This window comes from Bos grunniens, chromosome 4 (genome assembly GCF_055505025.1).
Source record: "Bos grunniens cultivar Pamir isolate PY7600 chromosome 4, Bosgru_T2T1.0, whole genome shotgun sequence".
NCBI lineage: Eukaryota > Metazoa > Chordata > Mammalia > Artiodactyla > Bovidae > Bos > Bos grunniens.
The window spans coordinates 43,129,609-43,239,060 of NC_141168.1; the positions used below are offsets into that span (position 1 = coordinate 43,129,609).

Consider the following 109,452-nt stretch of genomic DNA (forward strand, 5'->3'; position numbering starts at 1 on the left):
TCCTAGGACTCAAGGCGTCATTTTTGGTTCCTGTGTCTGGGGCTAACAGAGGCCTTCGGGAAAACAGGAGGGAGGTGGGAGCAGCTGGCAGAGTTTGACCTGCAGCCTCATGGAGGGGCCCCATCTGGGCATGCCGACTACCCAAGATGGGCTTGGGAACATCTAGCTTAGGGCTTCTGCAGCCTGGCCAGCCCAGGGTCCACATGGCAGGGGAGAGACCTGCCTAGAGGTGAGGGGTCAGCTAGATCCTGGCAGAGAGCACCCAGATACACTTGAAGCAGTTTGTCCTGTTTTCCATTTATTTGCAGTTTCCCGAGACAGAACAAAATAATAATTTTGTACACTTACAAGGCTCAGAAAGAAAAGACAATGAAACTCAGCAAAAAGAGAGAAGAGGAAAGGCCGGCCAGCACCGCGGGCAGCCGACCCTCTGCAGGGCGGGCCGGCCGACGCCGCCACACCGCGGACATCTAGCTAGAGGAGCGGGTGTGGCTTGCTCATGAGGGGTCATGCAAAAGAACTCTCCCCCAGAAAAAAAAAATCCCCAAATTATCCCAGACAGGCAGCTCCCTGGAAAGAACGGGTGAGCAGGGAGAGGAGAGGAGGAGGCCCCAGGAGGTGAGGGCGGCTGGGCCGCACGCTGTCCACGGCGAACCCTGCCGCTGCCCGAGGCCCAGGGAGCCCTGCAGATGTTTACCCTGTGTCCATGGGTAGGGACGGCTGTCCTGAGCACAGCCGCAGACAGGCAGGTGAGCGTCCACTCTGAGTGTCTGTCCATGGACAGTCCCCCTTGGAGACCAGCATCCTGTGTCCTGTGCCCCACTCTGGGCCCCTCCCTTGGCTTGTGTGGGGGGAAGATAAAGAAAATCCTTGTTGAAAACAACATGAGTTGAAGGGGCAGATATTGGGGTGGGGGGGTGCGTCCTGCACCTCTGGGATCATGGCCCCTGACCACCCCCCAAGTATAGCCCAGGAGGCCAGGTTATACCCACCCCCATGCCAGGCCAAACGCTTTTGGCTCTCTCTGCCACCACCTGACCATGCAGCCCGTCCCAGAGGCTCACCAGAGTGCCCACCAGCACACAGGGGGACCCGCCTCCCCACCCCAGGGTCCCTGTCGCTCGCAGCCCAGTGCAGCCCTCTGCTCCCTGCTGCTCTGGCCCAAACTCTAAAAGTGCAGCCTCTTCAGCAAACACTTGCCTAGCCCCTGCCTCGACCTGGAAGCCAGAAACACCCGCCCACCTCTGACCCCTCTCTCCTTTCTGCCTCACACCCACATGGGGACGGGGGAGAAGGTGGGCAAAGACGGAGAGGTACCCAAGCAGAAGAGAGGCCAGCCCAGGGGTTCCCTTCCTCAGCGGGCTACTGCCAGCACTGTCCTCGCCCATGTCTCCCGCCAGGTGTGAGATCTGAAACTAAGGTGTGCCTCCCTGCAACCCCTCCCCCAGTGCACCTCCCTGGCCCCGACCGGGCCAGAGCTGGATCCCTGAGCCTCGGATGGCTCAGTATCCTCCCAGAGAGGCTGGCCCAGCCTCTGCACTGCTCACCCATGCCGGGAACACCGGGAGCCCACATCCACACCTTCTCAGGGAAGAGAGGAGGGAAGGGAAGTGGGATGGAAGTCAGCCGTGCTTGGGCCCCCTTGCCACCCCCAAGCCCTCCCCCGACGACACCTGACACTCCTGACCAGGAGCCATGCACGGCAGGGAGGATGCAGACTTCCTGGGGGGTGGGCACCACCTAGCAAACACTGTTCCTCGGGCGGCAGGCCCTGGTGGACAAGTTCATTCCCCCGGCCAGTCCCTGGAGGAGGCCAGGAGTGGACAGACACGTGGAGCTTGGGTGGGGTGCGGCCGGAAGGTTCGAAGCCCCACAAATGCCAGTGATTTTTACAGCTTTTTCCCTTGTTTAGTTTTTTTCTCCGTTTCATCGACGTCAATTTTGTGTTGTGGTTGTCGTTGTCATCTTGTTTTTAAAAAGAAATCACATCTGGTCTTGGTTTTCTGCAGACACAGGCACCAGGGGAGGAACGAGGCAGACACAAACATGCGACAGGCAGGCCGTGTGCCCGAGGGCAGCTGGGCTCCAAACACCGAGTCTGTCCCGTGGTGAAACCAGCCGCAGCGGCTCTGAAACAGAGCGGGCGCCAGGACGAGCAGGTCAGCTCTGGGGGCAGCTCTCCGTCTGACCCAGGTTTGGTGGCTGCAAGGTGGGCACCTGCAGGGCTGCCCGGAAAGGGGCCTGGAGACCCTGACCCAGCGCCCCCACTCCCCTAACACCAGGCTTGCCTTATGCCCAGGAACCTGCTGGGCCACCCCTGCTGGCCACCCTTTCCGACCGCCTCCCTCAGGCTGCAGCCCCGCCACCCCGGACTGCACTCCCCTCCCCCAGGGTCTCACCTTCACTGCAGCGGGGCCACGGGCGCCCCCGAGCAGTGGAAGTGCACATTCTGCCACTTGCCGTCTCGGCGATGCCACACACGGGTCTCCTCGGACTGGCTGGTGCGGGGCCGGCCTTGCCCGTCGATATACTGCGTGAGGCGGATGTAGGCGATGCAGGCAGCATCCTCGCCGATGACGTGCACGTGCGGGTTCAGGATGGTTGTGTGGATCGGCTTGCTGTTCTTGGCGAGCACTGTGGGCGGGCAGGGGCTTGGCGTCGTGCCTGCCCCCACCCAGCCCCTCTACCAGCCCAGCCTCCTCCCCCAAGAGCACACCCAGCCCCTCTACCAGCCCAGCCTCCTCCAAGAGCACCATCTGGCTCCCCATCCCTCTCCCCGTGTGTCCTCACCCCTCATCCCTGTGGCTCGGGGATTTCTGCCACAGAGGGTGGAGCAGTGGCCGGCTGACCCTGAGCACAGAGGGGACAGGGCTCCCCTGGGCCCCTGACTGGGGGTCCGTGGGCTCTCCAGGGGCACCCACCCTTTTACCCTCCCCCCGCCCTGCACTCACAGTTCTCGAAGTAGAATCTGTGGAAGTCCATCCCTTCAACCAGGTTGCCCAGGGCTTCAGGCTCAAACGAGGTCAGGCCTGGGTCGCAGATTTTCCTGGGGGGCAGACCCAGGTGAGGAGGGGCCCCTCAGAACCGGGTGCTTCCATCCAGCCCCCTCCCTGTGGGGAAGCCCTCCAGGTCCACCCCCCACACCCCAGAACAGGCCAGGCGCCCCGACTCACGCGTAGGCCTCGAAGTCGCCATTGTTGACAGCCTCGATGAGCTGCTCCGTGATCTTGATGATCTCCTGCTTCCGCGCTGCAGGGAGACAGCTGCCCAGTGACCCACACACTACCTGTGCCCGCCCGGGAGGGTCCGGGCAAAGTACCCCGCCCCCATCCCCATCCCAAGGCTGCCCAGCTCAGACTGCTCCCTTCAAGGCCACCCACGGCTTCCCGGTTTCCAAGTCCAACGAGCTTCCATCTTGTTTGTCTTAAATACAATATCCCTGAATGACACACACACTGCATCCGTAGCACTGCTGCTGCTGCTGCTGCTAAGTCGCTTCAGTTGTGTCCGACTCTGTGTGAGCCCAGAGACGGCAGCCCACCAGGCTCCCCCGTCCCTGGGATTCTCCAGGCAAGAACACTGGAGTGGGTTGCCATTTCCTCCTCCAATGCATGACAGTGAAAAGTGAAAGTGAACTACCCGTCTGGAAAATGCAGGTCAGGGAAGCAAAGCCTGCCACGACCACCCTGCATCTCCAGTCCCCCCAGCCACGTGCCCTGGGCCCTCAGCAGGGGATGACCCTGTGACACTGTGACCACCCTTCCTGGCTTCTGCCCCCCAGGCATTGCTCTCTAGTCCTCCATGCACCCAACAGTTCTTCGGGGGGTTGGGGGCAGGTGTCTACTAGGGGCCGGCTCACAAAGCAGGGAGTGGATTGGAGGCTGCAGGGCCAGGCCTCTGTGCAAAGGCCAGGAAGCAGAGCCCAGTGGAAAGCTAAGCGTGGGCCTCACCACCTTCTCTCCATGGAAGCCCACAGACTGCCGGCTGGCCTCCCGCCTCTTCCTGCCTCCACCTGTTTGTGGTCCTGGGCCCCAGGCCAGTCCTCTGGCATCACTTTTCCATCCTGCACCCTCCACCTGAGGCCCTGGGTTGGCAGCCCTCTCCAGGTTCCTACCCACTTGACCTCTGGTCCCAGACGAACCCAATCTCTGGGGTGCTTGCCTGGGGGCCCCCCTTTATCTCTTTAACTACCATTTATTTTCGGGCTACATATTTTAAACACGTGGAAGAAGCACAAAGAATAACATAGCCCACACCCTGCTGGTTCACATCTGAACAATTTTTATATTTGCTTTAGATTTTTTCCAAAGAGAGAAAAGCTTCCACATAAAGACACAGGTGCCTGTGTTCCCTTGAGTCTTGTCCTTCACTCACTCTCCCCAAAGAAGTACCATCCTGAGTTAGGTGCTAAACCATGCCTGTGCAGATACGTCGACACCCAAAGGCACACAGGAAACACACACATGTGCGTGTGCACACAGCCATGGACACACCCACACATGGTGATTCCATAACGCAGTAAACACCAGCAGTAAAACCCAGACCCAAGAAGAGCACTGAAGGCCGCACCCCAGTTCTCTTCACACCCCTCTCCAGTCACGGCCGTGCCAGCCACGCATCTGTGCTCCCTCACGGGGGCGTTGTGTCCCTCTGCTCCCCGCAGTACGTAGGACCACAGGCGCTCTGCAGGGCCACTCCTGTGGATGCACATTCCCACCCAAGCAAGCCTAAAGACAGGCGTCTGCTGCCCTCCAGTGTCCAGCTGCCAGTGCAGCTGGGCTCAGCACACGTGTGAATTGATTCACGGCCTACATTCCCAGAGCAGGAGATGCTGCGTGTGAGCGGGGGCATGCCCCTGGGTCGTGCGGCACACCGGCTCTGGACAGTGGCTGCTGGGGGAGCTCTGTGACACCCAAGGGCTCCAGTGCGTGCACGCGCAGGTGTGCACATGCGCCCTTCGTGCACATGGGTGTGTACTTGTGCGTGTGTCTGTAGTGCATGTGCACGCCAACCTGCCAGCACACGTGCGCTTCCTCGTCTAAACGAGACCCTCTCTCTGCACTGGCTGTGCTTCTGCTTGTTTTTTTTTTTTCTTACAGAACTCCATGTCTGGACTGTAACAGTGTTTGGGCTTCAGGCTGTCTCTGCAGAACCCAGGCCCCCGCTGGAAGCTGGCCTCCAGGAAGGGGGCCCAGCTGCCCTGATGCCCCCGTCCACCCGCAGAGCTCTGTCCCAACACAGACACATGCGGGTGGTCCCTGTCCTCACCTGCTGGATACTTCACACCTCCTTCAGCACACCCACTTCCTCCTACGCCCACCCCATAACACAGCTTCTCCCCTCTCAGTGCTTCCTCCACAGCCTGCCCACCTCTCGGCCCTCTGCCTGGGCGTTTCCCAATTCTGAAGGCCCTCTCTCCTCTGGACCTCATCAACCCCCACTCCCAGTTCACCTGTCATCTTCCTGGAAGTGGCCTCAAGCCTCAGTCTGTGACCTCCCACTGCAGCCCAGCTCCCCCACCAGATGACACCCCATGGGCCAGGGCCCCTGGGCTTGTCTGACAGCAGCACCCGGCGCCTGCCCCTCCCGTCCCTGCCCTGGGCGGCCGGTCACCCTGCCACCCTCCTGAAGCACCACGTCCAGCCCCTGCTCAGGAGTGCCCACCTCCCACTGTGAGCCACTCTGTCAGCTCCAGGCCATCCTGCTAATCTCGCTAAGGGGACATCTACACATCCCAACATCCCAGACACTTGTCAATCCCCCTCTTGACAGACAACGTGAGCTGTCTCGCCTCCCAACGTGAGCCCTCAGCCGATAACCTTGCAGCTGGAATTGAGAGACCTTTTTTTCTGTTTCGTTTCCCCAAGCACTCTGATTTTACGATGGCCCTACTGCACCGTGGTAAGTGGGCTGAGTTTTCCACTTGATGAGGTAATAGTGAGTATTTTTAAACAAATCGTAATTAAAAATGGATTCGGTGTAAAAAGAAAGTATTAAGTAAATAGAGCTCTAAGGTCACAGAACACATTGCAAAGTCTGAAGTTCAGGAAACAGCCCCCATGCCCATTCTGCAGATGGGAAAGCTGAGGTTGCACAAGCCCAGCCACAGCCCAGGAATAAGCCAGACGCTCCTGACCTGTGGAGGGACTCTGCCCTCTCCTTCCTTGCCGTACAGAGCAATCCTGCCTCCCCAGGTGGCATACTATGCAAAGGGACTCCTGGTGGGGGTGCGGGGAGGGCTGGCTATCAGGGACAAGCTGCCTCCAACAGGCAACTCCAGAAACAGAGCTGCGGTGCATGGGCAAGAGTCTGGCTTGGGAGAAGTCCCAGAGTTGAACCGTAGCCCTGCATCCACTCTGGCTCTCTTGGGGAGAGCTAACAGGCCAGGGAAGCCCAGACATTAGCAAAGGGTCTAGGAGGACCCTAGTGACCCCAGGTGGACCCTAAGCAGCTGCAGGGGCGCCAGGATGTCCCTAGCCACACCAGGGAGGCAGCTGCACAGGATCAGCCTGGATTGTGCATAATCCCCGATTATGGAGAACCCAGGGCGGGCCAATGGGCACCAACCCATTTACCATTGACAGCTGGCGGGTTGGCTCCCTGGAAAAGAGGCTGCCCGTGACCCACCCCAAGGATGGCCCTCTGCAGCCAGGCCTCTGTGCCAGTGGGGGAAGCCCCGGGCCCCAGAACCGGGAGAGGGGGCCACTCCACTCTGGCATTCACCCACTTGGCCCACTGAGTGCCAGAACTCACCCCGAAGTGACCACTCAGAAGTCCCTTCTCCAGGCTGGCCCGACCTGATCCCTTCACCCAGGACCCCCACACACAAGGAAGCTGGCTGCTGGGAACCCCAGGTGGGAGGGCAGGAGGTAAGAGGGCCCCTCTTTCTGAGGGACACTGATAGGGGCACCCCTCCCCTTGGTGCCCCCCCTCCCCAGCACTCTGTCCCTCCCCTGCACCCTGTAGGCCCAGCCACACGTGCCAGGAGTCCAGGCCCCAAGGTCCCCTCCACTCAATCCTGGTCACAGCCCCTTCTACAGCCCCACCTCCAGAGTCAGGCTCAGGACAGACCCCCAAAGGGGCAAGCCTGTGCTGTGCCTCCCCTCCCCCACTCCATCAGCCTGTCCTCTGAGCTCCCTGCCTGGGCCGGGCATGCCCCAAAGGTGGGTCGTGGCCTTGGGCCGGGGTAATATTGCAAGGACCCCTTGGACACAACCCTCCACATCTGCTACCCTCAGCTTCGTTATCTGGGAAACCAGGGGCCACGAGGGTCCCGGATTTGGGGACACGGAGGCCTCTAAACTCGAATAAGACCCCGCACAACTGGGGACGGGCAGAGGCTCCGCTGTGTGCCCACCAGCAAGACTCTGCTCTCTCACCTCTGAGACGCATCTCCACTTCCTCTAGCAGAGCCTGAGTTCAGGCCACAGCCCCCGAACCCCCGGCCTTCCCCTCTGCTCCCAGGGCCTCCCTCCCACCCACCTACCCCCGCCCTGGCCCCCAGGCATGGCTGGCAGGGGTGGGCGGTGGGGGTCGGCACCCCCACAGCCTGGCACTCACCCAGCCTCTCCCCCGCCATGCCCGGCCCCCAGCCCCGAAGCAGCTTCGCCTCTGAGAGCCCAGTGTCTCCCTGGAGGAGGGGGGTGGCTGCCGCCCTGGGATGTCATCCATCCCTGTAAGCGATACTGGCAAGCAGTCGGCAGACGGCCTGCAGACGGCAGTGGTGGCTCCTCCCTGCCCGGGGAGGTGGCCCAGCCCAGCGCCCGCCCCCAGCCCGCCCCCCAGCCCTAGACTCACCAGCCAGGGCCGACCCCAGACAGCACGCACCCCATCCTCACTACCACTACAGAAGAAATCTGCAGCTTACAGCCCCTGGGAGGGAGGCTCTAGTTCAGGGAAACCTGCCTCCTGCTTCTCTCCCCACAGGTGCGCATCTTTAACCGAACGGCAGCTTTGTGTGGAATTCCCTGGGTCCCCCACCCAGGAGCCGACCCCTTCCCAGAGCCAGGGGGTGGCGCACCGCAGCTGGAGGTCTCCACGTCCGAGAGCCCCCAGGAGCAGCCAGCGGGGCCACTCAAGGTGCTACTTACACGGGGTGAGTGGGGGGCCTGGGAGAGCCGGAGACGGGCAGGGTGGGGGGCCCTGGGCTTCTGGGGTCCCCGAACCCCTCCTCACCGTGTTCAGGATGTCAGAGATCCTGGGGGCTGGGGTGGAACAGACGAGACGTGAACACGAGGCAGGCGGGGGACACGCAGGAGAGAAAACCTATGGGCTGATGAGCCAAGCCAGAGAGAGTGGGGGGGGACGGAGGGGTCATGAGGGGACAGAGAGGGATGGAGAAGGGATGTGGGGGGTGGAGGGGGACGTGAGGGACAGGGGTGACAGAGAGGGGCGTGGGGGATGAGGGGGAAGCTTCAGGGATGTTCAGGCAGCTGCACCTGTCTGACTAGGTGGGGGTGGGGAAAGCTGCTGTGGGCGGAGGGTGCCCTCCATAGAGGGGCAGCCTGGCCTGGGAGAGGAGAGAGTAATCCCACCTGGGACAGGCCCAGGGTGGGCACCCCGAGGTGAGGACGGGATGGGTGAGTGGAGGAGTGCACAGAACGCCCGGCCCCTCTGGAAAACTAGTTCTGCAGGGAGGTCGGGCCCTTTCTTCTCCCTTTAAATCCATAGGCCTCTGGTCAAGAGGATTTCTGTAACAGCTCCTCGTGCCTGGATGCCCATATGAAGTCAGCATGACTGACAAGGTCACGGCCCATGGCCCCAAGGGGCAGGGTACATGGTCGCTCCGGGTGTGGGAGACCCTCAGGGGGTGAGGTCTTGGGCTGGACAGCAGTGCAGGGAGCCGTGTGGGAGGTGGGGGCGGGGGAGCCGGGGGAGAGCTGCCTTGCAGAGTTAGCGCGTGCGCCCCCTGATGCCCAGCCAGGCCGGACAGTTAGCCAGGCCTCGGCAGCCTGGTCCAGGGGCAGTTGAGGCCGTGCATGGCAGGATGCGGGAGCCACTTGGCAGCAGAGGCAGCAGGCCTGGGGCACTACTTACATGGGGTGGGCAGGGGCCCCTCGGCTTCTGGGGTCCCCGAGCCCCTCCTCACGGAGCTCAGGATGTCAGAGATCCTGGGGGCTGGGGTGGACAGGAGCAGACACGTGAGGAGGCGGCGGGCCAGGCTGGTGGAGAGGAAGCAGGCCTCCCTCTCTCTCCCGCCCCAGGGTGTATCTCAGGACCAAGGAGCCCCGGTCCTGAGACCCCCCCCAGGCCAGTGGAGAAGGCCCAGCTTGAGGGGTAGAGGTGCTGGGGAGCTGCGTTGAGGGGCTGTGAGGGGCAGGCTGGTGCCCGAGCTCAGCTGGCCCTTGGCCCTCGAGTGAACCCTCAGAGGAGCTGCTGGCCCCTCCAGGAGACCCCCACAGCAGCAGGGCCCGGCTACTTACATGGGGCGGGCAGGGGGCTAATGGGAGCCGGAGACGGGCAGGGCGGGGAGCCCTCGGCTTCTGGGGTCCCCGAGCCCCTCCTCACGGAGCTCAGGATGTCAGGGACCCTGGGGGCTGGGCAGACAGACGAGACGTGAACACAGGCAGGTGAGCACACGCAGGAGAGACAACGGGGTGCAGGAGGATGAGAGGAGGCTAAGCTGGAGAATCACATGGTGGGGTCCAGGGCTCCTGGGGTACCGTCACCCCCGTGTGCCCAGGGCTGTGAGATCACAGCAGGTGTGTGAGGAAGACACAGGACCACCCGCAGGGCTGGACCTGGGGCGGGAGGGTTGTGTACAGTGCCTGCCAGGACCAGCAGAGGGCAGGCCTGAGCCCACTGGGGCTTCTCTGCATGTGATGGATTGCCTAGCTGAGGCTGAGACTCCCCCGGCCCCTGCCCCGTGAGGCCCCTCAGGCATCTGCCGATCATCTCCCAGCCAGACAAGGGGTTGGCATGAGGCTGGCTGGCTGGCCCTCTCCCCTGGGCTCCTTCAGTCTTGGGCCGTCTCAGGCCCCCGCCCGGTTGGGGCGAGGGCAGACGTGCGAGGACAGGGCCTGGGGGAGATCTGTGTGACCTCCAAGCTCCATGCCAACGGCTCAGGGCCCGCAGTCTGGGGAAACTACACGAATGTCCACTCGCTCTACATCCAGAGGCCAAAACCTTGTGCTCGCTCACTTCCACTCTAGGGCAGTGGGGGATACTCAGGACAGGGTCATTGCATCTCCCAAACTGGCAGAGTGGCCACAGCCGGCCCAGCGCTCATCTACGTAGAGTGTGGCTGAGAGGCGGGCTCCCCAGGCAGGGGCCAGTCACCTGGCCTAGGTAGAGTGCAGACCAGATCCCCTCCCTGGGGCAGCTGAGAAAGCTGAGGGTGGAAGAGGGGCGCCAGGGTGAGCACACACCACCCGGTACCCTGGGGCATTGGTGGGGCTCAGACAGAGCCTCAGCCAGCTTGGCCTGGGATCCCTGAGTGGGGAACGGGGTGCCTGTCTCTGCAACCTGCCCCCCAACAATGAGCGCAGGAAATGCCCCTTGCTGCCCACCCACGTATCAACTGCCAGCTGGGTAGGCACAGGTTTAAGGACCTTTGAGAGAAGAAACAGCAAATTCAACCATGGAAACTGGGTGCACAGCCCCTGGAGCAACTTGGGAGCCCATGCAGAGAACCGTCCCATCCAGGGCAGTAGCTTCCACGCTGGTCAGGGTGCCCAGGTCCGCCAGGTTCTGCTTGGATGCTCTGCCCGAGACTGCCCAGTGCCAGTCTGTATCCAGCCTCAGATGGGGCTATGGGCCTGAGCAAGTCAGCCCCTCATCACAGGACGTGGCCTTTGCTGTCCCTGCTCCCCACCTGCGAGTGGCCTGCCCACCAGCCCCACAGGCGGGGAGGTTGGATACCTTTTGTGTCTTCATCCTCTATGGTGGTGTGGGTGCTGTCAGATGACTCCTGGGGAGACACGGGGAGGCAGCGGGTCAGGACATGGCCTCTGCCCCCACGGGGCCCAGGCCCCAACCCCAGAAACCCACAGGCGGCAATGGAGCTTCACGCCATACCCAAGGGTCACCCATTTCTAGGCTGGGCCACCCACATCCCCAACAGCTGAGGACCCCAACTTCTCCTTCTGCCAATGAGATACACCCAGCGGAAAGATTAGCGTGCTCAGAAGACATTCTTTAACAAGATAAAAACTGTTTTTTTTTTTTGAAATTCCAAGACGCCTGGGGAAGCAGGAAAGCATCCACAGCCTTCCCACTTTGGCAGACAGGGTGGAAGCTGCCAGTAGGTCCTCGGGAAACTTGACCCGGCCCGGTCAGAGTGCGGCAGCACCATACCTCCTCCCCAGGCCTGGGCCATCCAGCCAGGCCTGGCTTTACCTCTCAGGTGGCCTGAAGGGCAGAAGGTAGCCCCAGCACCTCCTCCCTCACCCCTGGCTTGCTGCCCTTCAGATAGAAAACCAGATGCCCTCCACCCGTGACCGAGTTCCCAGAGAGCTTGCTTGCTTCTCAGAAGGAACATCTTAACAGGGTTCCCAAGGAACCTGCCCCCGCCGCAACCCCCTTACCAGACACTGCTCTGGGCTCTGGGCCAAAAATGGGGCATCTACAGGTTGTAAGATCAGGGCCCTCATCACAGAATGTTGTCTCAAGGCCCCGTGCAGGGAAAGCAGGGCCCTCACTCCAGACACCGGGTCCCAGGAACACCTATCCCTGGCCTCAGTCACAGTGGACGCCCAGGCTCTTCCTAGCACCTCGAGGCTGGGTCAGCCCAGACGCAGTGGCCCACAGCACCCCTGTCCTGGTCTGTGGCCGGGATGTGTGGGGACCCTTTGAGGATCTCAGGCCCAGGTGGGAGTCTGGGTAGGGGTAAGGTAGTAAGGTCCTAGAAATGCAGCTGGGCTGCCCACCCAGCGCTCCCACCACCCCAGAAAGCCAGCCCCTTCCCTGGCCGCAGGGTGAAAATGTTGATGGGATGGGAGCTGATGCCAGAGCAGAGGAAGAGCAAGGGAGGGGTCAGCTCAGCAGGAAGCACTGGGCACGGTGGGCAGAGGTGAGCAATGCGTGAGGGCAGGAGGGTCTGTGCTGCCCCTCTCCTCCTGGCCTCATACTTGGGGGCACGCAGGGCAGCCCCCATTGGCCCTTCTCCCCTGGAACACCCAGCCCTTGGCCACACGCCGCGAAGGACACCCGGGCTCTTTCTGGCACCCTGAGCCTCTGAAGTGGGCCCTGCCTTCGGCTGCTCCTGACCAGGCTGGGCCTGGCCACCCCCAGGCTGGCAGGATGGAGAGGATCTGAGAAGCGGAACCTGCTCAGGATGGGAGGAAGCCCAGGCTCCCGTGTCTGCCAGGGACTTGGTACAACTGTGCCTCCAAGGACGGCACCTGGGGCTTTTCCCCAAAGGAGCAGCCCGTGGACTTGGGGGTTCTGTCCTGCCTCGAGGGGGGCAGGTCACAGTACACCTGTCTCAGCACAAATGCTTCCCCAGGGTCAACATCCCAGACCTTCCCCAGGGCCAGGGGTCTGCCTCCCGGCTGAGCAGACGCCCCCGAGAGGGTGGTGAGGAACGCGCAGTACCTTGATCCCGTCCACTGGGTTATGAATGACGGTGGTTTGAGGCTCCTACAGAAGAAGGAAGCACAGAGGAAGGAAAGAGTGCAGTGAGAAGAAGAGGAGAGCAGAGGCCCCCGGGCAGGAGCCTGGGAGAGGAGAGAAGAGGGTGGCAGCAGAGCAGGATGGAGGCAGAAGGCCAGCAGGGAGCGGAGCAGCTGGAGAGGGACCTGGGGCGATGCGAATGGGACGAGCAGACCAGCCCAGGGCCTCGAGGGCACCAGTGGCCAGAGGCCAATAGAGAGAGTGGGCTGAGGGCAGGGGTGAGAAGCTGCACGCTGGGGTCCCTGCCTCAGGCGCTCTGCCCTCTCCCCTTGCTGCCGGACCTCCTGCCCGCCACGGGCAGGGCACAGGTTTGAAGATGTCATGGAGTGGGGGTGGCACATGGGATGGACGGGTCCGAGACGGGGCTGGCTGCAAGGCCGGCGTGCGGGACCCTTCCCTCCTGGGCCAAGGCCACCCCCCACACCTGTGCTCGCGGTGGATGCCCATTTGGCAAATCTAGCCTCCCCACGGGTAGTCCAGGGCTCGCTCCCAGAAGCAGGGCCTGAGGCCCGTGGGGACACCAAGTGTACTTTCTGCAAACTCGGGACCTGTGGACCAGCAAACCGCAACCTCTTGGGATTGCCTGCTCTACACGAGACACCATAGGCACACAGCAGCCTGGGCAGGAGGGCCATGCTACTGGCCACAGCCCTGCACCACCGGCTCCATCCCCTGGACAGGACCCTCCAGATGAAGGCTGGAGCTGGTGGGTCCCAGTGAGCTGGTGGGTCCCAGTGATTTCATGTCTACACACCCCTCCCCATCAGGGGAACCCCGGAACCCTCCAGGCAGCCACAGGCCAGCACAGCCATAGAAGTGTGTCTCCCTGTACCCACCGTGGCCCTGTAGGACACGGACTCTGATGGGGAACACCATGGCTGCCACTGCCCTAGACCCGACAGCCACTGCTAGGCTGTCACCAGGGAAAGCCAAGGGGTCTCTGTCTCCCTCCAGATCTCTGGGAGGGCTCTGAAGCTAAAGCCAGGCTCATCCATTCTCCCTAGGGAGAAACCAAAACCCGCCCCTCCCAGACAATGCACCCCTGCAGCACCCAGGAGAGGGGCTGGCAGTCTGTCACCACCCCCAGCCTGAACCACCCCCCTGCAGAGCCAGCCCCGCTGAGTTCCCGGCCAGCCTCCTGAGAGCAGAAGAATCGAGGTTGGTGCCTGGACCCTGGGTCTTAGTCTCACCGGACCCCTGATGGTTCCCACTGCTGACCATAAGTCAGCAGGGGCCTGTCCACTGCACCCGAAATGGGTTCCCTGGCACTGGGGTCTTCCCTCACCCCCACATCCTAGGGCAGAGGGGCTAGTAAGGCTAGGTGTTGTCTGTCAAGAGACAGGCTGGGAACCAGACCCTGGCTTTACCCCAGGCCTCCTGACAACGGCCACCACACAGCCGGGATACAGGAGAGGATGGCCAGGAAGTGGGGGCAGAGGGGTTCAGTACCAAGGCGGCTGGAGGAAGCGTCCCCTTGGGGCTGGTGGCAGCTGCACTGTTTTTGGTGCTATTCGTCTGGGGCTGCAGAGAGAGGAAGAGAGGCCATTAGGGAGAGAATGAGGGCTCATACCCCTTCCTCGAGTCGGGGGAGGCCCAGAGGAGCTTTGGGGACTGGGTCATGCTGCAGGCTGAGGTAGGGGACCAACCACTGCCCCCTGGGCCAAGCCAGAGCCTCACCTTAACTCCATCTGCTTTCTTGTTGAGTAAACTCTTGGCTGCTGCATTGGAGAAAACAGACATGGTGAGTGAGGGGCCTGGCTCCCACTGCAGCCCACCCCCTTGGCATGAGGCAACCTTGGGTGCCTGCAAGGACCCCAAGATCGAGTGAGTGGGCCACCCCAGGTCCCAAGGCAGGGTGACTTCTGCCACCTGGGGCCCGCTGGGGACAGAGCAGGTCTATGTCTAGTGCTGGGCAGGGCCACCCTGCGGGCGGCCTGGCAAGGGCTGCCTGAAGACCCTTGTCCCCAGGACAGGGGCTTCCCCCAGCCCTCCCCCATGACCTTGGAGGACAACAAGACTTCTCCTCCCACCTGAGACCACAGCTTCCAGGCGGGCAGCATGTGGGATCCCCCAAAAGGAGGGCAGGGCACTGCCCTTGCCCCAGATGAGAATACAGGACAGGGCAACAGGTTGGGGTGGTGGGCACCTCCCGGTGATTCTCCATGTTCTCAGGCAGGGATAAGTGGGCTCTAGCTGGCCATCCACATAAGGAGGGACTTGTCCCAAGCCCAGGTGCCTGCCTGCTCTCAGCCCCCCAGACCCCCTCCCTCGGCAGACAACACTCAGAGCTCTGCCCCCATGGCCAGGCCCCAGGCCATGCCTCTCGGTTCAGAGCACGCACACACGGGGCAGCCTCGCTCTCCCTCCTAGCCCCCCCGGCAGCCCCGGCTTTGGCCCACTTCTTGGCCTTGCTCTGGCGGCACTGACAGGGCCAACATGGGCCTCTGTGCCCATCCACCAAGGACCTTGAGCTCTGAGTCAGGCAACAAGAGGACATGCCTGGGGGAGGGTCCGAAAGGCCACCTGCACCCCAGGGTCCCACCACCTCTCAGATGCACGGCAGACAGCCCATCTCACCCCAACCTTCCACCCCACCGAAGAGGTCAGCATGGCCCACTCGGCGACTCTGCCTCTCTGTGCACCGGCTTGAGAGGTGTGACCTGCCACACCCCTACAGGCCCTCAGCCTCCAGCGCCTGTCCCCTCCACAGCAGTTAGTTTTAATTACAGAACTTAAAAAAAAAAGAAGAAGAAGTCAGCTTACCTTATGGAAAAGGAAAGGTGAGGAGAGGAAGAGAGGGAATGAGGAAGGAAGGAAGAGAGAGAAAACAAGATTTGTGGAGGTTCAGGCAGGGAGCGCAAGTCTGCAGCCCGGGATTCAGCGGCTCCTGCCTCGCCCGCCCTGCCCACGCTCACGCCAAGCGGTGCCCCAGGACGGCCGGTGCAGGTTAGAGAAGCAGCCCAGGTCAGACGCCAGGGGCAGGGTCCCTTGCCCCGGAAAAAGGTGGCACAGCCCCCACGGCTGGCTCTGAAAGCTCTGGCTAACCAGCCCTGAAGTGGGGGCTGCCTGCTTAGAGGGACCGGGGAGCCCCAGCAGGTCTGTGGGGGGCACTTTGCTGCTGGGGACATCCTCGGAGACTACTGACTCTGGACGGCACATCAGAAAGACAGGCACTCAGACCCAGAGGGATGCAGCAGTTATCAAAATGGGCCCGCTCCCCACCAATAACATCTGCATCACATAGCCTGGGCCAGCCCCAGACCTCCTGGGTGGCCTCAGTTTAATTGTTCATTTGCTCTGAGGGATCCTGATGCTGTTTCAGTTTGAGAACCACTGATCAAGGTCCCCAGTAGGGTGGCCAGGCCAGTCCCCAGCTGCTGGGCCCCCTCCTGCTGATGACCTTTTCCTGTCTAGGTGGCCATCGCCGCCCTCTGGGCTTTGTATGGGGACACCAATGACTGTTCCCAGCCAGAGGGCCCTGTGGGGTCATCGGAGAACGGCTACACTGGGCGCAGCTTTAGTCCCCAGGCTTCCTCCCCAATAGTCCCCCAATACCCTTGATTTCCTCCTAGGATTCACAGGGCAAAGTTTAATGAAATGCCGGACTCCTGGCCCCACCTCTTATCTGGCGGGCCTCACCTCTTATCTGGCGGGCCTCACCCCATGAGAAGCACCACAGGATCCCAGTGAGTGAAGGGACCCCAGGCCTTTTCTTGTCCCCCCAGCCTGGCCGCTCTGCAGAGAGCGGCCGCTCTCTCGCTTGGTGAGGCTGGTCTCAGGACCACACCCTGATGCCAGGGCAGCCCTGCCCTGCAGACCTCTGGGGCCACATCCCGCTTCCACTGGGGGGATGCTGGAAAACCTCCCCTGGTGGCAGCCACATCTGCCTCCCTGTAACTCAGCATGGAGGAATCGCCCAGCCCGTCAGATGTGGGAACTCCTGAGCCTCCAGGGCCAACAGCCTGACTCCTGAGCAGCAGGCCACCCCTGCTGACCTCACCTCTCTGCTCCCTTCCCCACCTCCAGTGCGCAGGGAGGGCACCACCGCTCCTGAAGTGGGAGTCATGCTGTGGTGACAGAGCCCAGGGACCCTGTCTGTGCTGGCCAACCAGCTGGCTGGACAGGTGTGGAGGAAAGTGGTGTCCACCCCAACTTGAAGGCACTTGTCGTGAGAGCTGAGCAGGTGAGCAAACTGACCCCCAGCCCCCAACTTAAGTTGGGCAGTCTGGGGAGAGTCACCTCCCAGTGCCATGCAGCAGTGATCAGCGGTGCTCCCAGCCAGCTCTTCAAAACCAGCGCAGGCCAGTGCCAGGCTGAGAAGTCCAGCCGGGGCCAGCTCAGGGCCCTGGTGGAGGTGGAGTCAGCTGTGCCTTGGGCTTCCCCTTGGGCAGGAAAGGGGGCCCATGGGTCAGAGCCTGGGTGGAGGCAGATGGAGACCCTGGGACAGCCCTGGGTCTTATGAGGGTCCCCTTCAGTCCCTGATTCTGTCAGAACCCACATTCCAGACCATGCTATTCAAGACAGTACCAGTTCCGTTCCCTAAAAGCCATCCTTCTGGGGACACAGACCACACCACGGCCCAGGCTCTAGGAAGCCTGCAGCAGACACCTGTTCTTTGAACTGACTCCCACATGCTCCTCCCTGGGAATCCCCAGACCTCAGTGTCTGGACACACAGCTGCCCCCATCCTGACCACAGCTCCTGTCTGCCACATTTCCTAGAAATTCACATCTCTGGCTGAGATTAACCAGGATCCCGTTGACTCCCATCTACACTAACGGTTGAAGGCATAGAGAGTTTCTTCGTGTCTTCTCAAGTCAAATTCATTACTATGCGGCAGGAACTGAGGTGAACCAACTAGGCACCCTCGACCCCCGGGGAGACAAGCAGAGCCCTCTGCCCTACCCCGCCCCGGGTCCTCAGGGCCACGCCGTCACTGAACCCCAGCAGTTTGGCTGAGTCTCCTCTCAGTGAAGGCCAAGTGGGGCCAACCAGGATGCTTTGATGAACTGCAAGAGATCTACAGACACCCAGTCTTCTGCTGGCCGAGCGCTCTATGTCACCCCAGAGGCCATCATCCACAGAGAAGCAAGTCCCTGGGACTGAGCCCCCTCACCCGCCATGTCTGCTGGGTCCAGCACATTGGCTGAGGTGGGCTACCCTAGCGGGGGTGTGAGGGCTCAGCCCACAGGGCCCAGCCGTTACCTCATCCCCTAGCTCGTCACTCACGGACAGCCATGCTGGGCTCCGTCCACATGCATGGACTACCCCAGGACACTGCGGCCCTGGGCACCCAGGGCGGAGCCGCACATGCTCGCGGCCTCATGCACCGACGCCCCACATCCACTTGCAGGCAGCGGGCAGTGCAGGCGGGAGCCCCGGGCAGAGAGCGGCTCAGAGGCGCCTGCCTCGCTCACCGCCCTCGGTCTTCACCAGGAGCCCCTAGTCTCACCGTTCCCTACCCCTCTGCCCCTCCCTCCCCCCAGGCACTCCAGAAAGGCCCAGAAAATGAAGCTGACTCAGGATAGCCCCCAAAAGGCTGTCCTGCTGGACCTGTCCACTGGGCTCACAGCAGGAGCGTGGACCCTCCTACCCAGGATGATCCTGCCCTGAGCACCCCAGGAGGCAGCATTTGGGGTCCTCTGGATGGGCAGGCTGGCCTGCACATCCTGCAGGGTCAGAGGGAAAGAGCCAGGCCAGACATGTAGGGAAGAAAGGGCCTAGGCCTGGGAGCGGCTGGGCGTCTGCCCTGTCCCCACAGACACTTGAGGCAGCAGCAGGAAAAGAGGGCTTCTTCTAGCCACACAACCCCATCTGGGGAGCACCTGGCTGGCCCTCAGCTGCAGCTCCGCCCCCCCAAGCTCGTGCCACCCTCAGCTTGGGTTAGGGCCGTGGGCCCCCAGGAGGTCTTGGGGTCTAGCCTCATGGGGTCTAGCCTCATGGGGTCTGGCCAAGGTCACAGTCAGGTGACTCCCTGGGGGGTCTGCCCTTCACAGGCAGGGGCAGCAGATGGGCGGACTCTGCCTCTCCCCTCATGGGCTGGGGACGAAGTGAGGTGCCTCATAGAAGGAAACCAAGAGGAGGCCTTCAGTCATTCTCTGGGAGGCCGAGGGCCACGTCTTGGGGCTCACAGGGCAGACATACGTGTTTGAGACTAAGTACGGACCACTGGCCTCATACGGAGTATGAGTGACCAGGAGTACAGTGCATGTCCCTGAGGGCAGGTAGGGGCCAAGTCCGGAGTGGATGGGGTGGCGAGTGGGCTCTCGTAGGGCAGGGTCTCTGCCCATGCCCTTCTCCCCAGGGTTCCCATTTGGGATTCAAACCCCCTCAGCAGCAGCCCCAGAAAAGAGGTTTCCTGTCTTTCTAAATAGGCTCTTGATGGACAAGTGGGGAGTGAGCCTCAGAGAGCAAAGGGCTCAGACCAGAAGTGGAGTGGGGGTCTCCCGACCCCCAGACTCAGGAATCGGGACCGGGGAATTTAGTCAAATGCACGCAAGGTGACACAGCTCGGGGGTCACCTTGGTTGGCCCCTCCTATAACAGGCAAGGCTGCTGGGACATGGGTGCTGGCTCCCTGCCCAGGGCGGGGGCTCTGTGAGCGTGTCCACGGCGGGAGCAGGGGCTCCCGGGGCCTTTGGGGTGGCTCTCAAGGCCCTGCTGGCGGCTGCGTGCAGCGAGGGGAGCTGCATGCCGACAGGCGGGACGTCTACCTTGTTCCACCAGCCCCATGGTGGCGCCGGAGGCCGCGGTGGACATTGTGGCCGGAGCGGTGGTCTGTCTGCCCACTGTTAGCACCGGGTTAGAGACGAGGGGAGGGGCGGACACAGACGAGGGGTGGGCGAGGTGAGGGAAGAGAAGAGACAAAGGAAGCAGAAGAAGATTAGAGTCAAAGTTTAGGTGACGGATGGTTCCAGAACCCCTTTCACAGGAGCGTGAAAACAAGATGGAGACCGATTGACATTGGGAAAAGCATTTGCCTCCTTTCTCCTTGGAAAACCCCAGCGGGGTCTTCCGGGTGCCCGGCCGGGCGTGCAACAGGACACGTCCTATTAGTATTGGTGTGACAGCATGCCCCCCGGCCCGGCAGCACAGTATCACAGCAAGGTAACAGGATGGGGCGGTGCTGATGCAGACGGACAACGAGGACGACCACAGACGCTCCCGCGCCGGCATCGCGGGCGACAGACAAGCCACAGGAGAGCGAGGGCGCGGCAGCCCCGCCCGGGGACGCTGTCCCCGCTAGGCCTGCCCTGTCCCGAGGCCTCAGGGCCGCCGATAGACCCTCCGAGCGGCCGCACGCCCCAAGCCCTGCCCACCCTTCGTGCCCAAGTGGGCGGCTGCCAACCAGCGTGTCCGGAGCCTCCCCTCGCCTCCCCTCTCCCAACACAGAACGGGTGCTCAGAGGATTCAGGACAACAACGAGGCCACAGAGTGCTGACCAACGCCTGGACAGACACACGGAACTGCGGCCCACCGGCAGGCAGCTCAGACACAGACCCAACACGCAGGGACGGGCCCTCATGGGGCCCGGCCAGAGCCCAGGCCTCCTCTGAGGCCCAAGGGTCTCAGAGGGAGGAAGGCCGGGCCGGGCCGGCAGCAGAGGACGGGACTGTGGGGGCGAAGACAGGGCAGGCGGCTGGTGGCGGGTCACTCCCCAGGCTTCCCGCCGCAGGCCTGCTGCTCCTGGAGATGGCTGTTCTCACCTGAGAAATTCCGTGTGGCCAGCATGGTGGTGAGGATCGCACCCTGGAGAGAGACATACGGCTGAGGCCAGGTGGAGACCCCCGACCCCAACCCCCGGACCTGGGGTCAAGGGCTCTTAGAGAGGCGAGAGTTCTACACGCCCACCAGCTGCACCCAGACAAGTCATCTCATGCAGAATTAACAGTGACCTGTCCTGGGCCCTAAACTATCCACCAAACCAAGCTTCTAAAGTGCTTCAAGACCCCTGGGGGCACTGAGGCTGGGGGTCTGCCTCTCCCCACAGCCCTTCCTCTCCCTGAGAGGTGCGTGCATAGCAGCCAGGGGCCTGGTCAGGCCTGAACCCTCGCCCTCAGCACAGAGCAGCCTGTAGGCAGGACGGGCCTGGTGCCCAATGGCCTCCTTGCCCAGGGTCCCCTCCCTCCTGCCCCTCTGAGCAGCAGAGCTTGGCTGCTCTCCTGACCAGAAGTGCCCCGGGTCAGAAGCTTCTCAGCTCACTCCCACTCAGACAGCATGACCGACCACAGGGCATGTCTCCCAGCCCCCTGCCACAAGGGAACCCTAGGAACACCTCGCGGGCAGCGTGGGAGACTGAGGAGGGGCCAGCCGACATCTGGGCACCTTGGGTGTCATTGCCATGGAAGGGACCAAGTCCACCTGGCACACCTGGGATAACACCAACCAGCAGCCCGTCCTGGGTGGCTAGGACCCCTGCCAGGCCTGCTGGGACCCCTCTAGCCACCCCCAGTGCGGGGCCCTCGGCGCCTCCAGGTAGGTGAGCATGTGAGCATGGCAGGGCACCCTGGCCACACACTGGGGTCAGTGTCTCACCTTGAGCTTCCTCCGAGCGTTGAATTTTTTCAGGCACTCCACGGTCTCCTGCCTGTGCATCATGGAGGCCACAGTGGAGCGTTGCTGCGGGAGGGAACGAGGGAGGGCATTACTGCAAGGAGCCTTGGGGGCATCAGCTTTGTCCCCAAGGGGGGCTCAAAAGAGGGGAGGTCAGAGAGAGGCTCAGCGTAGCGGCACCCCTGGGGCTCTTGTGCCAAGAGCTACCAGCTACTCACATCAGCCGGAGGCCACCTGTCCCCACCACCTGCCTAATCTCCCAGTCCGTCACCTCCTATGGCCGTCCACTCCACCTGTCCCCATCACCACCTGGCCCTCACCCTCCTTTGCCACTTCATCCCCTCACACGCTAGATGGCGCCTCTTCTTCTCATGGAGCTCCAGTCCTCCCAGGGACTGAGGCCTTTAAGTCACCAGCACGTCCCAAGCCACATAGCAGGTCCCGTGCTCCCATAGCCCTCAGGAGACCACAGGACCAACCCACTGGATTCGAGGAGAGGGCCCAAGGTTAACATGCTAGGGGGTGGTCCGGGGCTGGTGCAACTTACGCAGACCCATGGGTGCTTCAGTGCCTCGTGTGCCGTGATGCGCTTGGCGGGGTTGATGGTCAACATCTGGTTAATGAGGTTTTTGGCTTCGGGAGTGACCGTGTCCCACTCAGGGGACGGGAACTAGAAAAGAAAACCAGGCACAGGGGAGCCTGAAGCCCCCTCCCCAGACAGGAGACAGAATTCTCCAAAGGGCCTCAACTGAAAACAGGGGTGTCACCCCACACCCTGCCTCTGCCAGCCTGCCTCCCCCAGATGGGGAGGGATGGGGGGTCCTGGCACTCACATCGTAGGCCCCGGCCTTGATCTGCTGGTACAGCTTGTGCTGGTCCTCGTCCCAGAAGGGTGGGTAGCCCACGAGCAGGATGTACAGGATCACCCCTGGGGAGAGCCAACAGCCCAGGGCCTCATGCTGCTGCCCTCACTGCCCACGCCCAGCAGCCCAGCGGCCCTGCGGAGCCCACCAGCGCAGCCACACACCAGTCACATGCTGCTACGGGGTGTCTGGTGTGTGATCCCAGGATGCGAATCAGATGCCCAGCCCTGGTACTTAACAGCTACAGGACCCTCAGCTAGTTTCTCAGCATTGGCTAGGGTGGGGGTCACTGCCCAAAGCCAGCAAGTCCCATGAGGACACTGAGGTCCTCAAGCACCCCCTCCTCTCCATCCCCACAGCCAGCGTCAATCAGTGTCCCTCTTTGGAGACCCTCATGTTTGCAGAATGGCATAAACAGCTCCTCTGCCCCCCGACCCTACTTCACAGGGGAGGCCCCCTCCACTGCACTGACTATGGGGGAGACGCCCCTGGCAAGGAGGCAACCCTGCCAGGGTGGTCCACACAGCCCCCGCCCCTCCAGTATCCATCCCCCATCCAGGCACTTGCTGCCCCTTCTCCAGACTGCTCTGCCGAGCGCAGGGCAGGCAATGGGGTGGTGGGCTTCTCGGCAACAGCCAGGGTTGTGTTAGTAATTCTGGTCTGGGTGGGGAGGGTGCTCCCAGCTGGGGGCAGCCAGGTGTGGGTCTGGTGCAGTGCTTGTGGGTGCAGCCCATCTCGCCCAGCACACCAGCCTCACCGCATGCCCAGATGTCCACCGGCTTGCCGTACGCCTCCTTGCGCAGGACCTCTGGAGACAGGTAGCCCGGCGTGCCAGCGAACCCTAGCATGACGGGAAAGGGTGGTGTGAAGGACCACAGGGCGGCCAACACCCCCGCCCTGTTCCCTGGCCAGCCGGCCGGCCAGGTACTCACCAAACCACGCCTGCTGGTCCCCCTGCACCTCGATGGCCAGGCCGAAGTCCGCCAGCTTCACCGCAGCCCCTTTGCACTTGCTGGCCAGGAGCAGGTTCTCGGGCTGTGGGGAAGGTGAGCAGCCCGAGGGTGTGGGGTTTACACCCAGGGGTGTCACCAGAGAGAGGGGGACAGAATACCCCTTGGCAGACAGGGGTGCACAGGTCCCCTGACCACATGGGTGTCCCCCCAGCATAGCTGACACCTTTGGCTTGAGCACACCCCAGAGCCTGCACCCCACAGTCTCTGTCCCCCACTCACCAGGGGCAGGGACGTAAGCCCTAAAGCTGAGGGAAGCTGGTTCTCAAAGTGCAAGCTTGTGAACTCGGGGTGCTGGGACCAAAACAGCACACCTGGAGGCCCCAGCAGGCCATGCAGGACCCAGACCCCAGCTGTAGGCGGGGTTCCCTCCGCCCACCAAGGCTGGCTGCACAGTGAGAGCGGCTGCTGGAAGGTTCAGGCACTTGCTGCAGGATGGAGACTCTCAAAGGGCAAGGAGAAACAACCAAGGGCCCCCGCGGCCTGAGCAGTGTAGGACATCCAAGTCCCACCAGCCCTGGGCTGGCTGCTCACAGGAGGGGCGGGTCCCGTGCCGACCTCCCGGCCTCGGGGAGCAGCGCCCTTGCTCATGCAGGAAGAAACGGTATTCATCCCTGTCCCACTGGGGTGCCAAGGAGGCTGCTGCCCGGTTACCAGGAACACTTGGCCCTGAAGGCCCGAGGAGTTCCCTGCACACTGCGTCCTGAATGCTAGGCTCCTTCATTCCAGCCTGTCCCACCGGCCTCGACACCTCCCAGAGGGCAGCACTCAGAGCTCAAAGCCGCTGGACTTCCTCATCCCTGGCTGCCCGGGGCTCTCCCGGCCCTGAGCCCCCTCACCAGGCCACCCTCCCGACAGGAAGGTCTGCTGACACCATGCTGCCCACCTTAGTGCCACCAAGAAAGACAAATGCCGCCAACTGAACTGAGTTAACCCTGCTTGGACACAGGGGTGTGAGGACAAATCGTGTGGCATAGATGAAGCATGCCAGCCCACGAGGCAGAAACCAGAGCTTCTCCAGGCCCCACACAGCTGGTGGTTGAGGCTCTGTCACTCCAGGTGACACGTGCTGGGGATACCGTCTGCCCAGCACGGCCGGGAGGCCCCTGAACACCTTGATTTTGCCAGTGTGAGTGGGGCAGGGGGACCCCTACCTCCCCACAAGCCCCACACCAAGAAGTCTGAAATACACAGAACATTGCAGATCAACTATACTTCAAATTTTAAAAAATTGTTTTTTTAAAAAAAGAAGTCTGAAATACTGCAGCTGGGGGCTTGACCCAGCTTCTACCAATCAGATTCCCCCAACCCCAAGGAAATAAACCAGCATTCTTTGGCTTCCCAGGTGGCGCTAGTGGTAAAGAACCCGCCTACCAGTGAAGGAGATATAAGAGACGTGGGTTCAATCCCTGGGTCGGGAAGATCCCCTGGAGGACAAAATGGCAACCCACTCCAGTATTCTTGCCTGCAGAATCCCATGGACAGGGGAGCCTGGTGGGCCACAGTCCATGGGGTCACACAGAGTTGGACACAACTGAAGTGACTTAGAATGCCTCTCTGGGAAGAAGGAGCTAAGGGAACCTGGTCCCTGGGAAGAGCTGGGTAACAAGGCTCCTCCCTGGGAGGAGAGGGAGGGGACCCAGCTGGGTTGCACAGGGATGTTCCCACCCCCAGGCTCCACCCTGGCTCCCTCATACGCACCAAGATGGCACTAAGCCCTTCTGCTCTCTCCACCCTCCACATCTTGGCTGAGAGGAAACCCCACCACAGTACTGCTTCTGGAGGTCTATCTCAGCCAAGATGACAGAGGCCTCTCTAGAGGAGGAGGGACAGCCTGCTCCCCCCGACACCTGGTGGGAGAGGAGACCAACTGGTCCTAACTCCTTTTTCTTTTTCTCAGCAAGGATTCTGTGTGCCCTGAGGCCACACCTGGGCTGGGGAGAGCACCCATCTGCACTTCGGAGCTTCGGGCTCCAGGTCTGTTATGCATCATGAGGTCCAGGATGAAGGAGGGATGCGTGTCCTCTTCCCTGCAGCCCCTCCTCCCAGAGACCCCTGAGTGAGGCCCATGCAGACAAGACACAGAGACAGATGGGCACCCACAGGACAGGCAGTCAAGTGGGGGGAGCCTGGGCAGACCCATGAGAGGACAGGGGACCACACACCACATGCAGCCTGGGAGCGAGGACACATGAGGGCATAGGGAGGGTCCCAGGCCTGTTCCTCGTGGGACATCCCCTCAAGAGCAGCTCCACAGCATCAGCTCTCACACACACACACACACACACCTCTGGGTAGCCCTAGAAAGGTGACTCCATTCAGCCCTAGCACCCACGAGAAGGTTGGTCTCAAACACCACCAGCAGGGATGCAGGCCCAGGGGTCCCCCCACCCCCTGCAAAACCAACAAGAGAAGAAACTGACCCAAACTCAGACCTGGAGAAAGCTGAAGTCAAAGAAAGGAGGAGAGATTGAGAGGAGGAGGAAGGGGGAGGCAGAAGGGCAGGAAGGAGGAAGGGGGCAGGAGAAGGCTGCAGCTCCTCCTGAGGGCCCCTCCCACCACACAGAGGCCTGTGGGTGACAACCCTTGTTTTAAACAATTTGCACTTGGCCCAGAGCTGAGCCAAGGGCCACAGAGACGAGTAGAAAGGACTGGAAGTTTGAAGAGACCAAACTGGCCCCTCACCTCCTGCTCCCAAGGCATCAGCCCCACCTGCGGGTACATTCTCTGTGTCCCTCCTGCCAGGTCCGAATCTCAACTGGAGCCCAGAAAGCGAGACCCCGCGTGGACATGTGCCACTAGGCTGATTCTTGACAACTGTCCCCTCTCAGCCCTGAAGCCTAGAGGCATTGGGAGGGATGTGTACAGACACATGCATGCACACACACACACACACATGCACACACACACAGTCTCACACACATGCACAAATGCACATGCATATGTACACATGCTCACACATACACACATGTCCATGTGTGCGCACAGACCCACATTCTCACAAGCATGCACCTTCAAACACAAACACATGCACACACATGTGCCAATGCACATGCACACACATGCACACATATTCTCATAGGCACACACCTTCACACAAAAATACACGGGAACACACATATGCAAACATCTCCCCCACACACGTGTCTTCTGGTGCACTGCCCTACCCCCGAGCCTCCCCTTAAACACGACATGCAGTTACAGACGACAGACACCTGGCACAGAGCGGGGGGGGACTCACCTTGAGGTCCCTGTGGACGACCCCCATTTGGTGGCAGTGGAGAACCGCCTCCAGGATCTGCTGGATGCAGTGACTGCAGCAAACAGCGGGCGCATTAGTGCGGATGGCCCCTGAGGAGTGGGCGGGGTGCAGGAGAAGGGTGCTGTGTGGGAGTGGTGGGATCTCCAGCCCAGTGGGGGCCCGGGGGAAGCAGGGAATCATGGTGCTGCCTGCCTGGGAGACGAGACGCTGGCTAGCAGGGGGCCTCTGGGGCTCCCTCTTCACCCTCAAAGGTCAACACAAGGCATGCCCTCCCCTCTAACCAGGCCCACAGAGGAAAGATGCCTGACCTCAATGCACTCCACCCCAAGCTCATGCTGGCCATGCCTGGCCCTGAGCTGGGTGCCCTTGAGGAGGGAGGCCAGGGCTGAATCTACACTCTGCAAGGCAGCTGGAGACCCAGACAATGGGAGGGGAGGGTAGAGGTGAAAGGGCAAGGGAGAGAGGGCAGGCCAGTGCCACAGTGCGGGAGTGATGCCCTAGGCACCAGTGCCCTTCTCTGTTCTGAGGCTGTGCTAACGCTCCAGTCACCAGCACACATGTGTGAGAATGGGTGTCATTTCATTAAAATAAACTTCACGTCCACGCTGGCTGCTGGCTGCCATGCTAGACAGCTCAGCTCCATAGCAGCACTGGGGTCTCTGGGGGCAGCCTGGCACTATCCAGGGCCCCGAGGGGCTTCCTTCCAGATAAGGGAGAAGTCCCAAGCCTCCTGGGGCATCACTGGTTGGAGAGAAAGGCCCAGGCTCTCCCCAGGCACCTCCCACACCTGGGCTTCAGCAATGGCCCTAGACATCAGACCCAGGTGCCTCCAGACCTAGATGCCCCCAGCCCTGGTGACCTGCACCTGCCTCCTCTAGGTGGTTGGGAAGTATCCAGCTGCCCCCAGAGCCAGGCACAGACCCCTGGAATTCCACAGCGCCCCTGGAGCATTACCAGCCACCAGAGACAGGCATCCCACAGGCTGCCATAGCCCATCCCTGGGGTCTTGGCCCCAGCCCCTCTGGTGGGGGCGAGGGAGGCACAGGCGGGACTGCTTCTGCTGCAGCTAGACCGGGGAGGTGACTGAAGGTCAGCTGGAGGGATGGACTTTGTTTTCCTAACAGCAAACTCAGAGAAGGGACAAGAAACCAGGAGAAGGGACAAGAAACCGGCCCATGTTCTCAAACAGCTCTGACCACAGAGCAGGTGGTCTCCACCTGCTAGAAAAGTAACCTGAGTGTCCACCCTGAGGAAACCTAGACCTCAGAGTCCTAGTGATGATGGATTTCCTGAGGTTTATGGGATCAGAAGGAGCTAGGCCCAAACCTGTCGGTAACAGTCCCCCAGCAGCCCCTCCCCTTAGATGCCTCTAAGGGCTGGAAACCCCACCCCCGCCCCAAACCCTTGAGCTCTCCTGTCCCACCTGCTCCCAGGGCCTCCCTCCCTGCTTCTGTCCCTCCCACCATGCTCTCATCTGCCAGCCTCGGTCTTTTGTGGTCCTCACCCTCATCCCTGTATCCCCAGCTCCACATCCAGCCACTACCAGCCCTCCCGAGACTGTAGACATGGGCTCAGCCCCTCCAGGCTGCCCCATCAGGGGAAGTTCATACAGGGGCCTCTTTCGTCGTGGGCAGAGCTCAGCCTTGAGGTCTGGGGAGCTACTCTGGGGTCAGGACAGGCCACTGGGTGGAGGCAGAGGCCAGAGGAAGCCCCAGCACTTGCAGTTGAGGCCACTGAGCCAGGGCCCCGGGGCATGGGGCACTGGCTTTCCCAGTTCCTGGGAATCTGAGCCCTGGGGAGCCATGCTGGGACATCACTGCATGCTCCTGGAGCTCAGCCCTGAGTCCCTGGACCACCTGCTCACTGCAGCATCCCACCCCACCCAGGGGTTCAGGGACCCTCAGGTCGACCAGCCCCTGCCTGTGTTGCTGTGGCCAGACCCTGGTTCTGCCCCTGGGGGTGTCCACCTGAGCTGTGTTCCCTGCCATCCATGTGGAACCCCAAGCCTTCCTCCACACCATCAGCAGTCCTCACAGCCACAGGCTGGAGTCCCCTGGGCCACTAGCCACTCCCTGAAAGCCCTGGAATGACCTGGCTCCAACTTCAGGCCTGCTGAGACCCCTGCAAGTCTTGATGTTAGCTTTGGGTCAATCCCATCTTCTTTCTTCATCCTCATGACCTTGCCTCCGCTCTCAACCTCAGGACACTCTCTAGACCTCCCTTCATGTGGAGTGAGCTCGGGGCTCCCACGTCATCCCCGCTGCAGTCACGTGGCGGCCCTGCACTCTGGGCACTGGACTGTGGCCTCCGTGACCGCAGAGGCATGTTAGTTCTCTCCTCTCATTGTGTCCTCAGCCTTGCAGGAAGGTTTCTTGGACCCGGGAGGCACCTGCCGCAGCACCAACTGATACATCAGCTCAGATGTGGGTGGGCAGTGCCCTCTGTCCTCCTCCACATCCCCTCCTGAGGATTCAGGGCTCCAAACTCATGCCAGGATGGGGTGACTACACCTGCTGAGCCAGCACCAGTCTGCATCTCTCCCTGGACATCCTGGGACTCAGCCCGGCTGCTGAAATCAAGCCCTACAGTTCTGACACAGCCCTGTCCGCCCATCCTGCAAGCCCCACCCCAGAGAAAACTGTGCGGGTATGCCCCTTCTCAGAGCCAATGTGGCAGCCCTGGCCTGTCTCCCAAGCCTTTTCTTCACAGCATCTCTGGGACCGTCGGGCAAGTGGCCTCCACAGCCAGCAGGTAGATGGGACTTTCATGTGCCTGGAAAGCAGTCCATTCTGGGCAGCCCACCCTCCAGGGACCCCTGGAGACAGCTCCTGGCGCCCTTCTCAGCCTGCTCCCACCCTGGTCTCCAGTCTGAGACCAGGGCCTTGGGGAACATGAGACTGACTGGCCCGTCACAAGGTCCCTTCTGCCTTGCATTCACATTATACCATCATCCTCATGAGGACTCCTTTCAAATGGAACAGTTTAGAAAGTCACTTTGTGGTCAGAATTGCTCCCCAGTGTCATTCCAGATGCTGGCCGGTCCTGGACATTATTCTCCTGGTTCCAGGCTCTGCTGTTACCTGGGATATAATCCTTCCCCTCCCTTCCTCTTCCTCCTTATCCCTCTCCCTCTGTCCTCCCGCTCCTCCTCCAGGATCAGCCAGCATTCTCACACACACACCCCAAGCACCTCTCATGAACCATACTGTTTTCAGGGTTTTTTAAAAATGGATTTGAACTTTGCTTTCCCAGGTTTGAAAAAAAGACCCCTCATTTTCCCCACAAACTCCAAAATAAAGATTCCACTTTCTCTTCAAAGGACTCTCCAGCCTTCTTGGTCAGAAAAGCATTCCGAAAAGCTACTCCTGCCTTGCGTCCTCTTCCTCTAGAGATGTGACTCTTCAGGAATTCATCAGATGCTCAGCTCTGAGCAGCATGGCCCCAGACAGGGCCCTGGAAGGGGGTGGGTGTGCTAGATGGGGGCCAGACTGCATCGTGGTTAGGGAGGTGCCCACCACCCTGGCCAGGTGTCTAGGGCTCCAGTTTCAACACAGCCCAGATCCCTTTCAGAGGAGGTCCCCAAGGGAAACACCTTCCCAGAGTGGGAGAAAGCCTTTACCCCCGCTTTCTGCCAGAGCTCCTGGTGATGCCCGTGGGTGACCACCCACATGGGTATCCACATCACTCTCTCAGACCCTCCTGCCTATAAGCTAAGCACCAACACAAAGGTCAAACACACAGTTCCAGGGGCCAGGATTCCCGGCGAAAACCACAGCCAGACATACGGGTTTAATGCGTGGGGCTGGCTGGGAGAGATCCCCAAGAGCAGCTGCCTCTCACCCTCTTCCTCATAGTCTGGCTACCAGCAAGGTGGAGCCAAGGAAACTGAGCATTTGTTGGTGGCGGGGGACCCAAACTCCAGAGAAGCCTCCACAACAGAGGCCCAGGGAGGAAGATCCAGATCCCTGCCACCCTGGACGGGCGGGAGGGAGCCAGAGAATTGGAGGGGTGGGGTGGGGCGGAGGGGGGGGCACTGGAGTATATGAGGCCAGGAGGTGAGAGTGAGCAAGGGTGGAGATCCAAGAACAAGGTGTTGGGGGGTTGCGGGACGTGGAGTGCGGGGGTAGAGGTGGGCATGGGGGCCTCCCAGCCAAAAGCAAGGCTCTGCTGTGGGTCACATTCCCTCTCCAGCGAGACCATCCCCAACAGAGTGCAGGAAGGTGCCAGGCCCCAGGCCGTGCTCCGTGGTGGACACTGAGAACAAAGGAGCCCTGGTAGGATGCTCCAGGAGGGGGAAAAGAGAACAGCTAAGGTAAGCCCTCCCGCACCCCCAAGGCAACCGGGGGGCACCGGAGGCAGAACCGGAAGGCAGCCCTCCTTGTCCGGGTTCTGCCCCAAGCCATTCCCAGGCTATCATGAAAAGTGAACGCCCTTCTTCAAGGAGCCTCAGGAAAGCAGCCAGTGCCCATGTACCCTCGGGAGCCAGAGCCCCGACTGGCCACTCCACCCCACGACAGACCCCAACACCCCACCCAACACCCGCCAGGCCCCTGGCCTCATGCTGCCCAGGTAGGGGCCTGGGTGACACCAGAACCACTCCCACCCTCTCAAGGGGGCTCAGGCTGTCACTGACAGGCAAGGTCCTCTGGGGGTGCACAAGCCAGTCACAAATAGCTACTTGTTAAAATAATATTGATTAGAAAGGGAATACATATTCATTAAAGCCCCAGCAGCCTCGCTGCAGACAGCATGTCTGAAAACGTCAGTCCCCTTCAACTCCCCCGTGAGGGCTGATAAAGTCCCTTCACCCCCCACCTCAGGCCCTGGCTTCCTGCTCACTGCCCATCAGGGAGCCCAGGAAGGAGGGCCAGTGGGCACCTTTCCCACCAGCCCAGGCCCCCATGGCCTTCCCTTTCTGCCTCCAAGGTAACCTTGGGAGGATATCACAGAAAGGGGTTCCTGGCCTGTCTTGGGCAAAAGCATTTGGAAACTGTGAGTCTCCACAGGGAAGGCCTTGGTCAGACATCCTAGAGGGGCAAGAGGAGGCCCACCACCACTCTCCGTCCGCTCTCCCACCACCAGCCACCCCAAGGAGAGCCCCTCTGTGGGTCAGTTCCCACCCTGGCGCAGGCTTGGGCCCTCTCTGACTTGGGACACGCGAGCTGCTGGCCCCCACCCTGACCCTAGAACCTCCCCAGAGGGCTCCGAGCAGGGCTTTAGCCCAGCTGACCATCTCCCTGGACCATGTCAGGGACAAAGAGCACGAGAGAAGATGGGGGCCAGAGGAGGAGGAGCAAGGCTTAGGGAGGGAGGGCCAGGCAGGAGAAGACGGGGAGGAAGCATGCGAGGGCTTTACACCCACCTGGCGTCCGCCTCACTGTAGTACTCTCTCGCCACAATGTCCTCAAAGAGCTCCCCACCAGTGACCCTGTGAGAAGAGCAGAGAGGGCCCCTCCATCACCATCACCACCCCCACCCCCACCACCATCACCTCCACCCCGTGCTCATCATCACTACCACCATCTATCTCCACTGCCCTCACCTCCACATCCCCAGCACCACCAGCACCTCCATCTCCAGATTTACTCAGGACTGACATTCCCCTCTCTATGACACTGGTCTCTTAAGCTCAGAAAACCGAGCCTCAATGATCTCAGTGACTTTCTCAGAGTGGGCAGCCCAGCAGGAGTCTGTTCTAGGCCTCTGCACTGTTACCCAGGCTTTGTGACTAATTCCAGGCCTGAGGAAAACTGGCTGACCCTCCTCGAACCCCCCAAGGCCAGCGATGCGGCCCCCGCACAGGGCGGAGGGGCCAGAAGAGACAGTGGGTGTCGGTCACGCCTCGTGACCCGGTGGGTGAGGTCACGAGGCGTTCAAAGTCCCATCTCCAGAAAGAGAGTAGGACCTCCATCCACACACTCTCTTGCCGGTTGTCCCCTGCCCAGGAAGCAGCCTTCAGGTCCTAAGGTCAGGATGGACCCCCCTGCCCAGGGCAGAAACCATTGCCTGGAGAGCCTCAGGGAACCCAGCAGGGATCCCAGCCACTCAGGATCCCCTGCTGAGAATGTGGGTGTGGACAGCAAGGCGAAAAGCAGTGGCCAAGGTTGGATACACAGGGGAGCAGGAAAGCTCAATCCCTGGGTCTGTCCAAGCTCCTCATCCCACTTGGCCAGCTCCAAGTCCACCAGAAGGTCCATCTAGAGCTTTTCTACCCCTGCAAGGTCTAGAGTCTCCCTCCCGTGTCCTGTGGGGACACCAAGGGACACACCCTCTGCAAACACACCCTCCTTCCACACCCCCTCCAGCTGTGCTGGCCCCACATGTTGGGATCTCCCCACTTGCATCTCAGTTCCCACTCATTCTTGGGAGCTGGGGCTTGGGTTGGCCTTGTTTTATGCCCAGCACTCAGGGCCAGGCTGGTCCACGGTGACCACAGGCGTGGGCACTGCTGAATAGTGGCCCTGGTGTGGGCAGGCTGTCTCTTAGAGAAACACAAAACTGAGGATGCAGTGAGTGCTAGAATGCCCCTGCTGGAGGCTAGATGCTGGCCCTCAGATCCTGGGGCCAACTACCCCAGTAGTGAGGAATTTTTAGGGTTCCACTTTGCCATTGGAGGAGACTAAAGCTCAGACCCTGATGATGGAAAGATTGAAGGCAAAAGGAGAAGGGCAGAGGATGAGATGGTTAGGTAGCATCATCTACTCAACAGACATGTATTTGAGCAAACTCTGGGAGACAGTGGAGGACAGAGGAGGGTGGCGTGCTGCAGTTCATGGGTCGCAAAGAGTCGGACACGACTAAGTGACTGAACAACAACAAGGCTCAGAGCAGGTGACTGTCCAAGGGAGCAGAGCCTCATGTGTCTGTGTGTGCTTGTGTATCCATGTGTACATGTATGTGTGTGGAGCAGGAGGATGGAGTACTAGGTCCAGCCCAGAAGAAGAGGACTCGATGTTTATTTTTCTGCACCCACAATTCACAGGTCAGGATCTGCAGGCCCCAAGTCCAAGCACAGGGCAGAGAGGAAAAGGCCACAGGTACTGACCAGGGCTGCAACAGGGGCATGGGGAGCCCCCCAGCCCAGTAGGTCCTGCTCTGAGCCAGGGACAAGACTTCTGGGTCCCCACATCCACAGGAGGCTCCAGCTGTGCTGACGAGCGTCAGGGGCCTTGTGGTCCAGGGTTGCAGGGCGGGGAGTTGGTTGGGGGGAGCGGGGGGCTACCGTCTCAAGCTGGCCAGGAAGGGCATGGTCTGGAAACCAGCATTCTCCCTTTCCTCAGATCCCAGCCACTCAGCATGGCCAATTCTGGGCTGCAGCCACAGCCTCCAGGGGAGCCCCTTCCTCTGTCCCCAGGCCTGATCTCCAAGACCACGTGACATTCTGAGGCATGGAGAGTGGGGAAATCTGTCAGTCCCCGAATCCACAGAGCCCCCCCAAGTCGCCTAGGTCGAGGGGTCTCCTGAAGGTGATGCCAACTCAGGCCAGACACTTCTCCCCAATTCTGGGGCCACAGAGTCCCAGAGGGTCCACAGTGTGGCACAGGAAGGCTGCGTGGGGCTGGGCGTGGGAGTGGCAGGGCCTGGCAGCATCTCTACGCTTCCACTCCTCCCCTCTCCCTCCACAGCCCCCTACTCTGTGCAGGCCCTCCTGCCCCTACCAAACAACTGCCTGAGGCCTAGCGGTGTCCTGGATGCCCCAAAGAGGCAGCTTCAACAGGCCTGAGGGCCACAGTGGTTTGTGGGGAGGATGTGCAAAGCCCAAGGCCTCCCTCCTCCCAACTGCTCCAAACACACCCACCAGTTTCCTCTCACCAGCCCCCCTCAGCCTTTCCCACACCTGCCTATTGCTTGAGCCTATTGCAGGAGAGTCAAGGCGCTCCCACACTCGTGCATGTGCTTGCATGGGTGTGCATACATGGACACACACGCGCACCTGCACACACATCATTCTCTCCCCTTTTTCTGCTCCTGAATCCCACACACCCTCCTGTCTGCTACCAGGGGCCTGGACTTGGCCACCCTCCAGCCCGGGGCCTCTATATTTCCTGGAAAAAAGCTGGTGGAGCTTTTGGGTCTGGGGACCCACGGGGGTGACAGCAAAGGGTCCATGAAACAGAACCTTCAGGGCACCGCCTTGGCCCAGCACAGGCAGTTGTATCACAGGTCAGCCTGGTCACCTGGCTGGTGTCTCAAAGTGGTGTCTGGTGGGACACGGGGGGCTGTGGGGGACAGTTCAAGCATCTCCTGACCAGAGGACCCCAAGTAGGCCAGAGGTTCATTCCTCGGGCCTCCACACCCCATGGCCGAGGCATCTGTCATTTGAGGGAGGAGGTCCCTTCAGGACACACCCTGTCCCCGTGGCCAGGGCCCCCGGGCTGGGCTTCCCAGAGGCCACACGGAGCCACCCCAAACTACGACTGCTGGCCACCGCAGGGTCCCGAGTCACGCTGACTCAGGACAGCTAAATAGAGCCCCGCTCAGCCGGAGCTGTCGGGGAGTGAGGTGATGAGATCACTGCTTCTAAATCCAGCAGGAAGTGAGAGGAGGTAGGGGCCCCAGACGCTTTCACTCAGCACAGCTCACACACACATGTGTGCACATATACACCCATGTACACTCTGAACGAATCACACATCCACCATCTACACCCACCCCCACAAAGCACACATGCAAATGTGCACACACGTGCATGTATGATTTGTGAGAGTGGATATATATGCACACACCCCCCCCTCAGATCATACGCATGTACACACACATGCACATACACACCCACAAGCCACATGCATGTGCACACATGCACCCGTGGACACGCATGCAAACAGGTACATTCCCCCACAAATCATCTGCACATTCACACTTTAGGCAATCATACACACACTCTTACATGCTGACGCCAACATACACCCATGCACACTTGTGTATGTTCACACCCCACATGTCCACACCAACACACACACATTCACACACACCACAAATCACACATGTACATGTATTCATACAATCACACACACATGCACACACTGAAACCCACTCATGCACATGCCCCCACAGATGCCTGCTCATCAACATATATGAATGCACACACACAATCACAAACACACAGGCAGTCTTATGCACCCAAGCATACACTCATGCCAGCCCGGGGGCCCCAGTGCAGCAGTGATGAGAACACCAAGGAAGGTAGCAGAAGACCGAGGGCCAGACCATTCCTCCGGGATCCTTCCCTCCCTCCTTCCCCTGCCTTGGCCTCCAGCACACCCTGTTCTGGGTAGTCGGGAAGGGGCCCAGCTGGGCAATCCCATCCCTGGGGGATTCCATACACCAGTGCAAAGCCAACAAACCAACGAGGCAAGCTGGTGGGTGAGGTGACCCAGGAGTCGGGGGGCTGTCTACCAACAAGGTAAGCTGGTGAGTGAGGTGACCCAGGAGTCGGGGGGCTGTCTACCAGGGCTACGAGGGGCCCAGCCCAGGCCCAGCGCTGGGAGCGGACGAGAGCCCGTGTCCCTGGGCTCCGGCACTTACAGATCGAAGACCAGGTAGTGGAAACCTTCCTCGGAGATGCTGTCATGGAGGCGCACTGTGGGAACAGGAGAGGCCATGAGCAGGGGCAACAGCCCGGGGCCCACCCATGCTGCCCAGACACTCACAGGCCCACAGCCAGCAGCACAACCCTCCAAGGAGGGCGCACCACACCAAGGGCCTGTGGCTTCACACAGTTCAGGCTGGGGAGAGCCTGGGTGGGCACCGCAGGCAGAGTCTGAGGGGTAAGCCGTGGGCCCTTCAGGCCAACTGGCCCCAAGCCAGCATTCAAGGGCCTCGAGGGTCTGGTCTTTCCTTTCTTTTCCTTTCCTTTGCAGGAGGGAGACCCAGTCCCCTCTCAGTCCCTGGCCAGGTCCCCTGCTCCCAAATGCAGCAGAGAGCCGCAGGAGGGGGCGGGGTGGGGACGAAGGCCCACACCTCCAGGACTGGAAAGGAGCCGCTCAGGGACTTCATGGGAGAGGAGGGCTGAGGGCTCCACTGCCAGCCCGTCAGGATAGGCTGAGGTGGCAGGGACCCCTGGGGGAGAACCACCTTCCCCGGGGCCCAGTATAGCATCACTGCCGAAGAGTCAGACCCTGATTTCCCACTCCAGATCCTGCAGGGTCAGCAGGATGGTGCCATGGCCACGCATGCCCTCTCTGCTTTAGTTCGTTTCCCCCATCTCCTGAGCCTGGAACAAGGCCTGGCCAGAGCTGTGTTGGATAGGAGTGGACGAATGAATGAATGAGGGAATGAGTGAGTGAACAGCGAGGAAGATTTCAGCACAAAGAACACAACTCCAAGGCCTCCTTTTCCCTAAGCTGGAGATATGCCCGGCACTAAACGGCAGGTATTTCTAGGAAACTTTAGACACTTCCCGGGGGTGATAGATCCTGCCTTCTGTATCAGAAACCTTCAGTGTGCCCATCAGTAACCACCCCAATCATCCTGAGAGGTTACAGATGCAGCAGCTGGTGCACAGAGAGGGCAGTGACTGGCTGAAGGCCACACAGTTCACACAACGCTGAGCAGCGGTGTGGACAGAGCTCCCGCTTGGGCCCTCTGCTCCCTGGGTCTCCCGGAAGTCTTGCTCTCCGCCACGATGGACGGGGCTGTGGGAGCTGGAAGAGTGAAGAGTAGGCTTCTCCCAGGCCCCACAGGTCCCTTCCTCATGCCCTCAAGCTGCTCTGGTTTCTAGCTGGCTGTCGGCAGCCTTTCTTCTCCAGCTCTAGACTTCCTAAGGGCCCGCCAGCAGGGTCCTCACATCAGGAACCCCAATCTGGCTACAATGGCCCCAACCTCAGGCAAAGCCTGGCTCAGGGAGCAGGTCTCACTCACTCCCAGCAGGCAGGGCACCTGGTCACTAAGGATAAAGTGCATGGGCGGCTCCAGGGGGCACCTCCTCTCACACCCTGCTTCTCTCACCATCTCCCCCACCCACTGCTCGCTCTGGATCTCTCTGCTCAAGGGGCCGCTATCCAGCTTCATCTGATCCAGATCCCGGGGCCAACACCTGGCACCCTCTCATTCCCACCCAGACCTCAACTCTACCAGGCGGGTCTGCACTTTCCTAACATACAACAGACCGCCGGCTCACTGTGCCCTCCTCCAGGACTCTCCTGCAAAATCACTGAGTGAAACTCTCCTCCCGCCAACTCCTTTCTGGTGGGGCCCAGCAGGGTGGCCCCTCTGAGCAGCCTCCCCTGCCCCCAGCCGCTTCCCCTGGAACTCCAAGCAGAGATGGGCCCAGGGTGGAAGGGGGAAGGGAGTGGAGGGGTCTGCCTCTACCACCCTGCCAGGCCTGCAGACAGCACCCCCAGGGGGACACTCCTAGGGGGACCCTTTTCTCTTCTCATGCCGGGGAATCCTCCTTCCCCAGGGGAGTCCAGGGGTCAATAAATCTGGGGTCCTGATGAACTTCCCCTCCTCCCCCGCTGTGGAGGCCACCCCTGCCCTCAGGCCCTGCCCCCTCGGAGCAGGTAAGAAGGGGCTGGCAGGACCCTCAGCCTGAAAGTCAAGGCCACGTGCACACACTCTCCCTTTTTTTCACTTAAACATTTTTAACATTTAAAAAATAGTTATGTACTACTTTAATGGTTTAGAAGAACACCCACCTAGCACAACAGACCCGTGATTTCACAGACGGGGCTAAGTAAAAGACGGAATTGTCACAGAATCTATTTAAGTAGAAACAGTAAGTAAATAACACTGCGGGTGACATACAGTGGCTGCAACTAGAGTCCAGGTAGTTCCTGAGAGTCCAGCCTGGGAGCAAGGGGCTGGGGGACACCAACAGCCACAAGGGGGTGTCAGGAGCCCTGGGACAAGCCTCCCACTGTGGGGCTTGCTCCTCCAGGGGCCACACGGACCTCCTGCCCCTCCCAAACTGCCCCTCGAACCCCTCCATGGACTGCAATACTGCAACAGGAGGAAGGACCCCAGGACCTATCATATGATCAGCTTTGGGAGGGAAGGGCTGTGGATGGCAGCATGGGTCCTGAGCTGTCAGAGACTGGAGACCTTTTACCCTCCACTCCTGCACTGGCCGCCTCATCTTGGCAGGAAGTCCTCCCAGGGCCATCGTACTCCCTGGTGCCCACCTGCCCAGCTCCTAGATGGACTATCCTGCAAGGGAGGGCAGTTCCAGCCCTGGAAACCAGGAGGTGGGAATTTGCCATCCATAAGCCAGGCCCAGGAGAGAGAGGGTCAGTGTGCAGAGGGGAGGCTGGAAGGAGGCTGAGAGGAGGCTGAGGGCTGCCCTTCTCAAAGTCAAGGCTGATGGCTCTACTCACTCCTGATGGGGCCCATTTTAAAAGGCTGTAGATGGTTCTGCCTACCATGGGCTCTGTTTATTCTGTCACCCACAGCTCCAGGGGCAGGGAGGGAAGCTTGGGACACACTCACCTGCTGAGTGGCAACCTCTCAGGGTGGCCACTGCCCACCACTGAGGTGAGAGTGGAGGAAGCCTTGCCCTTGGCTAAGTCTCCACTCCAGGCACCCACCAGCAATGGGAAATATGCACTGAATAGGAATTCCAGAGACCCCAGGTGGAAGGGCCCGACCTCACAGACAGTCGGGTACAACACGGACATGTGTGTGGAGGGCACAACCCACAGTGAGGCCTTGGAGCTCATGTCCATCCTGGATACCCTGGCCTGCTTCCTGGGGATCCACATGCTGCAGTGGGGCTGCCCAGTCCCCACAGTGTACCCACACAGGACACTGCCAAGGCAGCCCTCACCTGTCTCCTCTGCCCAGGTGCCTGCTTGTCTCTGCACAGAAACTAAAGCCCCGAGAGTGGTGCGGCTCTGCCTGTGGGCTGCTCCCTGGGGGCCTGATTCTGGGTACCCGCTCCTGATCAGACAGCCCAGCCAGCAGCCAGGAGACACCGTGTGCTACCGTGTTGGCTATGAGGGGCATTCACATCCTCTGATGAGCCTCCTTTAAGAGGAGAGCTGGGCTCCTTCAAACAAACAGAATAAGGCAAGGCGGCGGCATCACCGCTTCCTGACCAAACCATCAGAAGGCATGGTGCTTCCTCCAGAAGTTAAACACAGAAGCACCACATGGTCTAGCCGTTCCACTGCGAGGTTTACCCTCAAAGGACTGAAAGCAGAGATCCAGAAAGAGACTTGTACACCCATGTTCATGGCATCGTTACTCACAATAGCCAACAGGCAGGAAAAGGCCGTGTCCACTGACGGATGAGTGGATAAGCACAAGAAAAAGGCCGAGTGTCCACTGACGGATGAATGGGTAAGCACAATGTGAGACACAGACACAGCGCATATTATTCAGCTTTAAAAGGAAGGGAACTCTGACACCTACTACGACAAGGATGAGGCCTGAGGATGTTAGGCTGAGTAAAATAAACCGGTCCCCGAAAGACAAACACGGTAGGGTCCCATTGATGAGGCTCCTAGGGTGTCGAATTCATAGACAGAAAGCAGAATGGTGGGTGGCAGGGCCTGGCGGTGCGGGTGGGGGCCAGTGTTAACAGATGCAGAGTTTCCACTGGCGATGATGAAAAAAGTTCTGAGTACAGATAAGGGCGATGGTTACATAACATGTGAATGTACGTAACGCCACAGAACTGTACACTTAACACTAGTTAAACTGATAAATATTGTTCTGTATATTTTGACACAATTGGGGGGCACTCTCTTCCTTGTTCTCCTTCCCTCACCATCTCTCTGTCTCCGTCTTTATCTCTGTCTTTTTCTTTCTTTCTCCGTCTCTCTATGTGTCTCTCTCTGTTTCCCTCTGGCTCTGGCTCTGCTTCTCTGTCCTTTTCTTTCTGTGTGTCTCTCTCACTTTCTGTCACCCTCTCTGTCTCTGTCTGTCTGTCTCTGGAGCCCTGAGCATGGCTGGCTCAGAGCCAGGCCACCTGCCCAGCTGCCCCAGACCCCCGGACTCAAGAGAATCCTACCCTGCTGTTGCTGTCTTAAACGTCATAGTAAGTATTGAACAAAAACATTGATCCCGTAAAATGTGTGGCAGCCTCAATCACTCAGCTGAACTGCTCTTGAATCCACAGAAATGGAGAAAATCAGTGCCTGTTGGTTGAGTTTTGGGGTGATTTGTTGTTAAGCCTGGACCACTGACACACTTGTGAAACACTCCCAGTCCACGAACAAGAAGACTGGGGCTCTGAGCAGTTCAGTGATTGCTACAGCTTCTCTGGTGGGGGAGGCGGGACCCGAATCCAGGTTTCTGAGCTCCAAACCTCTGAACACTGCCTCGGAAACGAGGGCCTTCACAGCTTATGCCCTGCTTCCCAGGGGAGCCCTCTCAGCTCTTCCCAGGGTCCCTCCCTGGGGCCGAGGCCCTGGTCTGGGAGTGGCATGGACACGGCTGCTCAGCACAGCCTGGCACCCTTGAAACAGAGTCCTGGGAACCATCCCGGTGCCTGAGTCAAACATGGGTGAGAGGGCCCAGGAATCCACCCTGACAAGTTCCCTGGGTGCCTCTGAGGCCACAGGCCCACCGTCCCCTCTGTGTCTCCTGGCTACCTCCCAGTGTGGGCCAGGTCTGGGTCCTGGGCTCCTCAGAAGTCCCTGTAGGGATGAGAAGTGAAGAAGGACAGGCAGCTGTGCTGTGGGGTCAAGGGGCCCCTCACAGCTGAGGCGGGTGGGCAGAAGCTGACAGACCCCAGGAAATCTGCACCGACTTCCGGGGTCTGGGGTCCCAGCAGCTCCTGTGACCATGTCTGGGCTGAGTCTGTACTTAGTCTGGAGGTTGCAGAAAGAAGGGACCTAACACAGGCAGGGCAGTACACTCCCTGAGGCCAACACGCGGGCTCTGGGGACTCCGCGGACTCTGCGGGCCCCCAGGGCAGCTGATCCCCACCCCAGACGGCAGTTCCAAGAGCCCTGGGCTGGGGGAGAGCAGAGGTCCTCCAGAATCAGACCTCGGTCCTCAGACCTCAGACCTCAGAGCTCAGGCTGGGGCTGGGCTGGCTGTGGTCTTTGGTTTCCAAACTTTTTTCCCTGTAATCAGGCCATCACATTGCTTTTCTGAAGCGTCAGAATGTTAGGCTCCTGTGTGTTATCACCAGGATCTTGGCACAGAGTTACAGAGTGATGGGCAGGGACACATCCAGGAGGAACCCGGCCTTGAGGGGGCTGCCCCAAAGTCTGTGCAGGAATCCCTCTGGGTCAAAAGGAAGAGATGTTTCCAGGGGCCTGAGGGTGGGAAACCTCAATGGGGAAGGAAAGGGACGCCTTTAGGGTCCTCCTGCTGTCTGTAATGGGAGAGCTGGGACCCCCCCTCCCCACCTCCCACCCCACCGTGGGCCGCTCACCAATGTTGGAATGCTTCAGGAGACGGCAGATTCGAGCCTCTCTCTCCAGCTTCTGGTGATCTGGGGAGAGAAAGGGACACAGCATCACCTTGTGACCCTGCAGCCAGTGGCACCCTGGAGCCCCTCGACGGCATGCTGGACGGGCGGCCAACGAGACTCACGGCTGGGGCACGTGGCCAACACTTCCTGAGATGTCTACACGGCTGACCACCACCTGCCCAGGGGACACGTCAGGTTGTGCCCCCTCCCCACGCCCGGACCCCCAGCTGGCAGCGCTGGTGCTGGAATAGGCTGCCTAGGGCCTGGAGCGAGAGGCCCGGGGGAGGCATGGTTGGTGCTCACTCGGGGCCAAAAGTTTCCCCCACGTGGTGCAGAAAGAGAAAATGCCAGCTGTCAGCAACAGAACTGACAGCACCAATTTAATCCTTTCCTTATCTGTCCTAATTCTGTTCTCTGTGGAGCTTTCTGCTGAGGCCTAGTTTGTTCATCAGAGGCAGCCGTGGGCTGGCAGAGCAGCGCTGTCGGCCGACTGGGGGCGTCCGACCAGTGTGCGGGGTCAGTCTGGGGCCAGGCCTTCCTCTGGAGGGACATGTGTGGAAGGATGTGTGACCTGGCAAACCCGCCCCCCACCCCACGCACAAACCTACAAAACACAGGCCTGGGTTTTGACGGGTCCTGGTGTCGATGCCAGGTCAGCAGGAAGAAGGGTCAAGGCCTCAGAGGACCTTCCACAGGATCTAACTTTTTACACAGGCAAGATGAGGCTCCCTAAAATTATGTTTTAGAGAGTCCTTTTGAAATTTATGAAACAAAGTGGTCATGGGTATGCAACATGATCCCCAGATTTTCAAAATGGTAGACTTCGGACCAAGCCTTAAAAATTAACAAGCATTACTCAGAAAGCTTGAGAGAAATAAAAATTCCCTAAGTCATCCAAAAAAAAAAAGCCTCAGAAGGAAGTCGCTCCAGGCAAGACTGCTACTGATCCTGAAACTACCCCTCCTCGCTCCAGCCCTGTGTGCCTCCTTCCACCCCCAGAAGCACAGAACCTCAATTCCCTGCCCCCAAGGGCTGAGCAACTTATCAGCCAGAAGTTTTATATTTCAAACAAACAGAGGTGCCAGGAGGATTTTTAAAGCTGATGAGATTATAATGGCAAAAAACTGAAAAAAAAAACCACAAAAACCTATTTCCACTGACCAGAGAAGGCAGAAATAAATCACACAACAGAACACACCCATCCGTGTGCATATCACCCCAGTCTCCCAACATGAGGCCAAGTGGAAGAAGCCGCTCACAGAGGAAGACCCAAACTGCACTTCATTCACATCGAGGCCAACAAGCAGGGCACTGGCACACGTGCGGCCGGATGGCGAACAAAGGCGGGGGATCAGGAAGGGGGCTGCCCCGGGGTGGGATGTGACTGGAGAGGGGGCGTCTGGGGCCTGGAACACCTGCCCCCACCCCTGCTTGCCCTGGGCCCTTCACAGTGAGGGCCTGAGGACAGTAGTATACCAGAGAAGCCCACAGGATCACCTGATTCACTAGGGAAGTCCTGACAGCCCCACTAGCGGGACTCAGTTAATGGGCTAATCACAACATGTTCTCAGAAGCAGTAAAGCCTCTGGGCAGGCCTCCTCAGACCTGCCCGCCCATCCCTGGCTCTGCTGGGAAGCGGGTGGACTGGGCAGATGGGGAAGACCCAGCCACCAAGTCTTCCTGTAGGAAGGGCGCCCCCTTGCCCATTCTATGGTCAGCTCTCACTGGGCTGCGTGATGGTGGTGGGCTGGGAGCCTCAGGACAGCCCTGAACATGGACATACCTGCAAACAGGTATGTGCCCTTTTAGAGAGGGGAAAGTCATGCCTGCAGACAGAACATCTCCAGGAGATCCAGCAGGCTCTCCCTCCTCTCAGGATGGGCACTCAGCCCGCCGCCCCCGACCCCCGCCGCCGCCCGGAAATGCTAACACCTCCCTGAGCTGCTCATCTGGCTCCCACCTGTCTTTCCAGACCCCTTGTGACTGGGAGGGCTCTGGCAAAACCACAGGGCAGTGGGTGGGCCTTCGGGACAGACCTGCACGTCTTGCCTCACTCCATCTCCATCTTGCCCTCACCTCCATACCCAATGCAGCAAACGCCCCCCATCCTGCTGGGGGCAGGTACAGCATCAGTAGACAAGATGAAGCCCGAGTCACCCACCATTCGGAAGGATACGTGGAAAACAGCTACAGAAGGACACAAGCGGCGTGGCTTCCACTTTTCCGCCTGTATGAAGCTCATAAACAGGCTTCACCAAACCTAACAGGGTGGGGGTCAGGGTCCTATCTGCGAGGCTCACTCTAGAGGGGAGGGGAGTGGTCCTTACAACAGCCAGGATGGCAGCTCCCCCGCAGGCCGGAGTAGGGAGGCCTGGAAGTGCAGGCTGGTGGGTTCGGGGGTTGTTCTGTTCTTGCTTAGTGTTTTATTTGACACTATCTGAAGACTTTTTCAAACTTTAAGCTGCAAGAATAGCACAAAGTGCTAATGGATGGGGCATTTCTGTATCATCTCTGTTCTTCCCATGCACGTACTAACTTCCTCTGCAGCATGAGCAAGTAAGCCCCATACTTCATGTCCTCTCACCAGGCTAACAGCTCGGTGTGTGTTTTGTAAGAACAAGGACATTCTCTTACGTAATCTCAATGCAGTTACCCTACTCACTAAATCCAATGCAGATACAATACTCAGTCCAACCTACAGTCCATATTCCAGTTTTGTCCCTGTCCCCATAATGTCATAGCTCATTTCCTCCTGATGTGGACGGCTAATGAATAGCTCATCTACATGCAGACAGGGCCGGAGCAAGGCTGAGGTCAGAAAAAACCCAGGATGGTAAGGTGATAAGAGCAGGGGTGGTCGTCTTTCCTGGAAAAATTGCCTGATTGCAGTCATAAAATTAAAAGTCAGGAGAAAATTCATGTGGAGACCCATCTTTGGGAAGCAGATCATTTTATTACTGAGTCTTATCATCAATGGCAGAGCCCCATCCCAAAAATCTTGACCTACTCCTGAGTGTGTTTGGGGGATAAATTACTTGTTTGGGGCCAAGAAGGGGCACCAGGTTGCCCAGCCCAGGTGCAGATGTCTACCCCATGGCCACGCAGGTTTTTGACCCTCTTGGCTGTCTCCTTTCCATATCAGGCACAGCAGCACTTGACCAGAGAGCAGCTCTGAAACTCTGTATCACAACACATGTTTTAAGTTGGTCAAAGTCCAAGTGCAGGCATCTCATTAAGATCATAACTGCTTTGCTGTGGGTGGCAGAATTATGAGTAAGTTTATTCTTTATATTCTTTCCCCACCTTTGACAACAACCTTGTGTTACTTTTGACACAGGGAAAAATATTGTTTTGTTTTGTTTAATTTGGTCCTGTCTCCAGTAAGCACAAAGTCAGTGGTTAAATATGATGAAGGTGTGTTCTAAAAGCTGCTGAAATATTTGCCCTGAAATTAAAAATCTAAGCTGATATTCTGTGACCTTGGATGGGAATCAGAAGCCATAGGAAGGGGCTGGAGAAGGAGGCTGTCACTCTCCGGTCCAGTAGGCTGACCTCGGGCCAGGCATGTGGCCGTGGGAGGAAGAACCCAGCATCCCACTCTGCCTACATCCTCTGATTTGCTTTCAGATCTTCCTGACCAGGAATCGAACCGGGGTCTCCTGCATTGCAGGTAGGTTCTTTACCAGCTGAGCTACCAGGGATGCCCCTCTACAAAGTCGAGGAGCTACTATCCCTGAATTTCAAAATTAACATCGTAATAGACAACCATAGACATGGTTGGGGGAGTCAAATTTAACCCAGTCTGCTTCGCACAAGAAGTGCATCCCAGCTCGAAACTGTCAGTGAGAACCTGGGAGGACACTCCACCTAAGCCGTCCCCTGGTGGGCAGCAGGACATGTGATGGGCCAGCGACCCTGAGCAAGCTCTGTGGCTTCTCGGGGCTGCCGCACCTGATCAGCCTGCCACCCACCTCCCTCCCAGAACTCTGGCCCCAGAGACTTGTCTGGACTCAGAAGACCACAGCAGTGACCACCGAGCAGCCCATGAAAAGAACACAGTCAGAAGGCTGCCCACCCCAACCAGGACCCCTCAGCATGCCGGGCACCCCAGCCTGGTGCTCCCTCCTGAGGGAGGTCCAAGAGTCCTCTTGAGCAGCCAGACCCTGCCATGCCCACTGCAGTGATGTCCTGGCTGGGCGGGCGGTGAGCGACCTCAACAGAGGCCAACCAGCAACTTCCAGGGCTCTAGAGGTCATGGGGGCATTGAGCCCAGCTGAGAGGCTCAAAAAGGCCCTCCCAGAGCTGCGGCCTGGTGCCCCTGAAGGGTCTGGGTGTCCAGAGCTGCCCTGAGACCCAGGCACCTGCTGCTTGTGACTCACTGCCATGTCAGCTAGTGTTCAGTTACTAACATTGGTATGTGGCTCGGCATGTGTCCCACACCTGTGCAGGTTTGCATCCAAGGATGAGTGAGCCCTGAGAATCCACCCCACTGACACCCCTATGCATCCTGCCCCCAGACAGTGTTGGGCCCCCTCTCCCACATTGGTTCCTTCATCTCCCCTCACGCACACTGGCTCTCGGGTCTCAGGGTAACCTCTGAATCAGGGTGTGGAAGAATGAGGGGTCAGGGAGTGAGGGTGCAAGCCAAACTCCCTCCAGCCTCCAGAACCCCACCCTGTTGAAAGGAGGCCTCTCTCCCCTCCTCCCACCCACAGACTGAGCATGTCCCAGGAAGCCCGGGGACACCCATCCTGGGTCCCAAGGAGTAGAGCAGCAGTACCATGAGCCCCAAGGACAGCAGGGTAGGGGGTGGGAGGACTCACGAGGGATGCCAGAGAGGGGTTTTGGAGGAGTCTGCCAAATGGCAACTCACTCCAGTACTCTTGCCTAGAAAATCCCATGGACAGAGGGGCTTGGTGGGCTACAGTCCATGGGGTTGTGAAGAGTCGGACACTACTGAGCAACTTCACTTTCACTTTTCACTTTCATGCACTGGAGAAGGAAATGGCAACCCATTCCAGTGTTCCTGCCTGGAGAATCCCAGGGACAGGGGAGCCTGGTGGGCTGCCGTCCATGGGGTCTCACAGAGTCAGACACGACTGAAGTGACTTAGCAGTAGCCAGCAGCCATTCCTACGGGTACAGCTTCAGTTCTCACACTCCCTCTGATGTGATGCTCTAAAAGGGAACTCCTGAGTTCAGCCATCTTGTAAAAGCTCAGGCATCTTATGGATCTGCACCCATGGAGACCCACCTAAGTATCTGTGGGCTGGTAGCCAAAGATGACTGGTGTGGTGCGTCTAGGGCAACCTGATGCACACACATGACGTTTACACCTGCTCCCCAGAGTCAGCAGAGGCAGAAACAAGCTATTTATTTCTCCTGCCAGAGAAACACCCCCTGATAAAACACAGCATTCACTTACACCCCATGAAAGTGCTTATCCAACAAAACAAAAAGATCTTTAGTCAAAGACACCAGCTACATGGGACCTGTGATCAGCGGCTCCTGCACCCTAAGCTCCTGCCACAGCCCACGAAGCTTCAGCCAGCAGCTCCGCAGCCTGTGTCCCTGGCAACGCAGGGCCTGGAAGCTTCTGAGTGATTCTACCTTGATCTTAGTGCCAGGCGTGCCCCCCATCATGGAGGTCCCCAAGGTGGGTGGCCAGGGGACCCGGGAAGGGAGGTGGCCCGGTGCAGTTCCCAGACCCCAGGAGGCCCCAGGAGGCGGGGACAGGTCCATTTGGGGCTGCTACTCTGTTGTAGCTGGCACCCACCACCCACCAGGAAGGAGATGGGCAGGGGACCCCCAAGGAGCAGGACGGGGCTGGCGCGGCCACACACAGCCATCGGGCCGCGGGCGCCACCTGGTGGTCTCAGCGTTAGCTGTTTCACTCTGATGCCCTGAAGAATGGCAGCGGGAGACTCAAACCAGCTCTGTACTATCCTAAACTCATCAGTGAGGTGGGCGCCCCCAGCCACAGACCCCCCAGATGGGAGAACCTAGAGCTGAGTCAAGAACGAAGAGGAGGCTGCTGAGGGCAGGAGGGGGGATGCAGCCCTTGGAGGCGGGAGAGGATGCCTGCACCCTGCAGGGTGGGGCACAGTCACGGTGCAGGAAACAGGCACCCAGAGGGCTGTGTCCCCAAGATCAGGACTGGACCCAAGGCCCGGTGACAGCTGTCATCCCCACCCCCCAGCCTCCACCTGCTCCCTGGCTGTGGGTGACTCACAGTAGAGTGGGGTGGGGGGTGAAAGGAGCCAGGAGAAGGGCGACAGGAGGGACGTGGGTGGGTGGCTGGCCCCTTGCCAGCTGCCAGGAGCAGCAGCAGTGCTGTGACCGGCAGAAGGACACCCGTGAGGCGCCGGGCGCGGGGAGGAAGGACAGGAGGCCCAGCCACCGGGAGGGGCTGCCACCAGCTTCCCCCGGCTCAGCCTGGGACAAGTGAGGAAGTCAGAAGCGAGCATGTGTCATGCTGGATCGAACACGAAATCCTGCATGGATGGTCCACACTGCCCAGCACATGGAGGGGGCTCTGGGTTGCTCTCTCCTCCAGGGTGGCTACTGGACTCCTGGCCAGGGACAAGGAGGCTGGAACATATCAGGGCACCGGCTAGAGGTCATGGGCCACTGTAGCTGCTGCCTAGGACACCACACCAAACCTGGCAGCTACTGGACACTGAGCCAACGGGGGTCCAAGTGACACATCAGGGTCAAGCCCCAACCTGGGGTCATCCTGCACGAAGTGTGGAACACCCACCCCTTGTGGCTGAGGTCTCAGGGGAGAAGGGTGCCCACAGGGAAGGGGTGGACTGGGCCGGCCTTCAGGCTACGAGGTGTGGGAGTGTGTGTGTGGCCAGGCCCCAGGCAGCGACTTGTCTGTAGAATCACCCGCCTGAACATGCGGTGTGGGCGCAGCAGGAAGACACAGCTGTGGGGTGCCCAAGCAGGAGCCCCTGCCCTCGGCTGCCTTCCTGTCCTCACCTGAGCAGCTGTGACCGAATGCCAGGTGTCCTGCACCAGCCAGAGACAGAGCCAACCCTCCCCCAGATGGGAGGATGCCAGATGCTGATGCTGCCCACCTCCAGAGATTGAGGAGAGCCGTAGCCTTCAGAGGGTGGCAGGTAGCTCCCACATCCTATCCTGTGCCCAGCTGTTGGCTCCACAGGGTGGGTGCTGCCCAGGCTCCATTTCCTCCAGGCTAAACCACATGTGTGGCAGGCTCACACCAACATCATCAAGCTGGGGCACGGGAGGCTCACTTATGGGCCAGACTCAAGTGACCATGGGGATACTGGGCACAGGGCCCTAAACAGGGCCAAGCTTTGTGCTTCGAGTCTCTTTCCCATGTGTGAAAAGGGTTAGGGAGCGTGTCCGGAGAGAGGCCACGGAAGAAAGGAAACCCCCACTGCTGGCCCCTCCCTCAGAAGCTAGCCCCTCCCCGCAGCCTGCCCTGCAGAGCTGGGCACCTGGCCTGTCATCCTCCCTGCCTTTCCTGCTTCCCTCCTCCAGCCTCTTTCCAAGGCAACACTCAGCACCCCAGCAGTTGTCTCCCCTCTCCTCCCCAGGGGCTTCTATGGCTGCACATGAGAATAAGGACCCACTGTCCCCCAGGTGAGCCGCCCCGCTGGGCCCTGGGATTCCCCATTCAGGTTCCCTCCTCTCCTTCCCACCTGTCTCTACCGCCTACACCACTGGATGGCACAGAGCTTTCTAGAATCTTCAGAGGCTCATGGACATCCACATCCCATTTCCTTCAGGCTCATGTTAATCACTACCCAGCATCAAGTCCTTAACTCACATGTCCCAAAGTTGTGAGAGTCCAGCGGGACACAGCACGGGAACACAGGCGGGCAGCTCTTATGGTTCCGAGTGCTGGGTCGGAATCTAACAGAATACCCTGGACATTCAGAGCAGCCAGTGGAGTCCACAACAGAAACTCTGGCACCGTCCACGGTGCCCTCAGCCTGGGCACTTTGTGCCACCACCTACAGGATCCTCAGGGTCCCAGGAAGGGTGTGGGCAGGCCTGGGGGTGGGTGCACCAGGGCAGACAGAGGCCAGTTCAAGTGTAAGCACCAGCATCTGCCAGTTTGAGCCCACTCCTGGTTTAGCCTGGAGGGAACGGGAGCCTGGGGCGCGCCTATCCTGCGGAGCCAACAGCTAGACACAGGACAGGACATGGAAGCTTCCCCCTCTCCCCGAAGGCTAGAGCTGTCCTCAAACCTCCCGAGATGGACAGCGTCAGCATCTGGCCTCCCCCCACCCAGGGGAGGGGTGACCCTGTCTGTGGCTGGTGCAGGCCCCCTGGCGTTTGGTCACAACCACTCAGATCAGCAACGGTGATGCTGGAGGCTCCAACCTCGGTTTCATCCCCTTTCTAGGCACAGGATGGAAGGCTGCAGAGGAGGACAGGTCTTTCAGGAAGGACATCGCCAGGCCAGGACCTCGGCGGCTATTGCCTCCTGACAGGGCTCCCAGGCCTGGGACGTATGGGACAAACCAGCCCGAGTCCAGGGGCAGCGCAGCATCCTGCAGCAGGGCCTGACCATCCGGTCACTGTCACCCAGTACAAGCTGGTTCAGGGGGAGGATGAAGATCGCAGGGGAGCACAGTCTGAGACCCTGGTGGTTCCTCCACTCCAGGGCACAGGAGTACCTCAGGACCACTGCAACTAGAGCTTGCTGTTTACAGACCAGCTCTTGGCCTCTTCACAGGCCTGCAGAACTGCTGAGGGCCCTCGGCTGCTATTAACATCGCTCCCAACTTTCCGACGGACCCCGGGAAGGCTGGAGAGTGGGGGTAGTGGGGCTGGGCCACCACCCAGGGGGATTGGCCCAGAGGCCTCAGCCATCCCAAGGCCTTCCCACCAGGCTTCTCAAGGCGTCAGCAGGCTGACATGCTTGAGCCCAGCCTGCTCACCCAGGGAGCGCCTAGGGTCCTGGGGGCATCTCAACCTGCTCTGCACCCAGCACTGGGGGCCCCAGGAAAGTCTAGTCTCGCTGCAGCCCCTGGTGGCACCGGCAGGGCCATGAGGATGAAAAGAACAGCTGCCACTGTAGCTTCTTGTAGCAGATTTTGTTTCTAAAAGGCAACCAGCAATTATCACACCAGCATCACCTGGCAGCCACACGGCCCAGCAAGGGCGCCTGTGTGCGTCCTGCAGCTGCCACTGCCTCTCTGCAACAAAGAAAGGGCTCTCGAGGGGCATGAACAAGCTGCCAGGTGCCTGGGAGCTCGGCCGACATTGTGCGGCTCCCCACCCCGCAGCACTGAGGCCTCTGAGCCAGCCATGTGGTCCTCAGAGCCCTCACTCCACCATCCCTCTGGTCTTGCCTTTCAGCGGCTCCTCCAGGGAGCAGAGGTGCCCTCTTCAGGCTCAGAGCTGTCATTATGCAGCATGTTACCACTGCATTAAGTCGTGGCATCTCATGATTGAGGCCCCGTGTGATGCACTGCCCTGAAGTCTGGTGAAACCGGGAGGGCCCCTAATGGCCTAGCTGTAGGCACCCCACCCTGTTCCTCCAGCCAAGTGGCGTTTCTCCCAGGCTCAGACCTGACCTGTCCCCCACTGGTGGCCTCAGCCCCCTGCAGGCAAGGAATTATTCAAACAAGCGGCCACGGCCCCCTGGGGGAACGAGTGGCACCCCACTCTCTCATCACCATGAAGCCTGCCTCGTGGAGTCTGCTGCTCACTGTCCCGCGTGGCTTGTGTGACATGCAGTGGCCTCCCCGGGCTCTGAGCCTGTGTGGCGCAGCCTGCTGTCCACCTCAGCTCTCTGGGCTCCATGTCCTGGGTTTGGTAGTGCCCATGATCCTATGGCGGGCTCCCACCTTGACTAACAGGCAAAAAAGAGGTGATCCGGCTATAAATGACTATCCTCTCATGTCCTCAGTTTTGTCAGCTGTAAAGTGGGACAGAAATCGGGTCCTCAAACCTGCGGGTGCCCCTTGAACCCCTGGAGGGAGCTCTTGGTGCATGTGGAGTGGGCAGGGGTGGTAGGAAGGAGCTCTTCAGATTGGGGGGATGACAGGAACAACCGATGAAACAACCTCCAGAGAGCCCAGGAGCTCAGGAACATTTCCCAATAACCCTGGACCAACCCTCCTTTTGGGGCTGGGCCACCTCCCCATACTCCCTTGACCTTCTACAGCCCAATGGGGTGGGAACTGCTGCAGCCTGACTACACAGAGCATGTGTATCATCCAAGCCACCAGGCCCCAGAGCCCACAGGACCTGGGGTTCACAGGGACAGCCATGCCCCAGAACCAGACACACCCCAGAAGCATCAGCTGGGCCACAGAGCTGCCACTCTCGCCTCCTCACAGGTGAGGCCACCAAGAACACGGAGGGGGTGTCCCTAAGGACTCCTGCCCACAAAGCCTGGCCCCCACCCCTTTCCTTCTCCTCCTCTGCCTTCGCCCAGTTTGGGGAAGTTTTGACTTAGCCTGTTTGGTTAACAAATTAATGACAAAGACCTGTTCTCTCAACAGTTCTGTTTAGCATTGCCTGATAAAACACAAAACGACCCGTTTGGGACTTCCCTGATCGTTCAGTGGTTAAGACTCCATGCTGCCATTGCAGGGCGCCACGGGTTTGATCCCTAGTTGGGAAACTAAGATCCCACATGCTGCATGGTGTGCTCAAAAAAAAAAAAAAAAAAAAAACCGTTAAATCTGAATTTCAGATAAGCAACAAGTATTTTTTAAATATAAATATGTCCCAAGCGCAGGTAAACAGTTTTCTAATAGAAGCATGTCCCATGCAGTTTGGGACATATTTGTCTTCAAATATTTTTTATTGCCTATCTGAAATTCAAATTTAACTGCAAAATCTGGCCACCCTAGTCTGGTTCCCTCATTGCTCCCCCATCCTCCCAGTGGGATGGGAATGGGGGGTCACCTCCCACAAGAGCCCCCAACCTTCCCTCTTACTCCCTCCCCACCTGCACCAGGACACCTGCAACTCCACACAAACCCACGCCCTGACAACAGAATCTGGGAGAAATGGGTCTGTCCAGTTAAAGATTGACCATGGGGCAAAGGGAGGGACCCCCACTCCTTTGCACCCTCTGGGTCCTTGGGGAAACCCCCTCCCATTGCCCAGGGTCACCTGGAGCCCCTACTCCAGAGTAAGGTGCACCAAAGGCTGGCTGGGGGCCTAGGACATACTTATTCTAAAAAATCATTTTTTATTTGAAATTAGGACATTATACAGTGAAGCCCTGGCTTGGGCCCTGGGGCCCTGGGAGCTGCAAGGGAGGGGGCAGGGCTGCGGAATGGCCCCGTAAGGGTGCTCAGGTGAGGGAGGGGTGCTCGAGAGAGGGAGAGTAGGGAGGGGAAGGGAGGGAAGGGGAAGGGAGCAGGGAGAAGGGAAGGGGAGGGTGAGGAGGGGAGGGGAGAGGAGGGAAGGAAAGGAGGGAGGGCGCCCCAGCGCCCGCTGCGCATGCTCAGCCGCCCCTGCAATGCGGAGCCGGCGGCGCGTCCTCCAGTAACCCAGTTCCGCGAATTCCCGGCGCCCATTATCCTCTGTCTCGGGATGTCTTCCTGCTTGTGGGTCGTGGGGGCCGACAGGAAACCGGCAGCACGGGTTGCAGCAGGAAAGCAGGGGCCCGGGCAGGTTTGGCCAGGGGTGTAGGCTCAGCCCCAGAGCCCCTAGAGACCAGATACACTCCTCCCCATTACCGCCGACTGGGGCGCTCCCCAAGGCAGAAGGGGCCATCCGGACCCTGCGAAGGGCGTGACCCTACGTGAAGGTAGCTGGAGGTAAACCGAGCATCAGCCTGGGGTGAGGAGGGTCAGAGGTGAGCCCCGATCTCATCGGTGGCCTCAGCCTTCTCACGGGTAGGGTGAGTCCCCCAGCTGTGCGGTGAGCACCCACTATGAGGTCAGCCTCCCACCTGGGAGGTCAGCCCTCACACCTGATCCCCCTGCGACCCTCGGCAGCTGGGTGAAAACTGGAGCTGCCATCACAACCGTGGGTTCCTGGGCCACTTTGCTTCTGTGGGGTTCTGTTTCCTCTTCCGTGGCACAGGCCTCCCACCACTGACCTCGAGAAAATGCTGCTGAGGGTCAGGGCACAATACCCAGAGGCCTGAGCCCCCGCTCCAGTGCAGGCGTGTCCCTCCTTTCTTCCTCTAGGTCATCCGCTGACCGGGGTCATTTCTGGGACACCTGCTCAGGGCCAATGAGAACTAAAGACACTCGGGGCCAGTGAATACTAAAAGAGCTCGGTCCACAGGGTGTCCTCCAAATGGCCACCAAACGAGCCCTAAAGAGCAACCACTTGGTGCTGACAAGGAGCAAGGGGAGGGGAGAGGGAGGCGGGAGCAACAAGAAGTACCTGATGATGATCGTCTTACCCCCACCACCCCCGTCAATTAATTTTCCTCTAACTGCTTTTGTTAATGGTAGTTTAATAATCTCTTATTATTCAGTACATTCACAGACTCTGAATGTCTCACAATCCTCTATTTAATTATTAAATTTAAAAAATCTAACTCTTACTGCCTTTGGCACAAGCTGGATGTAATCTGCAGTGTCCTCGTGGCTCCAAGAACTGTCAGTTACCAGGTGGGACAGTTTTTCTGTGTCCAGCGCCAGCATCGTCCTGCCACTTTCTATATCACTAGAAGCCTTGAAGGACTAACTAAGCCAGTCTCCTCGGATCAGGAGTGGACCCCCCTCACTGCAGGGCTGGGTGAGGCCCCTCCGCATTGCACGGAAAATGAAGCGGGCAGAAGAGGGGCTTCTCCTCCAACCTCTGAGTCTAATCTCCACTTCCCCACTCTCCCACTTGCCTAGAAGACTCCCTACCCATGGATCCCCTGCCCCCACCTTCCAGGACAACAGCTGGGGCAAGCATTTCTGAATGGCCTCTCTCAGGAGGGAGGGCTGTCTGGAGTCAGGACTCTCTGTGTGGATCAAGTCTGACCCTGCAGGACGCCGCAGGTCCAGGCTGCGAGGTGAACACCAGGACTCAGGGAGGAGCAGCGGGCTCCAGGCCTCCCCTCCCTGCTTCCTGACCACTCTCTGGCTTCGCCACAGAACTTCTCCTGGACTTGGACTTCCCAGATGCTCAGGTGTTTGGTGGCCAGGGATCTCCCTTGCAAACCCAACCCTGCAGCACACCTTCTTCTTGATGCTGCTCCACCCAATCCCTATCCCAGCTTCACACCTGGGAGACTAACCTGACTGCAGCATAGGCTGCACGCCTGCTCCTTCAAAATCCACTCACTCAAAGCATTCACTCATTCCAAAAGATTTATGGAGAGCTCACCACCTCTCAGGGCCTGGGTGGAGGGTAGGAGATACAATGGTGAACGAAACAGATGAAGTCCTGCCCACAAGGCCTGGCAGTGTAGTGGGTGAGACAGCCATCAAATAAAAACAGGGTGCTTGGGTCCCAGGTTCCTACTGGAGGCTCAAGGGAGACCCCTTTGAGGAAGTGTCATCAACAGGAGGTAAGCAGGTACAAAGTTCAGGAAAAGCATTTCTAGAAGGAAAGTGAAACTTGTTAGTCATTCAGTTGTGTCCAAGTCTTTGCCACTGCGTGGACTGTAGCCTGCCAGGCTCCTCTGTCCATGGAATTTCCCAGGCAAGAATAATGGAGTTGGTTGCCATGCCCTTCTCCAGGGGATCTTCCTGACCCGGGTATCAAACCTGGGTATCCTGCATTGCAGGCAGATTCTTTACTGTCTGAGCCTCAGAGAAGGCATGTGCAAAGGCCCTGGGGTATATAGAACCAGAAGAAGCCAGTGCCTGACCAGAGCTGCTGCGACAGAGAGAGAAGACAGGGCCAAAGGCAGAGTTTCAGGCCAGGTGAGAACTTTGGGTTTTATGTAGCCAGCCCTCAAAGGGTAGTAAGAAGAGGGTGGGATGTTCATACATGTGTTTTCCCAGCCTCTGGGTTGGGAGCTGGGAAGGTGCAGAGATGAACTTCTGCATTTGCCCTCAAGGAGCAAATGATCAATGGAAAAATTTGTAAAGTGACTGCTTTCAGGCTTCTGGGTTTCTAAGCTGGTTGGGAGGAGCCAGGGAGGCTTCCTGGAGGAGGAGTCCTAGAGCCTGCAGGCTGGGCAGGATAGTCTGGCAAGAAACGCGAAAGAAACCAAAGGGTGTTCGGGCAGCACTGTGCTAGGCTGACTCCAAAGTACCTCACTCCTCTCTCTCTCACAATGCCCCTCTGGGGTAGCGATTAGATTTATCCCTATTTTACAACTGAGAAAACTGAGGTACAGGGTGGCTAAGTAACACAGCCAAGGTCACACACTGAGGCAGTCAGGACCATGTGGCCAAGGCCACGTAGCAACCACACCAAACCCATCAGCCAAACCCCATTGCTGGCCCACACGCAGCATGCAGATGAGGGTCAGGGGTCCAAGACCCTCTCCTCTTATCCCTCCAGATGCCCATTCAGCTTGAAAAGGGGCTGGGGAGGATCAGAAGACCCTTGGGTCCCTGTACAGGGAGGTGGCTGGTTGGTTTTAGAATCCTTTTCCATTAGAGAAACATGCTGATCACTGTGGTAAAACGACGGGTAGTCTGGGATCTGCCGCAAGATACGTGAGTGGAGGTGGAGCATGGGGAGGGTTACAGATGAAACAAAATTGCCCGAGTGTTGAAAACTGCTGTGTTGAAGCTGGGGGCTCATTCTATCATTTTATCTATATTTGGGGGTGTTGAAATTTTTCATGATAATGAGTTTAACAGGGTGGGAGGAATGCCCAAGACCTTCACAGACCTGAGCAATGCAAGGGCCCAAGCGTGGAGGCAAAGCAGGGAGTGTCTTCACAGGGGAAGTGCTCCTGAGGGGACGTGACAGCAGGCGAGAGCTGGCTGCTCCGATTCCAGACCAGCCCTGGCTAGCTGCCCTGCCTCCCACCACCCAACCCGAGCTGTGTCCGGCTGGGACACTGAGGCCGGAAGAAGGGCTGACGGAGCCCCAGGTCTGCACAGCCCCACAATGGCGCCGTGAGCCAGGATCTCTTTGGCCCAGCCTCTGGGACTCAAGGGCAGAGAGCCGGCTGGCTGTCAGGAAGCGGGCAGCAGGGCTGCTGCTGAGGGGGCAAAAGAAAGAGCAGGCGGTAATTGTGGAACAGGGGGCAATTTCAGACTTCCACTGCTCTTGATCCTCAGTAAAGAATCTGCCTGCAATGCAGGAGACCCAGGTTCAATCCCTGGGTTGGGAAGATCCCTTGGAGTAGGAAACGGCAACCCACTCCAGTGTTCTTGCCTGGAAAATCCCGTGGACAGAGGAGCCTGGCAGGCTACAGTCCATGGGGTCGCAAAGAGTCGGACAAGATTCAGCGACTAACACTTTCACTTTAAGGGTATAAACAGTGCAATGTGAATATACTTGAAAGGAGCTGCCGGATTCCATGGAAACATACTCATACTCAAGTGGTTTTCTGCTTGAGCCTCACAAACTCCTATTCATCCTTCAAGACCCATCCAATCTCCTGTGCTCTTCCCTGGGCTCCCACCCCGAAGATGGGGCTGGAGTGGTTTGTTTGGATGTGTTTGCTCATCACCCTGTCCTCAGTGCCAGGCACGTGGGAGGTGCTGGGTAAAGCTGGCGAATGAGTGAAGGTCTCCCTCAACAGTCCAGGGGGCACCTGAAGGTGGGCTCTCTCGCCTCCTGTGGCCTGGCACAAGCCTAGGGAATGAAGCAGAGTGCTCCTCCTACTTTAGAAACTCAACGTGTGCGGACACAGCTCCCAAACACGTGTGACAACGGTATCCGACCAGTGCCGCCCACCCAGTGTCAGGGAACCCAGAAGCAGCCCTGCATCTGGCAGTACAGTACACACAGCAAACGCTGGGTAAATATTAGCCTTCGTGTTATTGCTGTTATCAGTCTGTTATCAGTCTAGCTGCAGGATCTGAGCCTTCCTACCACACACGCCCCAGGGCTGCACTGGCTCCAAGACCTCTTGTCTCCACAGTGCCCTGTGTCACCCGTCCCCTCCTAGCATCAGCAGCAAAAATGAGGACGCAGGACTGACCCCACTGGTGCACAACCAGCCTCTCAAATGGGCTGGGACCGGAGCGCCTGCCCCTGGAAGCACTCAGCCCCGAAGGCCTGGTACACAGCAGGCACCCAAACACCCACACACGGCTCAGCAAACTACACAGCAGGCTCAGCCGTTCGCCCCCGCAGGCTGCTGGGCTAGAAGCTGCAGACCCCACAGACGGAGGCGTTCTCTGCACCAACCGCAGGGCGGGATGTGGGCCAGGACTGCCGACAGTCAGGGCCTCTTGGAGGAGAAGGAGCCTCTCAATTAGATTTGTGTCTGGATGCTAACCAGGGTCGTGGGTGTGCATGGGAGGAGGTGGGAGAGGGCTTAACTCAGCATTGTCTGCCCAGGGCTCATCCGGCCCCTCTTGTCTAATCCTCGGTTAGAGATCCGTGGGATCCCCACAGCACTGGGGGGTGGCAGGTCCCACCAGACTCCTTCCCTGGTTCCCCGCCTTTGTCCCCTCACCTCTGTGCTCTGAATTCACCTGCTCGGGGAGGCACCTCCACCATGGCCTTGTCACACTCACTCACCGCATGTCATCCCCTCCCCCACATCTTGCCCCACCCCCACCACATGGAACACCACTGGATCAGGGGTCTGTCTGTCTGCCCAGAACAGGCTGTCCCCCAGCAAGGGCCTGGAAAGTGCCAGATGGGGTGAGGCCACATGCCCAGGGCCAGCTCGTGGCCAGCATCACATCCATCCCTGCAGGCACCCGCCACCAGCCCTCCCAGGACAGTCAGATGAGTCCCCATGTGCATCCCTGGGTCCAGAAGACTGGCAGGGTCCAAGTCAGGAAACATGCCATTCAGGTGGCCCCTCAAGCATCCAAAGTCTTCAGGTCCCTACATCCTCCTCTGGCCCATGTTCTTGGGCAGATGACACTATCTGACCACATCAGCCACCTGGTTGCATGGCTCTCCCCTCCAGCCCTGGGGAGAAGAGACAGGGGTTCCACAGTCCCTAAACGAGAGCAAGAGTGCAATTCAAGGTGTGAGGGTGTGTGGGTGCCTCTTGCTCCCAGCCCTGCGCAGCCGCGAGCCCTGTTCACACCCCACTGCAGCCACGAATCCCGCTCGGATTGTGTCGCCCAGGAGCCACAGGCCACTCCCCGTCCCCCAGCACAGGCTCCCCCTGCCCCCGGCTCCCACCGGCCAACACAGCCATTCCCTCCCTACCTCTGGCTGACAGCTTCTTGGTGTTGATGATCTTGGCCGCATACTCATGGCCGGTGCAGAGCTTGACACAGCGACGGACCACAGAAAAAGCCCCCCTGGGGGAGAAACAAGGAAACAGAGGCAATTAATCCCCCCAGTGAACACCCAGCATTCAGTCATGATGCCCGGCCTTGGGCAGAGATCTGTATGAGGAAGGGGTGTGTTAGCTGGTGTCAATGTTAGTTGCTCAGTCATGTCTGATTCTTTGTGACCCCATGGGCTATAGCCTGCCAGACTTCTCAATCTGTGAAATTCTCCAGGCAAGAATACTGGAGTGGTAAGTCATTCTCTTTCTCCAGGGGACCTTTCCAACACAGGGATCAAACCCAGGTCTCCCATACTGCAAGCAGATTCTTTACCATCTGAGCCACCAGGGAAGCCCCAAGAATACTGGAGTGGGTATCCATTCCCTTTTCCAGGGGATCTTCCTGACCCAGGGATCAAACCAGGGTCTCCTGCATTGCAGGCAGATTCTTTACCATCTGAGCCACCAAGGAAGCCCTGAGGAAGGGGCACCCCTCCCCAAAAGACTTCCAGCCTCCTGGCACCACCCTTCATGCCAGCCCCACAGGGGCCTCTTTCCCAGCAGCTCGCAGATCCCAGTTGACTGGCACACTCAGCTCCTATGAGACCCCTGGCCTCGGCATCCTCATGGACCAGCAGGACTGAGGGCCTGTCTGGGGGCCTCTCAGTGCGTCCTTCACTCTATGCCAAGTCCTCGAGACCCAGGGTCCTCCCAGAGCAATGAACGCTGGCCCGGCTCCAGACAGTGCAATAGGGAGGTGCAGCCTGTGGGGACTCACTGAAGGTTCTGGAGAGAGGGAGAAGCATCACATAATTACGCTGCAAAGCTGGAGGTGAAGGTCCCTCCTCCAGATCCTCCACCGCCACTACACAGCAGAGGCAGCCAGTCCCACAGCGGAGGAGACATTTACCCGCCCACAGCATCAATGCTTCTGAGAGGAGCAGAGACCAGCCTGGAGGGCTGGGAGAAGGAAACCTGAAAAGCGGGGTGACCGCTGCCGAGGTCATTGAGAGGTTCTGTATGTGACTCCTCAAACAATGACCCTTGAGAGGAGGATGGTGTGCAGGAGGTGGCAGAGCAAGCCAGAGCCCCGAGAGCAGGCCCATGAGGGTCCTGGGGCCGGCGGGGAGCACAGGCCAGAGGGAGCCTGGGGTCCATCAGAAGATCCTCCACGGTATTCGACTTGTCACCACCGTTGGTTTAATTTGATTTGAGATCATTTTCGAAGAACATTAGACCCAGCAGGTATGAGACAAAGCCAGAACAGGAAACGTCTGGGGAAGGGTCCAGACTGGAGGCTGCCACGGGAGGTGGGCACAAAGGCTGAACACATGAACCAGTGGGGCGGGGGACACCCCTGACCACAGGCCCCTTCTCTGTCTTCCCTCCCCAGAGGCCCTGCAGGCACAGCCCCCATTGGAACCCAGCACTCCCCCGCCCCTGCTGCCCACAGAGCCTGAGAAGCCCACCAGCTGCTTTAGCCCCGGCTCCAGGTGATGGGAAAGCAACGTCTTAAATAGAGAACACATTTCTGCTATAATCCTTTTTGGGATAAAACTTGGGGGCCTTCCCTGGCGGTCCAGTGGTTAGGATTCTGCCCTTCCAACGCAGGGGGGTGCAGGTTCAATCTCTGGTCTGGGAAGCTCCCACATGCCACAGAGAAACTAAGCCTGCATGCCACAACTATTGAGCCTGTGCTCTAGAGCCCAGGAGCCACAACTACTGAAGCCCTCACGCCCTAGAGCCCATGCTCTGCAACAAGAGAAGCCACCGCAGTGAGAAGCCCGCACACCACAATGAACACTCAGCACAGTCAAAAATAAATATATGAATTTTTTTTAAGTCTAACTCACCTTTAAAAAATAGCAATAAGAATAATAAGAATAATAAAAAAAACTTCATTAAGATGGACTATTCACTTCCTTGGGAAAAAAGTAAATATTACACTAGATCTAATTGAACATTTTCTTAACATCCCAGGTCTTTATGATCAATAGGTGTGCTTAGAGCTATATTTTTGCTTCTTCAAAGTCAGAACTTGGGAGACAGCATGTTGAGGCTTCAAGCAGGTCTGGGTTTGAACCCTGCTGTCTCTTCCTGGCTGCACCCTCTGAGCCTGTTTCCCCACCCACCCAAGGAGCAGCAAAAGCTCACGGGGCCACTGCAAAGGCTGAGCCAGGCCCCAGGTGGCTGTCTGCCTGAGCTGCTTTGGCCTCCTCCTCACCAGCCCGGCCTATCCCTGGTGTCCCATCCACTTCCTGCCCAGGAGAGTGGAGGGTATCAGGTGTACAGGGCTGAGCTGCCACCTTTATGCTCTGGCTCCCAAAGGGCACGGACACCCAAGCACCGGCTCACAGGCCTCCATGGAATAGTCAGGGCTTCCAGTGCCAGAATCCAATCCCCACTGATGTTGGAAGTTCCAAACAGCCAGAGGGCTGCTCACAAGCCTGGTGGGCGCCGGGTGAGGCACCATGGGGCCCAAAGGTGAGCTCGTCCCTGGAGTGGGGAGGGGCCTACAGGGCCTGTCCACCTGCTGCTGTCCAGACAGGGTAAGTACAGGACCAAGGGACAGTGAGCTGGGAATCCTCCCGGGTACACGGCAGGATGTGCCTAAAGTGAACAAGAGGAACAGCCAGATGGACCATCCCAGACAAGCTGCCCTGCTGCCCCATGTCCTTCCGGGTCAGACTCCACTGTCTCTTCTGCAGGGGGCTCTGGGTGAGTGATGGCAAGGGTCTGAGATGAGGGCAGGGCCAGGCAGGCAGGAGCCAGTCTCTGGAGGAACCAGGAACGTGGCAGGCAAGCTCCCGGCATCCAGCAAGCGCTCAATAACGGACCTTATAGGTGGCACTCAGGCTGGAGAACAGACTGCTCTTGGACACAGGTCTTTCTCTCCCAGAGTCCTGCCTCCTGGGAGAGGGGCACCTCTGAAAGCCCCTATGGGGTAGGGTTTCTCTTGCTCCTGTGACCCAGCTTGAAAAAAGCTTCTAGAAAGAGATGCCCTACCCTCCCCCAAGTCTGGTCACCCCACCCTGGTCTTCCTCGTCACCCAAACCTGCACCCCAGTGCCCATTAACTCTGAGGGAGGACCTGGGCCAGCTGAGGCTGTGCCTGGAGCAGGGAGGAGCAGCCGGGACCCTAGGGAGCCCTCGGAGCTCAGTCTTCCAGCTCAAGACCCATGGAAGTTTCCCTGAAAGCTTGGTCAGGTGCCTGACAAAGCTGACAAGCTAGAGGACTCTCCATGGCTTAACTACCTGAAGTGAGGGCACAGAGAAGCAGTTTGGCCCCCGATGACCATCACTCCTTAAGCCAGTCTCCCCCACCTCCCCTCTCCCATCCTTGAAGCCAGCTTCTCGGCCACCACCATTTCCAGTCTCCTTCTGCCCCCTCCCCAGGCATCCACGCCCTTTCCAGTGGCTCTGCCAGTTGCTTGATGTGGATCACAAGCAGGCTCCCCAGAAGAGGTGATGCTAAGAAGCAAGTGCAGTGAGGACCACGGGCCAGGCCCCCAACATCTCGAACATCACAGACAACAGTCAGGCGAGCACCAGCGCCATTCTCCCTCGAAATCTGCAGCATCTACCCACCTGAAACTTAGAATTACTGAGACAATGACAGGGACAAGAACCCAGGGCTATATCCTAAAGTATAACCCCGCTGCCGCCAGGCAAACTTCTATGCATCCTTCAAGACCCAGTTCAATACCTCCTCTTGGAAATCCTCCCCAGTTGCCACAGGAAGTCAGCTCGGTCTTCTCCAGACACTGTACTCTACATGTCTCGGCTCACTGTGCCCACTCTATTATAATAACTTATCTGTTTCTGGCCCTCCACTGTGGCTCTCCACAGACAATCAAGATGCTGGGGACAGGCAGAGGGTCCAGACTGTGATGAGAGAGTAAGGACTGACCTCCAAGCACCATGAGTGGAGGGAGTGGGCCTGTGGGACAAGAAGGGGCAGCCTTCTGGGAAGACAGGGAGAGACTGGGAGGGGTCAGACTCTAGGGAACAGGCCAGCAGGGGAGGGTGAGCGCCCAAGCCCTCCCTGAATGGGGAGGGGGCGTCTGGTGGGGTGAACGAGTGTCTGTGGGAGGGTGGGGAGCGCCTGTAGGTGGAGAATGACTCCTGCGGGGCTGAGGCCATGGGGCCCTTGATCAAAGCAGAGGGCCACCGATGTACCAGGAGCCTAGCAGACCCCCACCCTGCCCACAAGGGGTCTGGGATGCAGATGCAGGGCACAGACCAGGCAGGTGGTGGGGCAACAGGTCCCTGGACTGCGTCTGGATAGGCTGCCTGATGCTCCAGTCGTCCGTGAATGGCACGGCAGGTGGCGGCCAGCTGCAGGGTTGGAAAAGCCACTTGGGGCACAGCTTGTGGGGGAGAAGCCAGAAAGGTGGGGGTCTGGGTGTGGGTGAAGTTCAGGGAGAAGGCGTGGTGGGGGGTCCCCTGAACCTCGAGATCACCATGTGATGCCCGGTGGGGCACCTGCTGCTGCACTCAGGTTTAAAGTTATTTGAAGAATGTGATCAGATCAGGAGCCTCCTGGGCACCAAGTGGGGACTCTTAAGAATCAAGTAAAGCTAATAAAAGACAGAAAACACTTTTTCATAAAGCCATTTATAGAACGTCTACTGAGGAACCACAACAGCAGAGAGGCTGGCCAGGGGACAGGGGGGTGGGGGTGGGGGAATGAACCCCGGAGCTGCCTGGGGTCTGGTCAGCTGCACGTGGGTGCCCAGCACTGCTGAGGCCATGCCAGCCCATGGTGGCACTTGAGGGTCACTCTCCTGCACACTGGGCAGAAGCAGCAAGCCAGCAAGTGGCTCCCAGCCCCATTTACTCTCTCATTCCTCCTGTCCAACCTGAGGGTATGCCCCTGACCCTGCCTTTCACCTGGATACAGACAGCCCACTGGCCCTTGGGGGCAGGGTACAGACCGGGTTTCCACCTGCAGGGCTCTTAGCTTCCCCCATGCCTGACCACCTGCTGCCACCTGGAACTTGCCCTTGACATGGATTACCTGCTGTCCCCATGGCACTTGCTTTGGGGACCTGCCTCCTCCCTGCTCTGCTGGCCAAGCCCAGTGGACCAGCCTACCTTCTGCCCACTGAGCTGAGCTGGTGTTGGTGGGAGAGGCTGATTGGCAGGAGGGTCTGGTCTTGCCCTGTCCCCACAGTGGGGCTGCAGAACAGGGAAGTGCTGACGATGGACGTCACTTCGGGACCCTGCATCCTGGGCATGGGGCTTCCTCATGCAGGATGTGTGGAGGCCCTGGCGCAGAGCAGGCATCAGACTCATGTAACCGGGGAACCCCTGCTTCTGCTTCTCCACGGCCGCTCAGCACTTCCACTGCCTCCTTTCTGGGGCACATTCGAGGGGTGCAGCATTTCCTCTCTCCACCACCCCCATCCCTGTGGTCCATTGGAGGACGGGGCCCCTGCACCTGACTCTGGCTCTCTGCCCTGTCCTGGCCTTGCAGGTACTGGCCTGGCTGCCAACAGGGCTGACACGGCCCTGTTGTAGACACACCTGGTGGCTAAACAACCTGGGAAATCCCCATCCGCACTCTGCTAACTTGGATGCTCGGGAGCAGGAATTCTTGACAACCAGCCAGAGCCAAGGGCCCACATCACATGTGGACCAGTCCATGGGTTTCTTAAATTGTAGGGCCAAAAACAGCCAGAAGTGCTGAGCAAAAGAGCCAAACCCTTGTTGTTCTGTTTTGTAAAGGCTTCCACACAAGTGAGAGGCTGGGATGTCCTCTCAGTGAAAACCGCCATCCTGGTCCCCTGACTTCCCAGGCAGATCCACAAAAGATCTTTCTGGAATGGGCTAAGCAGGCGGCAGATGCACTCGGCTGGCCCAACAGTTTTATTTCCCATGTAAATTAACAAGCGGATGTTCTTTTAAAGCAGCCTGAGCACCCAGCCTGGGCCGCCCCAGTGGGCTCAGCTCAGAAGGGTCTGGGCTAGGGCTCAGGTGGGGAGGCTGGACAGCCCAGCAGACGCGCTCACTCACCACACCAGGCCCTCCGCTTGCCTGGATTTGTGGATTTCAACTAAATCAAGCTGCTGCTTATTTGTGTGGTAGCAAAAAAATTTTTTTCTACCTTTGATTAAAATGACGGGGGAGGTCCGTTTATATTTGTAATCTGGACCTAAGCAATTTGGTAGAAAATAGGGACTTGTACATGAAATTGTTGTGGGGGCTTTTTCCTGCTTATAATAATAATTTTAAAAACAGGATCCATGCTCGAGGTAGAAAACAGAGTAACCAAGGTGGTTTCAATAGAGCGAGTTGAAGCCGCCTCCACTTTCAGAACCCATTGCTAGAGTCCCACGATGCTCTGATGTGTCTCGGTGAGGTCTACGCCACAGGAAGGCTTTCCTCACCAACACTCAGGAATCTCTTGCTGTTTATATTCTGCTTCTTCCTCTTACTACTTCCCCACCCTGCAAACGGCACTGTAACAGTACCAACTGGCCGTTACATACTGCTGTACTGGTGGGCACCAGGGGGGTATGTGACCCTCCCTGGCTCCCTGGCCTCAGGGTTGGGCAGATGAGGAGAGCGTGTTGGCTCTGACAGGACTTGGGCAAATGTGTGCCGTGCTGGGCAGGGGCAGGGGGGCCCAGTACAGGGGTAATGTCCAGGCCGCAGGCCCATGAGGGCTGTCCATCGTCGACGGCCCATGGAGCTCAGGGAACCATGTCGCCCTCCTGCCCTGAACCCAGAACATCCTGGGTTTCAGAAACAGGACCTGAAGTAGCCAAACCAGAAATCGATGCTAGACAACATTTAATTTTGTTTGTGAACACCCAAATCACTGTGGTCTCTGTGGCCTCCCAGCGTGCCTTTTATCAGCGGGTGAGTTCCGGCTTCGTGTTTGGCCTTTTATATTTAACATCACTTCACACACAGTTCCCATTCCCTGACCTAGATCATATATGTGTCATCTTCATAGTAGAGAACATTCCTTCCACGGATAGCCAAGCACTTCCTCGATTGGCAGGCATTTGGGATGTTTCCAATTTCCCTTCTCGTAAATGCCTGCCGTAAACATCTCGGTTATTTCTGTAGAGTTGATTTCCAGAGGCACAATCGCTGGGTGATTTACAACCACACCAGCGATGAAAATGCCAGCTCTTGCCACTGCCCCGCTGTCCATCCCTGGCCTTTCCAAGGTCCTTCTCTGGGATCCTGGCAGCTCCTCGGCCCCGACCTCTGAGCTTGGGCTAGAAACTCAAGTCATAAGTCATCTGTGCAGTGCTGGTGAACTGGGGTCACCACAGCATGGTACACAGGCTGGGCAGTGGAAACCCCAGATTATGATCTCAGTTAGGAGGCCAGAAGTCCAAGGCCAAGGTGCTGGCAGGGTCAGTTCCTTCTGAGGCTGTGGGAGACTGCTCTAGGCCTCTCGTCAGCTTCTGGGGCTTCATGGGGGATCCTGGGCTTGCAGAAGCATCACCCCCATCTCCACCTTCATGTTCATATGGCATTCTCCCTGTGGGTCCCTGTGCCCAAATTTCCCCTTTTTATAAGGACACACAGAAAGGGGGGTGGGGCTTCCCTAGTGGTAAAGAATCTGCCTGCCAATGCAGGAGACACAGGTTCGATTCCTGATCCAGGAAGATTCCACATGCTGCGGAGCAACTGAGTTCAGCTGAGTAGCTGAGCACCACAACTGCTGAGCCTGTGCTCTGGAACCGGAGAACCGCAACTGCTGAGCCTGTGCTCTGGAACCAGAGAACCGCAACTGCTGAGCCTGTGCTCTGGAACCCGAGAACTGCAACTGCTGAGCCCACGTGCTGTAATTACTGAAGCCTGCACTCCCTAGAGCCCATGCTCCACAACAAGAGAAGCCACAGCAACGAGAAGCCCATGCATCGTAACTAGAGAACAGCCCATGAAGCCATGAAGACCCAGCACAGCCAAAATAAATAAATAAAAAATAAGGCACAGTTGTACTGGATGAAGGCCCATCATCCACTTCACCATAACTAATTACATCTACAACCACCTTATTTCCAAATAAGGTCATATTCTCAGATACTGGGGTTAGGAGGACTCCACATCTGAATTTTAAGAAGACACAGTTCAACCCACAGCACATGCTGACCCTCCATTCTGCCTTAGGGAGTCGGAGTCTGCCCCTGTGTGTACCAGGCAAACATGTCCCAAATTACCATCCTCAAATATTAATTCCACAGGATACTAACAGATATAAGGTACAAAGGGGGCTCTGTGGGCAAATACGTTTAGAAACCAGTACGTTAAACAGTGTCTTCCTCCCTCCCTCCCTTCCTTCCTCCCCTTCTTTTCTGTTGCAGGACTTCTGCACTGTGAATTTCCCACTAGTGAGTGTGAAGTGCAGCCTTTCTCTAACTTCTTTGATCAGAGCAATCTTTATCCAAAGAAATCTCAAGAGGGCCAAGAGAGGGTAGGGCAGGGAGGTCTTCCAGTCTGCAGCTGCAGCCGAGAGTAGGACAGAAACGCCCCCTGAGGACGCCGGCCCACACACGAGAACAGCAGCGCTGCCCCTGCAGTCTGTGGGCGCATCTCAGATGGAGAAAACCCACGCGGGGCCTCCTCTTCTCTCTGCCCCTCTGAACAGAGCACCCAGGCTACAGCGGCCGCCCCTCCCCGCAGATGCCCCCTCTCCAACCACACGGGCATCGAGGGCCCCCCGACGGCCCTCCTCCCGGACACCCTGGGGAGTGGAGTTTCAGGTGGATGAGCCAGGAATGTCACTTCAGAGAGGACGTTTTCTTCACATTTCTGACAATGCTGAGAGCAGATGGAACACTCCATGAGCAGAGAAGGTGCTGTGTCCTGACCACAGAAGGCTTATGACAAGGTGCACCCTACAGCCTAAGGAGGTTTAGATGCAAATGACCACGAAGGGTAACCCTTTCATGTTTCTTAGGCATTAATGTCATCATCGTTAGGCTATACAGTCACATCAAGTTTATGAGTCCCACACAGATGAGTATAACTCAACTTTGACACGTGTCCATGACACTGCATTCCTCTTAAACCCTCAGGCCTCACACTTCACTCTGTCATCCTCAATACTGCCCAGACCCACCCACCACCACCCCTGCCATAGCCGGGGTCCTCAGGGCCCAGTTCCACCAGGTATAGACATCCTTGAGAAGCTTCCAGGAGGACTCAAGGTGGCAAAGCCAGTGGAAACAAGAGGGTGGGCACCAGCCCAGGGAACGTGGTAGGGTCTGAAGGCAGTGGGCAGCACTGAGATTACTGAATGGGTACAGAGTTATTGTTTGGGGTAATGAAAAAGTTCTGAAAATGGGTACTGGTGATGGTTATACAACGCTGTGAAGAGACTCAATACCACTAAACTCTACATTTGTTGTTGTTGAGTCACTGAGTTGTGTCTGACTCTTTATGACTCCATGGACTACAGAATGCCAGGCTTCCCTGTCCTTCACTATCTCCCGGAGTTTGCTCAAATTCATGTCCGTTGAGTCCGCAATGCTATCTAACCATCTCATCCTCTGCCACCCTCTTCTCCTTTTGCCTACAATCCTTCCCAGCATCAGGGTCTTTTCCAATGAATTGGCTCTTTGCATCAGGAGGTCAAAGTATTGGAGTTTCAGCATCAGTCCTGACAACAAATATTCAGGGTTGATTTCCTTTAGGATGGACTGGTTGGATCTCCTTGCAGTCCAAGGGACTCTCAAGAGTCTTCTCCAGCACCACAGTTTGAAAGCATCAACTCTTTGGTGCTCAGCCTTCTTTATGGTCCCACTCGCACATCTATACATGACTACTAGAAAAACTATAGCTTTGACTATACATACCTTTGTCAACAAAGTTACATCTTTGCTTTTTAATATGCTATCTAGGTTTGTCATGGCTTTTCTTCCAAGGAGCAAACGTCTTTTATTTTTATGGCTGCAGTCATTGCCCGCAGTGATTTTGGAGTCCAGAAAAATAAAATCTGTCACTGCTTCTACTTTTTCCCCTTCTATTTGCCATAAAGTGATGGGACTGGATGCCATAATCTTAGTTTTTTGAATGTTGAGTTTTAAGCCAGCTTTTTCACTCTCTTCTTTCACCCTCATCAGGAGGGTCTTTAGTTCCTCTTTGTCTTCTGCTATTAGGGTGGTATCATCTGCATATCTGAGATTGTTTCATTATAATACACCAATCCTATCAGATTAGAGCCCCATCATTATGACCTCTTTTAACCTTAATTATCTCCTAAAGAACCTATCTCCAAAAACAGCCATGTAGAGGGTAGGGCTTCAACCTATGAATTTGGGAGGACACACAGTTCAGTCTACCACAAGCATTTATCAAAAAAATCTTCAACTAACATCATAGTTTTGGTGAGAAAGTAGGTGAATTTGAAATAAAAAATGCAATATATTCACATTATCACCAAAAAATAAAATACTTGGGTATAACTCTACAAAATATGTACTATACTGATGAATGAAATAAAAGAAGTAAATGAAAGGAGAGATATCCTATGTTCATGAAAAGGAAGATTGATGTCAGAATGTCTGTTCTTTCCAAGTTGATCTATAGATTCAATGTAATCCTAACCAGAATTGCAGGAAGTTATTTTATGGCTATTGACAAACAAATTCTAAAGTTTATATGGAGAGGCAAAAATCACTTCTCAACCTTTTGGTTCAGATCAAGTGTAGCAGACAGAAAGGCAAAACACCCAGAATAGCCAACAAAATATTGATGAGAGAAGAACAAATGTAGAGGATTTATACTGTCTGACTTCAAGACTATAAAACTATGGGAATCAAGACAGTGTGATTTGGTAAAAGAATAGACAGTAGATCAATGGAACAGAACAGACAGCCTAGAAGTAGGCCCACACAAACACAGTAAACAAATTTTTGACAAAGAAATAAAGGCAATTCAAAGAAGAAAAGACTGTCTTTTCAAAAAATGAAGTTTGCTATGGACTGAATATTTGTTTGTGTCCATCCCCTCCCCATCCCCCACCACCAAATTCATATGTTGAAATCCTAACCCCTTGGTTAGGTTGGTATTAGGAAGTTGGATGGTATTAGGAAGTGAGGCCTCTGGGAGGTGATTAGGTCATGACAGCAGAGCCCTAATTAACAAGACTAATGCTTTATAAAAAAGACTCCAGATAAATCTTTCTACCCCTTCTGACACAGGATAAAGATGACCATCTAGGGAGCAAGTTCTCACCAGACTGTGAATCTGCCAGAGCCGTGATCTTGGATTTCCAGTTCCTAGAACTGTAAGAAATAAATGTGTGTTGTTTATAAGCCACCCAGTTTATGGATGCTGTAGCCAGGCTATAGCAACCTGAACAATCTGAAACAGTACTGGAGCTAGTGAACATCCAGGCGCAAAAAAACTAATCTAGACACAGACCTCATGCCTTTCACAAAAAGTAACTCAAAATGGATCACAGACCTAAATGTAAAATGCAAAACTACAGAAGTCATAGAATATCTCATAGGAGAAAATTTAGGTGACCTTGGGTTTGGCAATGACTTTTTCAGATACAACACCAGAAACATGATCCATGAAAGAAAGAATTGATATGATAAGCTTCATTAGAATAAAAAACTTCTGCTCTTTGAAAGATGAGTTAAGCAAATTTGCAAAGCACATATTTGATTAAAGACGTGTATACAAAATATATCAAGAACTCTTAAAATGCAATAATAATAAAACAAACAACCAAACAACCTGATTAAAAATAGGCCAAAGACTTTAACAGACTCCTCACCAAAGAAGGTATACAGATGGCAAAAAATCATATGACAAGATGCTCCTTATCATACGTCATCAAACGCACATGAAAACAACAATAAGATACCACTACACATGTATCAGAATGTAGAAAATCCACAAAATTGCCAGCACCAAATGCTGGTGAGGATGTAGAGTAGCAGGAGCTCTCATTAACTGCTGGTGGGAATGCAAAGCGGTGCAGCCACTTTGGAAGACAGTCTGGCAGTCTCCAAAAAACGAAACCTACTCTTACCATATGATCCAACAATCATGCTCCTTGGTATATGTCCAAAGGAGTTGAAAACTTATGTCCACACAAAAGCTTGCACACAAATGGTTATAGTAGCTATAACTGCCAAAACTTAAACACAACGAAGACGTCCTTCGTAGAATGAATGGGTAAATGGACATCGTTGGGATGTCCTAACAATGAAGTATTATTTCTCTCTAAAAAGAAACAAGCTATCAAGCCAGAAAAAGACATGAGGGAATCTTAAAAACATATTACTAAGTGAAAGAAGCCAATCTGAAAAGACGACATACTGTATGATTCCAACTACATGACATTCTGGAAAAAACAACATTATAGAGACAGTAAGAAGTGGTTGTCTGGGACTCTGAGGGTCGGGGGGTGGGAATGAACAAAGGAGCACAGAGGACCTGAAATGCTGTAGTGACAGGCACACGACATTGTATCTTTGTCAACCCTAGAGCTGTGCGACAGAGTGAGCACGGCAACTGCGGACTTCAGTTAATATTAACTGCATGCTTTATAAAAAGCATCCTGAGCCGTACTGGTCACCAGCTGTAACAAGTGTACCACGTCCGAAGGGAGATGGTTATAGGAAAGGGAATTGGGGCCCGGCTGTGAGGTAAATATGGAAACTCTCTACTTTCCATACAATATTTCTGTAAACATAAAACTGCTCTAAAAAAGAGTCCATTCAGTCTTCTTTTGAAGCATAAAGAGGAAAATTAAGTATTTTTATGACAGACATTGGGGTTGGGGGATTTTTTTAACCACATGTGGAAAAGCCTAAGGAAAATACCAGTATATCAGTCACATCGAAACCTTGACACTCCAGCGTGACCGAGGACCTGCACAACGTGAGAAGGCTGCTTGGGGCTGTCATAGACTCTCCAGCCCCGACAGCTCCCAGGACTGCCCTCTACAGTTTCCAAAGTGTCTGTCCCCTGGCTCTCAGGACCCCTGTGGAAGATGGGAAGGGTGGGGCACCAATGCCTTGCTGAGCCCGTGGCACTGTGGGTGGCAGAGGTGGGACCTAAACGCAGACCTCCCTTTGATTTTCCCTCATAGCTCAGTTGGTAAAGAATATGCCTGAAAGGCAGGAGACCCGGGTTCGATTCCTGGATGGGGAAGATCCCTTGGAGAAGGAAATGGCAACTCACTCCAGTATTCTTGCCTGGAGAATCCTATGGAGAGAGGAGCCTGGCAGGCTACAGTCCATGGGGTTGCAAGAGTCGGACATGACCGAGCGACTAAACCGCCAGCACCGCCGCCCACCCTTCCTGCACATTCACCTACCAGGTGCCCTTTGTTGGCTCCGAAAGAAAGGGGGTTGGGTGGGGATGTGTGGAATATTCCATCAAGGGCAGAGAAGGAGCAGGAGAAGCTGCGTCTGGGAGAGGAAGGGCTGGGGGTGTGTGGCCAGAGCCGAGGCTCAGGGGCTGCCTTCCCCCCGACCCTACCCAGGGGTCTGGCTCACAGGCCGGCTCTTACTAGCTACACAAAACCAAATGTTCTGGTGATGTCAAGCTTGACCTGGGTGTATTTACACCACAGGAATGGGGAAGCAGCATGGCTCAGGATACCCCGGCCCTGTTAACACTGATCAGCTGTCACGAGAGAGGGGACTATGACAGGGAATGCCACCGCTCCCCTCCTGCCCTGTGGATGGTGTGGAATGTGGGGAGAGGGGTGGGGGGGATGAGGTCCTGGCCAGGCCAGAGGCCTCCTGAGGGCAGATAGTCCAGGCTGTCCCAGGACAAGAGAGGGCCCCAAGGTAAGAGCTGATCTCCACCAAGGGCTCCTCTCAAATCCAACCTGTCATATGCCGCCTCGGTGGGCACCCGCCATTCCTGGGCCTCTTATGGGATGAGGCTCACGCCTACATGCTCCTTGCTCTCGCCTACCCCGCCTCCCCTTCTCTGTGTTGGTGTCTGACCCTCTCCTTCTCCCTCTTTCTCTCAGGTACAATCCTTAGCAGCAAGCTCCCCAGATGACTCAAGTTGAGGGTTTGCATTAAGCAAAGACCAAAACAAGGACAGAGGTGGGATAGGATGAAGGGAGGCCCTGGACCACCTTGGACCCCTTGATGCTTGGGGCCCCCTCCTCCCACCAGGCCAGGGCAGAGCCTGCAGTTTGGACCTGGCCTTGTGCCCTGCAGTGACCTCTGCAGAGGGTGTTGGGGGGAGCAGGTAATGGGAGAGTTAGAGGCCCACTTGATGCATGGTGGGGGGATTGGGCATGTGCTGACAGGACAATAGGAGAAGGAGCAGGAGGGGTAAGCAAGGCCTTCTGCAACTGCACAGCTCAGTATTGGAGGAGGAGGCACCCGCATCTCTAGAATTCCTCTCCTGCCCACACTGAGAGGCCTCAGCCCGGCCCGGCCCACCCACGCCCAGGCCCTCTGTTCATCAGCTTCAGGGTACCTGAGCCTGGAGACTGACCAAGGTGGCCTCATCAGCCCACGGGTCACCCGGAAAAACCATCTCATACCTGAAGCACGAGGTGAACTCAGGGACAAGAGAGCAGTGGCTTTGGTTTCATTTCTATTCATGTTTTCGCCACCTGAAAGAACTTCCATTTCATCTTCTGTGAGTGCCTGCTTAGGTCCTTCATCCATATTTCAGTTGGAATTTTAGCTCTTTTCTTATTGACCTGTAGGACCTCTTTATATGTGAAGGCAACCCTTCCTCACCACATGCAGCCTCCGTGGCCCACCTGCAAGGAGCAGGAGACTTATTACACGCTTGGGAGAGAGGTAGCAAGGCACATTTTTGTCGGTCCCTGAAATAAATTGGGATGCTTCAAGGGCAGGGCTTGGGTCTGCACTTGTTGGCCCCTAGAATCTCGATGGCACAGGATTCCAGCTTGTCAAGGGAAGCTGGCCACAAGCTGCGGGCAGGGCAGTAAGAAGCCACATCCAGGCCTGGAGAGGCCTGGGGCCTCCACCGCCTTGTGTGCAGGAAGCACCCCACTTAAGGCTCTCGTCCTGGGTCTCTGGCCTCCTCTCCTTACTCCCGGCCCCATGCCCCACCTGGGGTACCTGGATGTCCCCCTCGAGTGCCCAGCAAGCAGAAGTCAACTCACCCTGAATTATCAGACACCAGTGACCACAGAGGTTCCCAGAACCATTATGGACTTTTCATCTGTTTTCCATCAGAAAAACCAGCTCAGAGAGAGGACCCTGGCCCTACCTGGACACCCACGCCTGCCCTTGGTCCAGCCATCTGGGGTGCTCTGGACAGAGGCAGGGTGTCACATCATGGGCCTCCCTTTCACTGACACTTGGACAGAGAGGGCCAAGTTGTTCCACCACCAAATAATTGTAAACATTTTGGTATTTTCAGAAGCATTGAACATATTATGGGAAGGAAGTAAAAGTCCCCTTGATTGTGAAGATGACCAAACCGTGTGGCCATGGAGGTGTCAGCGAGGAGGCTCTGGGGAGCTGCCTGCCCGCCTCACCCCACAGATGCAGAGACCTGCTGCCCCGGCAAAGGGGTTCTGTGGTGGGGGGTGTACATGCGAACCCTGAGGAGAAAAGCTCACACCCTCAGGATTCAAAAGGAAATCTGAATTTGAGAGTGTCAGAACCCCCAAGGCTAGAGGCCGAGGCCTTGTGTGCCCCCAGAAATCTCCATGGTCAGCAGCCCTCCACTGATGGCCAGGCCAAGTGGGCCCAGGAAGGTCCGGCAGAGGCACCAAGGAAGCTGGTACAGGAGTTTCCGACGAGAAGCAGCTCATACCTGCCCTGCTGGGGTCCCGGCCAGCCCACCTGCCCACCTCAGGCTGCCTGTCCTGATCTGGAGACACTGACATCACTTCAGGGCCACTGCGCTCTTAAGATGCCTTTATCAGAACCTGAGCCCAGGGCCCCCTCCAGCTGTGCCTCCATCTGCTACCTTCATGCTCAGGGGCCACCCTGGAGGGCCATGGAACCCGGCCAGCATCCCCAGAGCTGGATGCACCCAGCACCACTGCAAGGGCCGGTACAGCCCAGAAAGCAGCCCATGTGGCTGCCCTCCCTGCGTGACCGTCGACAGACCAAGGGCCGATTCAGAAGCCATGGGACCGCTGAATGCACACACAGCCGCAGCAGCTGGGACCATGTTCCCAGCCTGGGTCTGTGAGCCAGCGGCCCACAGAGCAACCTTCAAAAGCAGCTCTTCAAAGCCACGTCCGCCCCACTCGTCACAGTGCCAGGCAGTCACCGATGGGGACAGAACTGAGTCAACCCCCTGGGGGCCTGAAATTACTGCTGAGGCTGCGCAGCTCACGGAGGACAAGCAGGAGCAGACAGGGGAGGAGGTACAGCGACTGGAAGGTTCAGTGGCCCTGGCGGGAAGCAGGGCATCTGGGCGGGCATGGGAGCAGCACCGCCTGCCTGGACAGATGCTCTGAACACAGATGGCAACTCACCACCCACGGTGGCCCAGACCCAACAGGATCGGGAACTTAGGAAGATGGGCTTCGTGGCCATTTGATTCCTTTTTCCTGGAAGGGGTGGGCATATCCATTAAAGCTCTAGGGACTTGTTTTTCTTTTATGTTTCGGGTCAATCAGACTTCATCCTCCTTAGGTTGTATTCGCCAGGAACGCAAATACCTGTGTGATTGGCTCACAGATGCCCGAGCATCTGACAGGTGAGCTTTGCGGCAAGTCTCAGAGGAAGGAAATGGGATTTCCACAGAGTCAATTCACGGAGCCACAAGGGACCCCAGAAGGTCATTTGACCCAAACCTCCTGGTTTATCAGGCTTCCCTGGTGGCTCAGACGGTAAAGAATCTGCCTGCAATGCAGGAGACCTGGGTTCAAACCCTGGGTCAGGAAGATCCCTGGAGGATGGCAACCCACTCCAGTATTCTTGCCTGGAGAATTCCAGGGACAGAGGAGCCTGGTGGGCTCCAGTCCATAGGGTCGCAAAGAGTCAGATATGACTGAGAGACTAAAACTTTCACTTTTCACTTTCCTGGTTTATAGAGGGGGAAACTAAACCCAGAGAGATTACACGGTGGCCCAAGCCACACAGCCCAGTGTTGAGAAGTCATGGCCAGTGGGAGGAGACCATGCATTACGTCCTTTAAAACAGCCGCGAGGCCCAAAGTGTCCATTGACAGGTGAATGGATAAGCAAAATGTGGTCCAGCCATACAATGAATATCATTCAGCCTCAAAGAAGAAGGAAATTCTGACATGTGCTACAACATGCGTAAAACCTGAGGACAGTATGTTGAGTGAAATAAGTCAGACACAAAGAGGCAAATGCTGTGCGCGTCCACTTACATGAGATGTTCAGAGCAGTCAAATTCAGAGACAGAAGGTAGAACAGGGGGTGCCAGGGGTTGGGGGAAAGGGAAGTTTGTGATGTTTAATGGGGACAGAGTCCATTTTATCAGATAAAAATGTTCAGGAGATGGATGGTGGTGATGGTAACACCACAACAGGAATATACTGAACACCGCTGAACTACACACTTAAAAATGGTTAAGATGGTAAATTTTGTGTTATATATATTTTACCACAATAAAAAAAAGGAAGACTGGTAGGATATGTAGCTGTATGTCTAAGAAATCACTAATAAAAAAAATAAAAGAGACTGGTACTTGTCCTGCTAACTTTAAAGTCAAATTTTCAAAAGGAGTGCCTTTAGAACCACGTGCCATACCTTACCTCTGCTGACAAACAAGGAACATTTAGAGAAAAAAAGCATAACAACCCCAGACAGAAAACCACGAGCTGAAAGGAACAGCTGTGACCGGCTCAGTGCTGCCAGGCACAGACAGGGTCCCTGATCTGTGGGCCAGGCCAGGGTAGCGACGACCCAGTGGGCAGGAAATGCATGCCTTGCCCGTGGATGTCCTCCTTGTCCCACCTGGCCTGGAACCACCCTCCTCAGTTTGGGCACAGAAAAGCGGCTGGTCCACAATGCCAAGTGCACTGCATGGTGTCCTGGACAGCCCCCTCTTCAGCTCTGGGCTGTGTCCTCCTTAATGGTCACCCCGGCCCCTCCTCCCAGGCCCTGGCCTCAGAGACAGTGCAGAGAAAGCTGAAGCACCAGAGGCCTCCAGACTGGGCATGGGCTCTGCCCTCTCTGCCACGTAGTCAGCTCCTTGCACTGTGTGACTGACCTCACAATGACACACCCCCTTCACAGATGAGGAGACTGAGGCTCTGAGAGGGGACCCTTCTGCCCAGGGGTGCAGCACCAACCCACTATCCCCAAGAGAATACACTCGTGACTGTCCCCTCCTGTTGGTAAGGACCCACTTCAACGCCCCTGCCACACAGAGCCCAGGCCTCGGTGTCCACTCACCTGGGAGCCCCAGACTGACTTAGGCACAGTGGAACCTGGAGATTGTGCAGGGGTTCCACACAGATAGCACCCCGATGGGGAAGCAAGGTGAAGACCCCGCACACTCCAAGAGGTGATGCGCAGAAGTCCCCAGTGAAAGCAAGACCCAGACCCCCACCTAGTGCCTGTACTGACCGTCGGAGCTGGGAGATGCAGGAGACGGGAAAGCAGAGGGGACTGAAACTCAGATGACAGCTCAACCTGGCGGAGGAGCCTGAGAACGGGCAGGCCAGAGAAGGCAACCTCAGGACGGCCTCAGGAGAGACCCCTTTGTTGTGTGACCACTAAGTTGCATCCAACTCTTTGTGACCCCATGAACTGCAGCGCACCAGGCTTCCCTGTCCTTCACTATACCCTGGAGCTTGTTCAAACTCATGTCCGTTGAGTCGGTGATGCCATCCAATCATTTCATCCTCTGTCGTCCCCTTCTTCTCCTGCCCTCAGTCTTTTCCAGCATGAGTAGGCTCTTCATATCAGGTGGCCAAAGTATTGGAGCTTCAGGTTCAGCATCAGTCCTTCCAATGAATATTCAGGGTTGATTTTCTTGAGGATTGACTGGTTTGATCTTGCAGTCCAAAGTATTCTCAAGAGTCTTCTCCAGCACCATACTTCAAAAGCATCAATTCTTCGGTGCTCAGCCTTCTTTATGGAGAAACCCTGAAGCATCCTTTAAGTAAGGAAAGGAGAGGAGAAGGGAAATGGATGGACCAACCCAGCCCCCAGTCCCTGCTCCACAAGGTCCACCAGCAAAATGAAGGGAATGCCCATTGGTCTCCATACCAGGAAGAGCCTGTACGCAGATGAAGGAGGAAGGGAAGAAAAGTCTAAACTTGAAGCAGAAAAGATAGCTTAACTCCCACAAGACAGGCTGTCCTAGGCCGTATGTCCCTCAGGCAATCAGTCAAGATGAGCATTTGTTCATGGGTCAGAAAATAAAAATGCAAGTGTACGAATGTGCCCACTCTCAGGCCACAGAGGAATCGTGAAAAGCACCGCCTTTCAGGCACCACAGTCAGCAAGCTGGAAGTCTCTCTGCTGCTCCATGGCCCTGCCCAGACCCGAGGGGCCAGAGACCCTCAGGGAAGGAAGGGGCACAGATGAGGGGACCCTGGAGCCCACTCCACGCTGGAATGACAAGACTGCCGGGGCCCTGGCCTCAGCACCCAGATCCCAGTCCAGGAATCATGGATGGTACAGTCCCAAGGGGACCACTCAGGACAGAAACAAGTAGAGCCCCAGCACACAGATCAACACCAGGGCCAGAGCTCTGAAGCCAAGGCACCTACTGGTCCCTCGAAGTGGAACCCTGAGCTTGAGGTGTTCCAGCAGGGTCCGTCCCCGCCTGGTCTCCACAAAGAGTGGGAGGACACTCACCCCGTGTGGCACCTGGCCTCTGGATTCCCAGCCGGGCCCTGCTCCTAGGGACTCCCAGCTCCTGGACTTCTGGGGCCTTCCTCGGCCAGGGATTTGGGGATGAGGCCAGCAGGGTTCACAGCCTGCCCTGGGGGTGCCCCAGGGGACAAAAGGAGTGGGAGACATGGGAGCCTGGAAAAGGGGCCAAGGAGAAGAGAAGGAGGTAAGGAGAGGTGAGGGGGAGGACCAAGGCAGGAAGGAGGAGCACAGGGCAGGCCCAGAAAGGAGGCAACTAGACTTCCCGGAATCACAGAGCCGGGGATTTGGGGTTTGGGCTCCACCCCTACTCCAGCCCTTCCCATCACTGCCAATCGCACTGACAGCCTGTCCTCCTCCTCCACCCTCACCCATCACCCCACCCACTGGGACCCACCCTTCCTGCTCTCAGAGGAGCCTCACCCTCCAGCACCCATCCGGCATAACCCTCCTCCCCCAGTCAGGGCCAGGTGAGAGATGAGAGGATGGGACCTTCAGGAGCTGTGTCCAGGGGCACGGTCTGGGTCAGGGGTCGGGCTGCGGTGCGGCCTCTTGTTGCTCATCATGGCCTTGTGTCCACTCTGAGACCACTCTGGACCCAAAGCCAGTCCAGGCTGTGGGAAATGAAACACCAACCAAGACTTGGCAGAGTACGAGGTGAGGTCTGTGGGTCTCCCCTCCCAGCCTCTCATCCCCCACTGTCTAGCTCATGCCAGCCTCCAGCTCCCAGGCAGCTCTCAGTTGCTTCTGGGCATGCTGACAGGTGTCCCGGGGTGAGATGGCGCCAAGGTTGGGGTAGAGGGAGCCGGGGGATGGTACACTGTGTCTTGGCCATGGCGTTGTGGGCCCTGCCCTCAGACACCACAAGCTGACTCATAAGGTACTCCATTTCTTTTTCTGCACGAATAATTCTCCATTGTGTGGAAATAACACATTTTCTTTATCCATCCATCAGTTGATGGACATTTGGTTCGTTTCTACTCTTTGGCTATTGTGGATAATGCTGTTATGAACAAGTTTTTGTGTGGATGTATGCTTTTTTCTCCACAAGATATCAAATATATTAATATTTCCCTGTGCTATACAGTAGGTCCTTATTGTTTATCTATTTTATACATAGTAGTGTGTATCTGTTAATCCCACACTCCTAATTTATCCCTCCCCTGCTCCTTTCCCCCTGGGTAACCATAGGTTTGTTTTCTCTGTCTGTGCATCTGTTTTGTAAATAAGTTCATTTATCATTTTTTAAGATTCCACATATACCACATAAGTAGTATCACATGATATTTGTCTTTCTCTGTCTGACTTCACTCAGTATGATAATCTCTAGGCCCATCTATGTTGCTGCAAATAGCATTATTTCATTCTTTTTCATGACTGAGTAACATGCCATTGTACATATGTACAATATCTTCTTTATCCATTTATCTGTCAATGGACACTCAGGTTGCTCCCGAGTTTTGCCTATAATGAACAATGCTGCTATGAACATTGTGGTGCATGATCTTTTCTAATTAGAATTTTCATCTTTTCCAGATACATGCACAGGAATGAGATTGCTGGATTCTATGGTAACTCTATTTTCAGTTTTTTAAGGAACTCCATACTGGAAGAAACACAAACTGGAATCAAGATTTCTGGGAGAAATATCAATAACCTCAGATATGCAGATGACACCACCCTTATGGCAGAAAGTGAAGAGGAACTCAAAAGCCTCTTGATGAAAGTGAAAGTAGAGAGTGAAAAAGTTGGCTTAAAGCTCAACATTCAGAAAACAAAGATCATGGCATCCAGTCCCACCACTTCATGGGAAATAGATGGGGAAACAGTGGAAACAGTGTCAGACTTTATTTTTCTGGGCTCCAAAATCACTACAGATGGTGATTGCAGCCATGAAATTAAAAGACACTTACTCCTTGGAAGGAAAGTTATGACCAACCTAGATAGCATATTCAAAAGCAGAGACATTACTTTGCCAACAAAGGTTCGTCTAGTCAAGGCTATGGTTTTTCCTGTGGTCATGTATGGATGTGAGAGTTGGACTGTGAAGAAGGCTGAGCGCCGAAGAATTGATGCTTTTGAAGTGTGGTGTTGGAGAAGACTCTTGAGAGTCCCTTGGACTGCAAGGAGATCCAACCAGTCTATCCTAAAAGAGATCAGTCCTGGGTGTTCATTGGAAGGACTGATGCTGAAGCTGAAACTCCAATACTTTGGCCACCTCATGCGAAGAGTTGACTCATTGGAAAAGACTCTGATGCTGGGAGGGATTGGGGGCAGGAGGAGAAGGGGACGACAGAGGATGAGATGGCTGGATGGCATTGCTGACTCGATGGACGTGAGTCTCAGTGAACTCCAGGAGTTGGTGATGGACAGGGAGGCCTGGCGTGCTGCGATTCATGGGGTCGCAAAGAGTCGGACACGACTGAGCAACTGATCTGATCTGATCTGATACTGTTCTCCATAATTGCTGCACCAATACATTTCCACCAACAGTGTGGTTCCCTTTTCTCCACACTCACTCTAGTATTTATTATTTATAGACATTTATTTTCTGATGATGGCCATTCTGACTAGTGTGAGGCAATGCCTCACTGAAGTTTTGATTTTTTAACAAGTTGTGTGTATTTCTGACTGTGCTGGGTCTTCCTTGCTGTTCAAGGGCTTTCTCTGGTTGCAGTGAGCAGGTGCTACACTTTTCTTCTGTGCATGGACTAGCGTCAGTCGTTTCTCTCTTATTGTGGAATACGGGCTCTAGGGTGCACGACTTCAGTAGCTGTGGCACATGGGCTCAGGAGTTGTGGCACACAGGCTTAATTGTCCCATGGCATGTGGGAGCTTCCTGGACCAGGAACTGAACTGTGACCCCTGAGCATTGGCTGGCAGGTTCCGAAAGTCCCTTTAGCTTTGGTTTGCATTTCTCTAATAGTTGACAATGTGGAGCATCTTTTCATGTGTCTACTGCCCATCTGTATGTCTTTGGGAACGTGTTTTCATATCTCTTGAGTACATACCTAGGAAGGGAACAATCTGAGACACTGTCAGAATGTTTTCCAGAGCACCTGCACCATTTTACATCCCCACCGGTAACACATGAGGGTTCCAACTCCGTATCCTCACCAACACTTGACATTGTCTTTTTTATTCTACTCATTCTAGTGGAAATGAGGTGGGATCTCAATGTGATTTTCATTTTCATTTCCCAAATGACTAATGATGTTGAGCATCCTTTTGTATGTTTATTGTCTACTGGTATATCTTCTCTGGAGAAATATCTTTTCTGGTCCTTTGCCCATTTTTTCATTAGGTCATTTGTCTTTTTACTGTTAGGTAGTAAGCTCTTAAAATATTTTAAATACAAGTTCCTTATCAGATATATGATTTGCAAATATTTTCTCCCTTTCCATGGGTTGTCTTTCCACTTTCTTGGTGGTGTCCTTTAAAGCACAAAAGTTTTTATAATGTTAATTAAGTCCAATTTATTTTTCTTTTGTTGTTTGTGCTTTATGGTGTTGTACCCAAAAAAACCATTGCCAAATCGAAGTTCACAAAAATTGACTCCTAAGTTTTCTTCCAAGAATTTTTTGGTTTTAGCTCCTACAATTAGGCCATTTTGAGATAAGTATGTTGAGCATCTTTTTGTGTGCTTACTGATCACTAATATATCTTTTTTGTTTTTATTTTTTTTAAAGTTTGTTTATTAATATTTATTTATTTTTGGCTGTGCTTGGTCTTTGTTGCTGCAAGGGCTTTTTCTCTAATTGTGGCGAGTGGGGGCTACTCTCTAGGTACAGAGTATGGGCTCCTCGTTGCGGCGGCTTCTCCTGTTGCAGAGCACAGGCTCCAGGTTGCTGGGGCTTCAGTGGTTGCAGTGATGGGCTCATACGAGGTGCAGCTTGTGGGCTCCAGAGCTCAGTAGTTGTGGCACACAGATTTAGTTGCCCCATGGCATCTGGAATCTTCCCAGACTAGTGATCAAACTCATGTCCCCTGCATTGGCAGATGGATTCTTTATCAATGGGCCACCAAGGAAGTCCTATCTACTTTCGTATCTGGCATTAGATAGGGTTCCAACTTCATCCTTTGGCACGTGGATGCCCACTTGTCCACTGGTTAAAGGAACCATTATTCTTTTTCCATTGAATTGTCTTGCCATCCTTGTCAAAAAAAATCAACAGACCATAGATATATGAGTTTATTCTAGACTCTCAGTCCTATTCCACTGATCTATGTGTTTATCCTTTAGTCACACTATCCCCACATTTATGCCAGACAATATCTGCTCTGACTTGATTGGTATAACAGTACAGTTAGTTTTGAAATCAGGAAGTAGGAATCCTCCAACTTTGTTCTTTTTCAAAATTGTTCTGGCTCTTTTGGACCCCTTACATTTCCCTACAAATTTAATTTCTAATTTTTTATTCTTTTTTAACAAGTAGCTGGAATTGTAATAGGTACTACATTGAATTTATAGATCAGTTTGGCATATACTGCCTTTTTAACAATATTAAGTCTTCAGTTCCATGGACATAAAACATCTTTCCATTTATCTAGATCTTGAATATTCTTCAACAGTGGTTTGTAGTTTTCAATGTTCAACTCTTGTATTACCTTTTTAAAAATTTCTTACTATGTATTTTATTCTGTTAAAATATGAATTTTCTTTACTAATTTTATTTTGGGGTTGAACATTGGGAGTGTAATGAAACATATTGGATTTTTGTATCTTGATCTTGTATCTTGCGATTTTGCTAAATTCATTTTTTAGTTCTAACAGCTTTTCAGGGATTCCTTGGGATTTTATCTATACAAGATCACGGTATCTGTAAAAAGAGGTAGTTTTACCTACTCCTCTCCTATCTGGGTACCTTTTATTTCTTTTTCTTGCCTAAGTGTCCTGGCCAGAACCTCCTGTACAATGTTGAATAGAACACTCTTTTCTTGATTGTTTCTGGTCTTAGGGAGAAAGCATTCAGTTTTTTGCCATTAAATATGTTAGCTGTGGAGTTTTCATAGAGGCCTTTTATCAAGTTGAAGAAATTCATTTCTAACCCTAGAGGCCTTTTATCAAGTTGAAGAAATTCATTTCTAACCCTAGTTTGTTGAGTGTTTCTAGCAGGAAAAGGTATTAGATTTTGTTAATGCGTTGTATCTGCATCTATTGAAATGATCATACACTTTCTTTGTTTAATCTGTTAATCTGGCATAACACACTGATTGAATTTTGTATTTTGAACCAACTTTTTATTCCTGGAATAAATTTTGCTTGCTCATAATGAACCCTTTTTTATGCTGCTAGATTTGTTTCACTGGTGTTTTGCTGAGGATGTTGCATCTGTATCCAAAAGGAATATTGGTCTGTAGTCTTAAGATATCTTTCTCTGGCCTTAGTATCAGGGTAGTTACTGGCTTCACGGAGTAAGTTGGGAAGAATTCCTTCCTCTTCTATTTTTTGGAGAAGTTTGTGAAGGATTGGTATTAATTCTTCTTTAACCATTTGATAGAATTCACCAGTGAAGTTATCTGGACTGAAGGGACTTTTTTGGGGGGACATTAAAAATTTATTAATTATTCACTTTAATTGATACAAGTCTATTTAGAGTCTCCATTTCTTCTTGAGTCAGTTTCAGTTGTTTGTCTTTCTAAGAATTTGTCCATTTCATCTAGGCTACCTTTCGCTTGGTACACAGTCATTCATAGGACTCCCTTATCAGCCTTTTATTTCTATAAGATTAGTTGTAATGTCCACTCTTTCATTCCCGATTTTGGCAATTTGAGGTTTCTCTCCTTTTCTTGGCCTGACCACTGTTTTTATAACTACAACCTTCCTGCTAACTGGTATTCTTGAGTTTCCTTAATCCAAAATCTGAAGTATAAATCACCTTCTACCCCATCACACAATTTGTTTAGGATTTACCACCTGTTTCTCCCATCAGTATAAGCAGGCACCCTCAACTTTGTTCACTGTTTCCTAAGCATGCAGAAAATGCCTGGCAAATGATACGTGTGCAGGCAGATTTGCTGGATGCATGAAGGAATCTGAAGTAAAGCAAAATAAACCAGGAAAGTTGCAAATAGTAACAATAATAATAACAGGAATGATCTTAAAGCTCTAAACATGTGAGTTCCAATACAGTAACCACTGCTGGTGTGTAGCCCTAACAGCCTGAAATGTGGCAGGTCCATGCTGAGAAGTGCTGTAAGTGTAAAAAGACTCAACAGATTTCAAAAACAATATGTTTTTAAATTTGAGATAGCTTAACAATAATTTTTGTATTGGCTATATGTTGAAACAATATTTTGGATAAACTGAGTTAAATACATACACTACTAAAGTTCTTTTCACCTGTTTCTTTTTAGGTTTTTTCAAGTACCAGAAAATTTTGAATTACACATATGCCTGCCATTTGTGGCTCAAGTTTTGTTTCTTCTAGAAAGCTCTGCTCCAGATGACTTGGATAGGGTCAGGGGGTAATATCGAGTGTCTGAAAAAAGGAAGGCAAATTCCAAATGCGTGGTCAAGTAAGGCTCTTACAGAGCCCAGGGAGGAAGCGGGCGCAGGCACCTGGCCTTGGGCACAGAGGCCCCTTGCAGGGTCTGAGTCTGTGCTGCCCACTGACCACCAATGAGGGGCAACCACTCTCCTCCGGTCTGATTCAGCAGGTCTGGGGTGGGGTCTACAGGCAGCCGGGGGCTAGGATGCACCACCCTAATCGCCTTCTTCAGCAGGTACTGCTCCCAACTAAACCAGGACTCTTCACCCGGAAAGCCCCTAAGAGATGTCTCAGATCAAACCAAGGGCTTTGAAAATCAGGCTGCACCTCAGTGTACAAGAACAAAAGCCACATGAAGAACTTCACTAAGAAATGGGCGAAATGCTTCAACCCCTTGGCATCCAGCTCTGTGGCCAGCACCCAAGTCATGCCACCCTTCACCAGGTGACAAGACAGGTGACCACTCAGGCCAGGCATCTGAGACACCCAAGGCCACCAGCACCTCCTGCCCCCAACCACCTGAAGGGCCCCCATCTTTTACTGGGTGACATGAAGCCACTTTGTCGGGCACCACTATGCACTAGGCATGGTTCTAAGCCCTGGAATTCAGTGTGGGCTGAGTGACAGGGAGGCAGGAACTGCCCTTGGCTCTTCAATAGAAACAGGCACCAACCTGGATATGCCCAACACCATGGAGGATGTTACATCCAAAAACAGGACACCTTTCCGGTTTCGTGGGAATGGTCACAGCATCTCCTCCCCTCAGGGCTCACTCGCTGTTCATAAAGCAGGGAAAAAAGGTGGTTCTCAAATTAGGCCTGTAGAACAGCATGGTTTATGTATCCTCCAAAAAATGTTCTTAAATCTATGCCCAGCTATTGCCAATCTGTTCCTGAATTCAACAAAAGCTTGTATCTGGCTTAACAAAGAAGCATAACTTTAGTTATTTTAGGATCATTATGTCAATGCAAAAAAAAAAGAAAAACAGTCCACCAGGAGTTTTGGCTACTGAACGACCTAGTGACCCTCTAACCTAGGAGACAAAGGCCACCCAAAAGTTATGAACCTAGGAACACCACTAGCTGCCAATAAGGATGTTTTCATTTTAAATAGATTCAGATCTTTATATGAATAAAATATACATTTCTCTGTAACATGCCAATATGGTAATTTTTGGAAAACCAAGTTGATACATAATGCATTTTTACATTTCTACACTAACAAAGTGACTTGCAGCTGTGAAAGATGCTTTAAAAATAACTAAATCGGATTCCATTTTGAGGCAGGGAGAGAGAAGGAATTAAAAATTTTGAAAATATATTTGAGATCTCCAGAAAGGCCTCATCTCTTGCCTTGGACCAGGTGGCCTCAGAGAGCAGTGGGAGGGACAAGATGTTTCCAGGGAGCAGACGCTGTTCATGTCACCTCCACTTGGTCTTTCTTATTAAAGCACTTGATAAATTCCAGGCAACTCAATGTGGACTCTCTAAGGGAATCATCTCTGATAGAATTTCACTTTAGGTAGAAGAAAGAAAATCCAACATTGCATCTCTCTTGCCTAGGCTCTTGGGGGATCCTTCAGATAAAAAAAAAAAAGGAGAGGAATACGTTCTTGGCTTCTTTTTGATCAAGACCCCTGTGCCCCAACCCAGGACCCCACAGAAAAGTGCTCCTTCATCCACCACGATCATGCCCTCCTCATAACCCTGGGAGCCCCTGTTTCAAACACAGCATCCTCTCTTCCCTCTGTCTTGCTTGTCAGAGAACGGGTCTCCATTTGGGGTTTTAAAAATAAGGCCACCATATATACATCCATCCCTTGATTCTAAGAGAACTGGCAGGCACTTATCTGTAAAAAAAAGTCTCTGACATGACGGATCATCATGAAAAAGTGTTAGAAGCAAACAAACTGCAGAATCACATATATGGTGATTCCATTGTGTTTTTAAACCATATACATGTGTGTGTGTAACATATATGCATGTATACAAATGTGTACATATATATATATATACCACACATATCCTTATACTAACATTAAAACAGGCAGTCCAGGTTCCTCTGTGGAATGAATAAACTTGAGGGTGAAGGAGTCACATTTACTGCACATAGTTATGTATTGATTTTTCTTTTAAGATATTATCCCTGTTGTCTATATAATCATTAAAATCAAATAAGACTTGCTGGCCCCAAATGGGGGTAGAGTATTGGTTGTCACAGAGGGACAACCATAGGAAATGATGTCTTTATAAAAAGGAGCCATAGGGCAATGCCTTGTGCTGGAAAAGCACAAAGAGGGCTCAGTGAGCAGCCTGTTAAGGACAAGTGAGACCCTGAGGAGCCCAGGGTCAGAGTGGACCATGAGTGGACAACCGGGCCATGAGAGAGAGAGTGGAATAATTGCCTTTTAAAAACACAGAACGGCGTATGGTCACAAGCTTCTGAGAGAAGCAGAAAGTAGATTCTAGTCAACAGCCTGGACTCAAACCCTAGCCCCGTGTGGAGTGTCTCTGAGTCTCAGGCACCTCTTCTCCAAACTGGGAGTGATCACGGTACCTATTTCACAGATCAAGCACCTTAATGTAATAAGCACCATTTAATTGCTAGCGACTGTTACCAGGAGAGAAAGAGTGCAGGTAGCAAGCGCAAGATATATTCTTAGCTCTCAGCAAAGTAGGTTATGGTATAAAAATACCGTTCAATAGTAACTAAACTAGCCTCACCTTCATGTGCATCTCACAGCAGCCTCAACATGTGCGACTTCTTCTCTAAATACCCTACATTAGGCATCTGGACTCCGACCCTGGGGGCCACCCAGCAGGCAGAAGCCACTGGCAGGGTCACTCACCCCCTCCTCACGCGTGCAGGAAACTCCACTGTGGGCAGGCCAGACACCCACCCGCCTTTGTGTCAGATGGTGCCCAGCGACAGGGGAAGACAGAAGCAGGGAGAGGCTAGGTGGGGGAGGAGCAGGAAGCGGGCATGAGAACCTCTCCAAGGGAGTGGCCAGGGGGATGAGCGTGGGGCCATCAGAGGAGGGGGCAACAGCACTGGCAAAGGTCCTGGGGCAGGAAGTACCCGATGTGCGTGAGGGCGGGAGAAAGCAAACATAGTGATGAGTCCTCCACCCGAGTCCTCTCTTCCTGGCAACCAGGCTTTGGCGCTCAGGAGGCTCACCATCGATTTGCTCTGAATTTCCTGAGTTTATCTATTAACCACCAAGCAGGCTGGTGGCTAGTGGAGAGGACGTCAAGAAAGCACAGAAGGTGGATGGTGATGACCCTCCCCCTGAGGGGTCACACCCCAGGACAAGATCTGCTCTCCCCCAACTGGGGCACACTGGATAGAGTCAAGGACACACCAAGGTCAGCTCGGGGCCTGCCTGAGGTTCGGCGGAAGCTGGGAAGGACAGGGGTGCCCTGGACTGGGAGTGGGGGCTTTCCTGGCTGACGGGGGCATATTGTCCACTCTCTCTGAGCTGCAGTTGTGTGTCTATAAAATGGGAAGGGGGAGTATGAGGGGGGGTTCCCGAGCAACTCGAATCAAATAAAATCAGGCGTTCAAAGTGATGCGCCACTTAGAGGTTGTTACAATGGGGCTCACCTTCTCTCAAGGGGAGGGGTCCACGAACCCCTGAATTACATCCAAAGCCATGTGGGAGCTGCTTTCTCCTGGAGAGGGGGATCACTCAGATTTTAAAGGGGATGACTCCCCAGAGTCTAAGCTCCGGGAGCCTGAACACAAAATGCACAAAATTCCTACTCAACAAACAGCCAGACAAGGAGGTCAGCACCAAGCCCAGGAAAGGGGCTGTGGGGGAGTGGGCCCAGGGGAGACACGGAGAATGTCCAGACCCCCACTGGCACCCCCACCACCAGAGCCAAACTCTGAGGAAACCCTCGCACCTGGGCACCAGCAAACCCACGGTGGGACTGGAAGAAACACTGGCAACACGGAGATTGCCACGAGGAGAGGAACACGAGTTACTACAGGTATTACGGTCACTACACAGAGCAGCAGCGAAAGGCCAGACAGCGTCCCCACACACAGATGCCCAGAAGACTAAGCTGCGGGAAAGCGCAAGTTTCCAGATGTTTATATAAAGTTAAAAAGAAAGCACCCCCAAAGAATCCTGTATGTTAGTTGTGACTCTATCTGTATGCAAATGAACCAAGAGTCTAAAAGGATAAATCTGAACACATCACAGTTGTTGGCGGAGAATGGTTACTTAACATTTCTTGGTAAGGCTTTATTTCTGATGTTTTTTTTAAAGAACTCTAAAGGACAGGGAGGCCTGGGGTGCTGCAGTCCACGGGGTTACAAAGAGTTGGACAGGACTGAGCAACTGAACTGAACTGAAAGCCAAAATGACAAAAGAAGAAACAGTTTCCAATTCCAGGTAGAAGGGATACAAGTGTTTATTTTATTACTCCTGGAAGTTCTTTCCATTGAAAAAAATCTATACAATATGAAACATTTTTAAGCCATGTTGCTGGCCAGTTCAGTGTTGGGCTGAGTGTTCCCGCAGCCTTGATCTATAACTGTCTGTAACTTAAAGCCAAAGTTAAGGCTCTTTACCTGTATGCTGGTGTTGGAGAGCCGTGCCCTGGCCAGGCAAGGAAGGGCAGAACCCCAGAAAACAGCTTTTGCTGGCCCTTGAACCCAAAGCCCAGGCCCCCAAGGGCTGATCCCACACAGAGACAGTGGCGGGCGGTGGGGGGGACGACAAGTTAGAGAAGGGATGGGGCAGGAAGGGGACAGTCCAGTGGCCATGTCACGCGAGCAGCTGTGGGCCTGTGGCCCAGCCCTTCCCGGGCAGGGAGCTCAGTGTCGCCTGACTGGTGCCAGGGGCTGCATCTTTAAATAAACTTGGACTCATCCACCTGGACCAGGAAGCAATACCAACTGAGCGTCGGGCAGGCCAGGCATTGTCAACAACCGCCGACATGGCCACTGAGGACCCCAGCCCTGGGCCGAGGCGGTGGCCCCAGTGCCTGACCCTCCCTCCTGACACCTGCCCCACTGCAGCTCCCCCTGCACTGGCCCGGCCTCCTCCCCACCCAGTGGGGCTATGAGAGGCCCCTGGGCATCCCTCAGTGGGCCTGGTGCCTGGAGGCTCTGCCAAGGGGTGCTGGGCCAGCCTATGGGATGGGGTACCTTCCCCTCCTCTCCCAGGCCCCTGGTCCTCCTCAACAGCCACGCTTCCTCACCTACTCAAGCCTCAGGCCCCGGCTCCCTTTCCACAACGGCTCACACTCCTGCTGACAGGAGGGGAGCCCGGCTTCCACTGCAGGGTCTACCCCCCTCTACACCCTCCCCGAGGGCAATCCCAAGGACTTCCATCCCCCAGTGTTGGTGTGGATCGCAGCAGCCAGGATAACCAGTTGTGGCCCCTGGAACTAGAGCCCTGGGGTTGGGACGACCACCCTGCCGGGCCGCTGGCCCAAAGAGGTTCACAGAAAAGTGAAGGAGTGGTCCGTGGAGCCAGCTTCAGGCAGAGGAGATGGGGTGAACGGGAAAAGGCACTTCTGCAAAGGGGACACAGGGTGCCTGGCGTGAGGGCCTGGGCACAGAGGAATAACAAGAAGGTCCTCTAGAACGGGGTGACCTTCCTCCCACTGCCGCCCCCTGCTTTGTCCCCATCTGAGAACCACCAGCCCATCACCCTATCCTCACAGGCTTGGTCCCAGACAAGCCCTGGAAGCTTCCTCAGGGCCTCGGGTGTATACACAATCTGGGTGCTGGACCCCTCCCCCGCTTCTCTGCTCTGCTCTCCAGGTCCCCCTGCCCTGGGGACAGGCACTCAACCAGCCCCCACCTGAGGGCCGAGGAATTTCTGAGTCCCCAGGGCCCAGCCTCCTCCGACCCCATCATGGGCTTCCTCCATTCCATTCCTTCACTCCTCAGCCCCACAGGCCTGACTGCCATCCTCCCCCACGTGCAGGGAGAGCTGGGGAATTCACACGCCCCCACACTCCTCCCAGCTCTCACCCACAATTATCAATGATCAGCATCCCTCGCCAACACAAGGTATCACCACAGACGTTTCTTAATAAAGAGGGAAAAAGGGATCTGCCACTGGAGGTGTAAGAGGAAACCTCACCAGCGCCCCCACCATGCTGGAGGGATGGGGGAGGATGGAGGAGAGTGGGGTTCTGGCCGCCGCCAGGCTGGAACCGAGGGATTTCAGGAGTTCTGGAGCCAGACCAGGAGATGCCAGGTGAAGCCACCTTGATTCACAGAGTGGAGACTCCCAGGCTAGAGAGGAGCCCCCGATCAGATTCGGGGTAGAGCCCGGCGGCAGAGCCCCGACTAGGGCCCTACACGGCTCACATCGGTGAGCAGAGCCCAGGAGCCACCTGTTCCCTCCACGAGGCCCGACCTGAAAAGAGCCTTCAAAGTCCGTCCTGTTGCCTCCCCGCAAATAACTCTGCGGAACTGCGCCCCCTCCCACCCCCACGACCCTGAAGGCCATCAAGTTCCTCATCTTCACCCCCGTGACCTGATCCCAGCTCCCTGACCTCAGCCCCCAGCTCTCCAGACTCCTCTCTCCAGGAGGATCTGGGGGGAAAGCCTTCAGAACCCCAAATCTCCTGAGGACCCACAGCACAGGCTGTTCCCACGCGGCGCGGAGCGCAACGGGCACCCCCCGCGTAGATGAAGCCACGCGGAGAAGCAGGCGCAGAGCAGGTCCCGCCGCCCCCGCTCCCGGCCGCCCGGTGGGGGTGGGGACAACGTGGCCCGCTCCGGGGACGACACTCCGGGCCAGGGCCGCCCCCTCCCCCGCGCTCTAGGCCCAGCGGCCGAAACCGCGCGCGGCTCCTCTCTGACCTCCCGCCGCCAAATGCGTCACGTCTGCCGGGCGCTCCGGGGACACCTGCTGCCGCCCCCGCTGCGCCGAGCCCCGCGCCTCGAGCCGGGGCCTCCGGTCCGGCGATAGTGCCGGACAGGGCCCAGTAGGGCCGCACGCGCCGCTGTCCGGCGGCCAGGCCCCGAGGCTCGGGGGTCGAAGCCGCGCGGGGCCGTGCGCTCCGGGCCCCGAGCCGGGAGCAGCCGGGGGCGCGCGGGGCCGCAGTGCGCCCGGACCCGGCGGCGCAGAGGGTCTGGGTCTCCAGGATCACCGCCCTCGGAGCTCAGCGCCCTTCGGGGTCCCCGGCTCGGCCCGCACGCGCCACAGCTCTTACTTGCCAATATCCTCGTAGAGCTGGTACTCGTCGGTGAAGCGGGTGCAAGTCACCGTGGTGGCCATGGCGGCGACGGACGGGCTCGGCGTGCGCTCTGCTGCGCTCGGGCGGCGGCGACTCCGGCTCCCGCTCGCGGGCACGGCGGCGACACGGGCGCGGGCGCGGGCGACACCTCGGCTCGCGGCGCCGAGCGGGGGCCGGGCTGGGCTGCGCCGGGCGGCGAGCGCACGCGAGATCTGCGCGCTCCGTCCCCGCCAGGAGCGCGCCGCACACCTACGCGCGGGGAGCGCGGGCGCCGCTGTCACCGCCGCCGCCGCCGCCGCCGCGCCCGCCCCGCCCGCCGCCCCTTGCACGCGCCCCGCACCCGCATCCGCGCCCTGCACCCGCACACGCACTTGAGCCCTGAGCCTGCACCTACACCCGCACTCGCGCCCTTCACACGCTCTCGCACCAGCTCCTGCTCCCGGCATTCGTACCCGCACCCTCTCCCTGCACTTGCTGCGCTGGCACTCGCACCCGCGCCCAGGCGCCTGGGGGGACGCAGGTGCACATGGGGAGGGGGGAGAGCCCTCCCTCCACAGACTCCTAACACCCCCACGAGGACATGCACAGGACCCCTCCTGCCCGGCCCGGGTCTCCACCACTCCACACACCACACCGTCCAACCTCCCTGGCAGAGCCACCCAGGAGCCTCCCAGACCAGGTGTGCACACTGGGAACACAGGGAGTTCTAGATGAAAGGGTAGAGGCTGCCTGCTCCCCCGCAGTCTAAGTCCCTCCCTCTTCCTAGCACTTGGCACTAGGGGCTGGCGAGCAGAGGTCCCAGGAACAGACATTTCCTATTCAGAAAGAGGTCCCTGAATCGGGGAACAGTGTTTGGTCCATCAGCATCATGGGGTCCTGAGAGCTCACAGCCCCCTTGCCCAGGTAGAGATATGTATTCTTCCTCTCCCAGGCATAGTCCACCTGCCTGCTCCTAGCTCTGGCCTGGAAGAAGATGGTCCATCTTGAGAGTGGCCCTGGAGAGGAGGACAAGTGAGCAGGAGGAGGGGCAGGAGAGGTTGGGCTGACCCTGTTTCCCACAGAAGAGCCTCTCCCAGGGCCACACCTAGGCGGCCATCTAGAACCAGGACTCCAAATTCAGCAAAGACAATCTACTGGGCTCCACACCCTCACACTCCTCAGAGAGGAGAGGGCCAGAGTGAGTCTTGGGCAGGCCCAGAGGAAATGAAGCTTCCAGCTGCCAGCCCTGGATTTGGGTCGTTCTGCTGCCCTGCTAGAAGCCACTTACTGCACGTCGGGCTCCCCAGGAGTAGGGTCTGGGCCTGTCCTGCTCATCTCTCTCAGCTTGGTGGCCAATCCAGGGCTGGCTCTAGAACTCACAATAAATGTCTCCTGGATAGAAGATCTAATGCAGGGATTAGGGGGCAGGGGTGTACCCAGGGCCTCCTCGACCAGGATGCCTTTGGCACACAGCTGACAGGCATGTGAGCACACCAGGTGGTGACCAATCCCAGTCCTGGCTGGTTTTGCAGACCCAACTTGTACCCAAAAGAGGGCTGGAGGTCGAGGAACACTTAGGGGACAAGGCGAGATCTGGACTGGGGGGCAGATAGGGCCCTGTGGTGGGCGTGGACTTGATCTCTGCAGGGCAGGTCAGAGATGAGACCTCCTCCAGGCCTCAGTGCTGGAACCAGAGTGCCCCAGGTGCCTCCCGATGGGCGGCCGCCCACCTCTCCTGGGGCAGCCGGGGGAGGACTGGAGGCCCCTCATGGACTGACAGAGGCTTGCTCTTGGGGTTGTGTTCTGCCCCACAGGGGCCTCTCCCCACATGCTGGGCGATCTGCAACACTCTGAGCTGCAGAAGGAGAAGGAGGCAGTCCCACACAATAGAATACAATTAGCAAACAAACAAAACAAAATTGCACCCCTCAGTAAATCAGGCTCTCTCCAGGCTACAAGCAGACCTTGCACACTGCCAGGGTCACACACGCTCCTTCCAGTGCGAGTCCATGCCACGACACAGTGGCATTAAAGTCACGATGACAGCAGACAGTGACTTACATATATGCATTCTACACGTGTTATCTCATCTAATTCTCAACCAGTCCTAGGAAGCATATACTATTATGATTCCCACGCTACTAGGTGGGACAGCAGAGCGACAGGTGAAGTAACTTGTCCAATGTCACGCAGCCGAGAAGTGGCTGAGACTCAAACCTTATTTCCCCATTAAGACTCTTTTCTCTTTTATTTTCACACACACATATACAAACACACAGTCACATGGTACATACCCAGCACACACTCACACACACGCACGATGTCCTGCCACACTGGGCAAGGACACCACAGCACTCTGGGTATCTGTTTTGAGGTCCTTTCCCCTGGGAGGCTGCCCAGATCAAGTTTACATGAGAAGTCAGAGTCACTAAAAGAGTGTGATTTGAGGCCCCCATGTTGCTCTTGTGAGCACTGGAAGTCAACAGGGCAGCCCCTCCTCTGGGCTGGGACATTAAAGGCATGACATCAAGTGACCCTGAGGGGGGCAGGGATAGCAGGGTGATCAGAGCATCACAGTTGAGAAGGAGTGAGCTACCAAAGAGACCCAGATTGTCCCTGCCTATACAGTCCCACCCCTCAACCCCACTCTCCACCTCCAGACCCAGAAGGCTCCTCTCCAGCAGAGTGGAAAAGCTGGAAGGGAGAAGGGCTGCCAGCCAAGATACTTTCAGGAGTACTAGGCCCCAGAAGCCCTCTCATCTGGCTTCGGCCTCCCACCCCTCCTGCAGGAAGGGCCCTCTTCCACCCGCACCCCCACGTCATCTCCACCTCCCACCTCATCCTTTCTAGCTGGCTTTCGTCAGTAAGGAGGGCTCTCCCTCCCCGGTGGCAGCTGGGGCGGGTGTGGGGAAGATCAGTTCTGGGAGGTTATTGTTAGGACGGTCACCATGGCAACAAGCGTCACATCTGCAGAGCCAAAAGTGCTGCACATGGGGCTCCTTCTCCCAGGAAAGCCACGGCCTTCCCTATCCCCCTTGCCTCAAGGGATTGCTGTCATGGGAGGGATGCCACTGCTGCCACTTCTCCCAGGCCCAGCCATCTGCCTGGAAGAGCAGGTTGCAGTACCCCAGAGCAGGAAGACCCTAGTTCATCAATCTCCAGTCATCTGGCCCTGACACGGCAGGCCGTGCAGGACATGGTGGCAGGCATGTGGGGAGAGGATGGTAGTGGTGGGGGATGGTGACGATGGTGATGGTGATAATGATGATAGTGGTCACGATGGTGATGGTAGTGGTGGTAGTGGTGATGATGACAATGATAGTGGTGAAGCTGGTGATGGTGATAATGGTTGCTGTTGTTGAATCACTCAGTCATGTCCAACTCTGCAACCCCATGAACCGCAGCACACCAGGCTTCCCCGTCCTTCACTATTTCCTGGAGTCTGCTCAAACTCATGTGCACTGAGTCGGTGATGCCATCCAACCGTCTCATCCTCTGTTGCCCCCTTCTCCTCTTGCCCTCTATCTTTCCCAGCATCAGGGTCTTTTCCAATGAGTCAGCTCTGCACATCAGGTGGCCAAAGTATTGGGGCTTCAACTTTGGCATCAGTCTTTCCAATGAATATTCAGAACTGATTTCCTTTAGGATTGACTGGTTTGATCTCTTTGCTGTCCAAGGGACTCTCAAGGGTCTTCTTCAGCACCAGAATTCAAAAGCATCAATTCTTCGACCCTCAGCCTTCTTTATGGTCCAGCTCTCACATCAATGACTACTAGAAAAATCACAGCTTTGACTATATATATCTTTGTTGGCAAAGTGATGTCTCTGCTTTTTAATATTCTGTCTAGGTTTGTCATATCTTTTCTTCCAAGGAGCAAGCGTCTTTTAATTTTGTGGCTGCAGTCACTGTCTGCAGTGATTTTGGAGCTCAAGAAAATAAAATCTGTCACTGTTTCCACTTTTTCCCCATCTATTTGCTATGAAATGATGGGACCGGATGCCTTGACCTAATTTTTGAATGTTAAGTTTTAAAGATAGTGATAATGATGGTGATAATGGTAATAATGATGGTGATGATAATGGTGGTGATGGTGCCCCTACCATCACATCCGTGTTCCTAGTGGCCAGATAGCGAAAGGGAGGATGGTCTGAGGGCCCTCATCAGTTTTTGGTCACATGACCCCCTTCCTAACGGCCCATTGTCCAGAATCTATCCATGACTTCATTTAGCTGCGAAAGATCCTGGGGAAAAGGTCTTGACCCAGCTAAAATATGGAGATCCATCACTGAAGTAGAGGGGAGAATGCATCCTGGGGACAAGCAGAATTCTCTGCCACCTGGCCTGTGACATGGCCCACCAATTCTCTGGGTATCAGTCTTAAAGAGTCAGTGTCTGCAGAGCCCACTGCTATAGAAAGAGACAGGGGCCTGAGTACATGCCAGCTCAGGGGTCTAATTCTGATCCCAACTGAGAGTCTCTGCTTTGTGACAGGAGCTAATATCTAATAGCTGTTAGGATTTACTGTTTTTAACAGATGCAAAATACTCTAAAAGAAAATGTACAGAATTAGGGACAGCCACTTTCAATAGCTGTTTGGCAGTTTCTTATAAAGCTAACCAAATACCTTCCCTATGACCCACTAATTCCTCTCTTAGGTATTTACCCAAAAGAAAAAAATGTATATCAAAAGAAAAAAAAAGGCATTTGTACAGCAATATTTATAGCAACTCTATTCATAGCAGCTGAAACTGGAAGCAACGGAAATGTCCATACACTGGAGAGCAGGTAAACAAATCGGTGTATGTAAATAAGAATCACTACTGATACACTTGACAACATGAGCAAATCTCTCAGAACTAAAGTTGAATAAAAGAAGCCAGACACCAGACACAAAGAACGCATGCTGCAAGATACCATTTCTACAAAATTCTAGGACTAGCCCATGGTTATAGAAATCATAAAAGCGGCTGCACAGCAGAGGCTCAGGGAATGCTGAGGTCAGCTCCCAGCAGCCTGAGGGAAGATTCTGAGGTGGTAGAAATGGTCTCTATTTCTTTGGGATTACACAAGGGTAGGCTTCCCAGGTGGCGCTAGTGGTAAAGAATCCACCTGCCAGTGCAGGAGACACAAGTTTGATTCCTGGGTCGGGAATATCTCCTGGAGAAGGAGATGGCAACGCACTCCAGTATTCTTGCTTGGGAAATCCCCTGGACAGAAGAGCCTGGCGGGTTACAGTCCATGGGGTCGCAAAAGAGTTGGACATGACTTAGCAACTAAACAACAACAACACAAGGGTATACATTTGTCAAAAGCATATACTCTACACAAACCATACTCTTAAAATCGATGCATTTTTATGTGAATGCAATTTACATGCCAGTGACATATCATTATGTATGTAAATTACCCCTAACTTTAAAATTACACAAAATGTTGGCATCGTTTGTGGAGAATACATGTTCTTCTCAGTCACATGGAACAGTCTCAGTGCTTGGCCAAGGATCAGAAATCAGAGCGGGTCTCAAAAAATTTGACAAAAGCAGGCATCAGCGGCAACAGTGCAATAATATTAAAAAATAAATAACTAAAGGAAGCCAAATACATCCACTCGGCAGTAAATTTAAATGATAAACTACAGAAACTACAAAAGCGAAACATGAACAGACACAAGTGAAACCAGCGTGTCCATAGGCTGTCGGGTGCGGCCAAGCAGTGTTCCTAGGAGATAAGCCAGTTTGATTTACTAGAAAATGAGTGAAATTGAGAATAAGCTGAGATTTACAGCTGAAAATGTTGGCAAAGAAAAACAACCCCGAGAAAGGTAAAGGGAGGAGTGTGATAAAACCAAAGAGAAATCCGTGAAATAAAAAAACAGCCAAGCTAAGCTCAACTAACCAGTAATAGCAAAACTTGAAAAAAAAATTTCATAGTAAAATAGACAAACTTTCGCCAAGTTTGGCCAATAGCAAAAATATGTCCCAAAAAAGTTGAAAAGGAAGACAAAAATGAAACAAAGAGATAATGATCACCAAAGAACACTATGCACAACATTTTACCAATAAATGGAAAAGCATAGTTGAAATGGAAAATTTTCTAGGAAAATATAAATGACTCATGGAGACTCAAAAAAAGAGTAAAATACCATAGAAGAAATGCAAAAACTATGGTGAACTTTGCACAAGAATATTTTCACATATTATATTTGTACTACAAAAAAGCCAATGAAAATATGAAAAAAAAAGATAAGCAAACAAAAGCAACAGCCATGACTGGGGAATGACCAGGGCCCATCACACCTGACCTCTATCCAGTTGCACAGAAGGGTTCATTGCAAATTTAAAGAAATAAAACATTAGGAAATACTGGGTGCTCCTCCTTTACTTTTCGTTTGGTTTGTTTATGCCCGTGAGCCTGGCAGAGGCTGCATTCCAGCCCCTGATGCCCTTTTGTGCACTTGCCAGGCCAGCGTCCCTAGCAAGGGTCTATGCAGCGCAGGTAGGATGCGCCAGGAAGCAAGGAGGGTTTGGAAGGATGTGCTCGCGGGGCGCCAGTGCCTCGTGGGGCTTAGTTATTCGGGGTTTCAGAGGAAAGAAGGATTTGTAATAAAGACATGCACAGCGGTGTTATTTATAAACCAGAAAACTGGAAACAGCCCAAATCGCCCCCCTCTGGGACTGGCCTGGCAGATCTGCGGAGGAAGGGATGGAGATACCGGGCCACGTGACACATGGGGAGGGAGAGCTCCGTGGAAACAAGAGCCTTGTGCGTGGGGGGAGCCAAATATAATGCAGTTTGCACACAGCCACCGTAATTACGGGACACTGCAGACATGCGCACCCTTACAGGTGTTAGGCCACGGCCAGGCAGCAAACAGCCAGAGTAACTCAAGTGCTAGTCTAGCCGGAGCCTTCCATATGTGGGCACATGGTCACCACTTTGCTAACGAGGACACAGGGTTCTGAGGCGTGGGGCTGATAGTGGTGGGGCCCAGTGGATTAGGGGTAGGAGAGTGGTGGGGGAAGCTCTCCCCAGGCCTGGGGGCAGGTGATCCAGCCAGCTGTGCGATGCCACCTGAAAGCAGTCCAATGATGGAAACAGAGCTGTAAGATCACAGGTCTTGGCCCCAGGGATACAATGCCTACCTCTAAGCTAGCCGGGTCCTCCTTCCTAACTGCAGGAACAAAGCCTGGGTCTCAGGGAGCAGAGGGGAGGTAGCATTTTTAACTCTCCCTCTCGGACCACATTCCCTCATCCTGCCAGGACTCCCCTGGGCCCTGCTCTGAAGTGCCCGGGTGCAGGGCCTCCCCCTCTTGCAGTCATCCCATGAGGGTCTCCCAGGTGTCTGGGCTCTCCTCCACCCAGAGGCCATGAGGGCAGTGGGTGGAAGCAAAGTGGTGGGTGGACCCTGAGGCCCACAGAATGGAGTGGCCTCACTCTTGCCCAGACCCCAGCCCAAGGTGCTTGGCCTCTGCCAGCTCCTGCCTGCATCTGGCCTTCCTAGTGGGTCAGGAGAAGCTTCACACCATGGATACAGCCCTCCTGCCACTCTCCCCAGACTCTGACCCCTCTGCACCGCACCCCCAGGCTAGCAGGCCACAATAGTTTCGGGGCTCTCATACAGAACACTCATGGGCTTTCCTGGTGGTTCAGATGGTAAAGAATCTGCCTGCAATGCGGGAGATCGGGTTCCATCCCTGGGTCGGGAAGATCCCCTGGAGAAGGGAATGATTACCTGCTCCAGTATTCTTGCCTGGAGAATCCCATGGACAGAGGAGCCTGAAGAGCTACAGTCCAGAGGGTTGCAAAGAATCAGACATGACTGAGCGACTAACACAGACACATACAGGACAGTCACAGAGGGAGGAGGTCCCTGTCCTTCAGGGACGTGACTACAGAAGCCCTCTCCATACAGTAGGGGCCTCAGCAGACTCGCTGGCAGGCCTGCTGAACAGCAGCTTGGTCAGGCTCTAAAGCAGCCACCCAATGCCAGCCAGTCCCCAGGCAGGCTCCCTTCACACCTCAGCAGCTCCCTGCCACGTGACTGGGTCTCTATCACAGTGACTGGTGTCCAGGTCTTCCTGCCTAGGGTTCTGCGGGGGGCCATGCAGATCCTTGTCCTCGTCTAGGAACCAGGGTCTATTGAAACCTCCTCACCTTCCCCTCACCTCCCAAGAGAAACTGTTGAAAGCCACACCCTGGAAACTGCACATCTGACCTTCTTCATGGTGTTAATATTAATACTAGTAATAGCTACTGTCATTGGCAGGGAGCTAGAAGGTTCCCAGGTGACTCAGTGGGTAAAGAATCTGCCTGCCAATGCAGGAGGTGCAGGTTCAATCCCTGGATCGGGAAGATCCCTTGCAGGGGCACAGCAACCCACTCCAGTATTCTTGCCTGGAGAATCCTTTGGACAGAGGAGCCTGGTGGGCTACAGTCCATGGGGTCACAAAGAGTCGGACACGACTGAAGCAACCGAGCACAGAAGGTATCCATTTGGAATTATGATTTGGTGGCCACTGCAATGGAGAAGTCAGGGGAGAGGAAATGCTGCACGACCACTCCTGCTGAGGGGGGCAGTGTGGGAGAAAGACACGAGAAAGGAACAGGTTTGAGGCATAGGTAGTAAGTTCCACTTCTTGGTGTTGAGAAAGAGCCTCCTGGCACCACCACCTGCAGTGTCAGGTGAAGATAGGCCCTCAGGCCAGAGCAAAGGTGGGAACTGAAGGTCCAGACCAGGGACTTGTGTGGGGAGGCGCGTGGGAGCCATAGTGAATGTCAACTGGAAGAGAGTAAAGGGCCACTTGTAGGTCTCCAGGGAAAGCCTGCAGGAAGGGGATGATCTGAGGAAGGGGCGCTGACAGACATTAGAGGGAGAAAGCCAGGAGTTCCCTGGTGGTCCAGTGGTGAGGACTTGGCATGTTTAATGCCGAGAACTGGGTTCCATCTCTGGTCGGGAAACTAAGATCCCAGATCCTACAAGCCATATGTCATAGCCAAAAAACTAAAAATAAGGAGCAAACTGAGGGTGAGAGAACCAGAGAGGAGACATTCTGGAAGCCAGGCCTGAGAAGTGTCCAGGCAGAGAAGTATCACAGGTGGTGGGGGCAGGGGGTGGAGACAAGCGTCACCTTCTCCATCAAGAAGTTTGCTTTCAGGACTTGCCTGGTGGGCCAGTGGTTAAGACTCCATGCTCCATGCAGGGGACTTGTATTTGATCCCTGGTCAGGAAGCCAAGAGCCCACAAACTGCAACTAAACACTCTCACCGCAACTACTGAGCCCATGCGCTCTAGAGCCCATGAGCAGTAACTTTAGAGAAGCCTGGATGTCGCAACAAAGACCCAGCAGAGCCTAAATAAATAAATTAAAATTAAAATAATTTAAATAAAGAAGCTTACTTGTGACTTCCATGTCTAAATATTATGGACGAACTGGAACTAGAGTAACCTTTCCTCAGATAACCATAAAACTGGACAAAATGTATGCGATAACTCTTTTCAGGCTGTGGGTGACAGACCAGACTGGAATCCCAGAGAGGACGACTTACAATCTGCAAAGGTTTCCCACAGTGGTTTCTACCAAGTTACATTCCTACCAACACTGTGAGTTTGGGCTGCTCCATAGTCCAGGGAGTATAAACTGGTAAAACTTTGGGCCATTCAGGTGGGTGTGTATTACACTGTGATCCTAACTTTCATGTCCCTGACAACCTTCTCATATGTTTTAGGAACCTTTGGATATCTCTTTTTATGAAGTGCAGTTCATATTTCCCCCCATTTTTCTATTGTCTGTCTTTTTCTTATTGACTTGTAGAAATTCTTTGTATATTCTAGATCAGGATCCTTCATCAGATACAGGCACTGGAAGTATCTTTTATCACTCTGGGGCTTGCCTTTTCACCTTCTTGAACATTATTTTTTAATTAATTTATGTCTTTATTTATTTTGGGCCACGTTCAGTTTTCATTGCTGCACACAGGCTTTCTCTAGTTGCCATGCACGGGCTGCTCACCGTGGTGGCTTCTCTCGTGGCCCGTCTGCTCTAGGGCACCCGGGCTTCGGTAGTTACAGCTTGTGGGCTCCAGGGCGCAGACTCAGTAGTTGTGGCGTACAAGTTAGTCTTCCCAGACGAGGGATCAAACTCATGTCCCCTGCATGGGCAGGCAGATTTTTATCCACTGGACAAGCAGGGAAGTCTGTGCACATCACTAATAGTGTATTTTGACCAGTATAAGTTCTTAATTTCAATGTGATTAAATGTATCAATTTTTTCCTCAATGGCATTGTGCTTTTTACATCCTATTTAAGAGATTATTGCTTATTCTCAAGGTCATAAAGATATTCTCCTATGTTTTTTTTTCTTACAGCTTTATTGTTTATCCCTATGAATTAGTTCTACAATCCTTGTGAATTAGAGGTATGTGCGTATGCACACATGTGTGAGTATTTGTGTGTGTATAGTATAAAGTAAGCATCAAAAGTACTTTTCCATATGTATATTCAATCTACCCAGCAGTAATTTTGGAAAAAACTCTCCTTCCCCTAATTTATAAGCAAGTAGTAATTTTGTCATACATGTGTGGGCCTGTTTCTGAACTCAATTCATTTCCATTGGCCTATTTGTCTATTCTTGACTAAGGCCACCCTGGATATTTATTGAAGCTTTGCAGTGAGTGATGCTGCTGCTGGTACAAGTCCTACAGCCTTGTGTCTGCTGTTTCTCTGTTCCTCCTCCTTCAGTTCATCTTACCTTTCTTAGTCCTTTGAAATTTCAGGTAGGTTTTAGGGTCAGCTTGTCAATTTTACACACACACAAACACACAACTGCTGATATTTTGGGGGGGGGTAATGTGCATTACATACATAGCTCAGATTGCATAGAGTTGAAATTACTTCAGTATCATCTTCCAATCCACAAATATGGTATAGGTCCTTCCATTTATTTAGGTGTACTTTAATAAAGCTCTTAATTTCCTATGTAAATGTTTTGCATGTCTTTCGTTAGTTTTATTACTAAGTATTTGGTGTTTTTTAATCCTATCAAAATGATAATTCTTAAAATATTTTAATTATTTTTGGTACATATAAATACAAATTTAAAAATATTGACATTATAGCCAGCAACCTTGCTAATTTCACATATTAATTCTAGTAAGTTGCCTGGAATTTTTTTGGACATTTTACTTGCACAATAATGTCATCTCTAAGTAATGATCATTTTATTTCTTCATTTTCAAACTTTGGGTCTTTATCTACTTGCCTTTAGAACTGGATAAACTCTTCAATACTTTGGCCACCTGATATGAAGAACTGACTCATTGGAAAAGACCCTGATGCTGGGAAAGATTGAAGGCAGGAGGAGAAGGGAATGACAGATGAGATGTTTGGATGGCATCACAGACTCGATGGACATGAGTTTGAGCAAGCTCCAGGAGTTGGTGATGGACAGGGAAGCCTGGCGTGCTGCAGTCCATGGGGTTGCAAAGAGTCAGACCCGACTGAGCAACTGAATTGACTGACTGAACCTCTTCAGTACAATGTTGAACCATAGGGTGATTATAGATATCCTGTTTCATTCCCAGTCTCAGGGGGAATGTTTTCAATATTTCATCACTAAGAATGCTTTTATAGATAGTTTTTAACAGAATACAAGTTACCAACCACTCCTAAGACGTGATCTGAATAACTTAAGTCTCTTAATATGTGTTGAAACTTATAGTTCAACCATATGATCAATTTTTGTAATGTTCCATATATATCAAAGATATCAAGTTTGTTAATCGTGTTATTCAGATCTTGTCCTTACTGAGATTTTTATCCTCTTGTTCTCATAAATTAAGGGAGATGGGTTATCCTCTGCCAATTTTAAAGTTTCTCCTTTTAGTATTGTCAATTTTTACTTTATATGTTTTGAGCTTACTAGGTTTATACAAAATTCCTAATCTTTGTGTATTTCTGGCAAGTAGACTTTTAATTATTATGTCTATCTCCAGTTACCTTTATTTTCTGAGTGTTTTTTTTAATCTAATGATAGTATAATCGCATTAGCTTTTTTTTGGTTAGTGACTGCATGGTATGGAATAAAGGGTTAACACAGCAGACTTGGTTTGCCCAAATCCTGCACATTCCAAGAAAGGCCTGATCCTTGGCTGGCTTCTGTGAAATAACTTATGAGCTCTTGGAATATCCTTGCTAAAAACCATGTTTTGATATGCCTGAGATCTTGGGCCATGCTCTATCAGTTTGACCAGGGTTACAGGGAGGCCTGGCGTGCTGCGATTGTTGCAAAGAGTCAGACAGACTGAGTGACTGAACTGAACTGAACTGATGAATTTAACTGTGTCTGCTACAAATCCAGATGCTGAAACTCTAGTCCACAGTACTTCAGAATGTGACTGCATTTGGAGAGAGGGTCTTTAAAGATAAATAAGCTAAAATGAGGTCATTTGGGTGGGCCCTAATACAATTTTGCTAATGTCGTTATAAGGAGAGGAGGACACACAGAGAGATACTACAGATGCAGAGAACAAGTCATGGGCAGACACACGGAGAAGGTGGCCCTGCAAGCCATGGAGAGAGGTCTCAGAGAAATCAACACTGACATCTCAATGTTCCAGTCTCCAGGACTGTGAGAAAAGAAATTTCTGTTGTTTAAGCTACCCAGTCTGTGGAATTTTGTTATGGCAGCCCTAGATGACCTATACAATCACACAGCTGTGCTAACGTGACTTGTGGTGAATATGTTTCATAGCCTGAGGCCCTGGGCTACCCTGTATTGGCCTTATCTCTGGGGGCTACAGACTGAGCAACTAAGCCTAGTCATTAGACAGTGCAGCCAATTCCCAATACAAACCCTTGACATCAAGGCTCGGCTGAACTCCTTAGCTGGCAATGCTTCATGTGTGTTATCAGGCTTCCCTGGTGGTTCAGACGGTAAAAAAAATCCTCCTGTAATGCAGGAGGCCTGGGTCGATACTTGGGTTGGGAAGATCCCCTGGAGGAGGGCATGGCAACCCATTCCAGTTTTCTTGCCTGGAGAATCCCCATGGACAGAGAAGCCTGGCAGGACTCTGCTCCATGGGGTTGCAGAGTCAGACATGACTGAGCAACTAAGAACACGCAGCACACATGTGTATTATCACACTTTATCAGGGAAATTAAGCAGCTTCCCTGGGGGTGGTGGGAAGGCGGTTTCCCAGGTTATGCCAGTAGTGAAGAATCCTCCTGCCAATGCAGGAGACATAAGAGATGTGGGTTCAATCCCTGGGTCAGAAAGATTTCCTGGAGGAGGGCATGGCAACCCAGTCCAGTACTCTTGCCTGGAAAATGCTATGGACAGAGGAGCCTGGAGGGCTATGGTCCATAGGGTTACAAAGAGTCAGACACAACTGAAACAGCTTAGCGTGCACACACACACACACACACATTGGGAGCGATACCCCTGGAAGCTAGTGCCTGGTTTCCCCTAGATTTCATTCATGCACCTTTCCCCTTTGCTGATTGTAATCTATTTCCTTCTGCTTTAAAAAAAAAAAGTAACTGTGAATGTAACAGCTCCTCTGGGTCCTGTCAGTCCTAGTGAACCACCAAGCCTGAGAGTAGTCTTAGGGACCTGCGACACACATGGTCTATATTTTCCCACCCCTTTATTGTCAGACTCTCTGCATCCTTATATTTAAGATATGCCTCTTGTAGCAACATACAGTTTGTTTTGATCCAGTCTTTCTTAGTCTTTATCTTGGAATAATTCATCCCTTTATATTTAATATGGGCTTCCCAGGTCGCACTAGTGGTAAAGAACTCACTTGCCAATGCAGGAGACGTAAGAGACTCGGATTCGATCCCTGGATTGGGAAGATCCCCTGAAATGGGGCATGGCAACCCACTCCAGTGTTCTTGCTTGGAGAATCCCATGGACAGAGGAGCCTGGTGGGCTACAGTCCATGCGGTCACACAGAGTGGAACATGACTGAAGCGACTTAGCGCGCACACGCATTCTGCCAATGAAGATTTTCATTTTTAAATTTTTTCTATTTTTCCTGAGGTGTCTTCATTTCACCCTCACTTCTGAAGAAGATTTTTGCGACCAAATTCTATGGTATTCTAGGTTGGTGTTTATTTTTGCCAGCACTTAAAAATGTTTTTTTATTGCCTTCTGATTATTCATTAGTGTTGAAAACTCTGCTATGTCTGATTGTCACTCCTTTGAAGTTACACTGTAGTTACTTATTTTTAGTCTGGCTCCTTTTAAGATTATCTTTGTATTTATCCTGCTTGTGGGTTCATTGAGTATCTTGAATCTGTGGGCTGATAGCATTCATTTATTTTTAAAATCATCTGCCATTATGTCCATTAATATTTCTTCGCTCCTTTCTCTTTCTAGGACTCCAGTGTACACATTTTAGAACTTTTCAACATATTCCATATTTTCTTTTTTTCCATCTTTGTGCATCAGCCTTGATATTTTCTACTGTCCTGGCTTCTACTAACCCTGTCAATCAACTTTCATTAGTTCTTTATTCTCTTGTGTCCCATCATAAACCCACTGCTACTGCTAAGTCACTTCAGTCGTGTCCGACTCTGTGTGACCCCGTAGACGGCAGCCCACCAGGCTCCCCCGTCCCTAGGATTCTCCAGGCAAGAACACTGGAGTGGGTTGCCATTTCCTTCTCTAGTGCATGAAAGTGAAAAATGAAAGTGAAGTCGCTCAGTCGTGTCCGACTCTTAGCGACCCCATGGACTGCAGCCTACTAGGCTCCTCCATCCATGGGATTTTCCAGGCAAGAGTACTGGAGTGGGGTGCCATTGCCTTCTCCACATAAACCCACTGACTTATTTTAAATATCAATTATTATGTTTTCAGCTCTAGAATGTGTAATATATATTTCTCTAATGAAATTCTTTATCTCATCATCTATTTTCTTTAAAATATCAATAACAGTTATTTTAAAGCCTGTCCGATAACTCCAAAATCTGTATCATCTAAGAGTTTCTTGGTATGTCAATAATTTATCACTGAATGCTGGACACTGTCCGTGACAATTGACTGAGGTTTCTGGATTCTTCTACATCTCCAGAGAGGGTTCATCTTATCCTCTGGGAGGCGGCTAGTGTGTGGGCAGACTACTTTAATCCAAAGTAATGGGAGGCAGGATTTTAGTCCTTCTGTCTCCTTCTGTCTTTAGTTCACGCCCATTCCCAGGGTATAGCCTTCCCCAGGCCCGAATTCAGATCCTAAATTCCAATTTTTGTCTCTTCATAACCATGAGATTATTGAAAATCCCACTCCTTGGTTCTTAGCCTCTCACCATGCATTTAATACACAGGCTAATGCTTTAGGGGCCACATCTGAGTTTGGAGCTTCCAGTCTCTTCAGTCCTGGCTAATTTGTTGGCACTATAATTAAAAATGTCTCCTCTTCTCCATGTACGTGTAGAAAATTATGCTGGCTTCTGTGCCTTTTAACAACAGCAGCCCTATGCTCAGATTCGTAGCCTCTCTAAGCCAAGAATTGGTTCACATCTGAAGATGTAAGTGGTGTGCAGAGTGTCAGTTCACATCTCTCCAGTTCTCTTTTCTTGGGAAACTTGGCTCCTCAATTCATGGTTGTCTGCAGCTCTCAGATGCCTTCAAACCAATTGTTTCGTCTGGATTTTCTAATTGTTCACAGTAGTCTAGCCAAGTCCTCCACCATAGCTGGAAGTAGAAACTCGAGGAAGGGATGACATCAAACTGGACAGGTCTCTCTCTCACACACACAAACACACAGAGTAAATAATGATGACTGCTCCTCTCCAAGGAGCCCTCATCGTGTGCCAGACTTGATGCTAAGTACTTACGCGCATTATGCCATTTGATTTTTATAGCAGCCTCATAGGATAGGTACTATGTCTGTCTTCATTTTACAAATGTGGAAACGGAGACTTAGGAGGTAAATCAACTTGTCCAGGCAACCAGTCTATCCCTTGCAACTGAAACACACACACAAAATTTGAAGTTGTTTTTTATTATAGTAAAATATATAAAAGTTACCATCTCAACTATTTTAAGTGTACAGTTCAATGATATTTAAGTACATTGTTGTGCAATCATCACCACTATTGTGCCTTTCCAAATTTTTCATCAGTCCAAACAGAAACTCTGTGGTCATTCAGTAATAACTCCCCATCCCACCACCCTCCAGAGACTGGTAACCTTTAATCTACTTTCCATCTCAATGAATTTGCCTATCCTAGATATTTCAGATAGATGGGATCATACACAATTTGTCATTTTTGGCATCTGGCTTATTTCCCTCGGGCTTCCCTGGTGGCTCAGAGGTTAAAGCGTCTGCCTGGAATGCGGGAGACCTGGGTTCGATCCCTGGGTTGGGAAGATCCCCTGGAGAAGGAAATGGCAACCCACTTCAATACTCTTGCCTGGAGAATCCCATGGAGGGAGGAGCCTGGTAGGCTACAGTCCATGGGGTCACAAAGAATCGGACATCACTGAGCGACTTCACTTCACTTATTTCCCTTAGCATAATGTTTGCAAGGTTTGTCCACAGTGTAGCCTGTACAGTAATCTCTCCTCATCCAAACACTCCAAGCTCCCCAGTTCAGTTCAGTTCAGTCGCTCAGTCATGTCCGACTCTTTGCGACCCCATGAATTGCAGCACGCCAGGCTTCCCTGTCCATCATCAACTCCCAGAGTTCACTCAAACTCATGTCCATCGAGTCGGTGATGCCATCCAGCCATCTCATCCTCTGTCGTCCCCTACTCCTCCTGCCCCCAATCCCTCCCAGCATCAGGGTCTTTTCCAATGAGTCAACTCTTCAAAAGACCATGAGGTGGCCAAAGTACTGGAGTTTCAGTTTCAGCATCAGTCCTACAAATGAACACCCAGGACTAATCTCCTTAAGGATGGACTGGTTGGATCTCCTTGCAGTCCAAGGGACTCTCAAGAGTCTTCTCCAACACCACACTTCAAAAGCATCAATTCTTCAGCGCTCAGCCTTCTTCACAGTCCAACTCTCACATCCATACATGACCACAGGAAAAACCATAGCCTTGACTAGACGGACCTTTGTTGGCAAGGTAATGTCTCTGCTTTTTAATATGCTAT

The 109,452-nt window shown here is 54.8% G+C and overlaps 1 protein-coding gene across 16 annotated transcripts; it reads right to left on the reverse strand.

Annotated features, from left to right (window-relative positions):
* Positions 1 to 277: 277 nt before the first annotated feature.
* CAMK2B (calcium/calmodulin dependent protein kinase II beta) lies at positions 278 to 92,671 on the reverse strand. Of its 16 annotated transcripts, none has more exons than XR_015162327.1 (24): positions 92,347 to 92,633; positions 58,862 to 58,956; positions 41,625 to 41,684; positions 35,825 to 35,879; positions 31,662 to 31,727; positions 26,279 to 26,351; positions 22,960 to 23,062; positions 22,785 to 22,868; positions 21,998 to 22,092; positions 21,712 to 21,834; positions 21,147 to 21,230; positions 20,318 to 20,360; positions 19,325 to 19,399; positions 14,290 to 14,327; positions 14,062 to 14,133; positions 12,535 to 12,579; positions 10,861 to 10,909; positions 9,423 to 9,536; positions 9,037 to 9,117; positions 8,091 to 8,272; positions 3,174 to 3,249; positions 2,952 to 3,046; positions 2,400 to 2,634; positions 278 to 2,129 (listed from the first exon to the last, which is right to left on the reverse strand). XR_015162327.1 is itself a non-coding variant. In XM_086396115.1 (24 exons), exons 1-23 carry the CDS (start codon positions 92,409 to 92,411, stop codon positions 2,402 to 2,404), a joined length of 1,938 nt encoding a protein of 645 aa, XP_086252241.1. In that variant the 5' UTR covers positions 92,412 to 92,671; the 3' UTR covers positions 278 to 2,129; positions 2,400 to 2,401. The 16 variants fall into 16 exon arrangements, 15 of the variants coding, with proteins under 15 accessions (XP_086252241.1, XP_086252253.1, XP_086252243.1 ...); XM_086396115.1 differs by having other exon boundaries at positions 8,091 to 8,204; positions 92,347 to 92,671; XM_086396127.1 differs by lacking the exon at positions 92,347 to 92,633 and adding an exon at positions 85,836 to 85,936 and having other exon boundaries at positions 8,091 to 8,204.
* Positions 92,672 to 109,452: the final 16,781 nt, after the last annotated feature.

What these genes read in the sequence shown, in the direction of transcription:
- CAMK2B (XM_086396115.1), bottom strand. Translation starts at nt 92,411, where the DNA reads ATGGCCACCACGGTGACTTGCACCCGCTTCACCGACGAGTACCAGCTC. An exon ending in CAAGAAGCTGTCAGCCAGAG is followed by an intron (nt 41,685 to 58,861) that starts GTAGGGAGGGAA and finishes TTCTCTCCCCAG; the next exon opens with ATCACCAGAAGCTGGAGAGA. An exon ending in TCAAGGCCGGGGCCTACGAT is followed by an intron (nt 21,835 to 21,997) that starts GTGAGTGCCAGG and finishes TTTCTTTTCTAG; the next exon opens with TTCCCGTCCCCTGAGTGGGA.